This window comes from Lathamus discolor, chromosome 9 (assembly GCF_037157495.1).
Source record: "Lathamus discolor isolate bLatDis1 chromosome 9, bLatDis1.hap1, whole genome shotgun sequence".
NCBI classification, from domain to species: Eukaryota; Metazoa; Chordata; class Aves; order Psittaciformes; family Psittacidae; genus Lathamus; species Lathamus discolor.
This window is the reverse complement of record NC_088892.1, coordinates 2,927,253-3,068,775: the sequence shown is the minus strand read 5'-3', so window position 1 is coordinate 3,068,775 and position 141,523 is coordinate 2,927,253. Positions and strand designations below refer to the sequence as shown.

Below are 141,523 nucleotides of genomic sequence, written 5' to 3'. Positions count from 1 at the left end.
AGGAAGTTGGCTGCTTAATTGAATTTTCATATTAAATTCTTCTACCTATTCCAACCTGGAGCCGATGCAGGCTCCTTCCCTCTCAGTGGTGGGCTCCTGGAGGTACCAGAACACAATGAGCACAGCCTGCACCAGCATTTGCAGGTGTTCCCCTTCCCAGTCCATTTTTTCTGGCACAAGAGGCTTTGTCCATTCGACCCTCTCTCTATGGAGAGTTCCTCTATTACAAGCAGGAACTAGACTGCCATTAAATGGTGTGACCATTTTAGTTTCCACACACTTGGTGCCAAACGTCACTGACCCTCAGAGGGATGTTTTCCTCTTTTTTTATCCTCTGTCCCACTATTTCTCCATCCTCACTGTGAATCACATCATGATTGAAATAAAAATCTGCCCTTAAACTAGGATTGATGCCCCCAGAGCTAACCAGAAATACAGGACACTAAACTTTATATTTGCAATGTTCAGTTTAAAGATCAATCCTCCAGCTTCTCACCAGAAGTATCTGACAAGGGCACTAGTGATTCGTTAAGAGACTGCTGGAAGAAGGACCACGATGGTGGTGGTGGCATTTGAATGCCGGGGTTCAAACAAGCTTAAGGTTTATTTTCAACCTGTTGCCATTTACAGCTGAGACGTCTGAGTATACTGCTAAATATTCATGGTCTTAGTAGCCATGTCAATCATTAGAGTTCACCTAGAGGATGAATATATTTCCACGTTATGCCCTGCAAGCTGTGAAGGGGAACAGAATACTTCTATTCCACTAATTAGAAGGCAAGCTAATGCCTAATTCTTTTAAATAGAACACAGAGTAACCTTAGAAGTACTACTCACTCTTTGTGAGCAAGAACCACTGGTGCATTTAATTCAAGAACGAGGCAGAAAATTAAGATAGTTCGTTAGATAACTGACCTGTAAAGACAGGTTCAGGAAAGACAGTGGACTATGGAGCGCTCCTAGAAATACGATAATGGTAAAAACTAAAACCTGATTCCTTTCCAGTCTTCAGGAGGGACTTGTTTATTCACCTTAATGTGACAGGTCCGAGCTCAGAAGGAAACAAAAATTTCCAGAATAGCCCAAAGTTTCGCAGTCTGTTGCAACTGTTTATTAACTGAACTTCATGGTAAATACATCATGGAAGTTTGGGGTGATCCAGGAGCTCCTTGTAATTCTGAATTCTGCCTTGTTTGATATGTATCACCAGTATAAGAACAAAATGAGTAGCAGAAGGAAAAGTAAGCTGCAAAAGGTTTAGGCCATTGATTAAATGATCACTTAATTCCTGTTGGAAATTACCTGAGACAAGATGTGGCAGCAAGCAAACATTATCGCTGTCTCAAAGGAACAAAATCTTGCTCTAAAACTTGCCCACCATTATTTTTATTATGCACCAGAAACTGTCTCCTAACAGCTCCCAGTGTCTGGGTACCTTGGAATCACACTGATTACAGTACTCAAGCTGGATACAAGGGTGGATTTGAAATAGCAATGACTTCTGCAGACCTGGGTGAGGAATATGCTGCAGTTCTGGTAGAAAGGCATGAAACTGTCAAAAATGATGGTTTGAAAATTTCTGTTGCTTCTTTCAGCTACAAACACCAATGGAACATCCTTGCAGAGGGGCAGGAGACCACAAAGGTTCAACAACTGCCAGTAACACAGTATGTCTTATGTATGTACATATACCATGAAAGCATATGCGTGTGATAGACAGATGACACTTGGATATATATATATATACATACGTAAGATTCTCTTTTATATGACTCTCAGAAAGAAAGCATATAAAGCTTTATGCTCTGAAGCAGCATTATTTGCAAGGCAATAAACAGAAATGCCATTCATGGGGACACACCATATAAGTGTCCCTTATAGTGTCTCATAAAACAATTGGTTTTGTCTCCAGCAGACAAATTAGATGGTCCAGCAATCTGAATTCATAAAGCAAGTCATCGGTTCTCATCTCCCAAGGAGATTTTTATGAGGCCTGTAATGGAAAAGACTTCAAGTGACAGACTATTGCATTGTAAAAGCAAATACATGGCTTCTGCAGGACCCTGGTGTTTTTCTGGGCAAGCTTATTACTACATTTTCCTTTCAGCTCTGTCAGGACAGCTGCTTTTCATTGACAGCTCATTGCAGAGGGCAGTGTCATATGATTTGGCATTGCTGAATGAGGCATTATTAGCCAGTGTGGGATCATGGCAGAATAAAACCTCATTACATGTGCACGTGCTCTAACTCAACCCTTATTTACTGGGACAAAGGAAAGAAATACTGGGGGGAGGATAGGACAAGACATGATTTTGCTTTGCTGTCTGGAGAGTCTTCCCATAACCCCCTAAGGGAGGATTTGCTTCAGTGAGCACACCAGGTACAACCACTTGCTGTCAGCTCACTTCTGTCCAGACCATTGCTACCTGCCCTCTGCAGCACAGTTTGGAGCATTGCCTGCACTGCAGCAGCATTCAATGATCTGCTTCTGCACCACTACCTTGTACCATCAGACAGTGACCCCAAATGGCTTTGGTCCTATTCCAACACAGACACTCGGAACGCAGCACTGACAGCAGTCTTGACAATGAGATCACCCTCAGCCTAACTGCTCAGCACAGAAAGCTCATTGGGATAAGCCGAGTGGTGCAGACATCATTGGAAAGGTATGTGTGCTGGAACAGCTTGGACATCAAGCTCATGAGAGCAATTTAGGATTATGTACCTGAATGTGGGTAGGGATTACTGCTGAGCACTGGTAGGACAAGGCAGATTTGTAAAAAGCCTTCAATCTTGAAACTGAGAGCTGGCTAAAGCATTGTGCTTGGTGTAATAAATCTGCTCTTACCCTGTCAGTGTTCCTCTTTGGACTTCATTCAGAGTCTGGGATATCAGAAGCATTTTTCTCCCTACTGCAGTGCAGGAGGTGATGGCTTGGGGAAAGCAGGCATGTTTGCTTCTTAGTCAGTGAGAGGGTAGAGCCATGTGCCCTGACTTGAGGGAGACAAGACTTCCTTTGCTGCCCATGGCAGAGGGTGTCTGCTCATTATCCTTCAAGTGTTAACTCTGGGTTTTCCTTTGCATCCAACCCTCTTGGGCAAGGTTCAGGCTTCTTCATCCCTCATCTTCCCTTATTCTGTGAGTGCTGAGTACCGAATGTCCCAGTGCAAGAGTATGGTCCCTGACACTGACCCACCTCCATCCCCACTTCCTAGGACGTGGTCTAGATTTAGCTGAGAATATTGCCATTTATTCCTTCTGCATGCTTTGGACAGCCCCTTGGTACTATTTTCCACTAACTGATGAAAATTGTATAGTTTCTCCTTCCTGAGCTAATTCTCTGACTCACTGTGTTTTGGTTTTCTTTCTGCTTGCTTTTTGTTAATCGAGTTGGTATTTTGTGGTTTTTCTTTGTTCATTATGTGATGGTGCTATATGGAGAGATTTGTCTCTGAAATCCAGGTATTCCCTGCACGGTGTTCTGTGTTACCGTCTTCATTAGCAGCTATGCTGAAGGCAGTTAGATGCATTTGGCATGAGCTAACCATAATAAATCTGGGTTGTTCATCATTCAGACATGTCTCTGCTGCATCTTTGCACACTGATTTGTGTGTGCTCAAATGATTTCTCTAGAGCAGGCTTCTGGTAACCCAATGTTTTAATAATCTACCTACTGCCTCCTGGGGCTTTTCCTGCCTGGGGCAGATACTGCCGAAGACAGCAGTGCTGCTGCTGCCAAAGGTGCAGGGTGACAGCTCAGTCCACAACATGTGAGCAGTATGAGGGTTCTTCAGGTGGCACAGGCTTCTCGGGGGACTCTTCCCTCATGCCCTGTTCCTATCCAGCCCTCCGGCCTCAGGGTTGCTGCACCATCAGGCTGCAGGGATCAGATAATGCTGTTTCTGCTGCCCTTGTGTCACTGCTGCCTCAGCCAGACAGATCTCTGCACAAACCCACAGCAGAACAGTAGTGTGGCCCTGCTGGGACTGGGGAGGAAAACCCCCAGCAGGAAGTGGTGGTCCTGTTTTTGGATGCTCTTCCTTGGTCTTGGACACTGGGCTGCCACCAAGCACCACTCAGGAAGCCATTCCCACAGGTGGGCAGTGTTTCTGAAAGCAAATTAATGAATGTTTAGGCATCTATTTACCCGCTGAGCTGGCTCAGACCATGACCTGTTTGAGCAAAAGCAGAATTTCTTAGATTCTCTTTTCTTAGATTCTTTTTTCAGGTAAGCCCCCTGACTGCTGCAGCAAGCCTTGTGCCTGCAGCTCAGCAGAGGTGTGATCTCATGCCCTGCAGTTACTATGCCTTGCCCAAATACACGACATAATGCAGTTTATCTTTCATTTATTATGTTGTGCCTCCTATTGTTTGCCTGAATGCTGCTGAGAGTTTGCTGCTGTGTTAATCAGGGCATCAAGTGATGCATCAGGTGATGCAACAGCCTCTCGGCAACAGACAAAGCATATGAGGTTTTGAATCTCCTTCAGGCATTGGTGATTACCAGTCTAGGTAGCTAAACCATTACAAAGATGAAATACAGTCAGCTCTTACATCACACCCATTTAGGGGAGAATAGTGAAGAGATGCTACAATTGACAGGTCCAAGGAGAACCAGCTAGGTTACTTTTCACAGCGAGAGATAGCTAACTACATGGATTAGCAGAAGATCAAGGGAGTATGAAAAGAGACCTACTTTGGAATGAGACACAGGCACACTGAGAACAATATGCTGGAAGCCCGTGCCCGTGCTGCTGCTTGGGTGTTGGGGCATGCACAGCTCCCTGAGCTGTTACAGAGAACTTTGGGGGGCAGAATGTGATTTTCATCTTCTGTTATTTCTTTGTGAAATGTTTTCTTTGTGGCCATTATTAAAAAGTGCCTGGAAAGTTTTGTTTGGTGCAATAAGATAGCAAATAAAGAACATGCTCATCCAGGATTAGATGTGAATGTTTTTGTTAAACTCTGCATGGTTTTGGGTGACACCAGTGGTGTTTTTCATGAGTATCTGAACAGCAAATCAGCCCACGAATCACAGCTAACCAAGCTCTGTGTCTGCCTTATTAACTGATGGATGCAGTTTTCACGGCTCATTTAGCACTACTGCTACAGCACTAGAGATGGGTACTCTTTACTTATTACTTGGTGTAAATCCTATTGCCTACTCAAAAGTGAGTTTGACCCTTGATTTCTGAAGGGGCCCTGTGAGAGCGTGTTGGGAATGTTCAATAGCCCAAATCAAGTCCTTAAGATCCAGTGCAAGCACCAGGTAGGGTCTGGTGCCACAGAGCTCCACCCTCCTGCCTCCAGACCAGGTCCTGGGTAACTCCGTGCTTTACTCAGCCATTACTGAACTCTCTTTTCTGCTGATTTTGCATCCTCTCCTGGACTATGATAGGGTGAGAGGCAGATTTTTCTGGTTATCCGTTTTAAAGCAGGATCTCCCAGGATTTTTTTCCTTCCTGTGCCCATACAGCATGGCACCTCCCAGGCTTTTCCTGGCCATCTCCTGGTTTGCCTTGAGGCTGCCATCACTCATGTTTCTTTCTCTTCTCAGAGGAAACTCTCCTGTTCCTGGGAGAAGCTGGTGCACATACCTTACAACAGCATCACATGTACATCCTTAGCTACTGTTAAAAGCTTGTGTTACATGAAACAAAGGATGAAAGGTGCTGGGGTTTGCAGTCTTTGGGGAAAAGTCTCTTAAACCTTTGAAGATACTTGTGTGGAAATGGGCTGCTACGCTTCTGCAGTGGAAAATGAAAGCTCCGTGCCGATACCCACTTTTCCACAGAGAATATGAACTGTTTAGAGACAATGGAATACGTGGTAGTTTGAAGGCCATTCACTGCAAGCTAATGAAGAGCCAACAACAGTAAAAAGGCAAATGACAGTTTCACTTAACAATTAAATGGGGTAATGCTCATTAATTAGAGATGCTTTTAACATTCTGAAAAACTCATAATGACATTTTTCAACTGAAAACAGACCCTGCTCTAAGCAGAGAGAGGGCAGCGCTTGCAGCCCGCAGCAGGCTGCTTTAAATTCCCATATTCACACACCTGTTGGTTTCCAAGTAAAATGTCTTAGGGATTGTGTATTCATCACTTGCTGCTGCTACTCATGATGCTCTGCTGTCTTCTCCTCATGCAGATGTAGCAATGCACACCCGAGGTGCAGGGACATGGCTGCGTGGGGTCAAGTGGCCTGGGAGTGAGGACCTCCCCTCCTTTCTCTCCTGTTCCTTCGCACTGTGCAAATCAGGAAAAAAAAAATAGCAGGAAAAAAATCAGTCTCTAGTTTTCTTTCTTTGGCTTGTCTTTTCCTTCCCTAGGAAGGTGGTGGTAGCATGTCCTCGCCTCCAGCATTCCCCCCACCTCCTCCTCAGGCAGAAGCTCAGTTCAGACTATCACTGAGGTAGACCAGGAGCATCCCTGACCCGGAGCAGCCATGATTGCCTTTGAACTACTGAAAACCATCACCTGGTTTCCACAAATACAAACTCCTTAGCTGCTCTACGTACAACATCCTTTCCAGACCTTTCACCACGTTTTTTGCCCTTATCTGAACACGCTCAAGGACCTTCACATCCTTCTTAAATTATAGGGCCCAGAATGTCACACAGTACTCAAGATGAGCCTGCACCAGTGCTGAATACTTTTTATCCAAAGCAGTTCGGTTATTTAGTTTGTTGGGTTTTTTTGCTACAAATACAGTGTTTCCCTATGAATATCAGGTCTGAGGACCAGCAAGTAACTGCCCTGGCTGGCCCATACCAGAGCCCCTCTGTCACCGCTGCAGCACTGAGTCTTGACTGATTACCCAGGAACTGTCGGGGCTCAAAACACATATAACTTTATCCCTGAAAGAGACATATAATAAAAGACAAGTAATAAATATTTTCCCATCTTTTGTCTCTTTTCCAAGTAAGAAAAATATCTTGCTCAAGCTCAACCAGGGAAGCTAAGAGGAGAAATCCGATCTTGGTGCAATTTTTAAGAGGAATGGTATGATGGAGAAAGGGGCATCTCTGGCCAGGCTGGGAGATCCTTCCATGCCCTGCTCCCCAGTGCCCAGCTCCACTCTGCTGGTGGAATCACGTGCAGTTCTGGTCTCTTTCTGCCTTTAATGTCTCTTTTCCCTGTCTTTTCCTTTTTTCCCTTCTCTCTGTCATGCACTAAATATTTCCTTTATTCGTATCCTTTTTTTTCCACCTGCCTCCCAAGCATAACTAAATTAAACTGTCTTTTCCCCAGGACTGTAAACAAAACCTTCCCTCTTAGGCAGTCAATTCCATTGTTTAAATGAAACTCTTTCACAGCAATTAGTAATTATGCAGAAAGATTTAAGTCTTCAGTTAGTGAATGCTACAGCCCTGATGAAATATTTTGTGGCTTTTGTTTAGCACTTTAGGTTTATTTTCTGAATAATTATCTTCGTAATTAACCCAAAAATAAATTCACAATGGGCTACACCCATCCCCCCAAGTGCCATCTGAGGCTGCTGACGTCCAGCATGCATTCTCACTCCCCTTGGCCAGGGATGCTAGCTCTGCAGCTCCAGAAGTGGCAGAGGGAGGGGTGGGACAAAGCCAGGGCAGAAGGAGCGAGGGGAGAAGGAACAGCACCTTCTGAAGGGGAAGGTGCTGTTGACGACCCTTTGCTCTGCTGAGAGGCTTTGGTATAATCCTCTAAAACTCCGTATGGATGGAGTCAGCCTGGATGTCCAAGTCCTTCTCCCCAGACAGGTCCATTTCTGTTGCTCTGCAAAGCCTTCATGGCGTGGCACCTGTGACAAGTGCTGAGATAGGCCAGTGACTTGGGGCAGCATGAGCAATGATGGAAACACAGGTCCCTCTCCCTCTGATAGTAATAAGATGGGAAACCCTGAAAACAAATGGGAATCTGTGGACCTCCATGTCTCCTGCTCCTTGGAACAGCTGCAGCTGTGGGCTTATAGAGAGGGTGCTTAAAAGGCTTTGCTACCACCGCACTGAGTGAAGGGGTTGCTACTGTGGTACATGTCAAAAGTCAGTAGTAAAACACCAGAGCAGCACCATCATTGCTGGAGGAGAAATGAGGAGGTCCCTTTGACACCCACAGAAGCAGATAACTCACCTCAGCCCTCCAGCTCACAGGCCTGTGCTGGCAGTCTGGATGTTTACAGTGGAGCAAATGGTTTGTGAGGCAGGTCCCTTCCGATACCTGGCCTGCTCCATCCACGCCTCATGGCAGGATGTGACCACGGGTGGCAGCGCATTGTCCTGAGCCTGAGGTACCTTCTGGCACATGCAGAGCAGGGACTTGAGCTCTGAGCGGAAGTTCTCATTCAGCCAACAGTAGATGAAAGGGTTGTAGCAGGTGCTGCTCATGGCGAACCAGTGCAGGGCAAAATAGAGGGAGTTCTTTGTCTTGATGCCTAGACTGGAGATGAGCACCACGTAGCAGTTGAGAGGAAACCAGCAGACAGCAAAGACCACCACCACCAGCATCAGCATCTTGATGCTCTTCTTCTTGTTCTTGCGGTGGGTGATGTACTGCTGTGTGGTGATGTCTCCAATGGCATTACGGAGCCACAGCTTCTTGGCCAGGTGTGTGTAGGTGACAGTGATGATGAGCAGAGGCAGGAGGTAAAGAAGGAGAAAGGTAGACAGGTCCAGATACTTCCAGACCAGCTCCGCAGGCTCAGGAAAATCAGGGAGGCACAAACTCCGGACAGTGGCTTCCCTTGAAAACAAATAAATACATATATAGCACATGGCCATTGCTGTGCAAATGGATACTGCCAATTTGGCAAAGCACAGTGAGGTTTCCACAGCACCCACATCACCACTTCAGATTTATAGTACAGACAGAGCAGGGGCAGATACTGCTCAGCTCAACAAAACCAAGCTCAGTCAAACCTCTGTTTCTCAGAAAGCATTCTCATGATGGTCTCAGTGTCTCACTGAGGGTAAGACTAGCTAAAGTATATTATCTCATGTTCCCTTAAACTAGACAAACTGGAGATTCCCCTTAGAAGCCACAGATCTTAATTGAATGAGGCACTCATGTGACATAGCAAATGTCGCCTCTGCTGGTCTTACAAAAGGGGTTACTGTGAAAGCGGCACTGACCCAGCTGCATCTGTCCCTTCCCTGTGTGCACAGGCACAGAGACACAGCAGTGCCCATCTTCTCCTCCCCCAAAACCCAGTGCAGGAGGAAAGAAGGCAGTAGGTGAGACTCACCAAACTCCTGCTTTTCTCCAGGCCCATGAGTGATTCCTACACACCTAGAATAAAGACACATTATTCCCAGCTTCCCCTGAATGAGCCTACCTGGAAATCCAGCCCAGGATGTGTCACTCCGCTTGCATTTTGGCTGCATGAACTGTGTCTGGACAAGCACAACTGAACTGTTCTTTTCGGGATGCAACAGTGTCACAGCGTGTGCTGGGATCACCACTGCAGCGCACTTGCGATAGCTCTGACTTGCCCTTGCCAGGCCGGGTGTGCAGTCACAAACCTTTCTGTGACCTGAGCAGGTAAAGGGACCCCTCAGCCAAAGCAGAAAATTGCTGCAGCAGCTGGGAAGTCAAAACCCTTATGGACAGAAGAGGAAGGGAAAGGGCTACTGGAGGCCAGGGGCTGTGTGAAAGCCCCACAGGCATGATGCCCCCTGCATGGGCAGCACTCCTTCCTTCCCATACTGACCATCCTCTTCCCATCAGCTTTTCAGGAGACCAGCTTTTAAAATCCAATTGCTACATCTTAAAATGGCTGTGATTACTAAAAAATTTGGTTGCTTAACTCAAGTTTAACTTAAGCCTGACAGTTTAACTTCTGATGGTTAACTAACGAAAGAACTGAGTTCAACTCTATGTGATAGCTCATTTTAACAGTGCTTCAGCAATCTGTCATGTCCAACCCAGCAGATCCAGGCTCTGTTCACACGTTCTGGCTGGCAGCAGATACTTGCTGACGCACCCCAGCACCATCTGAAGAGCACTGCCTCTCATATACAAACAGCAATAAAAAGCTCATGTGGGCAATCAAACTCTCTCCCTGCCATGCTGATGGAAGGGAAGTGGTTGTTCTGTAGGGGACCCTCTGCATCCCACAGATGTCTGGATGAAGCATTAGGAGAAAGGAGCACTTGCACATGTATTGCCAGCAGACGTTTTCTCCTTTTCACCCCCTCTTTTCTTCCTCTTGTTCCATTTTGTCCTTCACTCTTCAAGCCTTGTCCTCTGCTCCCTTGTATTCAGCACAGACTTTAACCCCCATCAAGCTGCATTTATTCATTGCAGTATTGATTAATATCTTTGATGTCCTGTTTTCAGCCTCTGGTGCTGGCTTTTGTGCCACGAATAGAAGCTTGCTTGAAAACGGACGGCTGCGAGCAGGCCCCATGTGCAGCTGACGGAGGGATGACGGAGGGTGCAGGAGCAGAGCTCAGCCAAGCGAGCACCCTGGAGACAAGCGGGGACCTGGCGCAGAAGGGAAGATCATCCTTTCTGAGCCACGCTCCTGACCTTTTCCTCCCCAGGATCCAGTTTCTCTGCTGGCCCAAGTGACCCAGCCCCTGCCTGTGGGCGGCTCTGCTTGCCAAAGGGGACCTGCCAGAGCAACAGGAGATCTGCCATGGGGAAGCAAGCATGGCACTCAAGGTGACACCACAGTGCAGGGCCAGACCTGTCATGGCCATGCTGAAGAGCAAAGCCATAGGGAAAGAGCAGAAGCAGTGGGGCCGAAGTGGGGCAGCCATCCCTCACCATATTCCCAGGAAATCAGCTGTCTGGGGAATGCCTTGAGCTCAACATGGTGTCTGGGCTGGAGGACAGCGGAGGACTAGCAAGGGTGATGCTTTGGTGCTTGCAGAGCTTAAAATCTCATTTCACCCTCCAAAGCAGGGGCGCAGAGCTGTGGGAACCAACCAGGATGCTGTGATTTGGTAAATTTTGACATGACCATGGAATTTGCTGCACTGCTGTGCACTGCACCAGTGAAGTGCTGGTGGAGCCCATGTTCTCCTGACCCTAGGACACCAACAGCTCCCTGGTGGGACTTCTCAGGAGACCCTGGCCCTGCAGTGAGCTATTACCAGCAATATCACAACCGGGATTTTCATTCAATGGAAAGCAGGGATAAGAATAGCATGTCCTGGAAGTCCTTATTATCACTGAGCTGCCTCAGGCCCATGTGTGGCTAAGTTTCCTCTGGCTGTGTTAAAGGATGAACAGAGGTGGGTGCCATGAAACAGATGGTGGTTGTTTATTCCTGAGCAGTTTGTTCAGTAATACCCTGAACACAGGGGTGAAGCACTTCAAGTACAGGAGTGACCCAACACTTCGTTTACAGTGTCTAAGCAGGTGAAGATATTTACGCCCCAGAGAGGTATTAATCACAAGCGCGAGTAAGGAAGGGCTGTGGAGCCCCAGACTGCACTCCCATCTTGTGTAACCTTTCATATACAAACAGCAATAAAAAGCAGTCAAACGCTCTCCCTGCCATGCTGATGGGAGAAAACTGGCTGTGCAGCAGGAAGAAAGATGTTTGTCATAGAATCACAGACTCATAGAATAGTTAGGGTTGGAAAGGACCTTAAGATCACAGAATCACAGAATCCCAAGGGTTGGAAGGGACCTAAAAAGATCATCTAGTCCAACCCCCCCACAAGAGCAGGGTAACCTACAGTACATCACACAGGAACTTGTCCAGGCGGGCCTTGAATATCTCCAGTGTAGGAGACTCCACAACCCCCCTGGGCAACCTGTTCCAGTGCTCTGTCACTCTTACAGTAAAGAAGTTCTTCCTGATGTTAACGTGGAACTTCCTATGCTCCAGTTTACACCCATTGCCCCTTGTCCTATCACTGGATATCACTGAAAAAAGCCTAGCTCCATCATCCTGACACCTACCCTTTACATATTTGTAAACATTGATGAGGTCACCCCTCAGTCTCCTCTTCTCCAAGCTAAAGAGACCCAGCTCCCTCAGCCTCTCCTCATAAGGGAGATGTTCCACTCCCTTAATCATCTTTGCGGCTCTGCGCTGGACTCCTTCAAGGAATTCCCTGGCCTTCTTGAACAGAGGGGCCCAGAACTGGATGCAATATTCCAGATGCGGCCTCACCAAGGCTGCGTAGAGGGGGAGGAGAACCTCTCTTGACCTACTAACCACTCCCTTTCTAATGCACCCTAAGATGCCATTTGCCTTCTTGGCCACAAGAGCACATTGCTGGCTCATGGTCATCCTCCTATCCACCAGGACCCCCAGGTCCCTTTCCCCTTCGCTACTTTCCAGCAGGTCAACCCCCAACCTGTACTGGTACATGGGGTTGTTCTTCCCCAGATGCAAGACTCTACACTTGCCCTTGTTAAATTTCATCAAGTTTCTCCCCGCCCAACTCTCCAGCCTGTCCAGGTCTCGCTGAATGGCAGCACAGTCCTCTGGTGTGTCAGCCACTCCTCCCAGTTTTGTGTCATCAGCGAACTTGCTGAGGGTGCACTCAGTTCCCTCATCCAGGTCATTGATGAACGATCATCTAGTTCCAAACCCCTGCCATGGGCAGGGACACCTCACACTAAACCATCTCACCCAAGACTCCATCCAACCCAGCCTAGAACACTGCCCGGGATGGAGCATTCACAGCTTCCCTGGGCAACCCATTACAGTGCCTCACCACCCTCACAGTAAAGAACTTCTTCCTTATATCCAATCTAAACTTCCCCTGTTTCAGTTTGAACCCATCAACCCTCATCCCATCACTACAGTCCCTGACGCAGAGTCCCTCCCCAGCATCCCTATAGGCCCCCTTCAGGTACTGGAAGGCTGCTATGAGGTCTCCACGCAGCCTTCTCTGCTCCAAGCTGAACAGCCCCAACTTCCTCAGCCTGTCTTCATATGGGAGGTGCTCCAGTCCCCTCATCATCCTCAGGGCCCTCCTCTGGACTTGTTCCAACAGTTCCATGTCCTTCTTACGTTGAGGACACCAGAACTGCACACAATGCTGCAGCTGGGGTCTCACGAGAGCAGAGGGGCAGGATCACCTCCTTCAACCTGCTGGTCATGATTCCTTCATACAGAAGCCCAATATTTACAACAATCTTTCTCCTGCTGCCTGTTACTATGCCCTTTCCTTGCTTCCTGGAACAGATCTCTCAGGTTGAAAATACTGTCCACTTAAGATCCCCTTGGCCTTGAGTCTGGCATTCCTACAAAATGTTGGCACTGGGAAGTGAGGTTTCATCCACACACAACTCCTGCTGATTCCACCATGTCCTTCCCCAAGCCTTGGAGCCCTTCCAGCCATGATCACCACTGAGAGCCACTGCTGCAAAGGGCAATCAGGCCTCTCCAGGCTCACCTGGAAGGGGAAACAGCTCACCTGTAGTTATACTGGAAAAGCTTTTGGTAGATAGCATGGGGTAGGGAGAAACAGGTTGCCATCATCCAGATAACACAGATGCTCAGCGCTCCCTTTGTTAGTGACATCCTTGGCTTCAGTGGGTTCAGGATTACCTGCAACAGAGACATCACCACAACTCCTATCACACAGGAATGCAGTGTCCCTTCACCAACACACACAGCAGAGGCATTTTTTGTTGTGATCTAATGCTGTTAAGAAAATGACAGCTGCAATTAGGGAAATGTTCTGCTTATTAGAGTGAGCTGGAAAAGGGGAAACACTGAACTTTTCACTCTGCTCGGAAGTGCTTTCTAAAAACTTTTCCCTGGTTTCGTTTTGTGAGGACCATTTTCCTCAAATTGTGGGTTACATTAGGCTGAGAAAAAAGAAGGTATCTACACAAGCCTTCCTGTTGGCCAGAGACTGGGTATGTTTGTTTATTCTATATGGATTACGTAAAGAAACCTCTCCTGTTTAGCTGAACCTAGGAAGCTGAATGCCTCCTACCCTCTTTTGAGGCATTAACTCACCTTTTATGAAATTTTCTTTGTTAAAAGAAAAGGTAAAGAGGTTATAAAATCTGAGAGCCTGGAAAATGTTGTTTGGCTGATTACATGAAAGCAGGGAGATTTCTAGAGCTAAGCCTGAATGCCTTCTCCTTCAGGTACTGGCAATGCAGGGAGTGTTTATCCCAGTGGGCAGCTAACATGGCCATGCTGCAGGCAGATGCTGGGCATGGTCTTCTTCCAGCTCTTAAGTCTCTCCCCAGGATTTCCAACAGAGATTTCCCACTCTGCCATTCCCATTTATACTGGTCCAGCATTAGTTCTGTAGTTGTACCACAGGGCTTTAGTCTCAGAATTTCTTTTTACTCTATCTCTCCTGCAACTTGATGATGCCCAATGGGAAACGAAAAGCAAAAGAACAAATGGGCAGCTAAACCAGAACATAACTCAGGATGCTACTGGTGTTCTATGGGTTTTGGGTGGTAAACTAAAAAGCTTGGAAAAGTTTCCTGTACAGCTAAAGGAACACTTTGCACTCAACATTGGCTTAGCTGTCTTTCAAGGCCTCCCATGTATAACACCACTTCCTGAACCAATTTGTGCTGCCATACTTGGGAGCTAGGTTGGGCTCGGCTCTTCTAGTTACATTAAAAAGGTGTCCTCACCCTTTTCCACTGAAAGCTGGGGAGTGTCTTGTGAAACATGCAATGCCATATTTTGTGTTTTCCCTCCTGCCCTGTACCTGGAGCCTACAGAAGTACACCAAGCCTTCCCACCCCTGATACATGAGGGGGATCTTTGAATTTAGCTCTAAAGCCTTCTCACTGCGTATGGGTTTAATCCCCAAGATTCAGTCACCTTGAACCCAGGGTTTAACTGAGGCTGCAGGGGCTTGGGAAGAGCCTTGCATTGGAACGTCGATCAGGTGGCGTTTTACCTGGTGCCTGTCCAGAGCGATGGCCGTCAGTGTCAGTGTGGAGACGTGCAGGGAGCAGTACTGCACAAAGCGGCTGATGTGGCACATGGCCTTACCAAAGACCCACGTGCTGTTCACAAACCGAACCTGGGGGTGGGAAAGAAGAGGTCATCAGCCAGATGTTCTGAAAACAAACCCATGGGGAAACCCACATGGCAGGGCAGCTCCACCTGAAACGCAAAGAAAGGTCTGCTATGCTGGATATTGAAACATTTACATAAGAGTTCTAAAGGTTAAACAAGTGGTGCTGCTGCAGCCCTCCTGGCCTATTCAGATAAACATCATTTGTGAACAGCAGTAACAACTTTTTAATTATACTAACAATTATATTCAGAAAAAGTGAACATAGATCCCTCCTTTCTGGTCTGCAGAGCTTTCACTGAAGACTTAACCCAACTGGCAGTTCTGAAAAGCTCGACTACTTTCTTCCAATGCCCTGAGTATGAGTGTCATTCAAGTTGTTTAAGTGCGACCCTCCAGTGCTCTCTTGTAAATACATTACATGTTCATCCAGACTCTTATTCTGCTTTCCCCAAGAATTTCTTGTGGTTTGGTGGTATACCTGGAGAGACTTTAGGGTCTTCTAGGAGATACAGAGTCTAAGAGAGCAAACGGAGCCCCCAGAGAGCTGAACAGTGTTTTACTTGCCTGGCAGAGTTGTCTATTAGACTTGGTTGTATTGGGTTCACACCTCAGTCCTAGAAGAGCATGCACAGAGAGGGTGTGACCACCAGGCAGTGCTCTCAGGAGAGAATCGTCTCCTGACCGAGGGGACAGCACAGGGAACGCTTACCAGGGTAAAAGGCATGTTGAGTAGCGTGATCATAATGTCAGACACTGCCAGGTTGACAATGAAAAGGCTGGTAGCTGACTGCATCCTCTTGTTCTTCAGCACCACATGGCACACCAGCGTGTTCCCAAAGAGAGACATGATGATAATGACTGAGTATGCCACAATAAGGAGAGCTTTCACTGTCGTCGGTTTCTGGGATTCCAGCTCGTATTTAGCCAGCTCAGCGAATTTCTCCCACTCAACAATACGGCTGTCTGTCCAGTTGAAGATGGTCCTGTTGGTTGCTTGGTAGATTGACATGAGGTTGGCCAAGGAAGTATAGTGCTCAAACTCCTCAAGAAACCCCCTCATATGTGACTTGTACAACTGAAGCAGCAAGCGAGGCATGGTGGGTTAACCTGAGCCTTCACTAAGCTCGAGGGCACCAGGATCACAGCTCCAGATGACATAGCAAATGTTCCATTACCTGGGACTTCTTGGTTCTCTAGGAGGCTGGTGAAGATGAAAAGCTGGAGGGAACTTCCACAGTGTGATGGGCTCCCACCATGCAGAGGCAGCACTGGAGAGCAGTTCCAACTGCACGTTGGAAAGGGGCTGGTTTGAGACCACACGCTTTCAACCCCTTTGTGTATCCGGAAGAACAATAGCTTCACAGGCAGGCTGGAAAGAAGAACTAGTCATTACATGCAGCACCTGTAGGCAAACCTCAGGCAGGGTCTGCAGTTGTTTTAATCCCATGTCAGCTTTCTCTTCTTTGCTCTCACCTGAGTCTATTTTTCCTCCAAATTCCACAGAAGGCTGCGCTGTTGGTGCTTTCATCCTCTACTTCAAAACAGCCAGTTCTTTTCTGTTGGAATGTACAGGTGGAGCCATTTGGGGATCATTTTCAAGAGCAGAGATAGCTTTTGTCTGCATCTAACACCAGCAATTATCCTAAAGCCATTCAGAACCTGGAAATCACATCAGAAGTTGAGTTCAGTCTATCTCGCATTTTCTCCCCCAAACAGCAATGTAATTCTGCATTCAGTGTTTCTGTTTCAGCGAGGAAATGGTCTTTCCTGCAAAGGCAAGAGTTAGCAGTAGAGGCAGGGAACTCACAGAGTCATCACACCATACACAAACAAACCAACACACAGTGCCAGAGACACAAGAACAATTCCCTAGAAACAAACCCTCTGCTTCCTCACCTTTACTGATATCCATCAGATATTTCTGGTGATTTTAGATTTTGTTGATCTATTGATGTTAGGTGGAACCTATTAACTATGCACACTGGTATTTATAAATACGCTCTACCTATAACTATATATATATATATACACAAGTATATGGGAGGAGAAAGTCATTTAGAAGCTGTCAGGCTCTCCAGGAGGGCAGTTGGTTTTTGTTTGGTACATGCCATTCCCATCAAGCCCCATGGTCACAAATCAATGGACCTCACACAGTGCAAGGCATTAGTAAGCAGAGCTTTCAGAGCCCTAAAAGGCTCCCTGATACTTCCTGCAGGGTGGACTGGCTGGCTGCCCAGGATAGTCAACCCAATACATGGCCTGAAACAGACACCCAGCATCCCCAAACCAGCACACCGCTCAGCCACACAGGTGGCCTCAGCTGCAGGCACCACTAGAGTCAGAGATCAACTGCTTTCTGGGGGAAACAAGGTACAGTGAACTGATGGTGTTTATACCCATGCATTCCACAATACAGTCCGCTTTAGCTTGTCTGATTACTCTGCAGAACATGGGGAATAACAAAAGACCTACGAGAGGATGCCTCCCACAAGCAAATGGATGTTAAGGCAGCTTGCTGGGGTGGAAGGAGATTACAGCTGTTTTCTGGCCAAATCTGTGAGAGAAAAAAGCCTGGGTAGGACAGAGAGAGTGACAAATGCTCACGGGTTCTGCTGGAGCAAAGCAGCTGTAGTGCCACAGGTAACTTATCTCCTTGTTGGTATCTCAGTGCTGATGGCATTGGGAGCATCAGGACCAGCCCTAGGCCAGGTCCCACTCTGACTTTCACATGATGTGAACTTGGGGATCTGCCATGAAACTGGGAGCAGAGCCGAAACCAGTGAGAGGGATTGTTCACCTCATGTGGAAAAGATGGTTGGAACACAGGACTCATTGCAGCACAACATCTCTGAGAACATTGTGAGCTTGGCACGAGTCAGAAAGGACTTAGTGCTTCCACAGGTAATGAGAGAATCCAGAACTACATCCCTCTGGGCTTCTGGGGCAGGACAGCAGACGGGACTCTCTACTCCAGTGAGAGCCTTGAAGTTTATCCCACACCTAGGTAAGCCATGCAGGACTCTGCACCTCTTTATTATCCACTGTAGTAAATACTGAGGATGCCATCCTCTATGGTGAATGTCAGCTTTCAGCGGGCAAAGAGAGGGACCTAAGAGCAATGCAGCACATGTGTAACAAAAACAAATCACATTTTAGTCAGCTCCAGCTGAACCAGTTTCATCTCTGTGTAAACACAGCTGAGATATTCACACTACACTGAAAAGCAATCCTCTCAGTCCAGAGGACTGTCCTGTTTCCCTGAAGAATGGTGTGGCTAAACGCAGGTGATCCTGAGCAGCTGGAATACCACGGTGTTATGCAACAGGAGAGTCTACCTTTCAGTTTTTAGAACTTGATAGAATCCAAAGGGCAGAGAGGAAGAGCCTGCCTGAGTGCAACCTCCCTAGCTCTCCAGCTCCTGGGTCAGAAAGCCTGGGCGAGTGCTCCCAGCTGCTGCAGCAAGGATTTCTTCCCGATGCAGAGCCGAGAAGAACCAGAACCTTCACTTCTAACGAATTTAAAGGCATCTTTCCAGCAGGGATCTGCTGGACCCGTGTTGTATGCTGGACAGAAACCGGCGCTTCACCGGCTGAGCCGGGTTAATCTCCCCGTGTTACACCCGTTGCAAGCACAAGTCACGCGCAGTGACAACGACCTTCCCTCCTCTCCCCACCTCCCCTTCACTTACCGCTCCACCGGGACCGGCACCAGGACCGGGACCGGGACCGCTCGCTCAGCGCCGCACGTGCAGCCGCGCGGGACGCAGCCGCCAATCCGGGGGCGCGGCGGGGCTCGGGGGCGTGGCCACCCCTCCATTCATAAAACAGCCCGGGGCGGTGTCCTACCGCCCCCCTCCGCTCCCCAAAGTCATTCACCGGCGTGAGGACGAGGTCCCGGGGTCGCTGCCCGTTCTGCCAGAGCTAATCCCCAGCGCAGCTGGTGTGGTCCGGCAGCACCGTGCCGCTGTGCCGGCAGCGCGGACTTGGAAAGCCTGAGGGGAAGCTCAGGGAGACCTTGGTGTTGAGTTCTCATTACCATTGAATCACCATCAAAATCCACATGCAGCATCAGTCTTCTCAAACTTCACTCGCATCAGCAACAGCACCCAACCAAGGTAACATCATCACAACATCCAGCCAAAGGGGACACGTTGCACATATCCATCCCTTCACCGACAAGGAATGAAACAATGGGCAGAGCTGTGATGGCTGCAGCCACACCGTAACTGCTGCAGAGCGGAGCCCACCATCACACTGCAGGGCTGTGGATGCAAACCAGCCTGGGTGGGCTCTGAGCATGGTCCCCTAGATGCCTGCTCTGGTAACAGGGCACCTGTGTGTGGCAATGTAACTGGAATTAATGGGGAAAAGAAACAAAAAGCTTTCCAAGCCTGAATTTTAGAACTGGTGGATTTTCAGCACTGACAGACTGTTCTTAGAGAAGTGTTTTCTCACATCTGGATTCCTCTTGACAGATGTTGACACATAAATTAAAAAAAAAAAAAAAAGGAAAAAGTCAGTTTAGGTTTCAGGCAAAGATTTTAGACAATATTTTTAAGCTATCATTGTTCTCATTCTGCATGCTGTGTGTGTTACACCTGATTTAAAAAACAAGTAAGAGGGCTTTGTGTTCTGCCCACAGTGGCCTCTGTGATCTCCTGATCCTGCCTGTGGCTCCTTTTCCACTGCCCATGTCTTGCTGGCACCACTGCGGCTGTGTCACGCAGAGCTGAAGGCCGGCTGCCCACAAGGGGAATGCATGGAGCGACATGGGACATAGAGAATATGCCTCCTGCTAGACCCAGGGTTTTGTTTGTGGGTTAAAAGGTCACACATTGACATGCGGAGCCAATCACTCAAAATTGTCCTCAGTCTGAGGTTTTAGCAGTCCAAGTCCAACAGGCAGCTGCTGGTAGTCCTGTTAGTTACAATGACAATGTCACTTTTGTTTTCCAAATTACCTAATTATTGCTAATTCCAGTTAATAATGCACTCAGAATTGTTATACGCAAGCTTCCTAACATCTGTCCTGTTCTCTGGCATTAAGTTCACCTTTTCTGCATGCTATTAGAGAGAGCAGTTGGAGTCTCCAGTTCTCCGGGAAGATGGGCTCATCTGCAGTAGCTGTTACTACCAAATTAAAAAGCAATAATCCAGAAGCATCCCCAAGCTCAGTTTCCTGATCCTGGGAGGTTAAAGTGGTGCTGGGAAGAGTTAACTCAGCATGAGCCCTATGCCAGAGCTGCTGGTGGCCGTGGAGCCACACATGGGGCTGTAGCAATTGGTCCTTGTGCTCCTGGATGCTCACTGAGTTGTGCTGGGATCACTCATCCTGGGTCTGGCATGCACCCTGATCTCCAGAGGTTAGACCTCTGTCAAGGAAAGTGATGACAATTGAATTTCAGGGTCTTTTTCAGTTTGGGTATCTTTGCTGTGAAGCAGACTGAGCATCACAGCTTGCACCACAACAGCCAGAGGCCTTTTGAAAAACCAGTGATGATCTTCATAGTAAACAGGAGAAAAAGAGAGCCAAAATAGAGATGGGAAGGAAAGATACGCACATTAGATGTGTGCGTTTCCAGGAAACCAGTTCTTTGCCCAGATTTTTGTGTTTATTGCTTCCCAGGGTCTCAAAGCTACTCCAGGTCAAGGATGTGGCATAACTCCAGTTGTTTTCAGCAGAAGCAGAATGAAGTCTTGTATTTACTATATGGAGTTTCTTGCCTCAGGGATGTAGAAAGAACATGCTGTACATCTATTACCATTACAACAAGGTGATCTGGTAGGCTTCTGCTTATTTTTTCCACTGAAGTTATTCTCATCACACCTCTGAGATTCCTGTGCACCTGAAGAATCATTTGTTATCCTCTCATATATTTCTATCCTGGCACATATTATTACTGGCTTTATAACGGCAAGGATGTCCAAAGAAGCAAGCTATGAGTTTAGGCTAATCAAATTTGCAGCCAAATCCTACGTATGTTATCTTTCTCCAGGTGCAAATTATCTGATTGCTGATATATGCTAGAATCACTTGAAACACTCTAGCACTCACTGCTTGAAGAATTAAGACTTGATTCATTACAATTCATTGTTGCATCTAGTCTTCCTCTGTACAACAATAATCCTCATTAACCCTCCTGAATGGGGACAGAGACTTTTCCCTTTGCAGTTGGTCCTGCTATTCCCCATATATGCCTTACCACTTGCTTGGTTTACAGATTGAAGGTAGGTGAGAAGCTGATGCCTGTACTCGTCCTGGTCTTTCATCTTGCCCTGTTCCTGCCTCAATGCTTGGTGACAGGGGAAGAGAAAGGGACTAACCAGGAACCACCTCCTGTCTTACAGATGCTCAAAGGAGCCAGTTCTTTGCTTTCCATGTCATTAGACAAGTGTCTGATTGACACTTGTCTGGTTTTTTACTTCTCAGAAAATGTTTTAGGAGCAGCAATGGTTGTGTTGTGGAATAAAATTGCTTAGAGTTTTCTGCCTGTTTTTCTTGGACAAAACTCAAGTTACCTGCCTGTCTCTGGGGAGTCTTTGCAGACTGGAGATATTAAAGACATTCAGTATCTATCTTTCTTTCTTCTGTCTTACTTTCAAATGTCAGAAGGTCTTTTGTTTCCTGCAGGGCTGGATGCCCTCTAGACAGATGAATTAATAATACCACAGATACACAGGTACCAGAGGCATTGTAACAGATGAGCTGTAAGAACTCCTTCTTTTGCTCTCAGATATTGGTATCTATTGTCACAATCAGAATTTAAGGCATAAAAGATATAGCTGAATCCTTTTTTTATTACTAAGCCTTATACCCGCATGTGTTGTTTAACGTGCAGTCAGGCAATGTGTAGGTCACTTGCCTTTTCTCCCTCCTGAGACACATGTTTAAAAAGCCAGCTCACGTTTACTGAAGGTAGAGGCAGCAGAGCCAGGGGTTGAATCAGTAACTTCTGAACTGCAGGGCACAGTCTTCTGCATCAGACTGCTTCCCTTCATGTTAGTGTTTCGCCTGAGCTTGGCTTACTACTTGTGGACTATAAGGCCCCCCCAGCTGGAGCAGGCTCATGAAGGCTGTGTACACCAGGGGCAAACATGCCAGATGCCTAAACAACTGGCACTTCATATTTAAAACTGAAGCTACATCCAAATCTTACATTCCTCTGCTATCCAAAGTCAAATTAAAATTCAGGTGGCAGGAAATGGGAAGCACAAACTAATCTCTGTGTAATATGCAGGCACTATTTCCCCAGGGTCAGAGTAGGAGCTAGCATTAGCTGCACGTGTAAATGGGCACAGGGCTTTCAAACACATAATTTCAGATTAGACTCTGCCATTATCATATATTCTAAATAGCACTTAAATTCATCACAAGTAAGTGGGTGGAGGGGTTGGTTTTGCAAAATGGGCTTCAATAGGAAAAATAAGCGCAATAATGCAATAGCAACTGCATTTGATTTTCTGTGGACAGTTACAATTTAGATTTTATTTTCCAAAATACAAATGGCAAGTACGTAATAGCTACTAATAATGGAACTTCAGAGTGGCTGGAAAAGAAAAGCTTTAAAACTAATTTGATAGTCCTTGAATTTTCAGCTGAAGGGCTTGGGCAACAGAACAAAGAAAACTAATACGATGTTGTAAATCTGCCTTCTACTTGAACTGATGGGTATTGTTTAGTGACTCCATTGGGGTCTGGAGCTTCAGCCTTGATTTTTTATTTTACTTTTTTTCTTTTTTCTTTTTTTTTTTTTCCTGCTTGAAGCCACACAGAATGCCACTGACAGCACGTTCAGTTCCTGCCTGACAGCTGGCCACACGATTTCCACTGTGATATGAAAACCCAGCAGGTGACAGTGCCACCAGCCCATTCCTAAAATGCCTGGCTCAGTGCTTGGGTCAGCAATCTTCTGTCCTTCAGATCAGAACAGCCCATATATGTGGAAAGACCAACATCTTTTGAAGAACGCATCTCCCTTTGCTGTGGCTTTCTTGGCTCCAGAAGCCCCCAAGACTCTAACACCCCTTAGGGTACGTTTTCTTCTTAGGAGGTTCTGCTTTAATTCTACTTCACTCTGTGAAAGAGTAGAGGACAGAAAAACAAACCAACCAAACAAACAAACATGTTTTCCTCAGCAGAAGACGCATTGCTAATAAAAGTGACTTGACAATGAGTAGAAAGGGTAAGTAATTTTTGTGTGTGATGTACATATGACTTACTATGCACATGTATTCCTTCATCTCTGACTGTGGCTTACACATAGGTGCACCAGCCAGGACCTATTGCTTTTAGCCTGCCTGTGAAGATACAGAAGCAGTCAACAGGGACACTCCCAAGTTCAGGTGATATCATGCAAAAACTACATTTAAAACCATGCTTCAGAGTTCACAAAGAGCCTTTGACGAAAAGTTCAGAACTCTGTCATGGTCTCAGAAATAAGCCTGTCTACAAATGCATTGCTGATTTGAGGCCAGAGGGCTGAAACTCTGCAGGCAAGACTTTGCCACAGAAACTGTCTATTTTGAACCATTCTAATGGTGCCTGAGACTGGGAGGCAAGGGAGCCAGCAGGCACAGCAGGGACTGCTCATTTGCACCTCACCTGTCATGAGCTAAGGAGGCAAAGCCTGAGATTTGGATGCTTTTGACAAGGTGAGGAAAGATCAGGTAGCACCTTAGCATTTTCCTGGTTTTTGAATAATGGCATCTTTTAATGGCTCATTGTGTCTGTTTCTGTTAAAGGCCTGATTAATTTAAAGGCATCATAAGTTTGCTGGGATGACTCACATACCAAAGGAAGGGAGGAATTAAGGAAGATGAGACTCAAACAGTAGCAATAAAGTATGTATTTACTTCAAAACTCTGTCCTTTCATGCAGCTCTGACCAAAGGAGGAGAAGACAGGGGGCAAAAGCCTTTTCAATGCTGAGATTCAGTGGATCACAAGAGGGGTTTGAGCAGTGCATCGTTCTGTATTTGCAAACAGTGGCAGCAGAAGCAAAAACAACCAGGAAAGGAGAAACGGAGGAGGCTGTGTGTTTGCAGTAACTCACTCTGAAGCTTTTTGTTTTCAGTCAAAACAGGTGATAGAATGGTAAAAATGAAATCTGAAGAGCATACACCAACTGGCACTTCCCCAGGAGGTCTAAAGATCTCAAATACAAAACTACTGACTATCATGCTTTTTAAAACCTGCCTCGCCACAAGGGAAAACAGCAAATGTGGCATCGTTTCTTAGAGAGCCTCCAGAGGGAATCGTGGTTATTTCACATCCAAGTTCCTTTCCAAGCAGCCTGAAAAACAGGATTAACACACCCATGGGGGAATGTGACTGACTGGAGGAGAAGTCCAGACACCTTCATTTTACAGAAAAATCTCTTTGGTTGAAGGAGGCAACACGGCTGAGGACGACCACGACGTACAGCCAGTTCGGGTTCCCAGGTAGATTTCAGCTGGGTTTCCCCACAAAGGCTCTTGAAGAAGCTGAGCTGCTGCAAGACATGGCACAGGGCAGCCCAAGCAGCCCCAGGAATGGACGATCGACTGTCCCAGGGTGGTATCAGTCCACCTGCACAGGACACACGGACAACCACGGCAGGGCTGTGGGCTCAGAGAAGTTCTTCAGGGGAAGTGCTGCAGCAACCCAGGAATGATCTAACTGATCTGAAATGAACATTTGTCCATGTTGTGCAAAGCCACAGGTTTCTGAGCAGTGCTGGGACTTTCCTGCAGGGCTGGCCCTCAGGTACTGGAAAAATACCGCAGTGCAGACACGTAGTTACGCAGCACCTGCACCTCTACACTTCTGAAGCAAATAAACAGTTAAGGGTCCTGAGTGTCTTATCAAAATGCAGCACTTGAGAAAATCGGAGCCTTGAAATCTCAGGTGTAAAGAGCTAAATAAGGACACTGAGCAGTGATCTCTGGATGTGGGATCAGGCAGTGGAGTTCCAGAGCTGCTTGGAGACTCCAATTTCCATAACAACTGTGGTCAAAGTGGTAATTTTCCATTTCTTTCCTTACTGGTACAGGATCCTAAACAATCCAGGCCAGAAATAAACACAAACCACCCACCTGGCGTATGGCTGTGTAACACAGCGAGCCAGCATCCCCCATGAAGGCTCCTCCTAGCTTCAGTTATCAGGCAAAGCATACTAAATGCGCAAGCCTTGGCTGATTTACCTGCAACGTTTCGTACAACTTACTCAAATGGAAACAGTCACACAGTGTGAAGTTAAAGCCCATCAATGTATATTTCGCTGCTGGGTAAAGCTGGGGTGGATTTTTTCTTCTTCACTGTATCGGTACGCTGTTTTCTGTGCAGAACAAAAGCAGGCAGAACCCTTCAGGTCGTGGGATTTCTGTAAGGGCTGGTTCCCCTCTCTGGCCAAGGTGAATATTGAAAATTTGCCACTGGGTTCAAATGAAGCTTCAGAATTGTTTCTCCAGGTTTCCCTTGGATTTCGGGGAGCTTTGTTCAGCTCTTCGGTACCTGTCAGCACAGATGAGATGTCAGCTCTCTGAAGCTGAGGTGCCTCTGGTGCAAGGGGAAGCTTCAGGAATGCTGATTTCCTGCTCCCGTTCAAATTTCTCACTCTAGAGACTGACTAAATCAGTTCTGTGGGATTCCTCCCTTTCCAGATGTGAAAGCAAAAAGACCCTTTCTTGCTTTTTTGTGTGCAAGAGAATGCAGCACTAACTGTCCTATGGGTCTGCTGTTATTCTCAGAAACCGCCTGGGATAGAGGTGAAAGGAGCAGGGTTTGGGTAGAGGATGCTTATAGGGAAGCACTTGCTCCTTTCCTGATGCCACCACACTGCACCAGCACCTCCTGAACCCTGAAATGTCTGATGTGAGGCTGCAGAGCATTTGGCATCAGGGATCCATCCCCACATTGCAGGGTCTCCTGGTGAGAAAAAATACAGATACTAAGTGAAATGCTGCTGCTGCAGGCTTTTCCCAGGAGGAAATGTGAAGTAGGATTTCAAAGCCTTTGGTCAGCTTAATGCCATCCTCCTTGGTGCCGAGGCCAGCACTGGGACCTATGCCCAAATTGCGTGTTCACTAGCCGCCCTGGCAACTCACTGCTTAATTACACTTGGTGACGGATTAATTCATACCTTTGCGACTTACACGGTCTGGAACTTGGGTCCTAACTATTCTTCCTCCTTTTTTCTTCCTGTCCTGGCCAGTACCTCAGTCAGGAAACTTCAAATGGAAAAAGTCCCTTCTGCTTCTCTCTCCCTAGACTGAGGCACTTACTGACGAGTGGCCGTGGGGATCAGGTGGATGTACCTTTCAAATGCCTTTTTCTTTTTTTAATTTTTTTTTTTTTGTGGCTATAGAGTGCCTGGGATTTAAATGCACATTGATGGTTTGTGTTCTGTTTCACTGATTAACTTGGCAAGCACAGAAGGCAAACCTTTCCCAGAGGCAAATGAATAGTTGCAGAGGAAGAATACCATGAATCTCCCTTTGTTAGCTTAAGAATATGAACACTTAAAACTGAAGAGACAGGCATTTCCTTTTTGTATAGAAGATTTATTGCCAAGTGCTTGGCCTAGGGAGCAATTTTTCTCCTTCTGTTCAGTTCATTTGAGCTAATCAATAGGGAATAATCTAAGTGGGGGAAAAAAAAGAGTGTAGGTCAGTGACCCCGGTCACTGCTGTGGTTTGCTGAGAGGGAGGGATGGGTGGCTTAGATCAGCCTAAACTGATCTGTGGACCTGAACCCTAAAATCCTTTTGTCATGAAAACTCATCTGTTGTCAACATTGGAGACCTCATACAAGAGCAGAGAGACACCACAGGGCTGATGCTGTCTGCCTATTTTTGCAGTCTAAACCCTCCCATTCTAATTCAGGAAAAAATATTTGTTTACCTCAAAAGAGAAAAAGGTATAGAAATTGCTGTTACAGAAATGTGAACAAACAGGCCAATGTTCTGCTTTGCTTGCAGTTCACCTGATAATAAATTAACAGCTTTCCCATGTGGGAGAAGCTCATTGTCAGGGAAGATTTGCTAAAGCTAGGGCTAGTGTTTGGGGCAGCTGTGTCTCCCTGTCTCCTAATCATGCCAGTGTTTTCTGCTCCAGTCAATCAGGACTGCCATAAAGTGATGGAAGCAACTTACAAAGCCATCTGAGTATCTTCATTGCCTCAGCGAGGAGGTTGAAGACCTTAAGCTGTGAGATTCTTCTGCCAGGCTGCTCAGCAAGCAATTTTCTGCTCTCAGTATACAATTGGGATCACACATACTGCCAACGCGTTTGAAAGGAAGATTTGAAAAAGAAAATCTGTGTATGCATGGGGAAATAGGAACAACAAAATAATTGCATCCTTTAACTCAAACACTGTCACAGATCTTCTGGTGCCTCCTGATCCACAGAACCAACTGTGTCCCAGGAGTTGCTGTTCACCAGGAACTGGGCCAGCAGGCCTCTGCAGCAAAGCAGGAAAGTACCACAGTCCCGGAGCACAGCATCCTGCCTGTGCTCAGAACTAATTCAGGCTCACCTGCAGCTGCAGGAAGGTGCCTTCCTAGAACACTTGCCAAGGCTACAAAGCCAAAACCACATCAATTGGTACAAGCAGAGTGAGAATATCTTGTGCAACATGAATTCTTGCTGCGTATGTTTCCGTTTCATGACAGTCTTAATTTACACAGTCCACTAGCATTTCCCCATAAGGCCTTCCATTTCTTCACCACAACAACTGGATAATGTTTATTTAATGGGCATTTTAATACACAGTTGCTTTCTGGAGATGAGGTGGCAGGGCATGGCTGAGTCTTTCTTCTGAGTGACATTCAAGTTTCTCACATAGCCATTTTTAATCCAAAAGTATCTGGTTTTCCAACAACAGCTTTGAATCAGTCTGTAGCTTGCACTGCTGGATGCCATCCTGAAGATGCTGGGGTGGTCTGGAGATAAACAGTAGGTATTCAGAACTTCAAATCTAGGTTAAAGAATGAGTTTTAGCCGTGTCAGCTCATGCCTCCTTTCTAGAAGTCAATGCATTATAATGAAAAGCTGTTCAGTGTAACAGCATTTCAAAGAACTTAAAAATCATTCTAAGAAAATGTCAGCCTCAGGCTTGCCAAGTGTCACCAGTCCCCCATATGGGGCCCAGGCCAGGGCTGAGCTGGCTCAGCTCCCTGCACCCTGTCCTGGGCTGCCAGAGCTGCTCACAATCATCAACTGAGCTCAGGGTGTGGGAACAGAGGAGAAATGCTGCAGGCTTTTGTATTCTCCTTCAGAAATATGTCTGTCTTATAAAATCTGCTTCCTCTACTAAATCATGTACATTATACCAGAAGAATATTATGTTGGCTTTGATGCTCTTATCTGCATTTGTTCACTTGTTTCAAATGCTTTGAAATACACGAGATCTCCTTCTACAGGCTGCATCAAAACTCTCCCTTTTCTACAGTGGAATTAAACCCAACCTGAACTCTCTGGCAAGTATCAAACATAAAAGGGAACTAGAAGACAGGGGACAGCTCTTCATAGGCTGTGAAAGTGCTTTTGGAGTTGCTGCAAGTGAAGCCTTCCTGGATGCTTAGGCAGCTTATCAATGGGGTAGAACATCCCCAGATATCCCAAGGATTTGTCTAAGATATTGGAAAAACACCATCCCAGTTCACGTACTCTTCCACCTTGGGCTGTATAGAAGGGCTGACCATTTCTTCCCAAAACCAGGAAAGACAAAAACAAGTTTTCTTGAAGAGCTTTTAAAACCATATGAGAAGTTTTCGAGGATGACCAAACAGGCACCAATAACAACACTGACCGCCTGAACAGATGGGATGCAGGATGAGAGGAGGAACCCCCACTGGCAATGGGGCGTGCTGCTCCTCTGGTCCTTTCCACCAAGCTCAGCCTCATTTGCTTTGTGCCCTTTAACATAACCAAGTCCTTATGTTTTATTTTTCTGTATCTGAGCACATGCTTTGCTTTTAGTGCACTCTTAGCATTAAAAGCTGCATGGTGATGACCACGTCCTCAAAAATCAAGAGTGAGAGTCACTGTGAATGAACTAATCTTTGTATTAATCAAAACACATCTTGAGATTGCAGTGCATTTAGGATTTCCATTAAACAGGATATTTTCTAAGAATGTGTCTTTTAGGGCTGTACTCAGCAGATTGTAACAAATTGTTAAATTTGTACCTCTATTTGTAGGCTATTTACTACCAAAACGAGATCACCACAGAAACAAGAAAAGAAATACCAACATACAACTATAATGAATTTATTTTTTTGAACATAGACCAACATCTTTAATGCTGGATTATTTAATTAGACAGCAGATGTCTTTCATTTTGTTCTTTTGGTGATGCCTAAATAATTTCTCTCCCTTCCCATAGTTCTCTGCTGCCCTGACCTGTGTTATCTCCCACCATCTGACCAAGCCACATTGTTCTGCTTTGTCCTCTGCTCCTGATGCAGGAGAAAACACGAAATGTATCATCTAAGAAGTGCATCACTGGCGCTGCTGGCCACACAACAGCCCAGAGAAAAAATAACGAGTACAGACAAGGGGAAAAAATATACTTTGGAGCTGTTAAGTGGAGAAGCAGTTTATAGTCTACTTAACTCTCAGAGAAAGTAAAATTGCTTGCTCTGTTTAGAGAATCTTTTGTCCTTTTCTCAGTAATTGAGCAGACTTATTTGAGTGATAGCTGTTGAAAGATTGGTGGAGGCTCTGGACAAAAACAGGAGGTTGCAGAGCCATGGATCTTCCTTCCCACCACGTGGAGTCAGGGGTAATGCAGGAGGGAAGGAACAAGTTTTAATCAGTTCTGAAATGACACTTTCAAGCATCACAAAATAGCATCTTTCTGGGCATGGCAGATCATTTATTGGGATAGTGAGTGAGGCTGGCAGAGGCAGATTCAGCTGCCACTGAATTCTCACAGTACTACAGCTGTGCTCAGAGAAGTGAGAGATGCAAAACAGCCTTACCAACAACAGAGAAGTATTAAGGAAAGATTCACAGGAGGGAGAAAACACTTGATGGAAAAGCAGACAAGAATAGGCAATTATACTTCTGTGGGTTGCAAGTAAGGCTATTAGTTGTGAAGTGAATCCTGAACTATTGAAACTCTTAAGTGCTTCACACAGCCTCAGCCCTTCATAAACCCCCAGTGCTTGGGGACTGGAAAATCTGCTCTGAACCATGATTCCCTGAGGGATCTGCCTCTTTTGCCTGCAGGTGCAGCATGCAGGGGCAGAAATTTCTCTTACAGGAAAGGTATATTAAATACCCAACAGCTCATGCACAAACCCTGCCTTACCCGACCAGAGAGGACCAGGGGATTTGCTTCCCTTCAGATATCCTTTTGCAGTGATGTAAATTAGATGAAGATTAATCTCTTGACTCTGCACTATATTGTGCAGCATAAACCTACTTACAGATTTTAAGATTGTGAAGGAATTACCAGACACCCAGAAAATGCTGAATAATCTGTACCTATTCTCATTCTTCACACCCCTCTGGCAAAATGTCATGCCGGGTCCTGCTAGTACGGTGCTAAAAAAGTACTTGTTTCCTTGTGAATCAGAACAACCAGTATCTTTTTCTTGTTTTACCTTGCTGAGTAATTCATTGTTAGGAGGGAGACAATTGTGCCCATGATGCCATGAAACATCCACAGTCAAACACCCACAGGCCCAAAAGAAGGTGACTCTGGATTTGGGAACCAAATATTGAGTCAAATTTCGAATTATTCTTTCCATGTACCAGCTTTCGATTAGACCCTGCAGGCTCTGCTGGGTGCAGCACCATGCAGGCATCACCACCCACCTTAGGGGGAACAAAGCACAGAGGAGCATTCAGATGCCACTGTGACATTTTCTCACAGGCTGCCATTCCATACATTCCCATTCTTGGAACGGAGCCTCCTTGGTGTTGCTGTTACAAAGCAGAGTTAATTTATTGCAGAGAGACCATGGCTGCTCTGCATGTTTAGAAAGCTGAGTTGCTGTGGAGACATAAAGAGCAGGATGTGACATGACAGCTCCTCTGCCCATGACCTTAAAAAAAGACTTATTTTCATTAACAGAGAATGAATGCTGGCAAATGTTCCTTTCCTGCTGGCAGCCACCTGTGCAGACATCGCATGCACAGTCCAGGCAGCTTTCTGCCCAGCTCCCCAGAAGCAGGAAAATGTGATGGACAAACCTATGCGGGATTCACAGCTTTGGGTCCTGAGTACAAGGCACGAAATCTCTCCCCTTTGTGAGCCAACACTGCCAGGAGGCTGGCAAAGCCACCATGGGCAGGGAGCCCCCAAGGGAGGCATCTTTTCCACAGGGACTGGCTGCCCACACTGGGTGCTCTCCCACACCTCCCAGCAAGGACAGCTTCAGCAGCTTCCCAAGAAGCCTTTGGAGACAAGGATCCCACAGATCTCTCCTCAGGGCAAAAGTGTTTTTTTTCCTCTCTGCCACTGCAGAGGACCTCACAGCAGCTGGATGAGGGAGGCTGTATGAGCATTACATTTGTAGCGGGAGCGAAAGTGAGTGTTTTCCTCTAACACAGGGAGAAGGTCAGCAGCTCAAGTGTTTGACAAGCTCACCCTGGGGCACAGAAGCAGCTTGGCATTTAAAACCCACACCACAGAGCCTTTCCCCCTGTGCCTCTGTCACTGCAGAGACAGCTTTTGGGTTCTGTAGCAAGGCTCACAACACACGCTTTTTCTTCGAAAGTGTCTCTTGCAGTCATACTGTTTCACAAAGAATTGTAGATTTCACAAGAAGAGAGTTTAGGAGCCCTCTTTCCTGAGCAAACATGACTTGATACAAGCTTAAAAAGCTTTAAAATGCTAATCAAGAGGAAGCTGGAATTTATTTCTTTTTCTAATAACATTAATCAGGTGATTCAGGTTCTTTAAAAGGAGCTGATGAGGATTACTCCCATGCAGAACAGTGATGCTCAGCAGTGTGGGCTGATCTTTCCTTTGAGAAAACTACAGGAGACAGACCCCTCTGAATCCCCACATGCCTTTCAGATGCCAGTGTCCCTCTGGGACATTCCCAGTTTCCTCCTGCCTCTATTAAATGCAGCTGTGCTGAGCTGCCCTGGTACTCTCACCTGGTCACTGGGACCCCATCTACATGAGCTCAGGTTGCCTGCAGTGCTTATCTGAAAGGTCAGGAGCCGACTCATGGCTAGTATGGTGATATTTTTGGCTCATTTTTAATCATTTTCTCCTGTATGTCTCATGAGCTGCCTGCCAGAACATCTTGTCCTCCAAATTATGGTGAAAACAGGTTATTAGTAATAGACTAATTAGGAACTCCTTCAGGCTTATTGATGAACACGTAATCTAGCCATCAGTATGAATTCATCTTCCTCACTCCACTGGTTGTATGGGGAGAAATGCTGGACCAGGCTTTGCATGTTAGGTGGGGAAAGCAGGAGAGATCACTCATCTGCTGGTATATCTTTAAATCCTGATGTTTAATGTTAACTTCCCAATGTAAAAAGGAGGACAAAAAAACATCACTGGGATCCTTGCTGTTAACTTTTGGTCTCCTTTCAATTTCCAGAACTAACACGTTTCTCTACTTGCAGAAAAACCCCTCATGGGTTTCACTGCATCAGCCAAAGGCATTCCAGTCCACATCTCACAAATTTGACTTTAATTTATATTCCTCAGTCTAGACCCATCACGCCCAACTATTTCATTCCTGAGATCCCAGCAATTTTAAAACCGTACCTCCTCTGCAGCAATTTTATTTCACATTAATATCGTGTCTTCTGTGTCTTAAGTTATTTGGCAAATATTAATTCATACCCAGCCCTTTAATGAAGCAGAGAAATTGCTATCATTAACCTCATTTTATGGAGAGGAGAGAGGGGAGGAATTAAGTGATTTGCTGAGAGCAAAGAGAGAGAATCAGCATTAACACAGGAGTAAGACTTCAGAGGTCCTGTGTCTGAATCATCCCTCTCTTCCTCAGCCCAAGTGCCAGGCATCATTTTTAGGCAGCGAGCAGAGACATACATCACACTTCACTCGCATTTTCTCTTCTGATTCCTTCCACACTACCTTTTTTATAAACGCCAGAGTTGCCCAGGCACTAGAACAATGAAAACCTGCCTGCCTTCCTCTTCTATCCAGCAGACTGGCAGCAACATGACCTCAAAGCCTCTGCAGTCTTTAGCCTGAAGACAACACCATGCCCCTTTGCAGTGAGAAATGAGCTCTGTCCACTTCCCAGGGCCAGCCACTGGTCTTTGCAGTGGGCTGGGGCAGGAGCAGCAGCCCAGGCTCTGCTGTGTCTGTGGAAGCACATGAGTGCAAACCCTGCACATCACACCGAGGTGAAATGATAATGTCACTCGCTGACACAGCCACAGCTCTGACACATGGAGGCAGTGCCTCCGGATCCCCAGAGGGTAGAGCCTTCTTGGCAGCATTTATTTCTTCCAAGAGACATGTCTGACATGCAGGACCAGTTGGCTGACTCCCAGCTGCCGCAGGGTTGAGCCACAGCAAATGTTAATACTGACAATACTTGACACCTGAACAAAACACGTCCTCCTCAGCAATCATTGAGCATCCTTTTTTAAGAGCTACATGTACTGGAGACTCATCTCTTAGAAGCCTGGATTGCCAAAAACTACATCTCAGCTTGGGGAGGTGTCAGGAGAGACATTTTTGAAGTTCTGGGCAAGCTCAGTTAGTGAAGTGCAATCACTCTGAGAAACTATTTGTACAGAAGATTTTGTTGTGCGTGGACAGGATGCTCAACTCCTCAGATACAGTCAAAAGACAAAGCAGAGCATGTGCAGCAGATTAGGGGACACTTCCCTGTTACTAATGCCTCAGATATTTATTGAGACTTGAGAGGGAAAAATAACGTGACCACACAGTTAATTAGATGTTTGTGTTTCTTTCATGATATTTTGAGGGGGATTTACACTTCTCTAGTGCATTTTTCCTGCTCTTGGGGTGTGTGTTTAGCTTTCCAAGAAATCTGTGCATTGAAAGATTTTATTTTTTTTATATTGTATGACTATTTATTGTATGACTATTTATATTGTATGATTTTTTTTATATTATATTGACTGAGGTATGACTTTACCACCAAAAAATCCATCCACCATAAAAGTCACACTAATTGATTGACTGGCTGCTGAAGGCTGAACACAATTAATGAGACCTCTTCAATATTTAGGACTCATGCATGACTAGGGCAAGAGGAAGTATTTAAGTCATTAAATACTTTTTCCACATAAACAGGAGAAAGTTAGAAAAGTATTAATAGCAGAACTGGTTGCAGATTGAATGCTGGCTACATGGCAGAGTTCAGAGTTCCATGTTACCAACCGCAGATGCTTATCACTGCTAAACGTGACAGATCTTCCTGGATAAGTGCCCAGCCACCAAACTGGGACAACCAGAAAACAGGCCCTGGAGCTGGGTTTAGAAAAGCAAGCAAGTTTAGGAACAAGTTTTTAATCCTTTCCAAAGTCCCAGATGTGTGATACCATGCACATACCTGTGCAAGATCATGTATTTGTTACTGCTCCCCATGTCCTTTGGGGAGGAAGGGTGATGCACTGCTTCCAGTGGGGATGCTCAAGTTCTCTGTTAGATTGCAGAGTAACTATTTCTATTTTAGATGTATCATTTCCACATAGATATGAAGTAGAACAGCTTTCCAGAGGAAGGCCTGTGTTTCAAACACAGTCTTTCCATGTGAATGTCTGCTGGAGGCAAGAGCATTCTCCAAGGATGAGACATACAGTGGCCAAAGCTTCTTCTGGCTCAAGAGAGGATTTTTCCTCACCAACAAGGGCAGCTTCAAGTGATTTTACTGCAGTTTTAGGACTGTATCTGGCATGTCCTGTGAGAGTCTGCCTGACCAAGCCCCTCAGAAGACACTGGTGGGCAAAATCTCTTTTCTGTGTCCTATCCAAATTATCAGCTTCCTAAGCATACTTCCCCTTTCCAAAGCACGTGGCTTTTACAGGAAGATAAAGGAAACAAGGGGTATTAGAAGCAACCAGAGAGGCACCTTTGAGGGTAGAGATTTGAGGTTGCTCCTGCAATATTCCCTTACGATGAATGGTGGCATGTGTGTAAGTGTGTCAGCCAGTTATGCTCCCAGCCCTTTAAATTCTAATCTGAAATGTAATGCTTCAGGAGTATGATGCTTTAAACAATTCTAATCAGGTCTGGTAGCAACTCCGTCATAAACTAGCAATCAACAAGCTCCTCCCTTTGACTAATGTTATTTTAAAGTCTCATTTATTAGCTCTAAGCACACTGCCCATCAATCACCGCAAAGGAACGTTGCACCCTCCTCCCCCGGTGGCTTTATTCCTGGAATAACTAGTTCAGCTCACCGGAGAAGAAAGAGAGGGAGACAGAAAAGGTGTGGTCCCACCAGACACATGGGGAAGGAGGTGCCATTAGGGGAAGTGATCGGAAGGATGGGAAGAAGCACACAAGTGTGAAGCAAGACTTCCAGACTGAAACAGATTGGAAAACAGCAAAACCTATGCCTGTCTTCACAGTTTTGCCTGGCTTGGGCAAAAAACTGGGAAAGGTCCTGTGCCAAGCTGCGAGCCTGGTTCAGAGCCTGGGTAGGGTAAGCCCTGGCTGCCTCATCTGATAGCACCTTACCAATTGCCACACACCCACTAAGCTGTCGTGAGCTATGCTTATTTCCATTGACCGTTGCTGTCTCACCACCTTTAACTCCTCCACTTAAGTGAGCTCACACTCACCAGTTTGACCATGAGTCTGTAGCTCTACTGCTCTCCACAAGCTGTGATTTACTCACTAGGAATATCAGTTAAACACATCGTGACAGCAGATGAAGCTGCAGAAGAACAAGTTCCTGGCACACAGTTTGGATTTCATTCCTCAGTTTCTAGGAACAGAGGTTCTGTGATTAAAGTAAACTTAGCAATACCAGTGAAGAGCCTCTGGGTATGACAAAGCAGAAAACAGTCCCAGAAGTACCAGCTCAGTGAATATTTATTCTAACTCGCAAGGCATCGTGGAAGGGTGGTAACTGCAACAAATGCCAAGATGTGATACAATCTCTTCAGATCTCAGATGACATTTATTTGTGGTCTAATTTTACTAGTTTCAAGGGCAAAGAAGAGAGAACCACACTGCCTGACACCATGTAGCCAAAGACTGATGCTGCTGCTTACTTTATTCAGAGCACCAGGAGGTATTCAGCCCTGGTTTAAAAGAGCTCATGAAATGATGGGGCTTGCCTGCTCTGGCAGATGTTTGGCCTTTTCAAGAACAACACTGCCCGGACTCTCTGCTCCTGTTATGATACAGCAGCAGAGGAACAATGACGGCTTATATTTTAACTTTTATTTCTTTTTAAAAAATCCAAACAAACATTTCTCACACAGGGAACAAAAATAGAGTTTTCTGTATTTTAAATACTGGATTTTAAAGTCTCTGGCAGTGCATGGTGAAACATAATAACCCTGGTAGAAGAACAAGCAGGAGGATGACAGCATCCACATCAGTGCGGGGCAAGAGATCAGGACAAGTTCTTTCTGCCACCTGAGATATAGCAAAGCTGTTGGCTGCCCCCAAGGTCATGATTACATTCTGTCATCCCCAGACCCTCCCAGAGCCCCCAGCATATGTACCCCAGGGTAAAGCTCTAAGTTTATTTGGCTGTACAATGCAGATGACAGCACCCCTGTAGGCACGCTGGTTTGAGGACTCAAGTGTGCCATGCCTGTGAAGAGGCCAACACAAACATGATGGGCTTTACAGGGACACAGGTATCTCCTGCTTAACAGAACCGGAGTGGAAAGGCCAAATTGACACCCGGGGAGTCTGTCTATTCAGGCAGACACAAAAGCATCAAGTCGTTTAATAGACAGATATTTGTTATGATATGAAAGAATAAGATGATTTTGTTCATCTAAAAATCTCAGACCACAAAAGAATTGAACCATCATTTACACACACCCCCTCCTAATTACCAGGGACATAAGAATATCATGACAGTTTCCTAGACTGAAAATATCACAAACTGCACATTGCTAGGTACCTTGCTTGAAAGGTACTCCTGCTGGAAAGCTCAGTCAGATTGAGCAAATAAAGGCAAAACTATTTAATCAGAATGGTGACTGAGTTCACGGTCAGGATCCAAAACTCAAAGGCCAAAATACAGACTGAAAAACAATCTTCCAGGAGAGAACCGACACTCTGGAGCAAGATTTGAGGGTCTTTTTCCATTCAAAAGAGGAACCACAACTAAATCAATATTATGTCAACTTCCAGCCGTAACAGCCAGCCCCAGGGTGGAGGCCAGCTCCTAGCAGACAGAGCAAGAAACCAAAGCACACCTCCAATGCCAAGAAGAAGCCCCTGGGAACACATCTGAAACCTGTTCTTAGAGATATGAGGAAAGGCAAACAGTCCTTGAACTTCTGTTAGCCAATTCTACCTGGACCTACACTTCACAGTGCTTGGCTTTCTCTAAATCAAGGATATTTCTCAAAAATACATGTTGGTACATGTCATAACAAGAAAACATGGCAGAATCTGGCTTAACATCTTAATCTCTACTCCCCTAAATTTCATAAGGCAAGTTTACCATTATTTGTCCTGCAGGGCAGGAGATCAACTCAGGAAATAAAGAAAGAGGCATGATAAAAAAATCCCAAACCCAAAAATAAGCCATTTTGTGGCCACAAGCTCACCCTTCTCCAGGAGACAGATGTGATAATCTAACCATCTGCTGGGAATAGCAAGAGAAGAGTAGGATGCTGAAGAACCAGAGCCAAAAGAGCTCCTAGAAAAAAAAAAAGAGCAGGCTCCTAGAAATAATCTCTGGGTGATAAGGCGATGAGCTGCAGCTTGCTCAGGGGACATACACAGCTGACACCTGAAGGAGATTACCACTGTCACACTTGGCAGGGTCATTGATTTCAACAAAGTTGGATTCCTTTTCTCATGTCATTCAACAGAATCCACAGTCAGCTGTGACACCCCCATCAGTGGCCAGCATTTTGTAACCTGAATGCATTCTTATAATTAGGGGAAAAAAAAAAAGAAAAGAAAAACAATCCTGATTTTTTTAAAGCTATGAGCCCTATTTAGCCATCTAATTCGTTGCTATCTGCCCTGACAGTGATGATAGCGTGCTTTCCCCAGGCTAGATGTATGGTTAAGCCTGCTAAACCGCAGGAAGGGTTTCTGTATGTTTAGGCAACACGCAGGGCACTCTCATAAGCATCATCTAAGACAGGACAAAAATCTTTGGGGGTGACTACTTTAACTCTGGAGTGCATTAGAGAGAGGACAAGAGGAACAATGATGGTAGTTGGGCAGAGTTGTTCCCTCCTATAAAGCCCTGGCTTTAGCCTCTGAGCCATGAAGCATCTCTCCAAACGCAATGAGCACAGCCTGGGTAAGTGATTGTGAATAATTGTGTTCAGCTGATATTTTCCTGGATTTATCAACTTTTAACTTCTGATGACCTTCCTGAGTAAGTACAACACTGTATTGTATTATTCTTGAAAGCAGGAGTTGGCAATGTGTGATAAAACAGCTGTCAGGAGTATCACTCCAGCTCGGGATGACATCAGATTCAAAGCATCTTTAATAATGCTTCTCACTGTTACTTCTATCTAAAATAAAAAAAAAAAATAGAAGAAAGGAAGAAATATGTAATGGGAATTGTGGTGGTTTGCTTTTACAACACACTTTAGTTGAAAGCTTTGGGGCTTTTCATTCTAAATGACATGACAAAACCTTTTTCCCACTTGCGCTCTTGTAACAAGAAGGAAGCAGTCCCCCAAAAGATTAACAGAAAAACTTGATCCCACATCGAGAAACTCAAAAAGTACCCTGGAGGCATATAAAATAGGGTAATATGATGCAGGTAATAATATGGCCAATATTATGGATATTCATACACGGGTATTAAGTACATACTTGCTGGCAGGTTGTCCCCGGTGGGTCTCAGTTTTGGGCAGCCCAGGGGCAGAGGTGATGTGGCCTGTGGATGGTGGGTGCAGCAGCAGCCCACAGAATGCTGGCTGGACACGGGGAGCCTGGTCCCATCACCCCAACCTGCTGCACAGCATCAAGTGCATCACTAGAAAACCTTCCTGTGACCCATGTTTAGCAGTGGCACAACAGGCTACAGCAAAGGCTATATTGATTCAGATACACAGCCAAGGAAATGTTTTGTTCAATTCCTGAAAGCTGTAGAAACAGGTAATGATTTATAGTAATCTATTTATGGTCTGATTCTGCCACCTCTCTGCACACACTGGGCCATGCCTTTTTGCCACACAGGGCTTTTGTATTCAGGCACTAACTCTCCAGGAGTGAGCAGCTGACCCTGACCCTTGTTGCTAAACACAGCAGGAGCTGTGTAGAGGTAGAAAAAAAGAGGAGAAATTACAAGTAATAGCAATATTCATCACTTAAAATTCACAGAACTTTGCGAATATGAAGTAATTACCCACAATACTGAAGGTGAGTAGGTGTTAGTGAAGTGTGGGTTTGAGCTACCCTACTCATTCAGAAAAGCTCTACCAAGACATTAATTTTAGAAAGGTGACTGAATATTATGTCTTCAGCTTTCAGATGCTAAAGCAGTGATGAGAAAACGAGATTTGGATTGATGTGACAAGGGAAAATAGCAACATGGGGAAGTGAGTAAAGTTTTAGAGTGGGAGCCAGCACTGCTTCCCTTACAGGGCAATATGGAGTTGAGGCATGGGCAGAGCCTAGCCCACTCCCGGCCTGTTTCCCTCTCCCTACTGTGACCTGGGCAGAGACTTACAGCAGATTTTGCCTTCATCTCTTTCCTCTATCCTGTGCTCATGCTTTCTTCCAAGATACATGTGAGTAAGCAGCAGGCTGGTTGTGCCCAGGCAGCAGTCCTGCAGCAAGGCTGGTGATAGGCAGAGCAGCCCTGGCTCTCCAAGCAGCTGCGATGACCAGTCCCTGCTGGAGGAGGCTTTCAGAAGGCACATGGCTGTGGATGGTGACAGCTTTGCCAACCCTTGGAGGGAGAGGAGGTGACCTGGGAGTCCTTCACTGCCTGTTAGCACCAGCCAGCTCTAGCCCAGAGGGGACAGACATGCACACCATGCTCCTGACTGGCTGTAGCAAGGGAGAGAGCCAGGGTGTGACAGTCAGCTCACTGTCACAGGTCCCACAGACCTCAGCATGGTCTGATCCCCTCAGGAGCATCATCAGCTACTGCTCGAATTAGAGATGTCAAACGGCAGCAGTCAACCTTGGCCCTGTTTAATTTTCCTCCATCACTGACAGAAGCTGCATTTCTGGTGTCTTCCCTCTGCAAAGCACTGTGAAAATAAGCACCAACATCATCATTCCATACAGTGGCAAGCCTGCAGCAGAGGCACTTATGGCCTCTGCAAGGACAGGGAGGCAGGCAGTAAGTACAGGGAGCTGGCATGGCCCAGGCATAGAAGCATAGGGAAGAAAGTGTTTTCCCAGGAGATGGTGTGGTGAGCTGCAGGCTGGCAGAAGATTGCTCGGGTACAGCCCAGTACCTGCCACGACACAACAGGCAGAAAGGATCCGTGACGCCTTTTATTTCTGTTACATCTCTTTTGGAGTTATTACTCTGTTAAAAAGCACCTTGGTCTGGGGGTGGGTTTTTTTTTTCAAACAGAGCTTTGCCCAGGGCTGTGCAGGGCCCTGATGCCGGTTTTGAGGTGCTCCCTTGCAGCATCTCAAAGCTCCGGAGGATTCAGGGCCTTGACAAGGTTTTCTCCAGCTGCAAGATTGGGTGGCTGCACTAGTTGCACCTCACTGCTCACCCTGGGATGGAAGTTTTCCAGCTTTGGGAAGAGCAATTTCAGCCTAGACATGTGAGGCGTTTGTCAGCTGATGGAAACAAATGTTGCATACATTCCTCTTTCCATTTTAAAATAACATAATTTTAAAATAATCCTGTGATTTTGAGACTAATGAGACTAATGTAGAGGACTCAGGAAAAGAGTGAAGGAAAACCAGGATGCCAACTCATGAGAAGAAATGGAGAAAAAAGATGGCACATTGTTCAAAACATCCTCTGGAGTGGTGATGAAACTCTGGAAGATGTTACTTACATGTTAATAACAGGGAAAAATATTTGTGGGATTTATCTGTTTTAACTTCCCCAGGGCAAGTGTCTTCCAATTGTGGGCTTTTGTGTATATTTAGGTTCAATGTAATTACTAACAAACCATAAGCTGTAAAGGAGAAACATTATGTCGGAGGAGGAAAACTGATACCACCACCATTTGCTTCAGCTTCACTGGGAGTCTGCTACCTACCTTGTCTTTTTTGGGACAGTCCAAAGTTTTAAGTGCGGTGTATCAGCGGTATATGGCTACTGTCTGTGCTGACTGACCATTTCAATTTAGCCATCAAGACCTATTCATAGTAGTTTGAATAACAAAAAAGTTATTGGAGAGGACCCTGCAATGTCCTGAGGCTCAGCAAAAATGTGATGGTGGCACTCAGTGGAGTTTACTCTCAGATTCCTTATTCTTTAGCAGAGTGCCTTTTTATCCCAGTGTTTGTAGTGAGTCACACTGCCTCTGCCCACAGGTTCCTTGTAAAAAGCAGCATAATAATAAGGAACTCTTTTGCTAACTTAGTATTCAGCACAGGTCCAGGAAGTTAAAGTTTTCTATTGACTGTTTTCTACGGTTGTGAGTACAAATCTGTGCCAATGTGCCCTCAGCTGGGCTGGCTGGTGAAGATCTGCCCATGAGGTGTTCTGAACATCACTGCCCTGCTTCCTTCGTCCATCTGTGCTCTTCTGGGAACTTGGGACTTGGTGTTATTACCCAGAAGGGATGCATTAGAAACTCAAGGTCAGGCTAAAACCTTATCTTACTTATTTTATTGTGTTATTTTAACTTAGATACAGAACTTCTCAGATGTTTATTGTGTCTGAGGCCAGGAGATCTCTGCCTCGATGGCAGGCAAAGCTCCAGAACTACAGCACTGGCATCAGCAGTGCATGATTATTTTTTCTTCTGGTGTCCCAAACATAAGAAGGACATGGAGCTGCTGGAACAAGTCCAGAGGAGGCCACGAGGATGATCAGGGGCTGGAGCACCTCCCATATGAAGACAGGCTGAGGAAGTTGGGGCTGTTCAGCCTGGAGAAGAGAAGCTGCGTGGAGAACTCAGAGCAGCTTCCAGTGTTTAAAGGGGGCTACAGGGATGCTGGAGACTCTTCATCAGGGAATGCAGCAACAGGACAAGGGGCAAGGGGTTCAAAGAGAGATTATGTTAGATATAAGGAAGAAATTCTTCCCAGTGTGGTGAGGCACTGGCACAGGCTGCCCAAGGAAGTTTTGGATGCTCCAACCCTGGAAGCGGTCAAGGACAGGCTGGAGAGGGCCTTGAGCAACCTGGTATAGTGAGAAATGTCCCTGCCCATGGCAGGGGGGTTGGAGCTGGATGTGCTGAAGGTCCTTTCCAACCCGAACTATTCTATGATTCCATGACTTAAACTGAGGTACATCCCTGGGAAAGGGTGGGTTATCAGGACCCGGCTTTCCTGGGTTTGCAGGTGAACCTCCGGAGACACGAGCGCACACACGCGGGTAATCTCTTATCGATTACCTCATCTTGTATCGCAGATGACCAGAGCTCTTCGAATTGATGCCCAAGCTCGTGCTGTATTTCTCAAGTCTCGAGTTAACGTTTTCGTATGATTTTGCAGATTCTCTGAGAGCTCGTCCTGCTGGAACACTACAGAAACCCCGCAGTTTGGTGAGCTTCGGGGAGAAACCGCGCGTCTCACACCCTCCGCCTCCTCCCCACGGCCGCAGCGGCTCAGGAACCGGCCCAGGGCGGGCGGAGCGCCGCGTCTCCAGCGCACGTCGGGACGCAGCGCCCCCTGGCGCCCCGTCGGGGCGTACGGCTGCGGCGGAGCGGCTGGGCAAGGTGGGTGCGCTGCGGGACCGGGCGTCCCTCTAAAACACACTGCCTGCCCGTGAAGGTGTCTCGGTGCCCGCCGGCACCCCAGTGACTTCCCTCCACCCTAAACCCAAACAGCTGCACTCAGCTGAAAAGGTAAAAAGACGCTCAAACATTCGTCTGAAGCAGGGACAATGGACGCAGAGGAAAGCAGTGTCCCAACAGTCTACAAGAAAACTTCATTACTGTCATCCTTCAGTAGAACCGCTCCAGAAAACGTTCTGGGAACATTCTGAAACTCATTGTCCCATGTAATGATGCTGGCTGCTGTGCCCTCAGTGGCTCTGATGCAGCAGCACTCATTAACTATTTGTATTTCAGCTCTGGGTTTCATGGTAGCTCCTCCGTAGATTAGATCTGCTGTATTTTCATGCTTATTTAACACAAAGCTTCCTTTGGGAAACAAGCACTAAGTGAGCTTTGAGCCAACAAGGCAAAGCCCACGGAAGTGGCCCCAGACTCCAGCAGGTCGGTTGTGATGTTGGAATTAGCAGGGACTGGGATGCTCGGGTCTTCTCACTTGAAAAACTGGTTCCATACCTCACTGAAATAGGCTTGAATAAAGCAGAGCAAACCACAGGAGGAATGAACCACTCTGATTTAGCAAATGAACAGAAGTGGGATAGCAGAAGCAATGAAGTGTAATTGTGGAATATAATAATTGAGTCATGTTGGTAATCTTAATCCTATAACGAATTGCAAGATGTCAGGGCCTCAGAGTGACACATTCCAGCTGAAAAACCAGCTCCAGTCTTCCAGACCTTTGGATTTACAGTGGATGACAGACAAGACACAACATATCACGTGTTGTGTGCTACCCCCAGGCCCACAGACGTCCCTCAGCCCAGTCTTCCCTGGGCTCCAACAGGTCCCTCAATGCTGTACCCCCACCACTGGTACTCTCACATCAATCCCTGTGTTGGCACAGCCAGGAGCAGCACCTTGCCAGTGAGCAGCCTTCAGAAATGTAAGTGCACAGCAGGACAGCTGTACACATGGTTTCTATGAGGGGAATGTCAATACAGATCCCATTTACTGTTGTTCACTTCTGATCAGGAGAATTAAAAATGAAAATTAATTAGGGGCAGTTTAAGGGTTGGTGCTAATGCCACAGATAAGGATTTTCCACTTGCTGAAGCTGAAAATTTCTCCTAGGAAAAAAAGTATAATGACTTCTCATTCTCCTGTGTAAAATATGGGGTCCACTCTTCCTCACCTTACCAGACATCCATCTCTGTGCAAACAATAGCATCATGGAGCTAATGCCTTTCTTGGAAAGACAATCATCAACAAGAAGCAATTCTTGAATTCAAGTCAGTGATCAAAGCTTCAAAAAAATGGACAAAGTCCACAGTAGAAGTAAAATCTCTATTAGTTTTACCAGCTTAATAATTACACAATTAGCTAATAATTACTGCACCAGCAAGCTTATCACCTGCACAATGAGCACTGGATTATTCAATAATAGCAATATATTAAACTGAGTCTAAATTCAGGTTACCATCCAGACACATTTATATGAATGTGTGCGGGAGGTAGAGAGCCATAGAAGTGAATCTTCAGATTTCTTCTTATCACAATTATAGACAAAATGAGGAGGCATATAGGAAATGGCTCTTCAGGGATGACAATAAAAATATGCTTTTGGTATAGTTGTTATCAGTTCCTTTCAAACAAACATGACTTCATTGAGCAGTTTCAAAGAAGTGTGGCAGAGATGTGGCAATCCCAGTGGTGCACCTTTCCTACTCTGCTTGGTAGCAGGTAAGGGAGAAAGTGGAGTCCCCTGAAGGGGAAGGGGCCCCAGGAGATGACCGAGCATCCCAGCAGGAGCGCCTGGGAGAAATGCACAAAAAATCATCTGTGTTCCACTCATGGAAGTGTTTATTGAAGAATAAGAATTAAATTCAAGTTAGTGTCCATGTTCCTGTCTGGACTGAAGCATCCAGGAGAAGTGCTGCTGAGACCAACAATTTAACTGCATGGAACAACAACAAAATCCGTGGGAATGAAATGGCATTTGTAGTCGGCACACATCCACAGCTGACTCCTCATCTGCATGATCATAGCTCTGCTTTTACAAAGGGCTTTTCATGCTGAAAGATGTCAAAACACATGCAAATGTAAGTTTTGGTCATGGCTTTGAGACTGTCAGGAGCAGCAGTCTATGCTTCCTTGTTAATAGTCTTGTGAGAAGGAGTATCTCCCTTCCAGAAGTTTAAAGCTGTAGAATCATAGAAACAACCAGGTTGGAAAAGACCTTTAAGATCACCAAGTCCACCACTAAACCATGTCACTAGGGGCCTTATGTACACACTTTTTAAATACTTCCAGGGACAGTGATTCCACCATTTCCCTTGGGAAGCCTGTTCCAATACCTGATCATCCTTTTGGTGAAGAAATTGTCCCTAATATCCAGTCTAAACCTTTTCCCGGCATTTCCTCTTGTCCTATCACTTGTTACTTGGGAAAAGGGACCAACCACCTCCTTTCCCCATCCTCCTTTCAGATAGTTGCAGAAAGCAATAAAGTCCCCCCCCCTTGCCTTCTCTTCTCCAGACTAAAAGTTACACAAAACCCATAGGAGAAAGAGGGCCCTTAAACAGATATTTTATTTGGCTGTTATCAGCCCTCAAAGAACATTGGTGAATCAAATCTTGTTGTATTACAACCATATGGAAATTTTAACAGAGCTATATTGAAGCAAGAGCACCCAGATGAAGGTTGTATATAATGGTGGCAGTCTGCCAGCCTTTTACAAAATGTGAGCTTTCACAACCACCTCAGGGAAATAATATTCTTTGAAGGCAGATCAACATTGCCAGGCTGCGGATTCTTACAGAAGAAAGTGCTGCTTCTGTAAGGAGTAGCAGAGGATGTACAGTTACAAAACGAACGTCAGTTTTCCGCCTGGGAAAGGTAGAGGGCTATAAACATTATTCACCTTGAAGAAATTACAAAGAAACACAAAGAAGGAATTGATAGTGTTTCTATACACATCAACAGTTGTCTAGTTTAAATCAATGTTCATCAGTTGGTGTGTGTTCCCCTTATTTGTTTAGTCTATGAAAGATTTGTGTGCTGTTAGAGAATTCCCTTTATTTTGCTGACTGTTCCAATTAAAAACTCACTCAACTCCCCTCATCCTGGAGCTCACGTGTGGGCAGTCCCTCCCTGGAGATTTTTGAAGACCTGACTGGACAAGGTCCTGAACAATCCAGTCGAACGCTGAAGCTAGCTTGGTTTGGGCAGAAGGCTGGACTCGATGATCTCCAGCAGTCCTTTCCAACTAATTCTTTCCTGTGTCTCTGCAATTATAACACAATGCTGCCTGGCCAGCAGATGAAGGCTTTAGTTTTCTGCCACAAATGGCTGAACACTAGATATATCTGTCTTTGCAGAGTTCCTCTGGGAGGATACTCTTGCCTTCTGGCAGGCACTGCCTCTTTTACAATGGCAGTTCTCAACCCAGGCATGCCTGAAAGGGGGGGAGATGGACTGCAGAGCATGACTCTGGGCTGCGCTACTTCGCTGGCACACACACAGCAGGGACTTCAACTCAGATCTGAAGTTCTCATTCAACCAACAGTAAATGAAGGGGTTGTAGCAGGTGCTGCTCATGGCAAACCAGTGAAAAGCGAAGTACAGAGCATTGCTACTGTGGATGGCCCTACAGGAGATCAACACCACATAGCAATTCAGGGGGAACCAGCACACTGCAAACACAACCACCACCACCATCAGCATCTTCAGTGTCATCTTCTTTTTCCTTTGATGGGCATAGTATTGCTCCATAGTGAGATCCCCAATGGCGTTTCTCAGCCAGAGCTTCTTGGCCACCATGGTATATGTGATGGAGATGACAAGCAAGGGCAGGACATACAAGAGCACAAAAGTAGTCAAATCCAAATACTTCCAGAAAAGATCAGCAGGAGGAGGGAAGCTGGGAAGGCAGACCATTCGTACTGTTCTGTTTCTGATGATCAAAGAAAGAAAGAACTGTCAGTTCCACTACCAGCTGCACACAACTCCCAGAGGACAAACGTCTCAGATGTTCTTACAAGTTTTCAGTAAAGGTACAGCAGTCATTCAGTAACAAGGTGCTACTTTCAGTGAAAAAAATTGCTTTAAGTTTGACCTTCTGCCCCAGTGAAGATATTTTTAACACATCCTCAAGAAAATAAAAAAATAATCCATATTGACATCTGTGCCCTGTAATGACAAAGAGCACCTCTCTTCTGAAGCTCTGAGGTGACAACAAATTAACCTGAATGCAATTTCATTGATTTGCACTGTCCTTCTGTGAGAAACACACCACCCGGTGAAACAGAAGGGAGACTTCTCTGTGTCACCGTGCTTTCTTCTTTAATAATAGAGGTACAGCTGTCCCTTAGAATCTGTGGAGCTTTGATTAAGCTGCTTGTGTCATATTAAAAAAAGCACCATGTAAATGTCTTACCCAATATAAAATCTTGTCAAAGTCTGATAAATGGCATGAGGCAGTGAGAAGCAGCTGGCCATAACCCAGATGATAATGATGCAAATTCCTCCTTTCACCATGGACATGCGTGGCTTCAGAGGGTGCATAATAACCTGCAGAGAGTTTATACATGAGGATTTATAGTGTCTTCAATTGATAAAAACAAGCAGCAAGCTCTAGAAGAAAAAGAATGCATCTTTGCTTTGTTCATATCCAGGAGCTAGAATTTCTTGCTGATCACTAAGAAGCGAACAGCCTGTGTGCTTTCTAGGACAACACAAAATGCTCATCATGGACCTGAAGTGTGGCACAAGTTGAAAGCCAAGAGGCTGCTCTGATTTGTACTCCAGGGAATGCAGAAAGTCTCCTAATTAGGAGACAAGGTCTCCAGTACAGATGGCAACCATGGGGCTTGCAGCATTTGCATTTGGTGGACACACAGGACAGAGTGACAAGATACTGGAGAACCAAGGTCGAATGTGATCCTTGACCAGCATAGGACTGACAACCTTGAAGGCTGGTCCCTTTTACATTCACAGCTTACTCTGTGCAGTACTGGCTACAGCATGGTGTACTCTACGCATGTTTGCTGCTAAGGAGGGCTACTTTATCTGACAACATCTGGGTCACTTTTTGAGCATCATGATACAGTTTGAAGTACTGCAGCAGCTCTACATCCCTCCAGTGTTAAAAATCATTTTACAGACATCAAAGAGTACAACATCTGGAAAATGTAAGGGTTTGTGCAAGTGTTAAGTGCTACTGCTGGACCCGAGTCCTGAGCAGAGAAACACTCTGTCACCCATCAGCTTGACTTCAGAGATCATCACGGTTAGATGTCTGTTGAGCTACATGCACTATGGATGATTAGATTAGGCAAAGAAACAATAATTAAAAATAGACCTTTCGTGTCATCCAAATGATCTCTTAGCTGAGGAATTCTTTGGTATTTGGCATGTCTTTTCTAGTCCCATTATAAGAATCTATTTCACCAAGCTTCTACAGCTCTCCCGGAGCACCTGTCTGCTCTGGTACCTCTCAGGACTAGCGCTGATTTCTCTTTGCTCAGTGACATATCCTTACTTCTGTTTTTATCTCCTTGGGCCACACTAGCTAATTCAAGTTCTGAGCAATCTACTCCACTGAATTTAAAGGTAGGTATTGTGTTTGCCCTTAAACAAACGCTTCTTGATACCTAGCCATGCCTTGCAATGAACCCAGAATCTACTGATTAAAATGAATCATTATCAAAACACTTTGCTTTCAAGAGCTACAATACTGCACAAAGGAAGGGCAGACTACCAGACTTTTTCAGTAAAAAAGACAGAAGTGGATGATCGACACTCTGTCAGTCACTGTAATTTTCAGACACCAGATGGAGCCCATCCCAGACAATCAGAGTGGAATTTGTTATCATTTTGAACTTCATCTAGCCATGTTATTTCCCAGGTGAAGCTGCTTTTCAACAACAAACATTTTAGTGACTCCACCACCACACTCGCTGGCTGACAGCGTGCCTTGCAGGATCTGCTCTCTCAGCGCACAGCATTGACCAGCTTAAACAAACATGACAAACTGCTCTACTTCAAGGCAACCCTTTGGTTTATGCTGTAATCTGTGAGGTTTTCCTTGTTGGTATGTGCCGAAAAGTAACAGGGCAGGGCGAAGAGAAGAATTTTTCACCTCAAACTGAATATGCTTCCAGTCTTAGGTATCCCAAACTAGTGAGGCAAGCCTAAGAACCGTGAGATTCCTCATAAACTCATGCTGAGATTCTGCCTTGGCTTGCTGGTGCTCGAACTTCAGTATATATTCCTGCTGTGCCTTCAGGACTGAACTTGGCAGAGTGGCTAAGCTGGGCAGGGACCCCTGGAGATCACCTAGTCCAATGCCCTGTGAACTGCAGGTTCAGCTAGAGCAGGCTGTCCAGGGCTCACAGGTTTTGAGTATCTCCAAGGACAGAGAGTCCACAACTTCTCTGGACAGCCTGTTCCAGTGTCTGGTCATCCTCACTGTAAAACAAGCATGAGTTTTTTGTCTACCACCATGAAAAGCAGAGTTCTCCCCTACATTCCTTGATTCCCGAGATAAACCAGGTTTCCAGGTACTTGGATTTCAAGGAGGGGTAAACTATTTAGCGCCTTATTTTCTAGCAAACTTAGGGATCATGTGTATCACATACCTGATGCCGATCCAGAGCGATGGCTGCAAGGGTCAGCACAGAGACATGAACAGAGCAGTACTGAACAAACCGGCTTACATGACACATCAGCTTTCCAAAAACCCAGGTACTGCTCACAAACCGCACCTGAAGAACAGAAAAAATTGGATCAGAAAATGTGCATTATCTGAAGAGCACCAAATAGGCTTCCCAGGAGTACTGTAAGGAACAAATGCTTTCATAGTTTCCTTATGCTTTGCAGATGCATTAGTTTTTCTGGGAAAACAGTAACTATGCAAGATGCTTTGAAACAGAGGTGAGATTTGTCACAAAAGAATCTGCTTGAGTAGTGCTCTCTGTATGTGTGTTTGCATGTGCATGGGTAAATGTAACATTGTCCGTCTGGAAAATCCCAGAATGGTTTGTGTTGGAAGGGACCTTAAACATCATCCAGTTCCAACCCCTGCCCACAGGCAGGGACACCTTCCACTAGAGCAGCTTGCTTCAAGCCCTGTCCAACCTGGCCTTGAACACTGGAGGGATAGGGCAGCCACAGCTTCTCTGGGCAACCTGTGCTAGAGTCTCTTCCCTTGCAGGGAAGAATTTCTTCTTAATATCTAGTATAAATTTATCTCAACTCCTTGATGTGGCTCCACAGGGAGGAGCAGTAGCTTGCTTTCTTAAAAATAGTTACACATTTGAATTTGTGGGTGCTGAAAGTTGTATGGGTTCAAACCTTAGAGAAATTCATGAAAGAAAAAAACCACTGAGGGTACTGAAATAGCGAGGTACCACCTCCGAGCGAGAGAATGCCTGTCTGTGGAGCATCCCTGCCTGCCTGCCCCATGTCCATACACTTCCTGGAGCCTGTAGCTACCAGCCACGCTCAGAAACAGGGCATGGAGCTGGGTGTCAGGATCTTGCTTGCGATGTCTAAGCCCAGCTCTCCTCTAAGCACATTTTGTGAGATGCATCAACAGCAATTTCAGAGGTGTCAATTAAGTTACACAGACAGATGAAAATTTTCTCCTCCAGTTGAAAAAGCAACTCGCACATCACAGGCTGGGCTGCCCTCATTGATCTGACTGCTGCAGGTACAGGAGCCATCTCCACCCAGGCATGAAATCCAGCCACTCTTGGGAGGGGAGTGGGGCAATGAGCCTGCAGTGGCAAGGGCAGTGTGGCATTTCCTACGAGTTCCCAGAGGGTGCTACTTACTGTGGATTTTCTGCAGGAGACGTTATTCCAAATAACAGTTGTTCTCTCACCCCCTTATTATTCCTGACAATGTTTATTCCAAATTAATGTAACTCATTCTGGAAGGAAATGAAGCCACTTTGAAATAAAGCACATTTACTACAAAACATTTGTCCACACAGAAATTTAGTCAAGTAGCTAGTCTGCTTTCAATTAATCCAATTAATTTCCCTATAGAGACAACTCCAGTAGTAATGACTCTGTCACTGAACGTGTGGCAGAATGCTGTTTCTTTGAAGTTAATGTAAAGCTCCTTCCCAAGAGATTACAGTTATTTAATTACTTGTGCCTAATGCGTGACTATCATGCAAACACACGAGAGGGCACTACATTCCCCTGAATAGATTATGGGATGCAAATCCTGCCAGAGCAAGGAGGAAAAACCCCATCAAAGAAACAGGATCAATTTAAGAACAGGTGAATACAAACTGGCAATTCAGGAGCTGCTTTGGGAAGGCAGAACTCTGTGGGCACAGCTTTGTGCAAGGACTGAAGCAGGAGTACACGAGACACTTTTGAATCAGAGGGTTGTGTCAAATTCAGCTATACACAGAGTCCTACTTACTCATTGTTTATAGCTTGTGACAGTGAGGCAAGTAATGAATCCATTTAACTCTTCCCACCTCATTATTTTAATAGTTTTTTATGTCTTATATTACTTAGTAACTGAAATAAGAAAAGGACAATCAGCTGCAAAAAGCAGTTTGTAGTGCCCCAGTGAGAGGCATGTCAAGCTGACACAGTTCAGCACAGACGTAGCAGTTTCCCCTACAATCATCTTTACAAAGACTGACCTCTCCTGAATCATTCCCATAGGAAATTGGAAGTTAGTTGGACTTCCTAGTGTCAAAATTCTCCCTGCTACCTTCCCCATTAAAAGACAAATAGCACTTTGACATCTGTGCCTTGGCACTGTCCTAGGAAGAGGGAGGAGAGCTGAAGAGAAATGACATGAGGAGGGGGCACAAGTGTCCCAGCTCTGCTCACTGAGCTCTGCCTGCTGCAAGGGGTGGTGGGGAGCAGGGGACACGACAGCAGCTTGTGCAAAAGGAAAAAGGGAGGGGGACAAAAAAGAAACTCTGCCTATTAGCCTGTTCCTGGCCCATTCAATATACGTGCACACAGCTGACAGGCACACACAGACACCACCAAAGCGGAGACAAGCCAAATGCTCACCAGTGTGAAGGGGGTGTTCAGAATGGTGATCATCACGTCGGCAACAGCCAGGTTGACGATGAAGAGGCTGGTGGCTGAGTGCATCCTTTTGTTCTTGATCACCACGTGGCACACCAGGATGTTGCCAAAGAGTGAGATGCAGATGATCACAGAGTAAGCTAGAATCAGCAGTGCCTTCACAGTCCGGCTCTGGGACTCACCCTCGTATCGGGTCCCTCTGCCAAAGTCCCCTAAGTCCTCCAGGTCCAAGTCACTGTGGAAGAAAGATTTGTTAGGAAAGCCATACAGTGCAGAGAAGAAGTTGGTTGTGTTGTGATTCTCTGCTCTCCAGAAGGGCTTGGAGATATACTGCAGTGGGAACCACGTGTGCCTGCCCATGGCTTGGGAAGCAAAGCTCCAGTACTGCCTGTGTCCCTGGGCAGGCTGCTTGTTCCTCCTGCCTTTCTTACTGGCAGCTCAGGTGCTAAAGTCAGTGATTGCAGGAGGGCACACACCCCCTTGCATTTTAAAAATCTGCCCTGTGGTAGCAAACTACACAGAAGAGTGGATAAATGGGTCCTTGTTCCTATGCTGACTGCATGTGAGCTTTGTTTAAGGAACTCTCCAGCTGCTGTCGTTTTTCAGTCCCATATGTCCTCTGTACAGAAGCTGACTCAGATGCTGAAATATCAGAGATTCCCAACACTTTCTTTTCTGCACCCAGGAAGAAATCCTAGTTAATATTTCCCTTCTGGACACTGTTCTGCTTCTGTCCCACAACAACTTCTTGGAAATCCACTTGATTTGCTTTCCACATAGTCCTTCATCCGTCAGGTATTTTTAGAGCTTGTCAGAATCAGAAAAGCAAGGGCTGCTTTTCTCTTTTCTTTCCATCCTCAAAGTGTCTCTGAGCTATACACACTGAAGCAGCTTTGCTGAGAGACTGAGTGGTCCCTGCTTTCCCTGTGATATATACCGCCTGCCAGATGACACACCGTGTAGGAAATAGCCAATGGCGTATTTCTTCCTCGTTTATCCTGAGGTGTATCACAAACACACACATAGACGATGGGAGAGACTGACATGTGCAGATGTAGCAGAGCAGCAAAATAGAGAGAATGAGGATGTGTCCTTGTCTTCCTCATCTCTTCTCTCCTCCTCCTCCTTTCTGTGTACCCAGCACAACAGCGACATGGGGTGAAGCATCTTTACTAATTTGCAGCATCTTTCTTTCTCTCTGTTGCAGAGTAAGCGGAGGGCATCTGAGTATTTCTCCCGGCTTTGTGCCTGACACTGTCCCCTTCTTGCTCTCCTGTGTCATGGAGGACAGTGTAAAAAAGCAAAATGAAACATGAAAATGAGAACAGAATTTTCAGGGTGCTGCTGTGTGTCTGGAGAGTCCCTGTGCACTGAGCCAGGACAGCAGGGAAAGCCACGGCAAAGAGCAGCAATCTGGATGCAAATCCCTTGTCTTCTCCTTCCCTTCCTTTGCAGTCATTTACAGAGCAGGCTCCAAGCTCAGAAATGCAGATGTGAAGAGCTTTCTGTGCTGTCTTCCTGCAATGGGCCCCCGTGCTCACAGTGAGGGGCATCTGGCAGCACCAGGCACTGAGCAGGCAGAGGGGCTGAGCAGGGAACAGGCAGGTTTGCGTACAGGATTGGAGACAAATGTCAACTTCTTCTCAGTTTTGACAGACTTGGTATCCCAGCATTTGTATGGCAACACAGAATGTCTTTTGCCATAAGTGTTTTGTACCAGACTTTCTTAGCATCCCCAGACCCCTCTTTTCTCCCAGCCCACAGATGTCCCATACCTGCACCCTGCTCAGGGGCTGAGCCAGTCACGAACTGGCTAGTGGGCCATTTCATCCTCTTCTTCATAGTTTCTACTGTATAAGGACACTAATCACCTCAGTCAGGATTTTATTTGGAAGACATCACAGCCATAGAGGTGGAGGGCTGTGGCACACAGAAGGTCAGAAGCAGGACTCCTTGCTACCAAAGGAGAAATGGTTGCACGTCTTCCAGAGACACAGGCTCGCAGAAATTGCTGCTGATGGCTTGGTTGGTGAATGCCACCATGTGTATGTACGTGTATCTGTATACACGCACGTGCCCTATGTAACACACATGGCATCGCTGCAGCCCCAGAGCAGTGAGGAGCCTGCACTGAGCAGCCCCAGGGTGGGTAAGCACCCATCAGCATCTCTGCACAGAGGCTATGGGAACATGCAGGGCTTCATCCTTTGGCTCCTACACTAGATGTGCTTATTCGCCAGAGTTCCCATTCATTTCTTTGTTGTGCATTCGAAGGACGACCTGGCAGAGCAGCATTTAGGTGGATAAACCTGAGTGGTGCAAAATGCCCCTCTTGCCAAAGGCACACTATTCTATACTACAGCATTCTTTGCAAAACCGATCTAATTTGTCAAAGGTTCAAACACTTAAGCAGTCACATGCTGCTTTGCTGCAGTTATTAGCAACTTATGAACATTCTGAGCTGCTTCTAACAGACAGAAGTGTTCTTCATGTATTATAACTTAACATTTGTGCTGGCTCCTCTAAGTCAAACAGAGAAAGCACAGGAGAAATGCACCTTTTCAAGCACATCAATTTGAATTGTGCAGAGTGAACCTTTGCTCCTGTAGAAGACCTTGTGTTTTCTCACTTTGACACTACTTGGGTCCTAAATTTTTTTTTTTTTAATTTTTCATTTTCATGAGATGATTTAGTGTTTCAAGTTTTGACACTTTTTGTGTCAAAAAGAAATGTCAGATTGCTGAAATCTGGATTGAGATGAATGTAGACTAATTGTTGATGACAGCCAAAGAAACCAGATAAAAATCAAGACCTTTGTTTGGTCAGTAGTCTAGTAAATCTAAATACCAAAGAATGAAAGCACTTACTTTAGAAAAATCACATACATTTCACTGAAGTTTGACAGGTACGATAAGAAGTTCTATTTCTCAGTTAAAATTTCCCAGCACTGTCATTAGATGCTAGTCACAAAACACGTGTTGTCAACATACGTAATCTGACTCAGTTCCTGTTCCTGACTTTGTAAATCTACCTGGGATTATGACGTGCATTTTTAAACACAAACTCCCTCCTCACCTGTGCAGCTAACTGTTAGGAGAGTAGCTGGTTCTGGATCCGAAATTCCTAAGCTCTTAGGGATTTCATTCCACCTGGGAACATTAAAACCAGATTAAAACCAGATTGGAAGCAGCATGATCTTTTGGACAAAAGCACAGACTGCATTGCCTGTGCTCAGGGAGGCCAAGTCGGTTGTTAGGCATGAACCTCTGCACTTCGTGGATTCATAGTATCTTCCCGGTACTTGCCTGCAGGCACTTTTTCCTGTCTGGCAAAGATAAATCAGATAATTCATCATATAATTCCATTATAGAGTCTGTAAAAGTGTCAAGGGTCAAGGCTGCTCGCTCTTACACCTTAATATAAACTAATTTTAAAGAAAAGGCTTGTAAAGACATGATTCATCTTCATTACTGGACAGAACGATAAGCCAAATCATAACAGTAATGGAGTCTTTCTCCCCAGGCTGTGTTACCGCAGTCTAAGCAGGAATACATATTAAAATGCTTGTCCCTGTCTGCTCCCATGAAGATGCAAAGAAAATGCTTTCATTACTGGAGTTCTGAACTTGCAAAGCCAAATGAAATTGTCCTTACAGGTCCCTGCAGGTTATTATATTTCATATTTATGAGGTATGTAAAGACCTCATAAGAGGGCATAAGAGAAATACTGAGAATACAAGGCCATTACATTAAACATTTTCCTAATGTGGAAGTTCCCATCGTGCTCTAAGGGTGCAATTTTCAGCTTTTTTGTCGGTGTCTCTGTCTGTCCTTCCCTGAGCTCCATTGCTGGTGCCAAGCATGGGCTTCCTAGGGCAAAGTTCTGCTTCAGAAACAGTATTGCTCTGAAGCTGCTCCTACTTTTGAGCCATTTCTGCTTCAGAACACGTGAAGGAGATGCACAGAGCAGCCTGCAGGGAAACCGGCTGTGCCTCCAAGAGCATCCCCTGTCTTTCCAGGCTGAGGTCTGCATGGGACTGCACCACAGGCAGGAGGGAGGACACAAGTTACAGAAAAACCTAAACCAAGGTCTTCTGGCGCAATAAAGATATTTCTGGCTTGAAAAGAAAAGGTCTCTCTCATTCAGAGTTGAAAGCAGCTGGAGCCGACAGGAAGTTTCAGTGCTTGAGCCTTATTCAGAGGAAGAAAATTCAACAGCTAAAATTCCCAAGTCTACATGAGGCAGAATTCATTCAATGTGCTTGTAGTATCAGGCAGCTTTTTGAAAGAGTCCTGTTCTCTAGAGAAGCTAAGAGTTCACACTTTTCTGTTTTAAATACAGGTTTGATAAATAACAGAAACAATAAGAGCTATATAGCAACCCCTGGGCTTTTTCACTGAAAAGGTGTGTTATACGCAAGAATTTGGACACTTCTTGAATACCATAATCTGGGATATTTAAATTTTTTTATATTTGCTTTAATGCACTGAGGACTCTGCATTCATCTTCATTTATAGTGACTAGCACCGCTTTTGTGACTTAGAAAATGTGAGATTAACAGGCACAGAAATCTTGCAAGGCATTTTGTGGCCTTAATAAGACATAATAAATAAACCATGTTTAGCCATCATGGAGTGAATACACCAGCAATGAATTAAATAAAGCAGCTCTGTAATTCTGACAGAAGCTAATTCAAAATAACAAATGTATTTAACTTAGGGGCTGTTCGCTGTGCAGAACAGCTTAATGTCATTGCAATAAGCCTTCAGTAGACTGCATCTGAAGAGAGGGACAGGTGAGTGAGCTTTGGCACTTCCAGACGTGCCAAGCAGTGGCATCCTGCTGCAGTGCCCAGTGCGAGGAGGTCAGTGGCCACTGGGAACCAGCACTGTGCCAGCAATATGCCTCCTCACATGCACTCACCCAGGCCAGCTCCGTCATTGCTGCAACTGCAGCCACTGGTGGAAGCAACACTCCAGACTATATTTACTGTCAAAGGCATTCAGAGCCCTTTTGCACCATGAGGGTGCTCTGGGGCTCAAGGACACCAAGTGCTTTGGGGAATGCTCCTCCATGCAGGTACAACAAAGTTTGGCTTTTTGAGATGAAAAAACCTGCTCAGCCCACAGCACTTGGCAACATGTGTTTTATCTGAGTATTTCTTCACCCCCACTAACACTATTCACCATAAGCTGTCTCTTGCATTCCCCTCTCAATATGTGAAAGCTGCTGCAGACAGAATCCAGCTTTTACAAAATGCTTTAATTTACCAAGTGCAGGCTTTTAGGCAAAAGCATAAAATTTGCCACTCTGAAGTAATAATAGCTGCTAACATTTAAATTAGAAGCATTCCCTGACGAGTAATGCCTTCTGTATCTGCTTGACAGCAATAAAAGTGATGGGCATGTTTGGTGCAGATAAGCCTTATTTAGGGAGTACTACACTGCAGTTTGATCTTTGCATTGTGAACACTTGAATGATCTAATGCAAGCCAAAAATGGGAGCCCATTCTGCTAAGTTCAGCACCTGTATCTCTTGTCAAAGTGATTCGATTCAGACCTAGGCAGGATCCTTGCAGCTGTGACCTGCAAATGATCACGCATCCTACCTGACATCTGCCTATCTGTCTCGGCACCCAAATAATGTCATGTTTTATGATGTGGACTCTGACCTAAAGCTCTTCAATCATTTAGCATCAGCCAAGGGAGCTGCTGGCAATGCCTCTGTCTCTCAAGACTGGCATTCTGGAGCCACATTCTCTCCAGGCAGAGGAAGGCTGCTCCAGAGAAGGGCAGCATAATAAGCAATGTCAGAATATCTGGTGGAGAGGTACTCTTGAGAAGCAAAAAGGTACTAACCACAGAAGAGAACAGAGAGCCCTGAGCTTCAGGGCTGCGGTTGCCTGTGGTAACATACCATTGCCTACTGCCAGTGTTACCTCCAGCACTGTCAAGAACCTGCTAAGAGTGAAATAACTGTCACAGCATGAACGACTTTGTTCTCCAATCCCAGCAATCTCTAGTAAAGAATAGTGGCTTTTGGTAGGCAACAGCTTACAACATTTCTTCTTTGTTGCCCATTCTTTCAGCCCCCACTCTGAGTGAAAATTTTGGTTTAGTCATTGTTTCTACTAATACTTCCTTAAATATGCTGAAGTAAATGGCTACAGTTCTGTCCTCCCACCTCTCCTTCCGCACTGAGTGCTCAGGTTCACTCTGCTGCCTTCAGTGTGATGCAGGCATGACAAGAAGCTCATATGCCAGGACAGTCCATTGGCATTGACCTATGACTCAGTTTGGATGTCTGCAAACTCCAGGTAAACTATTCAAGACAGTTGATCCATTTGGGCCTCCACTTCAGAGGAAGCCAGTAGGAGGTAAAGCCTTCTATCTCTCCCAGTAACCTGCTTTTCCTATGAACAGGAGAAGCCAAATCCTAGCTCAGCGTGTCAACACACAAACTCCTTTAGTGAAATTCTCAAGCCCATTTACTCCCGCTGTGATACCCAACAGACCACTTAGGAAAAAGACCCTCCAATATGGGGACTTGCTGCAGAACACCCTTACACAACGGCTCTGCCGTTGGTGCACAACACCAAGCCACTGCAGATCTGCTGCAAAACTCCTTCCCTGCTAATAGGACTGATGAGAGACAGATGAATTTCTTTGCATTGCCTTTAAATGCTGGTGAAATTGCCTGTTCCTTCTATTGCTAGGGCTGTCAATGGTTTTAGATGGGGAAGAATCCACGAGTATTAAAAGAACACATTATATTGAACAAGCTGCGAAGGAAAGGCAAACCTATTCCAGCCAATTATCTTGAATTGAAACAGGATTCTGCTTCTGTGAACAACTAGCCAAGTGCATCTGGGCATTATGTCCTCACTTGCACCCAGTAGAACATGCTCAAGCTGAGCCCCCCATAAATGGTGAAGTGCTCCTTTTGCAGTGTCGTGGTTTAAGCCCAGCCAGTAACTCAGAACCACACTGCTGCTGGCTCAATCCCCTCTTCCCTTTCCTTCTTACACTCCTGGAGGGATGGGGAGGAGAACTGAAAGAATGTAACTCCCACAGGTTGAGATAAGAGATAAGAGATAAGAGCAGTCCAGCAACTAAGGTACTAACAAACCCACTACTGCTACCACTAATAATAATAATAAGGATAAGGGAAATAACAAGGGAAGAAAATGCAATCGCTCACCACCCGCTGACCGATACCCAGCCCAGCCCAAGCAGTGGCCTGGCTCTTCCAGGTAACTGCCCCCAATTTATATAGTGGGCATGACGTGCTGTGGTATGGAATACCTCTTTGGTTAGTTTGGGTCAGGTGTCCTGTCTCTGCTTCCTCTCCTCCCTGGCAGAGCATGAGGCTCAGAAAGTCCTTGGTCAGAGTAAACATTACTGAGCAACAACTAAAAACATCGGTGTTCCCAGGCTGAAAGTCAAAAATACAGCACTGCACCAGCTACTAAGAAAGAGAAAAATGACAGCTACTGCTGAACCCAGGACACATAGTCATTTGCATCTACTCTCCAACCAGGTCTTGCCTCCACCTTACTGAGAATTATGAATCATAAAGCTCTGAATTATAGTAAATCTCCCAATTGTGGCCAGGGGCCAACTTCAGCCTACTGATCCAGCATGACACTTGGGTAGATCTTTTTCCCCTTGGTCTGTGCAGAGCCATGATGCCAGCTCTGCTGGGACTCAGATGATGCCCACACAGGGCTTTTGCTCAGCATTGCTCAGGGAGGTTGTGAGTGCTCCATCCCTGGCGGTGTTCAAGGCCAGGTTGGATGAAGCCTTGGGTGGGATGGTTTAGTGTGAGGTGTCCCTGCCATGGCAGGGGGGTTGGAACTGGATGATCTTGAGGTCCTTTCCAACCCTAACTATTCTATGATTCTATGATTCACTGCTGCAGCACCTGCAGCCCCTGGCTGGAGCAGGCTTCAAGGCAAGGTTCCTGCAACCATGTATCATACCTTACTTCTGTGGAAAAGTGCATCAGTACAAAGAGAGAAATGATTCATGTGATATGAAGATGCTCAGCTGAAAAGGGAGCGGGTGGAGCACAGTCAATTCAGTCTTGCCAAAGTAAATGCACTAATTACTTTCAGATCCTCCTTGAAGCGCTGTGCTTTCTTTTCATTGGCATGGGTTGCCCTGAGGTAAACAAACACTGCAGAGTTTTAAAGTTGAGTTGTTGGATTGCTTTTTTTTCCACAGAGAAAAAAATATTCCACCTTGTGGGCAAAAGTATGGAAGAAAGGTGCTGTGCACAGACCTTCTATCTGCAAAGGTACTTAATTAAATCCCCCTGAAATTGCATTTGAGCTTTTATTCTCACAGCCTTACTGAGAGGCGGCGAGATACAATTCCTATTTCGCAGACAGAGGAAAGGAACAGATGATCAGAGAACCTGTATGGGATTACCCAGAGTACTAATGATTGAGTTAGGAGCTGAAAATGAGTCCTTTGAACATGTTGGACCAGCCTGACATACTGAAGACTAATATAAAAGCAACATGTAAAGATATCCACACTGATCTGGTATGTGGTGAGGAACTACATGACCCTGTGATTCAAATGCTTTATTGTCACAGACCAGTCTTTGCAAATGTAATCAAAAGGAGACACATGCAGCACCCTGTATGCTTATTCTGAAACACCTAAAATACCCAGTTCTGTGGCCTAGAACCAGTACAAATCTGTGTAACATTTTGGGCAAAGAGACATTTGAGTATGTTTGCTACCTTCTTTTTGCAACGGCAATTTAATTCAGCACAACCCTTTGCAATTTAAGGGGAGTATGACCCATAGCCTCTCTGCAAGGATCCCCTGTGGGCCACTGGAGCTGGACCGCAGCCACTCTCCATCCTCAGAGGGGCTGAGCCCATCGGCCACCATTCATCCTGGTTGCTTGCAGCATTCCTCATTTCAGCAGGACTATTCATGAAAGCAAAAGTCTCTCTACTGATTTTTTCCTCAGATGACTTCATGTTTGTTCATACCAGCTTACATACTCCAGAGTCTTTGGAGAAGATTGGTATAAGTTATTGAATTTTATTGCCCAAAAACCACTTTTTTGTTAGATATTCAGCACCATTTCCAAACGAGAACTTGGCCCCAAGAGATCATCTTTTGCCCCTTTCCTAGACAGCAGTCTTAATTAGATGTGTGTCCCGTGCCTGGAGGGGGAGAACTTCCAAATCAAAAGTGGGAGGGAGCTCTAGCCAATCATCTTTATAAAGCTTAGTACAAATGTACTTGACAGGTTTTCCATGACTTCTGTAATGTATCTGCAATTATTTCTAATTCAGTGTGCCAGACATGAATCAGGGATCAGCTATAGTACATACAGGTCATCCACAGTGTAATGCTCAAGTAGATCATCAGCACATAATTCTAAGTAGTGAGGAAGGACAAATTATATTCTGAAATTTCATGTTATTTCCCATTTCCTGTGACTATCAACCGGCTGTAGAGTAAAATCAAGGGAAAGTAACTAAGGGACACAGTATCAGATCATGACATGAAACCAGACATACGCTAATCTGGAAGATTTGCTCTTGATGAGAAAGATTTGATTGATAGAGCAGAGACAAGACGTACAGAAGTGGCAATCATGCAGCAGCTGCTGATCATAGTCCATTGGGAAGTGGACAGAAGCACTGCAAGGTTCAGGTAATGTTATGGTTTTGCCCCTTTGCAGAGGATTTAATACCAGGAGAAAAAGCCGAACAGCCTGTCCTGGAGCCAAGTCCCATCAGCAGCAGTAGGCAACATGCTGTGGAAGCGTCTGTCATGCCTTTGTTTCCTTAGTTTGAAGGAAACTCCTCTGGGAAGATGGGAAGATGCACTAGCCTAAAAAGACTGCTCTGAAGTTTCTGAAAAACAACCCCCTAAAAACCCTAGTGTGATTTTATTAACAACTACAAATGATCAAATGGTGACCGAGAGCCCTGTTCCTTTAATAAGTAATGCAGAAGGTAAGGTATTATTTGAAGGGAAAAGTGAGATAAGAAGCCTTGAAATGCTTCTGAAGACTCCCTGAAGAGAGGGATGACACAAGCCCTGAAACACACAGTTGCAAAACGCATCTGTACACAACAGCTTTCTTTTTCAGAGAGTGACCTGTTCTGCAGGTTGTATTTATATTCTGAAAAACATGTTCTTTCACTGAAAATTAGACAAAGCCAGGGCATGAATATAATCAATTCCAATCTGAAATTTTAGCTATGGACAATAAATTTCATCCCATTCAATTGAAAGATAAAAGAATAATAATAAATCTTGGTTTCCTTAAGAAGCAAGTATTTCTCTACAAAACCAAAATGCTCAACTTCAATCACTCAGGCCAGAAAACAGTTAATGAGTTTGGCTGCTACCAACTTGTGAGGGTCTTTCTACAGAGCTGGAGGAAGCAAATTACTTCGGAAGACACAGCCCTGTGCAGGGAGCACATCTTTCAGGAAGGAAAAAAGCAGTAGAATAACAATGAGAGGCAGAAAACAGCCTCATCTAAGGCTTGTGCAAGCCAGTTTTGGAAGAAGCTCACCCTGAGATGGGATTCCTTAGCTGGGTCTGACCAGCGCTCATCTGCTCTGCAGCAGCTTTTCACACCTCTTGTAGCCCAGGCTGGGATTCTTTTGTCCTTACAGTATTCACAGTCCCTTTCAATGGCTCTTATCTATTCTGGAATGGTTTGGGTTCTATACTTTGTTTGGGTTTGGTTGGGTTTTGTGAGTTTCTTTTATCTTACAGTTGTTTGGTTGCTTTTCATTTCTTGAAATATCAAAGTGTTTCAGGGCTGGTTTTGAAACCCCAGTGATTATTCTAGCTTAGATTAGATTGCATCCATATTACAAAACTAAAAAATAAATCTTTCATTCAGTCCCTTCTGTCTTTTCAACCACACTTCATTTAACTCTGCTCCAAGATTAGCAGAATTTGCCAATATTTTATTTTCTCTCTTGAACAATATTGCTACATCCCAGCTGCACTTACTATAATTCCTGGTTTTCAAGAAAAAAACTACAAAATTAAACTTCCTTCAAATGCAAAATGATGTGCTCATATCCCTGAACCCTCACATCTCTTTTCAAAATCAAAAATTCGGGGATAGACACCACACACTCCAGAAGACAGAACTCACCTCTTCTGCAAACTGAGGAATTGGATCTCATACAGAAATGAGGCTCCATCAACAGGAAAAGCCCTTTCCTAAGGAATGTCTTTAACTCCCCCTGCTTCAAATAGCTCATCAGCAAGCTGCTCACTTCAGTCCAAAAACTGAGCAACAAAAAAAGGGTCCGCTAGCTGAAGGAAAATATTGCCAGCATGTCCCTGTAAACACCACACACCTACAGCAGGGAGCTGAAGGACAATGAGATGTAGCTCCAAACTCAGCTCTTGATGGGGGCAGGTGATTTTAAGAGGTTGTTGACGATCTCCCAGCTAAAGTTTACCACCTGCCACCCTGTGCCTAAGCACCTTGTTATGGAGATGCAAACCAGTTTCAGGAATCACAGTAAGTCCCAGGGCTTTGCTTCCATACCTGATAAAAAGTTTATGGTTTAACAACCCATTTGTCATGCTGATCCATTTCAGAGCATACCTCAACCACAGATGCATCAGCCACACAAAAGATGTTATAATGGTACAAGAATGAGCTGAAACCCCCCCAAATTGCTTTGTTATGTAAAATTACACAGCTGCTACCTACTGTCTGTAACACCCTAACTTTCCCATCTTTGCCTTTGGGAGCTTGCTGCCTCTTTTTCCTCATTCTGGGGAGAAAGCCAGATGGGTTGCATTAGCAGTTAGCTCAGAAAAACAGAGTTAGGAAAACCTAAAATGCATTTTCTTGGTTTGGCTCTCAGTAATGTCACAGAAAGTGTGTTCAGAGCAGCTCTGCCTGGGAGTGAGAGTAGAGAGGAGGTTGTTTCTCATGTGTCCTAGGGGATGGGAACTAACAGCCCTTCACCACGTTTACTTACAGCATTGGGCTTATCTCACACCTCCCACCCTGACCCATGTGGGCTTCCCTGAGATGCATAGCAAAGCACAGGTGGCAGCAAGCATTTGTGTTAGGGGGCTCTGTATGAAACATGGATTTGAAAGGAAACTGGTGAAAAAAGGAGTGTGGGTCCAGGAAAAGATCATAGAATGGTTTGTTTTGGAAGGGACCTTCATCCACTTCAAACCCCCCTTCCACCAGACCATGTTGCTCCAAGCCTTGTCCAGCCTGACCAGTTTCCAGCGATGGGGTGTCTGCAGCACCTCTGAGCAATGTGTGCCAGTGTTTCACCACCGTCACTGTAAAAAAACCCAAACATTTCTTCCTAGTCTAGTCTAAATCTACCCTCTTTCAGCGTAAAAGCATCAGCCCTTGTCCTATTGCAACAGGCCCTGCTAAAATGTTTGTCCCCATCTTTCTTATAATCCCTCTTTAGGCACTGGAAGCTGCTCTAAGGTCTCCCTGGATCCTCTTCTTCTCCAGGCTGAACAAGCCCAGTTCTCTCAGTCTGTCTCCGTAAGAGAGGTGTCCCAGCTCTTGGAACACCTTCATGGTTTCCTTGCTAAAAACATCCACCCTATTTTCAAAGTACCACCAGTAATTTGCTGTGGTGACTCAGTGCAAGCATGATTAGAGGGCGAAGAAAAGGAGTGTTTATAAAAATTACTGCACAAAAGTATTTTCAAGAGAAGAATGTGAGCATCCAGGCCTGATGTGGCCCTCTCTTGTTCTGCTTCCACATTTCACCTTATAGCCACGTTTTTTAATTCCAAGTAACTTGTATTTTAAAGTTTTTGTCAAACTGTAAATTACTAATGACGAGCAGAATAGAAATCCAGTTTTGTTTTTCTCCCAGCACACCACTATTTAAGAAGGGTTACTTGGAAGTGAGTGAAAGAATAATAGGTAAGGCTCAGTTTCTATCTATGTCTCTGCAATGTGATCTACAAGAGTAAGAGCAAAAGAAAAAATATTGAAAAAGAATATATCAAAGAGGTTCTCTTGCACTTCATCCAGTTAAAGGAAGTAAGAGAAGCACATTTCCCTGTTGTGTTCCTTTGAATGAAAAGGAACACAGCTCAGCAAGACCTATTAGCAAGCTCTGAACTCCTCTCTGTCCTGGAAGTAACTAGTGTAACAATAAAGTCAAAAATGTTCTGAAAGACAGAAAAAGACATTCATTTTCTTTTAAAAGGCTATTTTAAAAGACTAAGGACTGAGTCACCAAAAAAGGAGTCCATTGGTGCAGGGACGCGCATGTTAGGGAAAGAAAGAAGTGACTGAGTCAAACCATCCTAAAGGCTCAGCTTTACAATGCAGTCTGACAAGACCTTGTATGCCTCCAGAAAGCGTTTTTTTAAGACAGTATCATTCATTTCTTTAAAACTGGTGAATTTCAAACAGGTCTGATGCCACTGGGGCTGCAGTTAGCATCATAGCTAATTTCCTACAAAGATGATAATTGCATCTAGGTATTTATAAGGCTCTCGGCTTGGAAGAAATGTTTGAAAGGAGATAACTGTGGAAGAGAAAGTTTGAGATTGTATGACCTCTTCCTTACATTCGGGAACTGAGAAGAAATACAAAAATCTTTGGGTGAGTTCCTATGTAGGAAAAGCTTCCAACACAGACCACAACTTCCTATATTTTTTCTTTTCTGCTGCTGGTTATTTAAAATTAAGGAACTTCTCCTTATGTTAGACAGACTCAGGCATTAAACAAATGCTCTCTTTGAGGGTTTATATTTCTGTTGTTCATCAATAGATCATACAGCAATTACAGCTGTCCTGAAAGCAGGCTGAGGAAGTTGGGGCTGTTCAGCCTGGAGAAGAGAAGGCTGCGTGGGGACCTCATAGCAGCCTTCCAGTACCTGAAGGGGGCCTATAGGGATGCTGGAGAGGGACTCTTCGTCAGGGACTGTAGTGACAGGACAAGGGGTAATGGGTTAAAACTTAAACAGGGGAAGTTTAGATTGGATATAAGGAGGAAATTCTTTCCTGTTAGGGTGGTGAGACACTGGAATGGGTTGCCCAGGGAGGTTGTGAGTGCTCCATCCCTGGCGGTGTTCAAGGCCAGGTTGGATGAAGCCTTGTGTGGGATGGTTTAGTGTGAGGTGTCCCTGCCCATGGCAGGGGGGTTGGAACTGGATGATCTTGAGGTCCTTTCCAACCCTAACTATTCTATGATTCTAGGATTCTATGAATGATTTGGGACAGTCAGAAAATCCAAGTTAGAAACGTTTCCTCTCATTCACTTTTTAGCTATTTGGTTTGAGGCAAGTCTGTGGTGGCTTTGGAGTCAGTACATGAGGGGAATAAGGGAGGAACTTTCCATTTAAGCTCTCAGGCTCCAGGTCTCTTCAAGCTCACGGAAGAGAGAAGAATTTGCTTTCAAACAAACAGGAACCATGTGATTTTATTCTGAAAGAGCTCTCCTGCAGCCTGGGCACTTGAAAAACTGCTTGCTATCAAGTAAAGCTCCTTTTATATAATTGCCAGTTAATTATTCATCTCCACAGAATAAGCACCTGGGACTCCTTTTCATATCTTAGACCAAGAGCAGCTGGGACTATACAGACGATTGCCTAAGTGGCAATCCTAGCAATGAAAAGGGGTTTTGAAAAACACATGCTCTGCCCTCAGCCTTGGAGCTACTTATCTGCCTGGCTGCGGATCTGCCTCACCAGGCACAGTCAGGATACTACTGCGGAGTTGAGCATTTGGGCTGTCAGGGTATGTGACTTCAGTGCTCTGCTGCTCTGGTACCAAGGTGGTGGTGACAGGGAGCAGAAGGAAGGTGATTTGTGTGCTTGCTGTTTTCTATTTCTTTCCTTTAGCTCAAAGGAGTTGAAAATGGTTTTGGAAGCACAAGTCTAGTCTGAATGATATCCCAGCAGCTCAAAAGATGCTGACCAAAGACTAAGCCAAAATATAGAGAAATGTACCTAATTTCACAAGAGTAGCCTAGAGGTGAAATCCATTATTCCTATGTTTAGTCTAATTCCAATCCTTTTGAAATTAATAGCATTCTTATTGTCTGTGTTTTCCTAAAATTTCCCAGAATTTAGCCACATGAAAGACCAAAAAATAATGTTTGGGAACAGGATGTCTTGTTTTGTATGCTCAAAAAACCAGCACCTCTAATGCTGGCCAAAAAAGGCTTTATGTGGCTGGTCACCAGGGTGTTTCTGATTTGCACATAAATCTTACTTCCAGAAAGTGTTATAAATTTTTAATTACAGACAATCTGAAGCAAAGTAGCCCTGGACTACATCCAAACTTCTCCCCAGCTGGGCAAAGGGCTCTGTGCCTGGCAGTTTTTTAAACCCCTTCAGCCAACTTAACAGGATAACTCTCGAACAACCTTGACACTCTTGAGCAGAAGTAGCTATTAGTGCGAAGTTATTAATATCAGCAACAGCACCTTAAGTTGCTGAACCTCAGATGCTAGTACAGAATGTCTCCATGATTAAATAATGGCTCTTTCTGAGTCATATTGGAACATTTGCTATGAGTCAACCTGAAGAAAAACAACAACCCCTGCAAACAAAGGATGCCTTTATATGCTGTGATCCATGGCTGTGCCTTGATATGTGTTGGGCAGTACACTTCTGGAGCAAATGCTGAGCAGCTAGAGTTGCTGGAAGGTGAAGCAGCAATCATCATAAAGAGCTGGCCATATTATCCCTATGTGTGTGAAGCAAGAATCAAAGTACCTCTGCATAAGCATCTGATTTAGGATTTGTATTTGGTTTAGTGCCTTCTTATTAGAGAAAAAGGAGACCAAGTGAAGACAAAACCAGCCCAGAATTTCTAGCCTCCATCTCGGTCAATCTCTTACTAATTAGCATCTCAGACAATAATGGGTTTTTTCCTCCATTTTTTATGCAGCCAACTTCTCAGAGCTGAAACACAGGGTTTGGAAAGTCTCTTGATGCCTGTGATAATACTTCGACAGCAATGAAAGACATAACTTGGACCCTTAGTGACGAGTATCAGCATAAACCAAGATGTTCTGATGGCAGACTGGAAAAGGTCTGGGCAGGGGTCACCCAGGACTGGAACCATAGTGCCAGGATGAGGTGATCTGTCATGCTTCCAGACCAGCAGGTCTTGACTCAGGGTGCAGATGGTCAGGACTAAGGAGCCTCTAAGAGCTTTTGTGGATGATGGTGTGCCAAACAGTAGTGGCTCCTCCTGGTCAGGGTAGGCTCTGCCTGGCAGAGTGATGGCATGGACCAGTCAGCTACTTCAGATGCCTTAGGATGAAGCGTTTAGGTGTTTGCTTGTGTTTATTAACATTCGTGTGTCTAGTTTGGGGGCTTACCTCTTGTATTACTACTTGAATGAAACACTTCACTGACTGCTGCTCAATTCCATGTTCTTGGTACCTTACTGAAGTGTTTTGATCCCAACTCTGTTTAAACCCCGTGGACTTAGCAGCTTTTCCCTGCGACACTCAGGACAAAAGTATAACTGACTCAGTTGCGTAGAACAGTTTTCAAGCGCTCTGCTGAGTATCACGTCAGGGTACCGTACAGAGGGCGTGGATGTAGAGATTGGCAACAAATCCCTCCAGCACATTTGTTCAAACCCTTGCAATGCAGAATGGCCGCTGGTCTCTCTCCCATAGGCTTATTTCTTGAGTGGTCTGTCCGGGGGCCTGGCCTCCCCTGGGACCTGCACTGCAGGTAGCCCCTCAGACCTACATCAGAGCTTGTCATGCAGAACTATATTCTACAGCCCCATCACAGAATGCCATCCAATTGATCAGAAAGGATTTCCCATCAGTGAAGCCCTTCTGCAGCAGGGTCTGAGCTGTGGGACACCGTCAGGAGCTGAAAGGTGTCAGGGAAGCTGAGAGGGAGCTGGGCTGCTTGCTCCAGGCCCAGGCTGGGCAGGGGCCTCAAGCGTCCCTCATAGCGCATACGGAAAAGGAGGAGGACGGTAATCCAGGGAGCTGCGAGCTGGTAACAAAAAAGCAAAAACAAAAAAAAAAAAAAAAAAAAGGAGGAAGAGGTGACTGTGCTGCTGTAATCAGCAGCGGTGCAGGCTCACCTTGAGTACTGGGTGCAGTTCTAGGCCCCGCCATTTAAGAACATGAAGGTCCTTGAATGCGTCCAGAGGAGGGCAACAAAGCTGGTGACAGGGCTGGAAGGCATGGATGGCAGCTTCCTGTGAGGAGCTGCTGAGGACACTGGGTCTGTCTAGTGCAGAGAAAAGGAGGCTGAGGGGTGACCTTCTTGCTCTCGACAGCTCTTCCGAGGGAGAGGAAATGGAGAGGGAGGTGCTGACCTCTTCTCCCTGGGATCCATTTGATAGGATGTGTGGGAATAGTTCAGAGCCGCGCCCGGGGACATTGAGAAGCATTTCTTTGCCTAGAGGGTGGCCAAAAGCTGCAACAGGCTTCCCAGAGAGATGATCAAGGCCCTGTGCCCATCAGTGTTTCAGAGGCATTTGGACAACACCCTTAATAGCGTGCTTTAACTTTTGGCCAGCCCCAAAGTGGTCGAGCAGTTTGGACTTGATGATCATTGGGATGACTTTCCCTCAGTGTTATTTGGAGGGTTAGTAATGACTTCAATCATTCTGCTATCAAGCTGAACATCTGGGGTGAACTGCAATCTGCTGTTCCTTTTCGGCTGTTTGAGTAATGGATGATGTTTATTTGCTTATGAAACACAACCTGCATTAAAAGAAAACTCTCAGCCTAGAAAGTCAGGGTTTGTATTTAACCTTGCTCAGAGAATGATGCTTGTGCTCTGAAGTTATCAGCCTGGTGGGCTTTTCCAAGACATTGGTCACAAAGCACAGAACTCATCACTTGGGGCTGCAGCTGTAAGCACTGAGCATGCCTAGCGAATAGCACCAGACACTTGTGGAGAAGACAGGGCTGATGCCAACCTGTGGGGATACAGACAGCCTTGGCAGGAGCGGGGCTGAGTCCAGCTCGCAGGGGAGCTGCTCCATCACGAAGCTCCATCATAGGGCTGTAGCTTCAGCCAAGACCTCAGCCCTGTCCCTGTTACCCCAGTGCCAGCCCAGCCCCAGCCCCAGTACTCAGAACAGAGCTGCTACTTCCAGCACTGGCCAGGGATCATTGGGGGCCCACATCTGTGTTGGCAACACGAGTGGAGGGAATACCACAGAAATGAAATGCTGACGTGGACATTGTCAGTTCTCCTGTTTTTTAAAGCATGAAATGACAAACACTTCATTGTAAGCAACAAATTAATACTATCCGGGTTTATCTGGCATGGGCACCTTCCCTTTCTACACCTGCCTTCCTGCAGCTGAGCTACATTCTCATCAACACGACTGTGCCTGGTAATACACACTTGCCAGCAAATATCTTACACTTGCCTGTATGAGATGTCTTATCTCTGCCTGCCTTGCTTTTTATTTAAATATTGTAGAAGATACACAATATATGTAGGAAGGAGATAAAGCAGGAGCTTGTCAGACTGTGGCGTATATCGTAAGGTTTACACTTCACCTAAGCAATGGGTTTGCTTCTCAATTGATCTTTGTCAAGATACAGTCACCCATCATGACATGGGAATCAGTGCTTCAGTTTCACACAGTGCAGCAACAAATGCAAGTCCGGAAGTTCAGCAATCTCCCTTATCTGTACTCTGACATGGCTACCTGGAGCAAGGAATAAGGGATAAAATAGTTTTTCTAGAGCATGTTCTTCAATGTTTTAGTTACTACAATGCTAAATTTTATTCTGTTTCTTGACAACTAGAAACAAAACATATGTTTGTAAACTGATGGAGTGTTTTGACTAGCTGAAAAACTCTGTAAGTTCTTCTCTCTTAAAATGTGATCTTCCTTAAATAGCATCAATCTACTACTCTTAATAACTGTTAAGGACTCAGTTGCCACCCCCCCCCCCCCCCGCACTAGACCTAGAAGAATCCACAGGGGCAGGTCAAATACCAAGCTATGATAGTATGTGAGGAATCTGTCTTTCCCAAGCCATTCACTGGTGTCTCATCACTTTGGAGGAATTTTTACTTCATATTTTGAAGGAGAATCTTTGGCTTTCTCCACACATGGCTTTTTAGCTGCCACAGCCAACTGACTCTTGCTGTAATATACAAGGGCATGCTAGTGAGGAGCTTACTCAGCAGTAATGAAACAAATTATTTCTGTGTCTTCATAGTGTTTTAGCATCAAACCGCCAAATGCAACAGTAGATGACCTACTGAAAATAATCTTTTTTATCACAAGGCAAACAGGAATCTCCCAGAAGTCCAGCTGAGCTCCATCACTCATGGGATTGTGCCTTGTGGTAGGGAGTTTGTTGTGCTGGGCAGCCCAGTACAATGAACCCAGTTAACATTTGTTGCCTTTCCATTCCACAGGGTGAACTTTATTTTTCATTACCTTAAGACAAAGCATACAGGAATCCTCTGACTCTTCTCTACTCAGGTTAGTAATCTATGTACCTTTAGCCTACAGAGAGCCAGGCTTGCAGTCTAAGGATAGACCCCAGAAAGGTGCAGAACATAGGCAAACCCTCAGGTGGGGCTCATCAGACTTTAAAATTCTCATTTCCACCTCTCCTGAACTGTTCACCCAGCTGTATATCAAAGCACAACCTTCTGAGTGAGCTTTCAATCATCATTTTGCGTAGAGCATTCAGGTCCATCACCAGTTTCATAGGAGGTGCATTCGTGCTGGTTTGTGTAAGTAAAACGTGTTCAGGTAGGCTTTAGCCTTAGGGCGGTTTTTCTGTAAGGAACAGAAAAATCCAGCTCCATGGTTACCTTGTTGGTAGCAAGTATTCTGTACACTTACAGTCTTACCATTAAGCAGCACGAGCTCTCAGCCGCTGCCGGACCCTGAAATCTGTGTAGCGCTCGCTAGAACGTGTGCTCTGCAATCACAGCACACCTGGAAATGGCATGGGCTGAGCAGGGAGGAGAGACCCTCAGAAACAATTGCTTTTTGAACTTTTTAAAGACTTCCTAACAGCAAAGATAGCTCATAGCTTGTTGCACAGCTCTGAGCAAAAGGAATTATTTTTGATGTGCTCATTTGCAGTCACCCATGGGCTGAAATTGCTGAGAACAAGCTGCAGGTTTTCAGATTTCTCTGAACATTTATAAATGACACTAGTTTCTATATGAGGTGAAAGTAATCTAAAAGCAACTGCTAGAATAAATAGGTATGGCTTACAGGTGAGCCAATGAACTCTCGCTATGTTTGCAAAGCCATCAGGAACATGTGAGGAAAATGCCCAATTATCCACATTATACTGTGGGACAGAGATAAAAAAATGTGCGAGTGAACGAACCTGGGGCTTCATAAATCCAATCTACATTTCAAACTTTCAATTTAAGTGACACCTATATAAGGTCTGAGAGCTTAGCTATCAAAAGGCAACAAATTGTCTCCTTTTCAGACACAGGGGAGAATCACTATCAGCAATTGCTTCAGAGCTATTAGAGGAGTTAGTCCTGTAAGCAGAAAGTGGTTCTTTTTTACAGAATTCACTTGATCCCTCAAGAGCTGGCAGATATTCATGGCATAAGCTACCAACCCTGGTTTCACTGAACATGTGCTTTAATAATTTACCGGACACCACAAGAGCACACATGCGTGCCCCATTCCACCAAAATCATATCTGCTTGGCTGAGTCCCAACTCTCTCAATTATATGAAGATGGCCAGTTATGAAGAGACACCTAATGCACAATTAAGATGAGTCTCATTTCCCCCCAATGAACAATATACACTTCCCAAGCATTTACAGGATCCAGATGTTGCATTGTTATGGCACACGCTTTTAAAACAAATATGCTATTTTTCTAAGATTCACAATTTAGAGAGAAGACTCAATAAAGCTTGACATTATAAAAGACTCAAAGAACCAGTTCAACAGGGGGGTGTAGAGCATCAGGAGACCCTGAGAGAGATAGTCAGTGAGACAGATCCTGGTAGGTATATATAGGGAAGAAACCCATAAAGCAGCCACTGTTATGAAGCACTACTGAGGCAGTGAGGTTATAGAGAATCAGTTAAAGCAGTAGAAGGCAGCCTAAACCAAAAGGATTAATAGGAAAGACATAATGGACCATGCCTGTGTAACTAAAGAGCTGACAGAGACCCCCAATCAACTGAAGCGGTTGTATGGCTACACAGGTATTTGATGGATACTGAATTATTGTTTGCAAGACTGATTGAAAATAGGCAAAATCTGAGGTGTCTGATTTTTATCTGTGCAAATTAAAATGAGAAAAATTGTAAATCTTGGTTCCCTTTCACCTATTAAAAATCCACAAATTATTTCTATCAGCAATGCTGCTGTTCCCCTGGGTAAGAATGGAATTGCTGAGTGTAACACAGTGTGAAATGCCACCACCACCTATTTTTATTTAAATTATTAGAAAATAAAGCTAGCAGCAATTTATTCCTGAAGCTTTGTACAAGCACTCAAGATGCCCACTGCTTCTTTATAGCCCCTCAGTTTATAGCACATAGGCATTAACCACCATTTTAACTAAACTTTTGCATTACTGTGGCTGAACCACAATGCCTCCACTCCTGTTGTGAGCTTTGTAACTAGTCTTGAGGCTTTTAATACGATTGAACACAATGACTTCCCTTGACAGTGATTTATCTGAGCTTCTCAAAGAGGTAAAAAGATATGCCCTCATCTCACATCCTGTACCACCACTGACAGTGATTGGGTGCTATGATGGATGATCAGCCTTTTGGGAATTTGCTGGCTAGTGAAACACTGTAATCAGTTTTATCAAACTTTTATACATCTTCGCCCAAGGGAAATCACAGAACTCAGCCATGACACCAGCAGCAGATTTCCCAGAAGGTTCCTTACAAAGCAACAGTAAAATTTCGTATTTACTACATCTGCAATTTGCAGTTTCACAGTGAATCCTCCAGCCTGCAGATCCCACCCATTCTAGGAAGAGAACAGCACCCAGGAGGAAGTCACTTCCAAGTTATGCATTTGAATATTAAGAAAGGCATGAAAGTCATGACTACAATACCCAGAGGTGGTTCATCACACACTGGGCTTCTCAGGCTGGCAATTAGCAATGCCAAGGGATCCTGGTTCATTCTTACAGCCTAATTCACAAAATGTCTCCAAACTGAGGACTTCTAAAGGCTGCAGAGAGAAAACAGAGCCACGAGCCGTTCTGATACGGGACTTGCAGCCAAATCTTCAGAGTGTGGATGGGCAGCGAGGCAGTGGAAGGAGCAGGAACTTATGAGGAAAGGGTAGCCACTGTGCTCCGGATGAGCTTTGCTTCAACATGGTTTTTGGCACTTTCCAGAAGGCTTCCTTGGGGTTGTGCCAATAGCTGCAAACAGCACAAAGCCAAGTTGGTGTAGGCTCTAGTCCTAGCCTAACCAGCTTTGACCTTAAGCAAGTCAGGCATTTGTTCCTTAAGTAATTTTCAGGTATGAAGAGAGACAACTGTGTTTCTCCTGCCTTACGGTTTATTTAGATAGCTAATACTTTTAATAATAGATATACTTACTTTCCAAGTTTCAGAGGACAGGAAAGATTACATAAAGCTCCTGAAATGTAAGAAGAATAAGGGGGAAGAATTTGTGTCAAGACTTTATTAATATCTTTTTTAATAGTTTCAGTCATATCTTGTAAAATCAAATGAAACATTCCAGTAGCATCAAAACATCTTTGTAAACCAAAAGGATAATTTCCATTTTCCATTGTGAACACTTTTTTTAAGAGAAATCATAGTTTTGACATAAAGCTCCTCTGGGTTTTTAGAAATCAGAGCTGGAATGCCTGCTTCAGTTCTGTTGAAGAAACTCCCGTCAGTCAGGAAATGTGTGCTGGGTTTGTTTTTTTTTCTTTTTTTTTTTTTTTTTTTGGTGAAACAAAAGATTACAGCTTAAAAGCATGACATGCCTTTAGAAATGGAACAAGGTCTCAGCTGCTTAGCATTACACAGAGTTGCATGTGTAAGCGCATAGCAAGACCTCTGTGCAGGACGGGAGATTTGCCACAGAGCTGGCAAAGGATGACAAGGACCCTCCTGTGTCCTCTATAACTGTTTTACAAGATGTTGGGCCCGTGCAAAACCATGCATGCGTCCATAAGCATCTGTATGCACATTTATAGGCCTGATGTTGAACACGTAGACCAAAGTGCAGATTAAATAATAGCACTCTCCCCAAGAAGAATTTCTTTTGCACTGAAAAAAGGAAGCAGAAAGGAAGCTTTCTAGGGTCACATGCCACTTGTAGCTTACTGAATTGTATACTTACAAAGTATTGATGAAAGAAGGGTTTTTTTCAGCTCAATACACCACTAATGAGCTCACCTGGATAAGCTGAAACACTACAGTGCTTTCCATTAAATGCAATCCAGCTAACAATCCACCTGTTTTAAATCCACACTGCTGCTATAGTTTGAGGGCTTTTTGGATGTTTAACAAATTGAGAGTCTGTAAATTGGACTAAGCACAATCCTTCATACTGCCTTGTTCAAAGGTTAGGTTTTGAAAAGCCCGCCGGAATCTAAATGTAAATCACTCAGCCCACTCCCTCCATCTCTGGTGATAGCCAAGACCTGAAAAATTACTAGTAAACACCAAACCTGGAGAGATTGAAGCTACAAGTGGGTGCTCACACCAGTGGAGTCTGCTGCAGGTTATGTTTGGCTTAGGTACTTGCACTGACAAGTGGAGAAGGAACCTCCCTCCTGCACCACAGCCAATGTGCTTTTCGACAGGGCCTTCTACAACAGGAGCCCATGGGCAGCAGGAATGGACCATGCTCTCTTGGCATCCAAGCTTTTTCTGCCTGTTTGTTTCTCACATAGCAAATCAGCCTGCCTGAAAGCAGATGGCTGTTCTTTACTTATTTCTACAGCGAAAGCTTTCATTTGAAGAAAGTAACCCCTAAATATGAAAAATAGAATATTATTAGTAGGAAGGTCTTACAGGCAGAGTTTTTTGTAAGCTCCTTACAGTGACAGATTCAAAACCGCACACTCCATCAACATCCTCTGTACACAAAGATATGATGTAATTTCTTTGTTCTTATTGGTGACAAAGAGAACTTTTCTCTCCTGCACCCATCAAACACACTGCCAGCAACAGCAGCACTTTTGCCTGTACCTTCTCCCAGTAGACTGAGTTACTCTCTTACTCTTCCTCTGGGGCTCACTGGGAGTAGGTACGTGGTTTCTCTCCCATCCTTCCTGTGGTTTGAGAAACCTGTCCCGGGACCATGAAAGGATATGGTTTTAAAGAACACCTCCTGAGTAATAGATTTACTTTCCCCGAAATAGGAGCAAATTAACAAACAAACTGATTTCCAAGGCAGGCTGTCTTTGAATTTGAACACCACAAATGCTAATTCCCAGTAATAGCTGTTTCATCAATCACATGCCCAGTCCTGCTGTTCTCACATCACCAGAACAGTCTGTGACTAAATTAACCAATTCTTTGAGGCTAATGCTTTGGCAAATCTGGTACCTTGTGTATGCACATTGTCTCATTCTTGTTTCATACAGGACTCAGTTGGAGGCCAGCTTTTACTTCTACTCAGATCCATCCTTCAGTTGTGATTTTGCAGATCACCCTGTTTTGGCAGCCACTGTGCTTGAATTCCTTTCCCCAGGCAGCACATAGCTCCAGACTTAACAATCACTCCTATAATTTGCTGTGCCAACAGAATTATAAGCACTGTAAACAGTCCACATAGCAATTATATATTACAAAACAAGCTGCATATTAAGCCTCACATTTGATTCAGAATCAAAGACGACATTACATCTGAAAGAAAAGACATTCAAATTCTTTCACTGACAATTACCAGTGTTAGTCTTCATGGTGTGCTTCATGTTAATTTGACATTTGACATTTAACTTTTGTGTTTAGAGAAAAAAAATAAAGGCAGCATTTTATCCTTCCATGTGCACATTCAAAAGGCAGCCTGCTTTTAACCGGCACCTCTCTCACATCCATAGTATGAGACTATAAAGGACTGTCAGCTGAACATTGGCCTGGCACTGACATGGAGTACGGACACGATTGTCTGCCTGCTAGAGTAATGTAGTGGTGATTATGCCCATCACTGAGCAAGATGACAGCACTAATAAAGGGATTTTCATCTCAAACGGCCAGCTGCTGCCATGCTAATAAGTAATACAGCTTTGCAGTCACCTAGACAGCCTGGAAGAGTGTGGGTAACCTGAAAGATGTGAGTGACCATCTAGGCAAACTTCTGAAAAGTTTATCACATCTAACCAGGGCTTAGGAAGGGAAATATTAGAACTGCAGACAAAAAGCACTAGTTAAAGTGAATACAATAGGAAAAACTAGCTGCTTCATACATTTGTCCCATACAAAACCCGAGATACCAGCTCTTCCATGAAGATAAACTTGTTCTGGACTCATAGCGGCAGTGCGTATTGAAGTGCAGTGTGGTTTTTGTGGAATGTTTTTATTTAGGTTGCCTACAGCAAGTTATCTAAGAGTATGTATACATGTGTTTGTCCTTCTGTTCTTTTGAGCTGAACCATGCTAATGATTACATGAGCACTTCTCATCCTTTTCAATGTGTATTGTTGCAAAACCACCGATCTTGAACCACTACAGAACAGCCTTTTACCTTAGTTTATTTTGCACTCACATGATCTACTGCCTCAGCTCAGCGTGGGAGCTCTTGCCATCCCAGTGTTTCCCTGTGCAGCAGCAGTGTCAAGACCCTGATCCTGCCCCCCATGCTGTCTTCTTAAGACGGTAAGTCCTTGGTAGCCATACATGCATTGGAGATAAGCACAAACAAGACACTGTAGGATGCTCAGACAGAAGGCTTGCTGCCTTCATTTTTTCATGGTCTCCAGCTCAGAGTCACCAGGCCCATGAAACATCTTTCTTCCACCTCCTCCTCTCCCCACCAGCTGGGAGAAACAACTTCTGACTAGCAGCAGTTGTGAAACTGCCAATAAACTGTTGTCAGTTTGTTGCAACAGAAAGTTTTAGCAAAATCATCTGTTTTGTGCAAAGCTTTCCTCAGAGTTTTCTCAGCCTGGGGTGGAATCGCATAGAGGACAAAGTCCTCTCCTACAACAGCCACTCACTGAGGCCTCCTTAGGGTGTGTGCTCAAGAGCATCAGTTAGTACTGCTGGAGAAAAGACCTCCACCACTGATACTCCACTTGGCCCAAAAGAAAACCACTACACTGGAGGACCTTTGGCAGCCTGCTGTGCAAATTCAGACATACAACCCAGTCCCTGCTCTGCCCTGCTTCAGAGCCAGAGCTAAAACCCAAGCCTGCTATCATCCAGCTTAGTGCCCTGGCTACTGGCTGAAGAACTGGAGGGTGACTTCCTCTCTCTTTCCACTTTCTCGAAGAAAGTAAATACATTTACAGTAACTCTGTCTCAGTTTAGGCCGAGAACATTTTTTGGGGAAATTAAGAACCAAGCAGGAAGCTTACCTTTAATGACATATCTTCTAAAATTCACTGAGGACTGGTGGGCTTGTAAACCTCTGGTTTGAAACTGCCTCTGAATAAGGGTTCACAATCAGCAAAGAGTACTGAGGTTCAGAGCATTCAAAAGTTCCCCAGCTCCTAACCAGGCTTAATGAAGTGTAATGAAAGAAAATTAATGAGATTTGTCCCCATTGTGAAAGGAAAGAGCAGCTGGAAATACATAGGGACCCGATATGAATTGAGCATGATTAAGATGTTGTAACTATTGTTCTGATTAAAATGGTGCTGTTATACCTAAATAACCTACAGCAGTCCCTTGTCATTACCACCATTTAGCTGGCTCTGCTTTAATCGCCCCTGAAAGCCACCCAGAAAGGATTTCTTTTACACCCTTTCCAGTTTAAAAGTAGGGACAGAAATATGTAATCACTAACCTGCATCCATTTAGATAATGGGGATTCAGTGGGTGAGCCAGGAAGATAGATATTTTATATGGAACTGCTTGGTACTTGACATGCAGGGTGATGCAACTGATATACATGGGCATGGCTGCCACTGGACTATGGCTACCACAGCCTGTGGGGTGGGCTACAGAGCTCTGGGGTTAGTCACAGGCTACACCACTGACTCCTACAGCTTGGTCCTGACACCAACTCAAAGGGGAACCTAGGACCAGAGGGGTGGCACTGTGTCCCCATCCCTTCCTGGCTCCAAGCTGAGTCCCCCAGCATCCAGCTTCTCTCCCCTGGGGACTCTCATTAACCAAAGAGAGTGCAGTAGACAGCAATCCTCTAATTCTGTAATTCTTCTCTATGAAGATTTATTTACCAGGACAGTCCTCTCCACGCATGATTTTGTGCTATCTAAAAGGCAAGGGTCCCATTAGTACAACACCTTATTGTGGCAAACATCCCCTTATCTAAGGCCATGCTACCTCACAATCCACAGACTGCAGCTTATTTGCTCCATGCTGCTAAATTCCATCAGCACTTCAGCTTTCTCCATATTTACTGTTGCCACATTTGCCTGAACAAACCTATCATTGCACCACAGTGGGAGAAGCACTCCCTGACTTCTTCTGTGCCAAGTATAAGCTCCAGCTCACACAGGACTGAGTCTTTGGCTTGGCTCACAGCAGGAACACAGCATTGACTCAATTCTGGAGATATCATCACCAAAATCATTTGAAAGAGAGCAAACCACATCACAGAACACCACACTATCCCTGACTGTTGCACAAGAAGCTGCACCAGTGCACAGACTGACAGAACTGCAGTGCAGGGAAGTCACCAGGATGCTCTGCAGTACTTGGGAAAGCTGCATCTCCCAGGACAAAACACAGGATGTCCAGTATCAAAGCACATTGCCTGGGGTGCTGAGAGCAGAAGAATGTGTCATAGTAAAGCTACTGTAATATCCTTATGGACTTTTCTGACACTGTGAAATATACTGTCCTAAATTTGTATCTGTCCAATTATTCAAAACACAGCAATCCAAATCTAAATTAACACTTTTTTCTTCTGTATTAATTTATTAACAAAAAAAAAAATCACCTTCCTCCTTCAGATTAATTACTTCAAAGGCTCACATTTTCTCAGGAGACAATTCCCAACTGAGCTCTGGCAACAGAGCGAGACTGGAATCTGGCCTAAGCTAGTCTGTTGAGAAAGACCAAAGTGAGTTGCTCTGGAGAGAACAGAATAGTTGACTGTCTCCTCTCTTTCTTGAGGAAAAGCAGTATTTTAGATTTTACTCTTGTTACTTGTCTTCTGTCAGTTCAAAGGGTCCCCATATCTCTCCTGGATGGACTTTTTCTTTACAGTGCTGAGGAGAATACATGAAGAGGTCAGGGCTTCAGCTTTCCTTCCTCAGCTTCTAGAAGAACAGTGTACAATCAAAATGATGACCTAAAAAATCTTCGCTGTGTACAACAGTCCAGCCTCTGCTCCAAGCAGAGAGCCCAAAGTTTATATGGCTGTTACAGCCCTGAATTCTTTTTAGACATGAGCTTGAATCCATCATCCAGGATGGACCTCCGATTGCGTCTTAACTTCTTTTGTCTCTCCAGATAGATGACCACTCCAAGGAGAAGGCAGACAAGCAGGAAAAGCACCATTCCTACTATGGCTAGAGTGATGACTGTGGCCTCTATCTGCCCTTGAGCCAACTTAGATCCAAAAAGCATTATCTTCTGGGACTCATCCTTATCCTCAAGTGGCAGCTCTGAGTGATAGACAAAAAGATAGTTCCAATGAGAGCTCAGAAAACCACCACTGAAAGGTTCCAAGAAATACAGAAAAGGAGTAAAAGACCCAGTGCAATGAAAGCAAGTCAAAGGAGACCTGATCACCATTCATCTAACAGACCCTCATCCCTAAGGTCACATAAATTTGAGAACAAAGGGTTCTTTCCCTAATCCACTACATCCCAGGACCTCACTGTCTCTCAGAGCTGTTCAAGCCAATCAGCTAACTATTGCTCTCCCACTCACAAGAGAAATGACCCAGGTTGTGTGGGGAGTCAGTGGCTGGGTTAAGAACAGAAGAATGGAGAAGAGAACATTTGTCCAGAGCAGAGCTGCTCCAAGTTCCCCACCCTGCTCCAAGCTTCCCATGCACATGGCTGTTGTCCTAATCACCATTATTCTGAGTGCATGTGTTCAGTCATTTCAGTGGTGAGCCACTTGAGATCCTGAGCTCTCTTATGCTTCCACATAGAGGCAGCAGCCACTTTTTTGAGAAAAGTGGTTATTTGCAGAGGCAACAACTGGTGATCAAGCATTTTCACCTCATGAGTATACACAGGCTGGTGCTTGAGCATGGTGTAAAAAATTATTCATATTGTCACTACTGCTCTGACGTTTCCTACTTTTTACACCCATTGAGTTGTGGAGAAAGATCTAAAATCAGGGAAATAAGTAACCACCATAAACTATTCAGACTTTTACCCCCAGAAAACTTTAAAGGGACCTTGTCTATTACTCTTCCCTGGTGCTGCTCAACCAAATGTCTTTGCGCATCTGCTCTTTAAAATACCTGAAAGAGCCAGGGCATGTGCTTAGGCTCTTTTGTTGGGGGAAGAACAGACCAGGAAGCAGATGTGCTTGTTTGCATGCTGACTCAGTCCCTTGAGCTAGTGATGATCAATGTGATAATTCTCTAAACCAGTCACTGACAGCCCAAAAAGGGAGGACAACTAATCTAAGGTGTCCCTCGGGGTGTGATGGAAAGGGATAAGAAAAATCACTTCCTTTGCAACATCCTCCTCCAAAGTCCTTTGAATCTCTGCCAGTTTCTAAGCCTACACTCTGCTTTGAAGATGAATCAATATACAGCAAGTACAACAGGATGTGAAGCCACTAAACTTTTTCATCCAACATGGTCAAAAAAGCCTAACAAGTACAACATCCTTATTTATTATCATCAGAGCACAGACATTTGGAAAACAGATAAACTAACCTGGAACCTTCCCTCTTATCCACCAGTAGCCCAACCTCAGACTAAAATGCTGGCAAGTCTCAGAGAAGAGGCTATAAGTGATGTTTGTGCTCCTCCCTTCTTTTTGCACAGATCTAAATCTCTGTACTGATTAGAGATGTCCCTTTCTCTTCCACTTCACACACACAGAGTATTCAGCAGTGCAACATACACCATACCTGCACTGTAGTTTACAGCTTCAAGCTCTGGCTCTGAAAGGAAACAAAAGAGGGTAAAAAAGTGTTGGGCTGAACAGGTAGAGGGTCATGAACATGGCATACTTGGCAAGGATCAGGTCCACAAGCACCATGATTTTCCAGAGCTTGCAGGTTTTGTTGTTTTGGGGGTTTCGGGGTTGGTTTTCTGGTTGGGTTTGGTTTGGAGTTTTTTTTGTTTAGTTTTTTTTTTTTTTTAATCAATGTTTCCCTTCTTCACATCACACCAGGAGTGTTTTTGTATTACCTGCTCCAAAAGCAGACCCATTCCCACCACACAACCCTTTACAGCCTTTGAGAGAAAGTTTCTTGTTTTCAGCTGAGCTAGAGTTAACTTTATTCCTAGTAGCTGGTGCAATGCTGTGTTTTGGCTGATAACACACCAATGTTTTACACTGTTGCTCAGTAGCACTTAACCCTGATCATGGACTTTTCAGTCTCATGCTCTGCCAGTGAGATGGGGTCCAAGAAGCCGGGAGGGGCAAGAGACAGGACCCCTGACCCAAACTAGCCAAAGGGGTATTCAGTACCACAGCACATCATGCCCAGAATATCAGCTGGGGGGAGTTACTTGGAAAGGACCTATTGCAGCTGAGGTCAGGCTGGATATTGGTCAACAACTGTATTGTGCATCATTTGCATTTATTTGTTGGTTTTTTTCCCCCCATACCCTTTTAGTTTTTATTATCTCCCCCTGCTATTTCCTTTATTCTAAGTATTACATATACTCGGAGTATTGCCCACAATTCTGGTGTCCTCAACATAAAAAGTACACGAACTGTTGGAACAAGTCCAGAGAAGGGCCCTGAGGATGATCAGGGGACGGGAGCACCTCCTGTATGAAGACAGGCTGAGAAAGTTGGGGCTGTTCAGCCTGGAGAAGAGAAGGCTGCGTGGAGACCTCAGAGCAGCCTTCCAGTATCTGAAAGACACCTATAAGGATGCTGGGGAGGGACTCTTCATTAGGGACTGTAGTGATAAGACAAGGGGTAACAGGTTAAAACTTAAACAGGGGAGGGCAAACCACAAGTAGCTGCATGGTTCTGAGCTATCAGCTAGGCTTAAACCACAACAGAAAAGCACAAAGTCTCTGAGCACTTGATGGACTAGCAGGGTTGCTCACTCACCCCCAGCAGGAACGGGGAGGGAATTTGAAGGGCAAAAGCAAGGGGGGGAAAGAAAGGAAAAAAAACTAAAACACCCCCAACTTGTGGGTTGCCTCTTGCCCACCCTACCTTTGGAGTAAAAAACATGAGAAGACCTTGACCACTGGTGTGTGTAAGCACAGTTCAGCAATAGCAAAGCCATGGGTGTGTTACCAGCTCTGTTTTGGTAACAAATCTAAAACACAGCACCATCTGGGCTGCTATGAAGAAAATTAACTGTCACAGCCAAACCCAGTACAGAGCTACTCACCTTTAGGCACCTCCCAGTGTTTCCTGGTGAAATGAAAAGCATTAGGATGTGCATTTAGATTACAGGTAATATTCTCAGTAAGAGCAATTACTGGCTGATAGCTGAACATTGCTTCTCAGACACAAGCTAACATAAAGCTTGTAAGAATAATGTAAGCATTGTAAACCCCAGAAACTCATTTGCTGTTAATTCCAGCTGCAGGTATTACCATATTCAAAAGGAACATCTGAAATTGCTAGTACTTAAGTAATTACCTGTTCAATTAACTGGCTGGTTATGGCATGTAAAAGAATTGTAAGTGTGATACAAACAGAATTTAACAGCAGGAGTAGAAAGTGCTGTTAGATGTTTTACAATAACAAGGGTAGCTCTCTACCTGATCTAGGCAAGACAGTGAAGAGTATCTCCATCCCAGCATGAATGTGATCAGACACATGACAGTGGAGCAGCCACGTCCCAGGGTTCCCAACTAACATCTCCACCATTTCAAAGGTTCCAGGAAACAGATCTACAACATCTGCTCTGTAGCTTTTGCCATTCTGTCAAAGGGAAGGGAGGCTGTTAGTGTGCAGTGCCCTGTGCTTCTTTTACAGAAAGAAAATTCTATTTGTGTTGCTGGAGAGCACTTCAGTGCTACTACAGCTTTTAAAAGCTCAGAAAAAGATTTCAAAGATTAACTCCTGGCTGTAGCTGGGAAAGCAAACAACCTAAAGGTTAGACATATCAGCACAATACAAAGGCTCAGCAAGTCAGATTTGGATGTGTAAAATCACATCCCTTTCCTAGATGGGTGAAGTTTCTGCAAGGTCATGCAAGTTCTAGTCCATAGTCACACACAGGTGACTATACCAATGGTCAGTTTCTGCTTTATCATGAGGGGATATTCTTACCTTGTATATGAAGGTCTCGGCATGAAAATGGACTGTGTGGACATCAATCTCCTGACCCATTCCCAGCAAGTACCAGTTCACCCACTCACCCTGAAACATGGTCAGCCCAGGCAAGTTTGCGTAGAGCCTCCCATTGATTGCTGTGCAAAAAACAACAGAGAAACAGTAGAAAAGGCTGTTATTGAAATGGTAGCAATGTTGAACCATTTCAGAGGAAGAACATGCACTGGAAGCTAGATGCTACAAAGCTCATACAGCAACCAGCACATCAATAGTGCCTTCCATATGACAATCCCCCCAGAAGTTTGGCAGCTCAGCTCAAATCTCAAAAACTACCTCTGCTGAAAACTGCAGAGGTGGTTACTTCTAAAAGTCAAAACGCAAAAATTGACTTTTTAGCCCAATGATCAGGAAATATGTATATATCTATATACACATAAATCTCTGAACAACTTACTTGAACAATGAAAATGGGTAAATCCTGCCAAAAGGCAACCCTGTCATTCTGTGTCTCATGCTGGCTGCACACGTTACATGCTGATCACTTGTAAAATCACTACATGGCAGGACTTTGTATCAGAATTAGCACAGCCAGAAGGAATACTGCTTTGACTGTAAATGCAGGAGAGGGACTGAAACTGTGAGCTGAATGCAATGTCAACTTTCATGCACAGATGACAGAGGGAATAAGACTTGGACACAATCCAAGGGCAGGAATACCCATGTTTTACACCCAGATCTGCCACTGTCACTTTGTATAGATCAAAAAAAGCATCAAACTTCAGTGTGTTGGTTTTGCTAGCCATAATATTGGTTTAACAATAACAACTTCATGGACGTGTTTATTTAGAGATTTTTTATATCAGCCAGTCATAATGACAGTACACATAAGGAGATAAGAATAGCAAAGAATTATTAACTGCCAGGAAGCTTGTTTTGCTGAGAATACTTTACAGATAGAATACAGAGAGAAGCTAACATAAATATGTCAACATAGAAAAAGGTGTTCATCCTACTATGGTAGAAATATAGTTTTCCATTTTTGGGTAATCACCTAAAACAACGGAGTCGTGTATTGCAGCCACATAGGTTGGTCAATCTGAAATCTAATATACTCTAATGGCCCTGAGACAAACCAAATTAAATTAGTCTGACAAGTTAATTTCAAATTTGATTTTATTTCCTATCCCAAGTTAGACACACCAGATATTAACCTCTCTGGCTCATATCTTGCTACTCCTTTTGACAGGGACAGCCATAATAGACAGCCTTCATTGTAGATCAAATCTTTGTGCTGTGTATGTGCTGCAATATTGAGAACATACAGCTTAATTCTGTGCAATGCAAAATCATGAGGGCATTCACTAGGAGTCAAGCTCTTGGGTTTTGGGTGGCCGACCACTTAGAGGTCACAGAATCAACCTGAACTTTCTGTAGATAGTAATGGGTGTTCAATGGGTGTCTACCAGGCATTACCATGCATTTTGTTGCTTTCCACAAATTTGTCATCCAGCAGGTTGATCTCCTTGTGATTTCCCTTACTGTAATGTTCCACATTCTCCTCCAAGTACCAGGACTGATTTTCATCAAAAACCAGGAACAGTAGAGCAAACTCCCTCTTTACATCCTTCCTGATCCCATCAGATCGCAGTGCCCCTCTCCGGCAGATCTTCAGGGGTCCAATCAGACCACTGTACATATCCTAATCACAGTGAAGGAGAAAAAAAGAAACTCATACAACTCTGAGGCAAAGATCTTCTCACCTTCTCTCTTATACACACTTTTCTTTGACTTTCAGCAACAGTATTTTCTGTTCCCTGTACCACTGCACTGAAAACAAACAGTGCTACTGTGTAAGTACTCACATTAGAACATCAGCTACCACAGCACAAAACCAGAGACTAAACATGTTCTTTTAAATGCGAATCCAAAAGTCAAATAAGAATGGTAACAAAATATTCTGACTGCAAAAACTGCAACTTGAGATAAAGGGGCAGTAAATCTCTGGGTTGAATGTTACGGCTTATTCACAGATCCTCCCTGTGAAATCAGTGCTATAATTGATCCTAGCAATGCTCAAATCTTCCTGCTTTATCCATGGGGCCTAATTTTGGAGAATTTCTGCGTTTACAGGCTAGCACTTTGGCTCTCAAATAAAAGCCATGACTGACTGGAAGATGCTCTCATATCCTACAAATCACTGAAGGAAGGTTACTGTCAAGGAGACAATGGACTTGTTTCGTGAAGGTTTTCTCTCCCAGGAGAATGCTGGAGATGTCACAAGGTTGTTGTTCTACCTCTTGGCTGGGCCAATCTCTAAATTATATCCATCTCCCATTGTGTAATACTAGAAAGGGTGAAAAACATGTCTAGTTGGGCCTTTCTGGTTCTACTGTCTACTTTACCTTTACTGGGTCCACCACGGAATAGTAGATCCAAGGAACACAAGCTGAGTCACTTGGCCCCGGACCAGATCTCTCAGGAACTTCCCATCGGTATGTAACAATGTCACCTGAGTGAGAGAAGAACCATTAACACCAGTGATACACTCACTCACCAGTTTGCTGAGCGTCATGCAGAACACCACAGAAAAAGTGCAATTTCAATTCTGATTTTGTTGGACACAATCTTTCTTCCCTAAAATACTGTGAAGCAGGATAGCAGTTCTGCTCTCACAAGCAATGCAGAGGGGCCACAGGATGAACACACTATCTGGTATCAGCACAGCTCTATTTTATCTGCCAGTTTTGAGGATGGAGCTGATCGAAGAAATTACATTTCTCTTCAGTACAGATTGAGCTTGAGATGACTTTTCATCTCTGAAGTATATTTATAATGCTCAAATTAATTTTTAAGATTACTATTTTGCATATTAACAATATGTTTCAGAAAGACAAGGCCTCACTGAAAATTTTTTTATTGCTTAGACACTCTGCACAAGTTGAAGGAGACAAAAATCTACACAAATTGGCATCTGGACTATGAAAAAAATCGGTGATTTCACTCGGCATCCTGACAAGCAATTTTGCATTTTGCCTATTTCATATTACTGTGCACATCACAAAGTATAGGTCCCAAAGAAGGGCAAGCTTCCCTCATCACGGGCAGTTAGCCCAGAGCTACCAAGGACTGAGCTATGAATTGTCATCACCCTTCTTCCTAGAGACACTCCACACAGTGTGGGGGGTAAGGCTGCACACAGAAAGGTTTGTGCTACAAACATCCTAGGTATCAGAGCAGAATATGAACTCCCAGGGCTGCTATTTCCACGCAGATGGTATCACTAAATCTAGATGAACTTGAAAGACCACTTACTGTTCAGTTCCAGTTCTCTACCATAAGAGAACAAGTACATCTAAGCCTGCCTAAGGAAACCAGCCTAGCCATAGGCTAAATTAGCTTTGTTAAACCATACAGGAATATGACTAGAGACCAGTGACTTACCAGGGTTTGCTACTTGTGGCTGTCCCATCTCTCTTTCCAGAACCCCATGTGCATGAATGGAGTAGGGTCGTGTGGCATTGTTCTTAAACACGATGTTGAGAATATCTCCCACTTCTGCCCACAGAAAAGGACCTTGAGATAGGAAGAGTGTACTCTTGAGACTAGCAAAAACTGTCAACATATCTCTTGAGAATATTCCCATATCTCAAGATGTATAATTTATTTATTTGTTAATATATTTATGACATTCCCCTCCCTCTTCTCTACCTCCCAAAAACAGAATTGGAAGTTGGTCTCAATTCAAGTCTTAAAAAAAAAAAACAGACTGAGTTTCACAATGAGGGAAGTGAAGGCTGTTAGGCATTTTAACTGTGCCCAGTACAACTAAGACTTGATTTCTGAATACTGCTATGCTAAATTTCACACCGTGATCATCCCTTGCTGCTGATTTAAAAAAATATGGCAGTATTCAATTTGGCCTGACAGGGGTCACAAATCAGAACTGCAACCTATTTTGAATGGTATGCACTGCCTTAGCCTTGCTGCTCTAGCACCACTCAGTCCTAAGTTCATAACACATTGCTGTGATTCCATGGACTAATCAGTCATTGCAATGTACTCCTCCACTTCTCAATGTCTGTCTGCTTTGGCCCCAGAAACATTTCTCTCACAGCAACAGATTTTCACCTACACCTCTCAGGGTGCTCTCTAGAAATCAGCAGTTGTTTCTGTCCTACAGTCAGAAATGCAGGTGTGAAGAATGCTTTGCCCAAGCCATGAAAAAGTTGGCAGACGCATGCATGAGAATCCATGGTTTCCTACAAGCTGTTTTCAGGACCTTCTTTACTGCTATCTCCAAAGCTATTAGATATGGATAGGAGACAGTCTGAATTCCTCCTCATTTAGCAGATGCCTAAATAAATAGGAGGCCTTCAGATTATAGTCTTTAGGCACTGAAACTCTGGAGTCCAAGTCCCACCACTGTGTGAGCAGAAAATATACCCTCTACACATACCCTTACCTAGTATTCCCAGGTGCTCATCACCATTTATCCTGGCCTTGGGGGTCTGGAAAGTCCCATCGGTGTACTCCCTGTAAACTGCCTTCTTGTACTTGGAGCCAAGTAGTCCATTCTCGTTGCTCAAAAATACATCGGCATAGCTGAGAAATGCAGAGTGAGTGCTGAGATAACCCAAAAGCTCAGGGGCAATCAACAGCTACCTTGTGGCATTAGGTTCACTAGTGAATGGGTTTCCTGAGACCTGCTTTGGCTGCAAAGATGGGCACAGAGGCTGCAGCTCCAATCAGCAGCACCACCAACAGTGCCATATGCACCAGGTCACAGAATGGCCAAGATACCTAGCAAGCTTCACCACAGTCTACTAGGAATATACCGAGAAACTTTGCCAAAGGGTTTCCCAGAAGACAGGCTTTACCTCTCTGCAGAATGGTTGTGCCGCTCCCTCTCCCAGCTCCGGTCAGGCGCATAGTCCCACACCACCTCCTCTGCCATGATGTAATAAATCCGCACACCCCTGTACTGACGGGCAGGAGCAGGATCAACTTTTCCACACTTGGAAACGGAGTAGCGTTCCCTCATTCCAGCCTGGTAGTGATTGCTCGTCTGGCAGTAGATCTCAAAGATCCCTGAGGGAGGCAGCATGAACACAGATATCAGCTACTTTCAAAGATTCCAGGAAACAGCTGCTTCCCATGCAGAGCCTGTGACATGGTTGACATTGGTATGTGTTGTGCGTATGGGTGTTTGTTTAGGGAGTTCGGTTGCCACAGGCTGAGATTAAAAGGGGTTGTTAGAGAAACCAAGTAGGAATGGCACAACAAAGTCCTACACAAAAAAAAAAAAAAAAATCTCAGAAGGGTTTCTTACACAATAAGCAGCTTACTGGAAGGGAGGAAATCAGCAGAGTAATATAACCATGCTACCACAGCTGAGATGCTGTTGAAGTAAAAGATCTAGCCTGCAAATGCCAAAGGGGAGGAGACAACTGGCAGCTGAGGCCATTGCACTGCATAAGCAAGACAGTATTGTGTGCCTTCCCTGCAAACTGGGAGGACAGGGGTAGGTCAAACATGAGCCTCCACAAGCCATGGAGAGGGGAGTTAAGTTCTGGCACTGTCTACTCCTTTACTGTGAAAGACATGCATACATATTTCTCTGGGTCACAGGCAGCAACACCCATCAGGGCTGTTACTGCAAATATTAAACAGGAAGAGGCAGCCTAGAGAATCAGTGTGGGACAAGATCCTGTATCTCCTGTGCTTCTCCAGAATCAGATGCAAATGCAGGAGCTGAGGCCTCATAAATGGGACCAAACAGGATCTAAAGCACAGCTCACTCTGTAAGAGTTTATGCTGTGCTGAAGAATCAGCCACAGGAACAAATACCACAACAGGAGACTTTGCCTTCTGCTAAGTTAGATGTGCAGGCACTTACCATTGTTATCAGGTTGCATGAAAGCAGTAGCAAATGTGTGGGGGAACAGACTGGTTGAATCTCTACGCATCCCATTCATCTGTAGAGTGTTTCCCTGAAACACAGCTCCATGTACATCTGCTTCACTGCCCAAACCCAGAAGGTGCCAGGTCACATTGTCTCCTTCACACACATTCAGCCCAGGCAAGTTACCAAACATAATTCCATTGATGGCTGCAAAGGAGAATGCAATTCATTCTCTGCAGGTAAGAGATTCATTTTGTGCACATGCTTTGACACAGCAGGCCTGGCAGCTGAAGTGTAGCTTTCTTGTAATTCACCCTGAACACACTTCAAGACAGCTGAGCTTCTTGTCCCATGTCCCACCTGCTGCCTCCAGCCTCACCTGATTTCAGGCCAATACAACACAGCCATTCCAGCTCCCCAGCTCAGTCTTTAGGTGAGCACCACCCCATGTTTTGCAGGTTCAATCCTGCTGCACACAGAACAGCATCAGGCCATACCATGCATCCTGTTTGACTCCTTGAAGTCATCATCCTCTTGCACCGAAGCCTCTTCCATCCTTAAATAGTACTTTATGTTTGCATTTAAATACCAGCTGAGGTTCTCGTCAAACACACTGAAGAGAAGGTAAAACTCTTTGTCGATCCCTTTCTATAATTACAATAATGGCTGTTAATTTTTAAAACTCACCAACTAACTGTCTTTACAGTTAAGGATGTTTTTGCCTGGCTACCATGTTCCCCACTGAGGGCCAGGGCTGTCCCTTTACTCATGTTGAATGTCCCTCTTTTGTTTCACGAGAGGCACCACTTGTGGTTTTCCCATGATATTTCACACAAGTGACTGGAATCAATCTAAGGATACCAAATCACTGCCTCCTTTCCCCATCCCTATGTTTAAGGGTGGGTTTCACCATCTCTCCAGATCAGACCTGGGAATCAAGAGCCCAGCCCATGAGGCAGGTGGATGACTACATTCCATGCCTCCTTTATCTTACCACAGGCCTGGACTGAGGATTTTTTTTATTACCCTAATCCCCTGAAAATGTTCAATCTCCTAAGAAAAGAACTGTAAAGTATGATGCATTCCCCCACTAAAAGAATACCCCTAGTGTTGTCTAGATTGTCTCTTTGATATCTGCTGCCTCAGCTGTACCCAGGAAGACACTCTGCAGAGAAGGCTGAGCAATTCTGAGTCTGCAGCACACAGGTGCACGAGAAGTGGCCATGCACCTTTCCCAATTAAGCATTCATTAAAGGATTGACTAAGATCATGGAATTTCTGCTCCAGTTGATTTTTCCCCATCCTACCTTTACAAAAAGGTCTGTTTTCAACACCTGCAAATCTTTTATCTTTATAACAGCTCCTTCACATAGTGGGATGTACATATTCATGATCCTCTGCTCAGAAGAGTCACATTTTCACCCTGTGCCACATGTTGATCTCTTCTGCATTCCCAATTTAGCCACATCATGCCACCACTAACAGTCAGCTCCTCCAGGGAGGCTCTTGTGGAAGCTCTTTTCAGACTTCAGACTTAGCAGCCACTCCCTGATCTACACCACAAGGCAAGCAGGATGGCAGTTTTCCTGCTGCCTGCTGTTTTTCACAATAAGGCTCTACTAATCTGTCTTGCACTTCCCAGGATATTAATTTATTGCCTTCCCTACGTTTACTGACATGAGCAGACTACCCAAGTAAAATTCCAAGAGGAAGTTCTGGTCACCCTCCAGATTTCACCTCTCCATTAAAAGCATAAAGACTAACGTAATTTCCACATGCTTTTTTTTTTTTTGTAGTCAACTCTACTTGAAAATGAACTGATCTTGCAGAAGAAATGAAGCTTACCCAAACCTCAAAGCATTATATCACTCAAGCAAAAAACCTGAAAGTCTTTTTAACGTTTTTGAGACTGCAACGATTATTCCACATGCCTCTGAAAGCAGTCTGCTATGCAAGTCTCAGGACAAAAGTTAGCTACAAAGTCACATCCAATGTACAGTTCAGCCAAGTTCATCTGTGAGTTTTTAAGCAGAGCCCAGAAACCATTTCCAGGGCAACCCTGGGGAACCTGGAACACTAGACTTTCCCATGTGAAAATGTCTGGGGCATTGGAATGCACCAGCATTCCTATGTTAACCTGACTTGTTGCTTCGATCTTACTCTGCTGGATTCATGCTAATATACATCTGTTCTCATTGTGTTCCCTGATGTTTGGCTGTTGCTTCCTGTCTCTACAGGAAAGCAAAGAACCTGGTAAGAGCACAGCATGAAAACCCCTTTTACCTGTTTGTTGTTCTCATCCAAAGTGCCTGGCTTGCAGATAATCAGAGGCCCTACTAAGCCTGAACTGGGGTCTTTGATGGGATTCACAGCTGAGCTGTACATCCAGGTCAGGCATGGAGGGTCACTGGCCATGGGCCCAACATGCTTTGGCACAGTCCAGCGGTACGTAAAGTTGTGCAGTGGTGCAACAGAAACCCCATTCTCAAACAGACCTTTAAAACAGAGATTGGCATGGTTATTCCCAAAGTCCCTCTACAAGCTTAGTTCCATCTTCTCACCAGCTACATTCAAACTGGGTTTTACTTCGTTCCTGTCACTTAAATACCCAGCATCTCTAAAGCATGGCATGGGTGTAGTTAAGGCACAGAGGGATCTGCTCTCAGTACCATGTAAACTTCCCACTGCACCATGGCAGAGGTGGGCATGCAAGGGGAAATAAAGAAGCAGATCCAGCTGCATCTGGGGAGTTAAATATTGGAACCATGTGGTTCTCTAAGCTGGGGGGCACTGGGCACACTACTCTGCTCAAAGGGTCTCAAACAGCTAGAGATGACCTGAGCTTTGGTTTATAGCTTTCTTCTCAGAAAAAAGAATCTCTGGAAGCATACTCCCTCTGGCACCCTTCCTGGGCACCAGTTCAGTGGAAAGACTCCTTCAGCAAGGCTTCAGGCAGGCTCAGAGGACCAAGGTGGCTTGCACCTAATTCCTGACCACATCCAGTCCTTCACAGCTGCAGAAACTCTTCAGCCCAGAGGAGGTATGGGATGTGCAGCCCCACCACCAGCATTAACATTGAATTACTCAAGAAAAAAAGAACCACAAACCATCATGGTACCGCATCCCTTCCCATGCCTTCCCATAGGACACTCCGTGAGGCTGGATGCTGAATGGCCAGGAGGCTTTGTTAACAAATGTCACCAGGATGGTGTCTCCAACTTCAGCTTTGATCACTGGACCTACGCAAATTGTAGAGAGCATGTGAGCAACAGAGCAACAGCAAACCAAAGCAGTCAGGACCACTTTTCACCCAGGCTGAGTGAGCAGAGGATGCAGAAGAGGCAGGCACTCCACATGTTGGCACTGCCTGAGGCCCTTCAGCCCTGACAGCAGGAACAGGGACTGACAAGAGCTGTTTTAAAGCACTTTGGGTCTGCAGGAGAACTCAGAGAGGCTTCAGGCATTCATAGAATAAGTAACAAAATGGCAAGATGTGCCAAAACACCCTCAGGAAAGGCCCATGTCTCTCACTCACCTACAAAAGGCTTACCCAGCCTTCTAAGACATGTGCCCTGGGCAGGCAGGTAAAGAGGGGTGTGAAATTCTCTAATGCCACCCCCTGCCTGTGAGCCACTACTCCTGCCAGCTAGAAAAGAACTGTGTGTCTTTAATACAACAATCTTATCCTTCAACCCTTACTACTAACCTCTGAATACTGCCCCAATAGAAAAGTGATTCTGTCTATTTTACCATTTCGCATCCTCTGCCTGTCCCACTCACTCTTAGGTGTAACTGCTGTAAAACACCTCCCCTGTGCCTCTCACTGCACCATGAAATGAGAGAGCAGCTACAGCCAACTGGTACCCCTGATATCAGCATCAAACTCACTGACAATGAAAGCAGATTTGTGTTGCTGGATGATTCCTACCAAGTATCCCAAGGTGTTTCTCTTCTTCCGATTGCTGCTTTTCCTCACGAAAGCTCTCATCAGTATATTCCACATACTTTGCTTTCCAGTAGACTCCTCCAATTCTGTAAGGGCCACGCCTGAAAAACTGCTCAGCAGGGCTAATTGAAAAAAGAAAACGTCGGGCAATTTCTATGAATCAGTCCTGTTCTCCTGCTCCCTCTTCCCCACACTCCTCTGGCAGTGTCAGCAGCATCTCCAAATCAAGAAGCTTTTCAGACAAGCTTTTCAGACATCACCACTTTGGAACAAGCACAGCTTTTCTGTGAAGCTTTTTAATCCTACAGACTCATCTACCTACATGTTCAAGGAACACCTCTGGCCTACAGCCCTCTCCCAGCTGAAACAGCTGGGTTCAATGGCACAGATCTGAACAGCATCTCAACACAAGATGAGCGAGACAGGGCAGTGAACAAAACTTCAGTGCAGAAAACTGAAAGGCTATAAATGACAAATCCTCCATCATCGCCCTCTCCAAACACAGACATAACATGCCTTGCAGGAGACTCAGCTTAGTTGCAAGGCCAGCTCACAGGTATAAGGAGCTTTTCCTTCTAAGTTCTGCAAAAGAGTTGTTATTTGGCTTTTGGTAAACCATCACTCCGCATTTATACTTCTCCACCTAAAAGAGGTATATCCTCTTCAACAGTGTCCTAAGGAAGAGAGGGGGAGGAATGTCTTTGTTTCAGTTAGCCAAAGTCTGAATGGGAAATCACTCACTAACTGCTATCACAACCATGTGACATGTGGGACGGAAGGATGTTGGAGAGGTCACTTCATTTGATTTCCCAGAAACTGCTTGCTGCAGAAAGGGTACAGTGAAGCGTATCTGCAGGCTAGCTCTGCCACCCTGTGTCTGCTGCAAGATGTGCTTTCTTAGTAGTTCAGCACACTTCTTGAAATCACCCGAAGTGCCTAGTACTGTTCTCAGTACAGTCTAGCTACAGCAGCCTTCATTTCCAGATGGGGTGATCTGCCTTCCCAGGAATTCCACATGAATTGCAGATATGTATTTTGGTAAGAAGGAAATTCCACATTTTCCTTAGCAGCCTCCCCATCACAGACCAGATACCCCCAAACATTGCCCCAGCCCATTAGCCTCTTGCTTACCTGCCTTCCTCACTCAGCCGTTTCCCACTGCTTTGGTCGAGTCCTGAAGGTCCATAGTCCCACTGCACCTCCTTTGCAGCTATGTAGTATTTCCGAACTTTCCCCTCCAGGTTGGATGCTGGAGATTGCCGAGAACAGGGCCGGACTTCATAGAGTGCTCCCATCCCAGCTGTTCAAGACATGGTGGAGGAGGACATACATGCTTTACCCCTCTCAACCAGTTTGACCAGCAATGAACAATCCCACCTTCCTACTATGAACTGGCCATTTTCCTTTATTGTCCCAGAAGGTGATTAGATGGTTCTCAAGGCAAGGAATTTGTGTTAGTGAGCAGAACTTCTTAATTGCATTCTATGGAAGTACAGGCAAAGAGCAAATAGAGCCTTCTGCTGTCCTCAGGTACCATGGTGTACCATGCAAGTGCCTCTCACAGGGACTACAGATTGAGGCACTGCTTCATCTTCACTTTCTGCTGTACCAAGTATTGTCTTCACCACTGATCAGCATAGAACACCATACAGTGGTATAAGCCATGCCCAGGAAGTCTGGCCCACACTTCAATAACCAGATCACCCCAATTTATACTAGACAAGGAATCACCCAATTCATCTAGGGATGTTTTCAGTGGGGATGCTGCCCAAGGCACTGCCCCCCCTACCACACTGTGCATCACAGGGCTACACCGGGAGAAAAAACAGAGGCTGCAGAGCACAGGACATATTACAACCTCTGCCTTACCTTCTATGTGATCATTGACCTGACAGCTCAGTAGCCATCTCCCAGGGTTACGGGGGATCATGTCTGCTGTAACAAAAGTGGCTGGGAAGAGGCTGGCCACATCTGTCCTATGGCCTCGAATATTGAGCATTTCTCCATGGAAGTAGGCTGTATGAACATCGATTTCATTGCCCATCCCAAAGAGATGCCATGAAACATAATCTCCAGCACACATCGCCAGCTCAGGCAGGTTTCCAAACACGTAACCATTAATAGCTGCAAAACCAAGCAAGCAAAAATCAGATCAGAAAAGGGTCCTTCAGAGCTTCTGCCAGCAAATCACAGTACAGAAGTGTTTGCAGGATGGACATAACAAGAACTCAACCCCCCCTTCTTGTTCTGGAGAGCACAGCCCCACAACTCATTCATAAAGTTAAGTGTATTCAAAAACCTCCAAATTACTAACAAAGGCTCCCTCATGCCAAAGATTAAAGGAAAATAACATTTTTTCTGGAACTGGAGTATCCCTGTGACATCATTCACTTAGCACAATATCTAAGAGCTTGTTGTCTCCCTTATCCCTGGCATACAACAGCCAAAAGTGCATTTCAAGATATCAGAGCACCAACACCCCTGGAGCATCTGGGCAGAGTCTGTGGCTTCATGAAGGTGACACTGACCATGCATTTTGTTGCTTTCTTGAAATTCCTCATCATCTTTGTCTACCGAGGCTGGATCTGTGCAGAACAGTGCTATGTTTTCATCCAGATACCAGCTTAGGTTCTCATCCACCACATTGAACATCAGAAAGAAATCAATGTCCACATCCTGACGTCTTTGAGAACTGCCAGTCAGCATTCCTAGAGTGAAAGAAAGGATGTATGAATATTCTTCCATGCAAGAAAAGCAGTCATCAGCACATAGATTAAAACATCAGTAGAAGAGTAACTCTTATCACACAAATTAGATGTTTTCCCCAGCATCCTAGCACAGCTCATAGCAGAGTTCCAGCAAACTCACTCTTATCTAGTATATCCCTGTTACTACACTTATCACTCACAAGCACCTTTGCCACTACATGACTGAACCACACCACCTTCACCTTTCCTGCTGAAATCAAACAGTCCCCAGTTTTTAACACTTAAACTAGGTCATGGACAGAATCCCTGCTTTTAATATGGATTCAAACAGCTCTCAGATAAAGAGGCCTACAAATTCACCTGCACAGCCACTAAGGGAGCAAGACCACATAATGACTAGAACATCAGAACACAGGCTCTGTCTTCTCCACTCATACTGCATTTTCCTCTGAAGCTGCAGCTGCCCACCAAAATATCTTCTCATTCCACTCTTGTTCAAATCACAACAAAAATCCTGTAAAGGTATAGAATGAAGCTGCAACCCTCAGCTGCTTTCTCTTGGAGTTTTCACCTTTTTTGCATGTAAGTAATGGCCCAATTAATCCAGATGCAATGTCCTTTGGTGCATCAATATGAGAGTGGTAGATCCATGTCAAGCAGTTTGGGTCATCAACAGTTGGGCTGTGATCTTCAGGAACAGTCCAAGTATAGGTGTAATTCCCTCCTGGGAAAACAGCATCATCCTTCTTCTGATCCTGGGGGGACATATCAGGATACAGGGATCCTAGAACAATTGAGCAACCACAACATCCATTCAAGAAGAGCAGAGGTGCCCACACACAGAATCATAGAATAGTTAGGGTTGGAAAGGACCTTAAGATTATCTAGTTTCAACCCCCCTGCTGAGCTGCTCTCATTCAGAGTTGCACAGAGATACCTGGGTAGCAGATTTCAAAGTGACACCATACCAAGGCTGAAACAGTATTTAATCATGATTCCCTAAGACAGAGACAAGAGCCACTGTAAGGTAACTTTTCCAGCAAATATGACAGCACAGTCAGAAAGATGATTCCCATTTCATCTCTTGCTACTTTGCCTTCAACCCTGCAACATGCCCCAGTCAACCTCTCTACAATTTTTAGGGTTGCTTCAAATAGCTGTTCTTTAGACTCACACTTCACCATTGTTGTGAGCCACCTGCAGCTCATACTCATGATTCTTATACTACAGCACTTCAAATAATGAATACAGGTCTTTTCCTTCTTCACCACTCTCCCACTAGCAAGTTTAGCAAGTTCTAAAAACAAAGAAAGCCACACTGTGTATTGTAATGCCCAGGTCAGTAAATTACTCCTAGACACATGAACCTGCTAACCCAACATCCGGTAACCTCACTAAACTATTGCTTTTCTGCAACATAGCTTTGGGCTAACCAACTCTGTGGCTTTACAGACATCTTTCCACAATGCACACTCCTAAGCTCCCAGTGAGAAAAATCTGCCTCCCTTATGGCAGTGCCCCATTTACCTTCAGAGTCCTTTTCATAGAAAACTCCGTGAGGATGGATTGTATATGGTCGACTAGCAAAATTTCTTAGGTGTACTTTGATAGTATCCCCCACTTCTGCTCGGATGATGGGCCCAAGGAACCCCAGCCAGTCAGGTTTAGGAATCTCAGTGGTATATGTGGAGTCTGTGTGCTGCTTATAGACAGATTTCTTGTACGTGCTTCCCACCCTGTCTTTTCCAGGCTGGAGGAATTTTGAGGCCTTGCTGTTGAATTCAGAAAAGGGAAAGGCACCATGAGTCATGCATTATATAAAACAGCTGGTTGATAACACAGTGGAGTGACAATGACACACAGCCTTCCCAGATAAGCCTGAAAGCTTGGTATTACAGAGGACTGCCTGCACTTTCATAGTATTTCCAACAAAATCACTTGAGGGTGGGGGAGATCTCCTGAGTTCTCTGCCCAAAATGCAGTCTAAAAGATGATTTTCTACTTAACAGATTCCAAATTATTTATTTTAGCAGACAGAACGGCAGACAAGTCAGGCAGGTACGTACCCAACATGTAAGCAGCTTCCCGACTTAAAACCTCATAGAGGTACTAAAGTTCAACTCATGAGTACATTTGCACTTTATGGCTAATTCTTCGTAGATAAGAGATGAATCACGGTCCAGGCATTAGTGGGAGAGCTAAATGAGAGCCAAGGTTACTCCCATCATTTCCCATGCACTATCAATCACCCTGCCGTAATGTAAGTAGCCCTGAAATACAGGCAAACTAATGTTTATCTCTCAAAGATGAATAGTTGAGACTAAAACATCAAGCATTGACTTTGTCACTGAAAATTGTGAAGGGCTCGGCTCTAGTTGTACAAGCTACAACTCATCCCTTTGTAGTCATACCTGCAGCCACTACTAGCAGAGTTTACAATAATTCATACTTCGTTTTAGAGTCCATTTCTTCCCAAGAAAATAAAACAACTTTTCAAGCATTCACATTAATATCATTCATATCAATATCACTTTCTTGTTTTCTACAATCATTGTATAAATAAGTCCCATTAGCTAATTGTTTGCAGTGACAGAACAGTTTTTAAATTGCCAAGTTTAATGTCCTTGAATTTCATTCTCCTCTCTTAATGTACTATGAAAGAAGGCAAACAAAGCCCACTACATTCATTAGCACTGCAGGAGTCAGTGATAACATCTTTATTAATTGTGAATTAACCCTGCGAACTATTTAAGTCCATTCAGTGTCTCCAGAAAGACTTTTCCACACTAAACTAACAGACCTTGACATTTTTCTGTGAACTCCTCCCATTCCTGCTGCGCTGTTTATGAAAGATAAGTATAAACTTCAGTGTTATTTATTATGGGAGGTGGTGGTAAATGACAGAGCAGGTCAAGAAATACAGGTTATTCACCACAGAAAATGGGATGGAGGGAAGCACAAATGCCTTTAAAAAGATGTGGAAAGCTATGCAAAAAAAAAAAAAAAACAAAAAACAAAGAAACAAAGAAAAACATTTAATGTTTTGAAAACAGAAACTAAAGCCTGTTTCTGTAGTGACTCAAAGTAATTATTGCAGTTTCCAGATTTACTTCCACAAAAAAAACTAAAGCATTTTTCAAACAACCTCTAAAATTACATGCAGGAAGGTCCATTAAGTCTAATGCTTGAAATTCCATCCAAACCAAAGCAAACCATTTCTGTGAAATCATTTACATGAAGGCAAAAAGTCACCATGCCTCAGGATATAAAAGCTAATCACCAGCTGGAATTAAGAAAAATGAAACCCCAGGGCAGAGTACTGCACAATGGGTTCTATCATAAGAGTGATTGTACTCCCTGCTGGTGTACAGGCAGTGGATGTTTCATCAAACTGATCATTCATTTTCCCCACTAATACAGTTTCTATGCTCCTATGTGTCCCAACACTATGATAAAATAAGTTAACCATTAAGCTCATAAAGATCGACATCAGATAGTTTTTTTGCTTGCTTAGATGCCTCAGAATACTTCCCTGAAATTACTCACAAAATTACTATTTCAAGTCAGTACCAGACTAAATTCTTATAGAAGCAAACATACGGGTTATGTGTGATGCTTTGGTTAGCAAGTACATTCTTCCCTGTTGGAGCGTAGTTCCAGTCCACCTCATGGATCCCGAAGTAATAGACTCTGGTGACACCTCCAGCAAACACAGGTGACAGCATGTGGATGCAAAGCAGCAACAACCAAAACAATCCCATCATAGCCTGAAATGAAGGTGCTTTTAGAGGTTACACCTATTTGGGAGAAAAGAAAAACAAAGGTAGTGGAATATGATGACATGGTTTGAAGGTACCAAACACTTTGCAAGGGGATGAAAAAGTCCGGCAGAAATCCTGGATCGTTATTCAAGGTGGATTGAGAGTATGCCATGCTGATCAGTCCCCAGTACGAAACATTACTTCTCATAACAGATTAACCTTTGTCTGTAGTTTGCTTTCAAATGCTTTGTTCCATAGTGTTAACAGAATACTAATTCAGTAGGCATTCACACAGCAGGAGATAAGGTGAACAGATTCACAGCTAGAGCTGTGTTAGTATCTGTAAATGCCACACACTGTGTAACTGTCATCTTCGGGCAGCACTGTCCTGAGCAGAAAGTGCCACACACACTGGAATTTCAAGTGACTGTTTTTCCACTGCCTCTGATGCCCCAAATCATCTTACAGGACAACATACAAAAGGAAATAATCCTGAACAAGTACCTTTGTATTTTAAACTGCTGCCAATATCTATTCCACTAACCCACTTGAGAACATGCAAGTTAGTCAATATGAAGTAATTTTAAATTGTAACTTCTTTAAAGACTGCTCTTAAAGAGTGATTCTCTGTAATCCAGGGAGTGCATCCTCACACTGGGCTGCCCAAGGCTCTTTGCTTAGTCTAGTTCCATTAAATATTTTCTCCATTAAAGTAAGGGCCTTACTCATAAAACTTCTAGTTAACACCAACCTTGGTGTGAATAAGCACCAGGAATACTCTGAAGAGAGATCCAGGGCAAGTTGCAGAAACTATCTGAAATAGTCAAAATACATTTCTGTGAATGTAAGAGTAAAAAACTACATCTATGAAGGAGAAGCTGATGCAACATGGAGCAGCAGAATTACATCAAAAGATAAGAAAATAGCTTAGGGTTAAGATGGATGACAAACTAAACCCACAAGAAATCTCATCCAGGCATATAATTAACAAAGCTGGATGTAACCGATAATGAAACTGCCATCTAAAACAGACATCCAGCTCTTGAGACACAACAGCACCTTGGAAAACATTCAGCAGAGAGAAGCAGAAAGCAAAAGAATTGGAAAAATGTGACCTTGCAAGAAAGCTTAAAGGAATCAGTTTTCCTTAATTTCAAGAAGAGGGGGATGGGGACATAACACCATAACAAACAGATTTTTTTCTGAAGAGTTTATCAATATTTATTCTCCCCCATCTTTGGCAATAGCAACATAAAAATATGAGGTTTATTTGCAGCAAAGCTAGATATTCGGTAAACTTTCAGCTAGCATGACATCACACTAGAACAGCTTTCCCAGAGGAGCTGTGAAATTTCTTCCCACATCCAACACACAATACACAGGATTCAACCCCAGTACATGACAAAGGAGTAGATACCTTCCAAACCTTTATTTCAGAGCTCTAAGCATGCTGTAATACCCCCAGAAACTAATGACAATTGAGTAAAAATTATTCCAAACAGTTATTAAATTGATAAATTGAAAGAAAGCAACTCTCAGTTTGGAAAAAGAAACCTCCCTTCCCAGAAGGGGGCTGTAGGGATCTCTAAATCCAAGATGGTTTTAATCCATACTTCTGCCCCTGCAGTTCCACCAGCAAGCCCTTCAGGTCCTGGTCACACACCTGAAGGAACTCAGACATAGAACAGCTCTTTCCCCACAGCCCAAGCAGAGCAGGGAATGATGGCACTAACCTCACCAATCTCTGTCCCTGCTGCTTGTGCTCCAGAAACCGTTCCTGCCCATGGGGAGGTGAGGTACCTGCACTGACCTACTCACTGCACCAGTAAAGAGGTTTCAAAGCAAGGCATTCAGAAAGTTTCACCCATGCTGTCTTACCATACTAGCAAAGGGCAGTGGTGACAGCAACAAGGAAAGACAGAGCTGGCAGCACCAGCCTGAAGCCTCTCACCCTGTCAGCACACACCCTGCTGGGAAGGGCCAGGGGATGACTCTGACGAAGAAGTAGCCTTCTTGTCACCCAAGGCCAAAGTACACAGGAGCAGTTTTCCAGAGAAAGCATACCCAATGCATGGGGTGGCTATCCTCAAGGGAGCCGCTGAGCCCGGGGAGTCAGCATAGGCTAATCTTTATGTCCTCTTATATTAGTGATATCTGCAAGCAACATCAAATCCTAGGAAAGGGCAAAGCTGAGATTGTAAGCCAAGTGTAAACAGCAACTCTTACAGCTGGTTGCAAAAGCTGCCTGCTGAGACAAATCCCCCTGTATCAGCCCAGTTTCCTACATGTCGGAGTCCCTATTACAACATCAAAACCGCACGCAGCAGCATCAGGATACATAACAGAAAACATACTTGACCAGAAGTCACAGGAATCTAAATAACTTGTGAATGTGCTCTGGCACTGGAAAAAGTGACGGATGAGGTCTCTGAGGCAGCTTCATCGAGGCTTTACAAGTAGTCTGTGTGGACCCCAGGCTTTCTGTTTGATCAGGACACTGCACGTGTACCTCTGGGGTAATTTTAGGAAACAGCAAAGCAGCATCACTGAATCTTCACTCAGTGAAGGTTCGGCAGGCTACAGTGATTCTGTTCTCACACTCTCTCTACAGTAACTAATCATCATTTAGTCACTCTACTAGTACAAGATAAAGGAAACCAACAATTTTTTTTTTTTAAAGAAAAACCAAACCCCCTTAGTTTTTCTTTGAAACATATGCCTTAAGGATAAAGGAAAAGCCCAAACCCAACTTTATATCACATTCATCCCTGAACCTTTATACGTCACAACAGAACGCTGACTCCCAGGACTTCCCCTCGCCAATTCTCCAACAGCACAGAAATGACAAATTAACAGAAAATTAGAGTTCAGTTTACGCAGTAGCCAACCAACTTCCACTGACCACGGCAGAGAGCCTGACCGCTAGCTTCCTCCCCGACACGAGAGAAGGCGCGAAGTCTCTTACGTGCTGCGCGGGCGGACGCGGGACCTGCTGGCGGCTACAGCCGGAGGCAGCGCCGGCGGCGGGACCTCGCGGAGTGAGGTTGCACCGGCTCCAGCGCGTACAAAGTCCGCACCGACAGCAGGCGCTGCCTCGCCTCCGCCTGCGCCCCGCCCGTCCCGGGCCACCCCGCTACGCACCTGCGGGCTGCGCCCCTGTCGCACCTGCAGCGGGCCCCACCGGCGCACACGGCGTCCGGACTGCAGCGTCCCACCGGGCCTCCGCCCCACCACAGCGCGCCCCTGCCCGTCCCGCCCAGCACCGGTGTCCCGCTCTGCCCCGACCGCGCTGGGGGGCTCAGCCGCCCGGTGCGCCGAGCCCCGGGAGCGCGGGGGCTCGAGGCCGGGCGGCTGCACGTACCTGCCCGGCGGGACAGGCCAGGCCGCGGCCGGGACGCGGCCCCCCCAGCGAGCCCTCCCCAGGGACGCCGCGGGCGAGGCAGGGCCCTTTAAAGGAGCCCGCGGAGTCACGTGGCCGTACCGCGCTCCCCCTGGAGCACAACAAGAGTCACGCTCCCAGGCGCCGGGCGGTGCTGGGGGAGGGGGCGGGGCTTCAAAGAGGTCACCAATGAACGAGCTCCTCGGGCCGCGGGCGACGCCCCTCGTGGCGTCACGGCCGCCGTTGGCCGCTCCGCCCTCCGCCGGCCCGTTGCACGAGTGCGCGGCCCGGCCTGAGGATGCGGGAGGGGTTGGCGCTGCCCGGCGGCCCCGGCGCTGCCCCGGGGCCCGGCTTCGCGCCGGTGCCCGGTTTCCTGGCCAAGCTCTGGGCGCTGGTAGAGGACCCGCAAAGCGACGACGTCATCGGTTGGAGCAGGGTGAGAGCGGCCCGCGGGGCCCTGGCCCGGCCGGGCGCCGCCACCGCCCTCCGCGGGGCGCAGAGGAGAGGGGAGCGGACGGGCTGGGGCGGCACAAAGCGGGTGGCGGGCCAGGGCCAGGACCGGGGAGGCTGCTGGGTGTCCGGATCTGTTGGGGTGGAAGTGCTGGGGCGGCACGGCGGGGCTCTGCGGGCGGGGCGGGGGCCGCTCCGCCGCGGGGAGTGGGTCCGGCCAGGAGGCGGGGCCGGGAGGGGCATGAGCGGTGGCTGGGGACGGCACCAGGCCTCCGGGAAGCTGGCGGGTCGGGAGGCCTTCGGCCGGCCCCGGGGGGCAGCGGGGCGTGACGGCGTGGGCTGGCGCTTCAGCGGTGGGGGGAGGCCCGTTGTGGCGGGCGGAACCGGCGGGTGCGGAGGTTGCGGGGCCGGACGCAACCCCGCGGCGGGGGCCGGGCTCTGCCTGTGCAGACGCCACGGAGGGAGCGGGTCCCGGTGCCAGCATCCCAAGTGGCCCGGCGCAGAGCGGTGAGGTTCCGTGGAAAACGCGCTTTGAGAAGTAATTAACTTGTAATTTTCCCGTCCTGCCGTAGGAAGGTTGGGCCGCCTTGGCCTGAGCGCCTTTGGGCGCTGTACGGCTGAGATCTGGCACGGGCATGGCGTTATTTCTGTCTCCTGTCACTTTTACATCCCTTAGCATTTCTCCACTTGTTTTTCCCCAGAGGTTCAGCCATTACAAAGGCAAAGAAGAAAATAATAATTTTTTGCTTTTTTTGTGACTAACGTGAAACTGCCACAAAAGACCTGCCGGGTTTCAGGAAGTTTGAGAATAGGCTAAATCCGAAGCTGCTTTTGTCGTAGTTACACTTCCTCACCGCTGGGCTGTGTGGTCTGAACTTTCTGTAGCTCAGCAACGCTCCGTGGTTATTTCGAGTGGTGACATAGGCCTTACAATGGAAGAATCTTGTCAGGGTCTGGGCAAACTGGCCGAGGAGATAAAAGCCCTCTAGTGGCATGACTTTCATTGTGCTGGAGCAATGGTTATGTTTCCTGCGGGCAAAGAGAGTGACAGATACACGGGGGTTTCAGAAGAATTTTTCTATGGTCTAAGACAAAACTTCAACGGCTTTGAAACTTCAGGTTTTTAAAAATGTCCCATTCAGTAGAAATATTCCGTGTAACTGTCTTTTTGCATCCAAACTTTTTAGTACAGTCCCAAGTACTAGGAAGTGTTTACACAAACTGTTTTGCCCTGCCCTGCCATCGCTGTTGATTTATGGTCTTGACACCTTAGAAAAATTGTGCCTGTTCTCTGTTACTTCTGCTTATTTCCTAGAATGGTGAGAATTTCTGCATTCTGGATGAGCAGAGGTTTGCCAAGGAGCTACTCCCCAAGTACTTCAAACACAACAATATCTCCAGCTTTATACGACAACTTAACATGTGTAAGCATCAGCAGTTCTTATGTTTCCTTTCTGCTAAGTTCATTGCTATGTGGTATTGATTTGAAATTCTTTAATCAAAACAACTGACTTGGCAGGTCCCTGAAAGCCTGAATTCTGGTTTTAAGTTTGCTTTGCAAAAGAAAAGAACAGTAGAACCTGGCTTAGTTTTTGCTTTCTGTGTTTTGAGCAGTGACTGTAAAAAATACTGTTTAACATGGTGGTACCTAAAGCTTGGATAGAGTTTTCTGGGCTCCAGTGGTAGTGTTAATGGTACCTAGAGGAAGAGCAACCATATCTACACCCATGTATCTAGTATATAAAAAAAAATTAATTGCCTAGATCATGCTGTTGCCTGCATTGCTGTGTTGAAACAATATTAGTGACGCTGATGGATCAAGCTGGACTGAGTTTCTCATTATGTTTTCTGTGCTCTACGTCTGAGCATCATGTAGCATCCCATTACACGTGTACAACTTGTACAGGCAAAGAGCTGGAGGGAAGAGGTGATTCAAAGGTGCAGTACAATGTACAGGGCTGCCACACAGCAGATACAATTGTTTTGCAGCAAATAGCTTATGGGCTGAGTGAAAGTACAAACTGCATGGAAGATGGCCATCTTGCTTAGATATTTCATGTGGAGTAAAGGGCAGGAACTCTCTGTCCTTGCCCAGTAGGTTTGCATGGTCTCTCTAACTGATGCCTGTGTAGATTTTGGCTGACGTGAGAAAGCTTACCTTTAGCCTCTTGACACAAGGTGGATGTTGCTGTTTGTGTTAAGTCATCATCATTTAGGTTTCACATGATAATGCAAACAGGCAGTTGTCAGTTGCCTTGCATCAAGGGCAAATGCTAAAATGAAAATATTCCTGTGAATACTTACAATGTGATGGCAGCCTCCTTTTCCTGCTGGACCTATTCTAGCTTCAAGTAAAGTTTTCTTATGGTAGTGCTGTTGGGGCACAGTGAAACAGAGGTACAGTGAAACAGGAATACATTAACTATGTTAAAATCTTGAATGAGAAGAGATAGAAATTGGTCTGTCAACTGTATTTTGTGTCTACCCTGTGGTACTTGAAGCAGGGTTGCAGTGATGGCAATATAGCTGACAATGTCTTATTTCATGCAGGCAGTCTGGTATAGAGAAAGTACTCTGTGTGCATGTGTTGCATAGGCTGAGAACTGATTTTTCCTCCTTTATTCTGTAGACCCTGGTGGTACATGACAGCATTTGTTTTGATTTGTAGTTGTTTGGGATTATAGTCATGAAAAGGAAAGTGCACTGTTCCACTGCTCCCACTGGGGCAAGATTTTATTCAAGATGTCCTTATAACTCTGATTTGTAACTCACTTCTGTGGTGACTTGGACATCCCTGTCTTGCTGCAGAAACTAGCTAGTCTCTGCCTTGCATGCTCTTTGTATGACCTGTGAGGTCATTTGATGGTATTGTGGACATGTTCTCTAGCTGTGAAGGCTGGAGCAGTCAAATCACTGAGCACCGAAGAAAAGCTATTTTGGCTGGTTTCCATAGTTTCTGCTCCCACTGACTGTAGTGCTTCAGGTGTTTCAGTAGCCTTGGGGTTTTTTTTAGCTGTATGCTATTACAGTCAGCTTTGCACTGAAAGAAATTACTTTGATATGTATCCACAGATGGTTTCAGGAAGGTGATTGCCCTGGAGAATGGTATGATTACAGCAGAGAAAAGCTCAGTCATTGAGTTCCAGCACCCTTTCTTCAAGCAAGGGAAGGCACATTTACTGGAAAACATCAAGCGCAAGGTACAATCTAAGCATGTATTTACTTCACTTTGCTATGAAAAGTAGCTGTTAAAGAGCATGTCGGGGGGCTTCAAATACTTCACAGCCAACAAATCCCGTGGGAACCAAGGCTGTGCATCATGATGCAAGACTTTGCAACTCCATCCTGAATGCCAGGCTTGGCTTGGCCTCCTTATCCCAGCATTTAGACAAAACACACCCCACTGTTTGGCAGTGCCCTGGAGTAGTGCCACATCTTCATAGCTGTCATGCTAGAACCCCTTTTTCACAGAGAATTCATATACCCACTTACAGCTTAGCATGGTCTTCAATTCTGCCATCATAGAGCTGGAAAGAGTCACAAAGTGAAAGAAGCAAAAGAAAATACAACCCTGTCTGGGGCTTCTTATTGAAAATTAGCAAGGGCATCAGTATTCAATTCATTTGGGTGACTTTGCATAAATTGCATTATTTCTCCAAAACTATGTTGCCACTAGGCTACACCTTTATTAGTACTTTCCAGTTTTATCTTGTACATTCAGGCCTTGTCTGACCTGTTCCAGCACAGATATTTATCCTCTGTTGGTACTTTAGAGCGCGTAATATCCTCCCTGCCAGAGAAAGATAGTATCATGATACATCACATTGACACTTGAACTGCAGAATCTTTTCTTTAGAATGTTGTAATATGGTAGCTACATTGCCCAAGTTAATAAAAGCAGAGGATAGGCTTGAGAGTCACAATTGTGTTTTGATTGATTCTCCACTGTGCTGTCTCTGCTCAGAATCACAGTGGATTAAATATAGTTGTACAGTTGCTTCTCTGACTCAGGCCTATGCTTTCCCCAGATGCTGTAATCGCTAACTTGTCTTGGCTTGCACACGTCTCTTGCTGGTATGTTGGGGCTGTCAGCTGATGATGTTCTGTATGGCACCATGTATCCTAGGTGTGTTGCACTGGGTGGAGTATTCTAGATGGAAAGACAAAAGCTCTAGTTAGTGCCAAGGACATTCATATGAAACTACTGAATAGGTTGATGAAACATTCTTCATTGAACAGGAAATGTTAGTGATTTTTTGCAAAACATCCATTAATTTTCCTGTTCTTTTACTGTCTGGAATGGAGCCCTATTTCAGTACTTGCTGTACACTGGACTTAAAGCTTCTAACAGGAGTGCAGGTTTGAATGCAGGACTTCCTTTACTTACTCCCTTTTACTGTCAGTTCTGCTGAAATGCTTCAGTCTTGACACCCTTATATCTAGGTCAGGACCCTGAAGAGAAAAATTTCTTACACTTGGGCAGAATGTTTTAGTTTGGCTGTTTTATGGGGGCAGGCTGACTGCTTTTGAAAATTTCTACCTGTCTCCATCTTTTAGGTGTGTTCCCCATGGAGAGGTGGTATGCTGAAGAGAAATCAGCCATGAATTTCATTGGGGATACAGCTCAATGTACCTTAGTATAACGTATTACCCACAAGAATAGTGAAGCATCTAAAAAGGTAGATGGAGAGGACTGTCAGGCCACCCAGTCCATCCTTTGTTACAAGGATTATGTTAAGAATGTAGTTGGCTATTTCTGTGGAGTAATAACTGCATAGCAATTATATTCTGTTTCATCATGAAGTAATGGGATATTTTATAACACTGTAGATCCATTTCTGACTATCCCATTCTCCCCTGGAAAAAAAGGGGTCTGGGAGCCAACCTGCATGTAAGATACCTAGCATTTCAGCAGGCCAGTTGCAGATGCTTTCACACATGTGTCCCCCTCTTGGAATTCAGTAGAATAGTAAGAAATATCATAGTGTGTTGTAGGCAAGAAGGGACATCTGGTGGTTATCTGGTGCAACTCCCATTTGGTTCAGTTACAGTCAGCATTTAGCTAAATGATTTTTAAAATGCCCCAAAACCCGGACATGTCATTCAGATGTGCGATGCACCAGACGCGTCTTTTTCAAAATCCTGAATTGTGTGTTAGCCATCAGTGCCACCGCCACAGAGAGAGCTGCTGAAAGAACTGGAAAAGTTAGAGTATGGAAGTGTGGGGAGAAGAAAGTGAGCTTTTTGCTTTCTGATGGCTTTTCTGCCATTGTTTAAAGAGGTGGCATTCACGAATTCTGCTGTGGGCAGACGAGCAGAATCAGACTTTCTCGAGACAAGTCTCTAAAATTTTGGAATGTCATGGGCAGAGAGGTAGTAGAGCAAACACCAGTGGGAATCTGCAATTCAGATAGTATGGGATGAATTTTCAAATTGAGTAAGATGTGTCTATTTAGACACCTTTCCCTCCTACCAGGAACCTAATTGAAATGTGTTACTGCTGTGCTGGCATATTTACCTGCACCTAAAAGGAATATGATTGTCTTGTTCTTACTCCACTATGAATTATGTTTTGTTTATCTGGGGTCTTACTCTTTGACACTAGAGGGCAATCTGTCATCAGACCCGTCAGAGCAAACACCCTAGGGAAGGCTCTTTTCAGTCAGTGTTAGGTTTTTATCATGAATGACAATGGTGAGCCCTCTGTCTACACGTACAGAGTGCTAATCTCATGTTTTCATTGACAACTTTTTTTTTTGCATACAGTGTAGACTGTCCTAACAGCTGTCACCTATAGTAATTGTGGTTTGTGATGCGTAAGAATTGTTACGTAATCTTTTAATGGGGTTTACAGACTAACTACACTGTTCCTGTAGAAGAGAGCATGCAAAGCACTATTTGTAGTAAAACTTGTAACCTGGTCCTGTTTTAGGTATCTGCAGTAAGAACTGAGGATCTCAAGGTCTGTGCAGAGGACTTGCACAAAGTGCTAGCTGAAGTCCAAGAAATGAGAGAGCAGCAGAACAACATGGATGTCAGACTGGCTAACATGAAGAGGTAGACTCGTCTGTTTCAGAGGCACTTATGTGTTGAGTGTTGCTTAGGTCTAATGGAACTTGACTCGAAATATGGGGTTCATTTGAACTGGAAATGGGTGAAGCTGTATTTTTTTCTAAGAATCCCCATTCCATCCCACACAACGTTCTGTACCTTGTTTCATTTTATAATTCAGTTGCAGACCAGAGATGAAGACTGGGAATTTTTTGACTGTTTTGAGATTTCATTTTGGTTGCCAGCACCTGTAGTAGTTTTCTAGGACAATCAAAGTACTTCCTTTTTAAAACAAAAAAACCCAGGATTAAATGAGGTGAGGGAGAATTAGCCTTTGGTTTTATTTCTAACTGGAAGTGGGCTTTGCATGTCCTCATCAGATTCTCTTTGTATAGGCACCAGTAATTCATTCAGGTCATTGGAATGCACGCAGGTGTCAACTAAAGTTCAGGAGATACCTTCACTTCACTCCCTCTATTCCTTGAAACCAACCAAACAAACAAACAAAACCCATCAAAGGCTAACTTTGAAGCTGTTCTCAGATGGTCTCTGTTACACTCAGCCTGTTTTCAAACACTGAGTTTTATTCTGAGGTTTTAAGGCTTTGAAGGAATACTGCAGATCAAGATTGTTGATGGAGCAGAAGAGATTAAGAATGTCCTTACTAGTGAGAGTTTGGTTCTGCCTGATGGAAAATTGAGCCAATTTAACACAGAGTTTGTACTAGTGGATTGGATTAACTGATTGTTAGTTATCCATGGAAGGAATGTTGCCATTGGTCCTGCAAGGTACTGTGAAAGTTTGAAAGGTGTAAAACTAGAGCATATAAAGTAAACTCTGTTCATCCTCTGTCTTCTGATTTATTCTGCATTGCAGAGAAAATAAGGCCCTGTGGAAAGAAGTGGCAGTTCTAAGGCAGAAGCACAGTCAACAACAGAAGCTGCTGTCTAAGGTACCATTGCAGCATCTTCAGTGCTACCATCCTTATTCCTGCCTCTGTGATACTTCATGGCATTCTTTGCTTATGTAGAATGACAAATGACACAGAGCTGAACAGGCTATATTAATACAGCATAAAGAAAATGTTCACAGTTCCTGAGTGTCCCAGAAGTAGCACAGCAAAGAACCGCAAGCAAAACATTAAGGAAAAGTTGTAGGAATAAGGATTTACTTGTGTTTGAAATCTCAGTGATTTTCATTTGGAGAGAAATCAGTAAATCAAGCTGACCTGGGGTAAGCTTGAGGTTGGAGGCAGCGCGTGGTAACAGGAATCTAAAACAAGAGATTGCAGGCGCATGGAATGGAGTCTGTGAAAGATCTTGGACCAAGACAAAATTAGCCCATTCAAGAAGTCAACTTGGATCCCAGAAAGTATAGGAGCTTCTGCACTGGAACATATTTTCTCTGTTTCATCCCTCAGCTCTTTCTGGTCTGGAATCCTCTAGTGATTTGTGATGTTATATTACGTTTAGAAAAAAAAAAAGCCAAAAACTGTCCAAGTGGGGTATTTTTTCAATGACATTTCAACTGTCATTTTGTTTTTTAAGACACAAACAGAAATGGGTTTGTAATTTACCTACTAATTTCAATCACATAACTACATAATTTTGTAGTAAAATCTGAATTATTAAGTTAACATTAGGATTGCTGTGCTGACTACTTGGTTTTTGTTTGTATGTTTTTCCTTTTTAGATTCTTCAATTTATACTAAGTTTGATGCGAGGAAATTATATTGTTGGGGTCAAAAGAAAAAGGTAATTACTGGATAGTTCAAAAATCAATTTCAAATATGAGTTATAGGGATAACTCAGCTTCTAGGAGCAAGATACTTAAAGTGTATGAAGAATATTTTTATCACTTGTATATTCAAACTTGCATAAAACATCAAATTAAGATTTCTACTTCTTTATCACTAAAAAAAATTGCTGGGAAGAGACTATGCATCTTGAATTCTGAAGGGCAGAGTTATGAAAAATAGTACTCTTTCAAAATGTAACAAAAAGTTTGTTTAGAGTGCAGTCTCTAGTGTCTGCAGTACACTTGGTGAAAAACATTTCTAAAGGCCAGTTATCTTAGAAGTGGAAAAATGATTGTTCTTACCATTACTGTATGTATTTGACATTGCTACAGCTTTTTCCTGTGGGACTGTATGCTAAAGCCATGTTTTGTCTCAGATCTCTAACAGATGCTGCAGGTGCTTCACCTTCCAAATACAGTCGTCAGTATGTTCGCATACCTGTTGAAAGTGGCCAAGCAGTAAGTTTTCCCAGGGAAAGAGTTGATGGGTTGGACAGGATGATATACAGTGGTCTCAAAGTCTTCCTTGTAACTCTTAATACCCTAGTCTTACAATCAGATGCACTCCATTTTGAAATGGGCAGCTTTAAAGCATTGCTATCATGGAGGTCAGTACCACTAGTAAAAGATGAACTCTGAGCAGGACAGAGAAGGTGCAAAAAAGAAAGAAAGAAAGAAAAAAAAGACCTTAAAGACCTTTTTGTTTACTCATTCTACTCATTCTGTTTGCTGTATCCTGCAGATGGCTTTTTCTGAACATAGTGCAGATGACGAGGATGGAAATGGTACAGGTCTCATCATTCGAGATATCACCGATACCGTGGAAAATGCCACCAGTGGTCTCCCTGCTGTGGCACACACAAGTGGCAGAGCCAGGTACGTTTAAAGGATGTGGGAGTATTTATGCCTAGGTTGTTACTAGGTAGTTATGTTTGTTAGTTATGTTTATATATCCATATGAATTCTGGGAAACAGCTGCTCTGTATTTTTACTCCATTTGTGCATGGCAGGCCTGTTGGTAAGCTGTCTTTTTTACAACGTGTAGCATTAGTCATGGTGAGCAAAGATTTTTAGGAGCTTATGTCTCTTCAGGAGTACCTGAAAGGCTGTCAAGCTGATTGCACTTGAAGTTTAATTTTCTGATGCTTTTCTATCTATTCAACAAATAAGCACATACTAACTTTTTGACTGAATAGGGACATGAATGCATATATTGATTATAAATAAACAATCCAAAATGTATCCAAGTTAGTAATAAACAAACCAAGATCCAGTTGATGATTTCTCCTGTGTGTTGTTTCTCTTTGGGTCATATTTTAGAGAGCCACAGGCCCCTGTGGATCCTGGCTTACCTATTTGTCAAGTATCACAGCCAAATGTGTTAAATTGTGCAGAATCTGTCCCACCAGTTCATATAAATGATGTCAACAAACTCGGTGAAGTAGGAAATGTTGCTGTGGAACTCCATACTGCACAACCTAATACTCCAGAAGACCCCGTGTCAGTGATTGACTCCATCTTGAATGAGAGTAACTCTGGAAACCAAAACGATCCTTTGCTGGACAGGTATTAACTTTTTTCTGGAAACTGTTATGCTGTTACCATCTTGTGTGAGCTTGTCAAAGTTCCAGGGAATGTGTTTAGCAGAACACTGTGATTTATGTCTTTAAATGTTGTTGAACTGTATTGTTTTCTCCTTTGTTGGTAGGTCTTTAAAAAGACAAGTGTTAGCATTGCACACTAAAAGCAGGGCAAATTCATCTGTCATGTCTCTGATAATGAGTATGCCTGACTTCTATATCAGCGTGTCACTGTGTACACAGCCAACAGTCACTATGATTAAAACCTTAGTAACATTCTGCATTAATTTCAGGTGTAAGTTTTGGTCCCAAGCTTGTACGCCAGTTATCATATAAATCCAAATTATGACCGACGCAATTTCATACGTAAGGGTCCTGAAGGTTCGATCCACCATGTTTTCTCTGGCTCTGGTGCTTTCCTTATTCTTGAATAATGTATCAAAGCAGGTTGTTCGTTTATCTTCACTGCTGTAAAGGTGGTCAATAATATCTGGTACAGTCCACTCCACTTCTCCTGTAGAGGATCTCCTGAAAAATTCTTAACATAAACCCAGTCTCCAGATCTGAAAGGGTGAATCGAATAATCCAGACCTCTTGCTCTTGTCCATAATATTCTCTTATTTATCTCTTCCGATTGTTTTCCCAGATTGATCAGAAACTGTCATAGATAGCCTTTTCCCACTTCCTGAAGACTTTTTCCTTTAAACTGGGACTGATATGGTCTTCCATATAAAATTTCAAATGGACTAACCTCTTCTTTCAACCGAGGTTTAGTTCGAATTCTTAGTAGAGCCAGTGGTAAAGCTTGGTACCAATGTAAGTTCGTTTCCTGACTTATTTTACTAATCTGTTGTTTGATCAGATGGTTCATCTTATCTACTTGCCCACTGTCCTGAGGCCAGTATGGAACACGTAGTTGCCAATCAATTTCTAATTTTTTTGCTAATTTCTTGTAACAATTTTGCACTAAAGTGCAAGCCTCAGTCAGAAGAAATTGCTGATGGTACTCCAAAACAAGGTATTATCTTGCTTCGTAATGTTTTAATTACTTGTCTTTCATTATTTATCTTACAAGGGAATGCTTCTGGCCAACCTGAAAAAGTATCCGTTAGCACCAACAAATATTGATAACCCCCTTTTCTCAGTAGTTCAGAAAAATCTCATTTGCCACTGCTGTCCCGGATAACTTCCTCTCCCAATTGTCCCAATTTGATTTCTATTTTCAGTTTTAGGATTATTCTTAAGACAGAGCTGACATTGTTTTGTCACTAATTGAACTATGGTGTATAGATTCCTTCCTACAATTTGTTTAAGTATTTATACAAAGAGTTGCTACCCCAGTGAGTTTTGTTATGTTCCTCCTGAACTAACTTCCAGAGTTGGTTATAGGGGATTACAGTTCGCCCATCAGGTATCTGAACCCAGCCCTCTCTCTTTGTTTTCCTGTCCTTTTAGATCTTCAGACAATTTTCTATCCTGTTTTGAATACCTAGGTTTAGATTTCTCAATTGTTAGTTTGCCGTCAGGAATTAAGGACATGATTTTAGATTGTTCAGCTGCTCATCTGGCTTCAAAATCAGCCAAATTATTTCCAATTTTGTGATCAGAGTCAACTTGTTGTTGCCCTCCACAATACATAGTAGCTACTTCTTCAGGTAGCTGAACAGCTTCCAGTAGCCGTAGAATTACTGTAGCATGTTTAGTCTGTTTCCCTTGTGTGTTCAAAAGTCCTCATTCTTTCCAGGTAGCACCATGTGCATGTACCACACAAAATGCATATTTCGAATCAGTCCAAATATTTATCCTTTTGTCTTTAGCCAATTCCAGGGCTCTCATTAATGCTATTATTTCTGCCTTCTGGGCAGAGGTGTTCCCAGGTAAAGGTTTAGCTTCTATTACCTTTGAAGTGGTGGTAATGGCATATCCTGCCTTTCGTTCACCATTTTTCATGAAGCTACTACCATCAGTAAACCAAGAATCAGCATCTTCCAGAGGTTTTTCTTTCAGGTCTGGTCGGCTCTAATATACAGTCTCTATAGTGACCAAGCAGTCGTGTGGTAGTGGTTCTGTCGATTCTTCCTGCAAAAAGGATGCAGAACACCATAACCATGGATCCAAAGTCTGCACCATCCAGTCGTTCCCAGGAATGTCTGGAGCTCGTTGACAGTCAACAGTCAAGTCTGACAAATGGCTTCTTTTCTAGCAGCTCCAAGTTCTCTCTCTCCTCCTGTTATTTCATATCCTAGGTAGAAAACTTGGGTTTGGATTAGTTGGGCCCTTTGTTTGGATACCCGATAACCATTCAGTCCCAGAAAATTTAATAATTCCACCACCCACTGGATACATTCTTCCTTTGTTTCAGTAGCAATTAAGAGGTCTAGTTCTCATGCTAACTGATTTCCAAAAATTGTTGGACTGGTTTTAGACCCCTGAGGTAATACTGTCCAACTTAATTGAGTTTTTCTTCCTGCGTCAGGATTTTCCCATTCAAAAGCAAATAATTTTGGCTTTCTTTGGCTAATGGTAAGCAAAAGAAACCATTCTTTAAATCCAGGATGGCAAACAATTTCTGATTTAATTTTAGTTTGGTCAATAAAGTATATGGATTAGCCACTACAGGGTGGATGTCCTCTACTATTTTATTTATTGCCCTTAAATCTTGAACTAGCCTATAGCTTTCCCCATCTGCTTTCTTTACTGGTAAAATGAGGGTGTTATATTCCGATTCACATTCCACTAATCATATTTGAAAAATTTACCAATTATTTCTTTAATTCCCCTTCTATCTTGTATCCTTAAAGGATGCTGTTTTATTCGAACTGGGCAGGCCCCCCTTTTTATTTCAATTTTAATAGGCAAAGCATTCTTCACCTTACCTGGAATTTCTTATGCCCAAACTCCTGGGTATACCTGATTGAGGATTTCTTCTACTTTGGGGGGATTGGACTTCCCAATTTCCTGTTGGATTAATGACACACTCAAAGCTTCACACACCAGCCCTCATATTGCCAATTACTGGCACTGCCAAGTGCTGCCGAACAGTGGATCAAGAGTAGTGATTTCAGGAGACCACCCTGTGCTGCTTTGTCTCTGAGAACTGGATATGGATTTGTGTTGGTGATAGTCTGATGTTTCACTTTCTTTTCCCCTCATTTTTGCAAAGGTTAATTTCCTTTGTGCATTGTCAGATCAGATTTGCTTCGGGATCAAAATCATGCAGGCTGTGGTTTCACATGCAGCAGCATGTTTAAGCAGTTCCCAGCTCTGCAGAGCCCCTAAGCTTTATCAGTGCTGTCATTTGTATGACTGCAGGGTGAGTTGGGTTAAGGAGCAAACATTAGTTCTTTCTCTTGACAGCTTTTCTGCTGTGGTTAACTTCAGGTAGGAAGTGCTGAGATGATGTGTCACAGCACTTGCTGTGACCTGAAGGCCTTCTAATGTCTCATCTCATTGGCACTGCAGCATGGGGTGATGCCTTGGAACTGTCTGCTGCTGGTAGTTGAGTGTTCCAGTGCAGGATGTAGCTTGCCTCACATCAAAGAGTTCAGTACAGATGCTGTGCGTGCAGCTCCCTTTCCACTTCGTTCAGTGTCCCTTGAATCATGCCCTGTCCATGGAAATGCATACAATTTGGCAACAATCTGATGTTTCAGTATAGGAAAACAGGTAGTGTTCCTTCAGATCCAGATTGTTTCCAGCTCTTTGTTATTATTTGTTGTCCACAGGTGAAAGCCATCAGACCTTATTTTAAACAGATGTTGGTCTACAGTCTGGGATCTAAGAACATTCAAAAGATATTAAAATGAAGGAGGAAGTAGGTATGGAAGGAGGAGTTGTCTTTTGGTATGGTAGCTGTTATGGTACTTGCAGTTCAGATAGTCTTCCCTGTACCTGTCCTTCAAAGAATTGAACCGTGAAAAGTGATAAAGGAATGTGGTTTCGTTAATTTGGCAATAAGCTATTCTGGAATGTGAGCAACCTGCATGTCGTGCACAGGAAGGTCCTAACAACTGTTTCTTAGAGCACTATATAATTTTGTCTTTTTAGAGAAGAAATTCAGGATTTCCTTAATTGCATCGACGCCAACCTTGAAGAGCTTCAAGCAATGTTATCTGGGAAGCAGTATAACTTTGGTTCTGAAACTTTCAGTGATGTGAGTGTCTTTGCACTTTTTATGATTTCTGAAAAATACTGATGAGTATGCATCATGACATTTTACTGGTTTATTCCATGTTGTAATGGGCAAGGGCGGGGGGGAATTCTGAAAAGCAAGTAGTTACGAATAGAATGCGGCATAGGCATTCTAGGAGTCTTTAACATGGTACAAGGTAACACTGAGAGCCTTTTTCAGTTCATACAGTTTATCTGTTACACAGAACTCAAGGAGGGGGGAAAATGGAAAAAATTGGACTAACTTCTCCTTCTCAAGCCTTCGCCACTTATCATCACATCCTGATTATGTGGTTATGCATTTATAATACAGAATGAAACTCAGCCATACACCTGGAATCACTGGGCAACATGGTGTCCTTCTCTTCTCCTGTGACCTCAGTTTACCACCACAGGGTAAAAGGATATTGCTGTTAGCCTGTGGGGGAGCTACCTTCCTTGTGCTTCAGCAGATAGTGTGCTCTTTATCCTGCTTTCCTTTCAGGACCTGTCTGAAGTTTGTTTTAAGGGCCTTATTATATGACATATGGTCTGGTTTTGGTTTGGTTTTTTTCAGACACTTAATCCTGAGCTGCCAGCCCTGGATATGAACTTGATGGAAACTTCTGCTGGTATGGAAAATGTAAGAGTAAGATTTGCTTCGATGATGGGGAGGGTTAAGATGATGTTGAGAGCTAAAATTTCACTGATGCAGTTTGAGGATAGGGACTGGATTAATAGCACGGCATGAAACTACGATTTTTATCTTGTCCTGCTGACTTAATGTTTTCAGTTACATATATTAATTCAGTTGGCATATATGAATTTAAGTGGGTTCTCAAGATAATTTCAAATGTTGTGTTCCTAGCTGCATTAATACAGTCAGTGGGCTGACTTAAACTGCCACTTTACTTTGAATAACCTGTTCTTTGCTTTCTGAATACACCTGGGAACATAAGGAAGAGGGAAACAAACTGGTGTGTGTTGAATTAGCTGCCTATATTGAGGAATTTTTTTATTCTTATCTATTACTTCTATACCTTCTGTTTAGAATCAGAAGGCTAGAAAATCATCTCTTTTTGATCAAAGTATATTGAGAGCAGTTTCTTGGCTTATTTTTCCTAGCCTCAGGGATTCCCATGGTGTCTTTTAGCCAAGTAATAACTAGATCTGGGGTTATAGTTCAGATGAGATTGTGTCTTCAGTCTGCCTGAAGGCTGAATGAAAAGTACTAAATGAAAAATATAATGCAATATACTGTATTTATTCTGATCATGGCTATATGAAATTTCCTCAGAGGACATACAAAAGTTCAATGTCAATTTACTTCTCTTGGTTCAGTTCCTAGAATTGACTCATATTAAAAAAGAACCCAAAACCCTTGCAAGTGTAATTTATTTTGTAGTCCTAAAATAATATTTAGTCTAATAATAATACTTAATCTTAGGACTTCCCAGTCATAAGAGTTTAGACTACAACTGAGGCAAAATGCAACTGTGTTCAAGCAGTGCTTGCAAGATTTAATTATATTGATGAAATCGTGTTTAGCAGTGCTACTTCATCAAGACAGACAATAATAAAGCTTCTGGTTTGGAAGTTAAAATAAATGCTTGCTAGTCAGAAACTTGTTTGGCTTTAGTAAGTTTGTCTGTATTTGTCCATGCCCTCTCCTGAGAGCTCCTGTTTGCTGGCCCTCACGTCAACAATGGGCTCATTGATCAAGTGTTCCAAATCTCTTCTCTCCTCCTTTCACCTTTAATTTTGTTAACCTGTCAGTGGGGACTTTGATTTTGGTTTTGTTATTTTTGTTGTTTTCAGTGTTCTTACTCTATCCATTTTGTTCAGATTGCAAACTTGGCAGAGAGCACTGAAGACCTGGGATCAAGTGAGACAGAAACAGCAGGAAGCAAAGGTGGGCAGGAAGGAACACTGAGAGCTGTGTCAGCTCCAAACTCTTCCAAAACTGTGTATTGAAATGAAATCTTTGTAGCGAGTATTGTCATTTATCTCCTTTTTGGTCTGGGCTTAAAATTTTTGTGAACACTAGGATGTTTCATTGATCTTGATGAAGCTGCACCTCAGTCTTAAGAGGCTCCATCCTGTGCCCTGTGTTGCTGTTTACCATTTCCTTATACATGACACAGCGCCACAAGGGAGAGTAGAACTGCGAACAGCCTTGTGAAAGTATCTCTTACATGGGCTACAGCCCCCACAAATGCACTAATTTTGCTACTTCGGTGCTGCCATTGCATGCCATACGCAGTAGGGGGCTTGGAGTTCACTTCCGATACTCAACAGCCACAGGAGCCTTAGCTCCACTCTTGCAGCTGTGGGTTTAGTCTATCAGACCTATGCTGTATGATCTTCTCTAGTGAACCAAATTTTGAATCAGCCTCTCCAATTTTCCTTGTCATTCCTTGCCACTTACATGACACAGGAGCCTGGAGTTTAAACTGTTTGTTTTCCCTCAGATATGCAGCTGATACAGTACAGGGCCAATCCTCTGCTTTCATTATTCGAAGAACTACCTTCAGGTGAAGCTGCAGGGAAGATAGAGGACCCGAAAGACCTTCTACTGCCTCCCCTGGAGGAGAAACCTGCTCTTCATCCTCCATCAGGTAGTGGAACTGTCTTGCCACTAGCAGCTGCAGCAAGCCAAGCTGAGCGTCTGGATGCTCTGGGAATGGGTGACCCACCTCTCCTCTCAGAAGATGGAAATGGAGAGTATAAACTGTTTCCACTCTTGCTCCTTAGTCCTGTTGCTAACTTCATAGAAGAGGCCTCTGAGATAGAAACTTCTTGAACTCACATCGCATCTGTAACTGGCTTAGCAATGAGAAATAGATAACAAAGTGGATCAGCAAAAAGTGTGACCTCTCTCCTCACCTGCTTCCTGGGTGTCATATTCTATATGGACAAATGAACGTTCTCTTCAAGTAAAGAGCACATAACTGAAAACAAGGTCAAAGCAAGAGCTGGTGGGAGTGAAGGCACTGGGGGGCGGGGGGTGTGGGAAGAAAAACCTCCTTATAAGCATACCACAACATATTCCATAACTTTTTATCCAATATCTCTATTGCAAGAGGAGATTTGTTTGTATCCTGTTTGTAAAATTTGGCTGGGTTTTTTTTCTTGGGGGGAGGGATATGTCTTGGTTGGTTTTATTAGCTGAGTAGTAATGTGTGTAATATTTTAAACATGGGTTTTACTCTTCCTGAGAGCCTGTTTTGGTAGGTGGCTTGTCTACTGTTTGGAATTAAGATTTATTTCTGTTTTTTTAATTTTGGTTTCAATTTGAGATTTCTTTTTTTTTTGATAGTTTATGGCTATAGTTGTTTGCATCTGCTTAGATCACTTCCGTACTCCTAGATTTGCTCCTAGGTACAGGGAACATTTTTCCTATGGAAAATTACATTTTAATGGTGGAATATTACTTTGTAACATGCTAACACATATCCATTGCCACGGATTGTAGGTGTTGCGGTAGGAAGTGCTCGCCACCCTGCATAACGCTGATTTCTCATGCACATTGCATGGCAGTTCTTGTAGGATAGCTTGCGCCTAGCTCACAGGTCATGTGTCCTCAGAAGTTTTGAGTAGAACTGTTTCACGATTCACGTCTAGTAAAGCCCAGCAGCTTCCCTTAAAAGGTGTGGGGGGGTAGTGGGGAATAAACAACAAGAAAAAGAGTCATGGGGTAACTTGCATTGACATAGGTCATTACATTAAGGTTTCTCTTCTGCTTGTGGTAACTGCTTGTTTACCTGACCCTACATGAGCACTGGACTTTTTTTGCTTGCGGAACCTTAAAGCTAAATTAACCAGCTGCATTTGAGTCCTTTGACAGCAAATTACAAAAAACTAGTGTCTGCTTAATCAAAAACATCTTGCCCCAAAATTCCTTTCTGTGCTGTGTTCCTAACTTCTTTGAGCAGCTGCAATGCAGACATCAGCCCCTGGTGTCAGTGAAGTAGCAAGTTCTTCACTGATACCAGGTTTGTAGCAGTCTACCACTAGCCCACACAAACCTGAAATTTGCTGTGGTGATACCAAACTGATGGGGCTAGAAGAGCCTGGTAAAAAACGTGTTGTATAATTTCATGTGATATTTCCTACCAGCACAATTACTTGGAATTTATTTCAGTTTTAGGAATGCAGGCTACCTACAGGCTTTGTTCTCTCCAAAGTTTCTGAACTTGTAAGTTTTGAGTTCTTTTATATTCAAGAACCCAAGGTAATTTCATATTCTGAAGCCTAGTAGATAATGCATGATATCTATGCTGGCCTTAATTGGATTTGTGCTTCATTGTCAAATGTTTTGGTGCAGAGGAGGATCTTGCTACTGAGTGTGTGTGTATGTGTAATGCTTTTACAGTGTTGTTTTATTCTCATGCTTCTGTAACTGTTCTTTACCTCATGCCCCCTCATGTTTGTATCTTTCAAATTGCCTGTTGTCAAGTTTGTCTTATTCTAGCCTTTTCCAGTCTTTCATTTGCTTACTTCTTGAGACAAAGGGCTGAATAGTCTCAAGTTTTCATGAGCTAAAGGGAGAGAGGAAATGGGTGAAATGCATTTCTGTCTTGGGTTCAGGTTTGGTTGTGTTGTTTTGGTGTTTTTATTTCTTCCCAAAGGTCTCAGTTCTGCCAAGAGTTGAAGCAGTAAAAAGCAGGCTTTTCTTCTGTGCTGTTCTGACAGCACTGTGCAGACAACCACATTCTTTGAGAGGCTGATCAATAACTCTGACTTCCTGAACAGTTTAGACTGAAGTGTAGTTCCTGTTATGGATTACTGTCATGTTCTTCCATCACAGAGTCCTCTGATCTCAGTGTATCTCACCATCAGATATTTGATCGGGTTGCATAATAGTTTTTTAATGCACTTTGTCTCTTAAGAAGTTAAGAAACCAAAGCTTAAGAAAACTGCAAATACAAACTTGTGCATCTGTGTCTGGTTTATGTACTGGTCTAGGAAAAGTGTTTGTTTATGCAAGTTTCCTAAAAAAAAAAAAAAAAATAAAAAAGTATAAATATGACAATGGAAAGGGGAAGGCTGAGTAGAAGGAAAAATCTACATCCTGAAATAATTAAATGCAAGAATTGCAAAACCATTACTGTGTTTCTTGTACATTTGTTTTGTTTGTTCCTCTGTGTGTGCTAATACTTCCCAAACAGGCTTACTGAGTTTTCTAGAAAGGAGAGTTCTAGTGCTCTCCAGAGTATCATATTAGGCTGGCTCAAAAGTAACTGACATGTTAAGCTTAGCCTGGCACCTGTTTGCAGAGGTGTCAGCCTGAGAAAAGAAGAAAGATAAGGTTTATTATTAATCCACATTCAACATACCATGGAATGAAAGCTTGTGGGAATGGGATTGACCACCAGTGACAGTGAAGGGCCAGGCTGGCTTTGGGCATTTTGGCATTGCCTACAAATGGTGGGAGCTGACTGGGAGCCAGCCTCCACATTATGCAGTGAGGGAACCTGACACAGATCTCATAGGTGGTGATGTGAAAGCTCAGTGGGAGTCTGTGCAAAAGTCCGGGAGGATGAAATGGCATTAAGTTGTAAGAGTCCAGAAAATTTTGGGATACTTGGTCCCTCTGTTACCTGCTTTATAAAAAAGATTAACAAAAGCTTTCAATTTGTTGTTATCTTTGTTCACAGAGCTGGAATATTTTCCTTGATAGGAGCACACAATACACGCCTCCCTCTCCACGCTTCCATTTCTCCATCTCCCTCTATCTTTTCTATAATAAAATTTAAATTTTTGCTTAAAGCAGTAGTTGGTGTGTTTAGGCATAGACACCATCATATCTTCCCTTAAAAGTGTTAGCACCTTAAAGATCATGTACTGTACAGGGTTAACTTAGATTCAGTATATTACAGCTGTTAAGGGTGGTTATCAGACATATCTGAGCATCTTCCAATACCTATGGCTTCTTCCTTTAAACATTACTTCTATTCTGATTTCTAGATTCATTCTATTACTTACACATTTGTTGAAAAAAAAAAAAAAAAAAAGAAAGATGCTATTACTGTAACCAACAGTTCTAATTCAGAGCCAAGGCTCTCTGTTTTTTTGCCATTAAGTTTCAACCGGGGGGGGTGTAACCTCACGCAGAGTGTGAGCGGTTGTCCAGGGTCCCTGTTACTTGGTGAAAACTTGGTGTCCCATGTTGCAGGATCCTAGTGTTAGCCTTGTACTTGCTGTTCCCGGCTGCCAGCACACCAGGGCTTGGCCCTTTCATCTGTTCTTCTTGTGGGTGTAGCCAGAGCAGCTCTTACTGTATCTCAGTCTTTAGCAACTCTCTGCCTGGTTAGAACTTCCCAGAACTCTTTGGAAAGCATGTCAGTAACAACCAAATACAATGTAAATTCTGCTGGGCTTTTTTTAGGACCCTTTCCTTTTCCTTTTGGAGACAGTATTTCAGCTGGGATGGGACACCCAGATTACTCTTTCCCAGTTTGCCAGTTCATGCTGTGGTTGCTCAGCCCAAGGGCTGCACAAACATCCTTCATAGTCAGACACCCACCCCATCCTTGCCTCGCTACCCTTTCCTGAAGAGCCATTTCTCTCTGGGGCTCTTCCAGGTACACCAGATGTCGTGCACCAGTGCAAGTGAGCTTAATGGACTCCAGTGAGAAGCCCTCAGCTCCATCAGGTATGGATTAAAACAACATTTACTGGAGATAACATGAGAAGGAAATAGGGAACAGCATAGGTGATCTTAGCACCAGGCAGACCTCAGGCACAGTGCCTTGTGCAGAGCCCATGCTGAGGTTAACTGGTACTGTGGGCTTTACAGTTTCTGTTCGATATTCCTAGAAGAACTCTATTAATCGTTTCCACTGCCAAGAAAAAGGATGCTTCAAGGAAAACATGCTGCCCCGCTTCAAGACAAGGGCACGGGCACAGCAGTGGCAGTATCACTGGGATATGGACAGACTCCCCTGTTACGAGGAGGTACCTAAGCCTGTCTGCATCCACAGTGGGTGGATGACAGAGGATCACCACTGCCTCTGTGCGCAACAGCATGCTGTTTGGGACTGCAACTTGATGTGTAACAACTTGGTGTTACCAGTGACCACAGTTGCTTCACTGTAATGCAAGTTTCCTTCCTCCCCTGGCGCCAACACACAGAGCTTCTGCTTCTACTTCTTTGTTTTAGTGCCCTGTGGCTGGGAAGGAAAGGTTGGTTTTCCTTGACTTCCATGTGCTGAGAATTTACGGAACGCACGCATGGCAAGCACAGCGTGAGAAAGTGAAAAGTGCCCCTCAGAGGCTCCTTTAATAATTATTATTTATATTGTCCCAGACTAGCACTCAGTACACAGACCATGCCAGCAAAGCCTTGCATTTATTATCTCATATTGCTGCGTGCTTGCTAACACAGCTTTCCAGAACATGAGTTCTGTCTCCCATGGACTGTACGATGCTGCCTCATCCAGTCCCTGCTCAAAATGTTTTTCTGTCTCCTAAAACAAGATTGCTGTTTTGAAAAGTAGTTATCTGTTATCCTAGTTTCCCAAAGCAGAAGCAAGAGATTACTGTGAAGGGTCATCTTAGTGTGCAGGTGTCTGTACTGGCATCATATAAAGGACAAGAGATCCCTCCTGCTACTGTCCCCCCCCCCCCCCCCCCCAGCCAAACAGGTAAATGTAAATAGAAATATATAAATAAATACATAAATATCTACACATCCTGATTTTGTCAGCAGTTTGAGTTTTAGCTTCCTGGTTTGTACGTACCCTGCTAGTGGTAGGTTCCCTTATGACTCAGTCTGAGTCAGTTGAGGCTTCTGCCCTCCTGTACAGCCAACCATGTGCCCCAGGAAGCAAGTTCATTAATTTGAACTTAACATATTATTTTCTCATCCTTTTATGAACCAAGAAGTATGTGAACACTGCGACCCATGCGAGCTTTTCCTGCTTCTCCACATCCCAGCGACTGCAGATTGGAGTTGCATCTCATGGAAGATTTCTGAGGAATTGTAATGGATGGGAACCTAGCTGAGAGTTGATACCCTCTCATGACTGAGAGACATAAGAATAGGGATTTTTGGTCGAAGTGTATTCAGTAGAGTATATATATTTATGTTCATCGTGACTGTCTGAAAGAGGCAGGGAAACAGTGGTGTGCAGCTGTTCTGTGACCTTTATATGTGGCTACACTGGAGTGTCTGGGCAATGCTCTCGGCATAGACAAAAGTGAAATCATTAGAAGGTGCATGGCCCCACGAGCCAACAATTAGAGAGCTGGCATAAAATCAGTTGGTTTTTAAAGGGTAGAAAAGCAGGAGCCTCTTGTGGCCAAATCCAAGGCCCCACCTGTGGGTGGACACACCGCACAGGAATTTTCCCCACTAGCTGGGACTCCTGGCACTGGCTGCAATGGGGCTTCCCAGCTTGGACTGTGGGTCTGGATGATGATTTGGTGGTATCTGGTGACGTATATCTTCTTAATGATTTGATGCGTTGCTAATTTTCCTCTGTACTTTGTATGTATAGATCTCTGATTTACTGCATTGGACTCATTTACTATATATATAAAGAGATATACCCCATTCATGTTAGTGTGCTTGTTTGCTTTAGTGTGCTTATTCACTTCAGTGTGCTTGTTTAACGAACAGTGCATATTATACTGCTAGTGTGTGGTCATTTTGTGGCGTACCCTGCCTGTCAACAGAACAGGAAGGAATACAGGGCGCAAGAGAGAAGTATGTGAAATCAGGTCCCCAGATCACTTGAATCTGTAGAACCTTTTTCTCTGCTTTATTAAGTAGCATATTTTCAGAAGCATTTAGACCTTAAGCTACTTAGATGTCTTTTAATTACATGTATAACTGCAAATATCGTAGATGGTAAGAAATTAATTAAACAGATGATCCTTTAGGCTGTGACTGATCAACAACCACAAGGATATAAAGATTTTTTAACCAAATAAAGGCATGAAAATTGTGTGTAGTAAAATCACCAGCTTCAGGGAAACAGAGATCAGAATGTTATAACCTGATAAGAACCAAATTAAAACTCATACCCATAACATTGTCATCATTAGATTAATGTTAATAACAAAGTAAAAAGAAAAATCACAATTCTATATGCATATATACTTTTAAGCACCCCATTTTTGCAGAATGAACTATCAATTACTCCAAGGTAAGAATATGTGTAAAAGCAAGCAACCACAATGAAAAGGAAGACCTTGAAAGAAAAGGAAGAATATATCAGAGTTTCCAGGACTGCATATACAAATCTCCTGATTTTAATGTTAAATTACATGACAACCTAATGAATCTGCCTACAAATAACAATGTAGGTGGAGCTGTCTTTACGCCATATATAGTTCACATGAAATACTTTTTCCCCACACCACCACTACTTCAGTATCAGGTATACAACACTTATTGCTCTGTTACCCTGTACTGTGCTGCCATGGGTGAAAACGTGGTCTCACTATCATTAGAGGAGGATTGTACTTCAGAACACGGTCTAGGATTTTGCTGACTGCATCTATGTGTTCTGGGTACTTGCATTTTGAGGACTGGGTGTTGAATTTTAATGTAACAATAGCAAAGTGCTTATATTGATTTAGCTGAATACAATGAAGCAGCAGATCTCTGTCATTAGAACGTAAGAGAAAATAAGAGCTGCAGAAGACAGCCTAATGCACATAAAATTTCTTGAAGATAGTGTTTCAGTGGAGAACAGGTACTTCTCATGTGCTCAATTGCTTAATGCAGATTAACTACAACTAATATTACTTTCAATTAATAATAACACATCTCATTGCAGTTAAGAAGACACTATTATATAGTCTCTAAGATTTTCTACTTTGGTAAGTTCCCTTTTTTTCCTGTCTAGGCATATAACTGTTTACCTGTTTCCAAAGTAGTCTACAGGGAAATGCAGGTGGCCCTAATGCAGGTTTTTAGTTGAATACAATTAATTAATTCAATCAAGCAAGTAAATTACTAAATAACTAAATAAATGGAATATTATGATACAGAATAGAATATTTCAGTTGGAAGGCACCTACAGCAATCATGTGTTTCATGCTGGTAATGTAAAGATTTAGGTTGTTTCATGAATTTTGATTTAAAGCACAGTGCTGACCTTAACAGAAAAGCTGGTAAGAAAATGAGTTGTAAGGACCTTGGCTGTTTAGCTCCTTAAGGGTGCTCTCGCATGTACTCGCATTGTTGGTAACATGCATGTTAGAGTTTATTATTTAGTAATCGATGCAAAGAGAAAAAGAGAAGGAACATGAAACTTTTTTAAAATGGAGCTAAAAAACAGAAGGAGAAGAAAGCATACTCAGCAGGAAATATGAAATAGGGTAGAAATAACTTCAGCTTTCCTCTTTCCACCCTCCCTTAGGACTTCTGCTCACACCTCTACGAGTCATCACTGAGATGCTTTTTTTTTTTTTTTTTTTTTTTTTTTTCTTCTATAAAAGAGGAAGGAAAAACCATCAACAGCTGTCCTGGGCTCTTTATGACAAAGTGAGGGAGGGCTCAAGTGTTCTTGATTTACCCTCTAGCTTAGAGAGAGTAGCTCTGCTTTACTTGAGAGGGAGAAACTGCAGCTCTGGGGGGGATGGAAATGCTGATGAGAGCAGCTGTGTTTTTGAGTTCTCTTCTTTTCTGCAATGGTGAGTCTATGGAAAGGTCTTCTGTTCAGGATGCTCCTTCCCTGGTACTGGTGTGCCTGTGTGTGCTTGTGCAGGGGTGGTTCTGTTTGGGGAATAGAAATATGGAAAAAAAGGCCAATATCTTTGTCTGCTGCTGGCTTGGTGTTCTCTTGTTTCAAATCCAGTGGTTGCAGGGCACAACAGTGCATAATGGCTTTGGAAATGCTGCCTATGTGTTTAGAGTACACAGGTCCCATATATGTTGTGATGGTTATTTCCCAGAACACAGTGAGCAGCCCAGCACAAAGAGTTTGGGTAGTGCGTGTTCCCAGGAGAGGGGAGGCTTGCAAACCAGGAGAAAAAGGTAAAGAAGTGTCTATGGAAACACAGGTTCAAACCCAAGAGTGACAAAAATGTACTGGAACAAAGGCAATGGGCCTCATAGGAAAATTTAACAAGTTTTAGTCTTCTTTGAGCCTTTTCTGAAGTTGCTTGAATTTGGCTTAGTCTGAAAAAGCAGAGTCTTTCAGGAGAATGAACGCACAGTGGAGGAGGGAAAGCCATCAAAGCTGTGGTTTGCTCTTAACGTGTGGTGCTTCCCAGGAAAGCCCCAAAGGTAATGTCAGGTGGTGGGTGCAGGCACCCACCACTCAGTGACCTTGAGCTGGGCAACTGCGGCTTGAGACAAGTGCCTTCCTTCAGGCCCAAGACTTCTGCTAATTCTGATCCTGTTCACTTGCCTCCAGGTGTTCACTTGCTTGCAGGTAAGCACCAGGCAGAGCATGAGAGACAAACTGCGTGCATGGCATGACTTCGTGCCCCCATCTGCCTTCCTCATGCCATGCTGCTTTTTGTTAGCCCATCATCTACACTGGTTGCCCATCCTTTTGATTTGGTGGGTTCCACTTGCTGATGCTCTCACCATTGCTTCATCACCCTGGGGCTGCTTTCATGTTGATTGCTTTTTTTTTCTTCAAACGTTTCTTCTCCGTTCTTCCTGCAGCTTTTCTGAACCTGACTGGCCACCCTGAGATTGAGGGTGTATGGAAGGATTCTACCACCTTGCCATGTGTCTATGTGCCTGTGAAGGACTTGGTACAGAAAATACTCAAGTGGATGGTGGTCCATGACCAGAGTTCTGTCACCATCTTTCGGAGGGATGACTCTGGAGACCATGTTCTCCTGTCTGACTACAGGGGCAGGGTCAGTGTCCTGAAGGACGCACCAGGGAATGTGTCTCTCCACATCCTGAACCTGGAGGTCTCTGACAAGGGAACCTACATTTGCCAGGTCACCTGGAGGGACAGCAGTGACAACCTGATTGTAAGAGAGATCACCACTGAACTGGAGATTGTTAAAGGTAAACCCTAGAAGGAAGCTGTGCAATAGTGGAAAGCTTGGCTCGGGAAGGCTGTTAGGAATTAGACCAGGTAGGCAGTGACCACCCACTTTGATGCAGGAGCATTTTGCTGAGCAGTGTTAGACTCTGGCAAGAAGCATCAAATAGGTCAGAGAGAGGAATTTTGCCCAAGATATGGCACCCTGCAGTTTGGAGGCTGGGGGAGGATTTGTGGCTTCTCGCTTACCAATTTGCCTCTGGCTCTACCTGTAACCAGGGGTGCAGTGCTTCCAAGGGATGTGCACCAAAGGGGAACTTTCTGGAATATTGCATTGCTTTTCTTTGACCAAACTCATGTGCCTGATCTCCCTTTGCCTGGGCAGTGATGATTTCTAGAGGAAGGGGGATGTCATCAACATCATTTGTGTAGGAGGTACAATGGGTGATATAGCTGGTACAGTCACAGCTAAGTCAAGCTTAACCTGTGCAGAGAGGTGACATGAAAGCAGTGCCCCTCTTCCTCCTGGGAAAGCACCCAAAGCCAGAGCAAGAACTGCCGTGGCAAGCGGGACCTTCCCCACCACAGCTAGGGCCGGCGTGACCTGGATCCCATCTGCTTTGTTTTCCAGTGGCAGCAACCAAGCCCATCATCACGGCCGGTGAACTGGGGCTGACAGTACCCGCAGGAGCCAGGACCAGCCTGACCTGTGTGGCCAGCGGGTCTCCCCCCATCAGCTACCGCTGGTTCAGGGGCACCCCGGGACAGAAAGCCCTGCTGCTGAGCAGGCAGGCTGAGCTGGTGTGGGACAGCCTGCAGCCCTCTGACACTGGGAAGTACTACTGTGAGGCGGAAAACAGGGCTGGAGCTGGGGCTGTGCAGCAGAGCGACACTGTTGAGCTCACAGTGACAGGTGAGTTCCCAGAGGCACAGCTGGATGGAAAGCATCTGTATTCCTTCCAGAATGGAACAACATTCCTACTTCCCTTCCCTGAAAAAGGAAAACATGAAAAGTGTTGGATTTCTGAGCTCTGAAGCACTTCGCATCATTGGCTCCAGCTTTCTATCCTTGTTTATTTTCTTTATTTGTTTTCCCCCCTCCTCTTCAGAGGAACTTCTCTTTTCTGATGCATGGAAGGTTGTGTCTCTGCCTAAGAGACTCTTTATGTGTCTTAGTGCATGTACGTAGTAGAAATATAATTCCCTTTTAGCCCTTTTTTTTTTAAGGGGCTTCTTTGCTTGCTTCCTGGTCTAGAATGAAAGCTGCTGAAGTGGGAAGCAGAGCTATTGTCTCTAGTGGCATATCCAAGTTATGCAAAAGCTGCTTCAGACCTCACTGGGAACAATCTACGTCACTAAGGGCAGCTGTTTTGAGAGAAGGCTTGTGACTTCCAGTTTGGTTTTGTGGGGTGTGGAAATTCAGACCTGGGCTACAGTAGGTCTGCTTCTGGAAACTTTATGTTTTGGGTTTATGTTTCATTTGAATTTATAGTACACCACCAGTTATACAACAGTGACCAGAAGCTAAGGGAAGATGCTGACAGTTGCTGACTGTTCTTGAAGTCAAAAAAGCAAATGAAGATGGTGATCAGGAGCATCTCAGTAATCTCTTGGACTCCACCACTAATACATGGGGTGGTGAGGCACTGCTAAAAGAAGTGGTGAATGTTCCATCCCTGGCCGTGTTCAAGGCCATGCTGGACAGAGCCTGGACAGAGTGATATGGTCTATTGTGAGGCCCCTCTGCCCATGGGGTGATCTTGAGGTCCTCTCCAAACCTAACTATTCTATGTATACCCAGTATGTGTGTGTATATATATATATATATATATATATATAGTCTGTGTATACATAGTATGTATAGTATACATAGTATCCATCCAGTGAGTATATGCAGTACTATACATACTCTCTCAATATTACAGTGTATGTATTGCACTCATTTCTAGAGTTTGCCTATTTTCACTGCCTTGTAAATGCAATTGAGATGTTCTCTTTTGATCTTGTAACTATAATTCCAGATCTTCTGGTGCTAAAATTAGGATTGGAAATGCACTGTGAGCTTTTCACTCCTGTTTGTTTTGCAGAACCTCCCGTGACAGTAGTGACTTCTGAGAATGGCGTGGGATATCCAGAAAAGAATTATACAACTCAGAGTAAGTGGAGAGCAAAACAAACCTCAGAATGAGATTAGGGACCCAAATAGTCCATACCTCAAGGCTCAAAATTAGTGTTCTGCTTTTTGGCTGCAAATTGTATTAACAGCTGTTCTCAAGGGACCTAGATGATTCATGGCTCATGATTAATGATTCACTCTTTTGAAGACTCTGGAATTTTTAAGGCAGGAAGGAAGCTTTTATAGTTGAAGCAGAGTTGTTGCTGTGCTCCCAAACAGTAGTTCATTTCAACATTTTCTTTGAGTGTCAAAACTGGAACATCAGAAAAGCCTCAGTGTGCAACTCAAGGGTATTTTTTATACGTCCTCAACTTTGCTGTGACATGGCAGGTTTAAACATGTTCAAACGCAACAGTATGCTGAATTGAAAAGCTGAGACCCTTTATTTTATGACATGTAGAGCAACTGTTCTGCCCAGCTCACAGTCTTGGTGAGCCTCTGCTGGTTATCTTTATGCTCACAGTCTCTGAGAGATGCATGCAAAACGAGTTCAACTGGCTCAGCCTCACCTATTCAGAGCCACAAGAGCAAGGTGCTGTCGGGATGCAGACAGCAAGGACAGGCATATGCATACAACCCCATGTGTTCATGACAGGGCTGGCTGCTGTTGGCCTTGGGAAAGTGGTCAGCATCATGTAACTGCTTCTGCTACCATGACCCGGGAGGGCTTCTCTGTTTGAAAGTCTTCTGCTGTATTGCTCTAGATGTCCAAAGGACTCACCTGTCCCTGTTCCTCGTCATTCTGATTGTGGTGGTGTGTGCTGCTGCGGTTTTGCTTGTCATCTTTCTTATCATTCGCATGAGGAAGCCTAAAGGTGGTGAGTAGAATGTTCTGTAAAACTTGACTGTATTGTGCATGCCCAGCTTAGTTTTACCTATAAATATCTTTTTGGGCTGGGACTGGTACTGTGCTCACCGCTTCCAGCAGCAGCTCTGGCATCTGCATCATACAGGCAGTCAATCAAATTATGCATGGATCAAAATAGGTGGTGGAAGCTCTAAAGAGATGAAGTCCTTTTTCCTCAGAGATAAGCAGTTGTTGCAGTTGAGGAAGGTGTGCCAGGCACCAGCTGGAGAAAAGCCGAGCAGGCAGTATCACCCTGGTGCTCCCACACCACTGGGTGCTGTGGGAAGGGCTGGCATGGTGATGAAGAAGCCTCTGCCGTACTCATCCCATGCTGGTTCCAAGAGGGGTCTCGGTCTCTACTCCCCTGGGCCATCCTGCGGTGCTCACCTTCTCTGCCACGCTGCCCTCTACTCTGCCTCGGTTACTTTGGGATGGTTCCTTCCCTCTAGTCCCCACAGACATCCCATGACTCTCAAACCAACCTGCTGGACTGAGTTTGTTGATCAGATCTTTTAAGGTATCTGGTAGCACGTTAATTTTGTCCTGCTACTTTAAAATACCTGTTTGCACCAGCTGCTGTTTAGTATTTCCCTTAGTACCCGGAGGCAAAGAGCTCATCATTAATTCTCCCTATTCAATAACAGTTACTTTCCTTTTTAGCCTTCAAATGCAGGATATATTTACTGAATAATTCTGTCTTTTTTGTGCTAATGCTAGAAAACTCCTGACCACTTGCTGAGAGTCCCCTTGCTCGCTGAAGCACTCAGCAGTGTACAGAGAACACACTGGAGTTTTGGTTTGGTTTTTTTTAATACTGATGGATAGTTTTCCCCTTATCTATTTGTGTCTTTAGTTGCCTTTCTACAACTCCATGCCACCAATTAATAATTATTATCAAATACTCTTTTTTTTTGCCTTTTTTAAGGAATCTTGAATAACCTCTTCCCAAACTGTTCTTTACTGAACAATTCTAATAGTGAAGTTGTGGGAACTGGGAACTTTCAGTTTCTAAACTTTAACCCTGGTTTCAGTTATTTTGACCCAGTTGTGCTACAGCTGGGATATGGGTTGTTTTCATTTTCTTGAACTGAATCCTGGGAACAGGAGCCATCTCCCACCTAGCACTATCTCTAAGGTTCTTATTTTTATTCTGTCTTCAGAGGTTGCTTTCTTGTGTCAAGAAAAGACAGTAGAATATATTTTTGAGAATAGAAATGTAAATTATTGACACACATTTCTGATTATTCTTTTCTAGCTCAGACCTATGAAGTAAAATTGTGAGTATAAATCTTTATCTGACATATTGGTGAGTCCTTGGGGACTGTATCGGGGCGGGGGGGAAGGTGCTACTTAGCTGTCAAGGTTAAAAGTCTCTTCAGCAGTACAGATTACAACATTCAAAGTTAGTCTGTAGTACACTGTACTGTACTGTGGATGATCTGTAGACTTTCCATGTCAACAAATAATGTCAAAAGAAAGATCTTCTCCTTTGCAATACTAGAATCATAAAAACTAGCAGAAGCTGTTTATTAACTCTTCAGCCCAATAAGGCCTGTGAAAGATCACAACCAAGGATAAATTCCCAGTGTTTTTTCAAATGCAAAGGACAGGAATGTTTCAGCATTCTGATCTATTCATAACCCATTGAAGCTATACTGAAAAGCCTAATAATCCAGTGAAAACACGCAAGGAGAACTACTTATCCAGACATAAATCGAATTGCTAATGATTAGAGTGCCATGGGAGAACATGCCAGCAGTATTTACCCAAGATTTTGTGCTTACCCAGCATTTTAAGTAACAGTTGAGCCCTGAGCAACAGAACAAATGGTGTGGTGGCATTTCTCCTCAGAGGATTTACCACCGTTTTAAAGATATTGGATATCATAAGCTACATGGTGGATATGGGCTACATTCAGTTCCTCAGCTACAATCTTGAGGGTTGGGAGATGCTTCAACTGCTCCGGTTGCAACTCTTCTTTCCTACTGTATTTTGATTTCAGCCATAACTCAAGGGCAGCAGCTGCTTCGAGGTGTGAAAGCGCAGGTTACTATGAGGAGCCCATCTCCACTGAAAACAAGTATGTGATGCAGCCCATGAAAGACAAAAGATCTGAAGAAATAAATATGAAAAAGAATGAATATGACTGTGTTGGAAACACCATGGAATCTGAATATGAAGTAGGGGACACTGCGTGAGAACCAACTTATTGCTACATGTAGCAGTCCTGAAGAGCGCTTTCATTCAGGCGAAATAAATCTTCCTATTCACCTTAACCCCTCTAAAAATAGGTTGGACAAGCAGTTTTTGCTCCTTCATGACTTGCGGAGCCTTAACAATCTCTTCAATGAACAATCTCTTCAATGCAAAGCTCTTTGAGAACTTCTGTTACAAACTGCTGTATAGATCTTCTGATTTTGCCATTTTTGGTTTCCTTCCACACCCTCTGTAGAAGAAAGCCCTTTAAAAGCCAGGGTATGCAGATCCCAGGCCAACAGCACTGTACTAAACTCAGTGCTTTGCAATACCAAGAGGATCTGCATTCACAGCCTTCATGTGGTAGGGGTAGAACCAGCAGCTAGAGGGGCTCAACATCCTCATCATCTTTGAGTAAGAAGTGCAGAATGAGGCTGGCCTGGGAACTGGCATTTCTCCTCCCACACACCTGAGTGTTGCATGGGTGGTAGAATGTCTTAAATGTGAGATAGCCCTTAAAGAAACACTGAAAGACAGATTAAGGACAGGATAAAACCAAGAACTCTACCACCCTAGGAGTACAAAAAGCACTGTTCTGTGCTCAATTCACCTTTCTGCATCATCTGCAGTAAGATGCAGGCACACTTTCTATAGTTTAGGTGCTGGACAGCTTGGGTGGCTCTGAAACTGCAAAAGGTACATTCTTCCTGAGTCCACTTTCTCTGTTCTCTTTTTTAATGCATGTGTAATATTTAAAAGGAAATAGATGCTTTTCCTAAGTTTGTGGGTAAGACTGTTTACACACTCCTAAAGTATTTTGATATGAATATTTTTGTGTGACCAGCTCATCTTTAAAATGCCAGCAAGCACTCCTCAAAAGATGCTCATGAAACACTTTCCTCCTGGCTTAGGAAGGAAAGTGCAAGTAGGGACCCGAAAAGCTTTGTTGTTCATAATTTCTACTATCCTAAGTAAATCTATAACATGCATACAGCAGATTTATGGGAGAACCTTTTTATAATAATTGGGCAATACCATGTCAGATTAAAAGCCATGCAGACAGGTGTAAAACAAAATGAGCAACCTGAGGGGCAAGGGGGATATTGGTGGTAATCCTGGATACAGGATTAGTGGGCCCCCAGATTTGCTGTTCACACTCGGGAAAGGTGTGAAATTCTCTGCAAGCATCAGCTCAAAATTCACCAGCAGCCCAAGAAAGTATTAGATGCTATTATGAAAAGCATTACAACACAATAGAAAACAGGATTGTGATAATGGACTCATGGCATGCTTTCACCTTATGCATGTGTGTAGGTGTCTCATCGTGAAAGGGTTTAACAGAGCTAGAAAAGTTAACAGAGCTGAGAAAGATAATTAAGGCTCACTAGTGGCATGAAAATACTTCTGTGCAAATGCATTATACTTTCTCAGCTTTTTGAACCAGAAGAAAAGAGAAGAATGAGGCAAAATGAGCAAAGCTTACTCATCATGACCACTGTGGAGAAGATGAATAGAGAGTATTTTTTTTATGGTTTCTCCAAAGATAAAAGGAAGGAAATTTCCTGTACCAGTTTTATTTCTCTCTAAGAATGTGCTTAAAAAAACAAGAGCTGGGAAACCCTGATTTCAAAATGGAGAGGGAACAAACAGCAACTTTTGTTACTGATGATGTCTTGGAAAAAAGTTGTCAAGATGTACATACAGCTTATTGTAGACACGGAGAAGCAAATGAAAACCATTAAACTTCAGGACTGTAAAGTTAGTAGATTTTGTTACACTTCTCTTTATTTTGGCAGGAAGTGTGAATGTGCATGAACGTCTGTGTGTGCCCAGGAGCATATTAGGTCCCTCTACTTGAAAGCAGAGGAATTACTGTGGAATCTGCTGGAGTCTGGGGTGTGTTTTGGATGTTGTGTTAGTTGATGTTTGCAGGCTGTAGTCGGGCACAGTGTAGGAAACAGATGGCGCAAGAGTCACTGCTGGTCCTATTTGTGGTTCAGAGCTGGTGAAATGAGATGTCTTGGATGTGAAAAAAGATGACTTCCATTATGAAGTGTGTAAAAAGCCAGTGAAGTCTGACAGTCTCTCTTTCTAAGGAGGAAGGTGAGCAGGGGAGGACAACTGTTGCAATAGTACTGCAAGGCACACAACTATCACTAAAAGAGTTTTCCAGAGAACAACAAATCATGACTGGATAGTGTGCTAATGTGGTGACAAAACAACAGTGTTGAAACGTCCTGGGAAACTAATGTTTTCTAATCTTCCAGTTCTAGATGAGGATGCAGTTCTTGAAGCCCTTCAGGAATGGTCTCATTCTTTAAAAAGGGGGGTTTAAAATGTGTGTATGTGCACGTGTTTGGTAGGGAGGGATTCGGGAGGGATTCGGAAGGGAATGTCTCTGTTCCTGGAAAGCAGCCCACCTGTCTAGAGCTCCATCTCTGAAACAAATGTACTGTAGGGGGAAAATGAGGCTTCAGCACTGTATGGAGCAACTGGGAAGCAGAAAAGAACCTGCTGCTGAAGTTTTATGGCAGCAATAAGCAGAGCTCTGAATTCAAGCAACAGGGTGAACATCTAAGCAGAGAGGTAGATGTGTCATGTGCTGCTTGAGGAATGAGAAGAGTTTGCTCTTTCTGTAAGTGCTGGGGTTGGGTACAGGCATCCAGACCAGTAGATTTGGCTTTTCAGGAGAGGGTGGCATTCTGTGTGAGCAAGGAATGGCAATGCAGCTGGTGTCATGAATTCTTCCTCTTCTTTTAGTCAGATCTGTGAGCTAGCCATGGCTGGACCAAATAAGAATGTCTCAAGACTTGCAGTAAAAACTGCCTTCTTTTTCTGAGTGCAGATGGCTCAGAAAGACCTTTCTTCTTCAGTTACTTAAATTTAAGTTGTTTGCTCAAAGCCTGGTACTGAACTTCACCCACTGGCAGGCTAAAACTTTCATTTCATCACCAGGAAACCTGTAGCAAATGTCTCTAGCCTCTGACGTACTTTGTAAAAACACAAGTGTAAGATGCAGGCTTTGCAGAGCTGGTCCCTAAGAGTAGTGTCTGCAGGCCCATCTGTGCTCATTTTTGGGGAAATGGGGACTTTACTGCTCCACCTCTAATTAGCCTCAGATGTAGCAGCAGAAATTGCAGAACAAAGAGTCATAATGGTCACTTTGCCCAAGTTGTGATGCTTGGAAGTGTGTCATGTCCAGTATTGTGAAAGGAAGGTGGGTCCTGCAGGGGGAGGGGCTAAAGGGAGAACGCAGCAGATTCAGTCAGAAGCAGGGATGTACTTTATTATAACAAACCAGGTAACTGACCGTAGTATCTGAGACATTAAAGACTTTTTCTTTACATGTTCATGAGGAGCCCCTCTGGTAAGAAAGAAATTGGCTGAGAGGAGAAAACTAGCAGCCACATCTCTGTACTAAGGAGAGAAAGATGTCATGTACATCATGTTTGAGGAACTACAGCTCTTCATGTTTGTTTTAGCTAAGTAGTTTTTTTTTTTTTTGTTGGGTTTTTTTTTTTGTTTTGTTTTGTTTTGTTTTTTAATCCTTCAGACTTCCCGCTTCAGGAAGCCTTGCGTGTCCAGTTCACAAACTAGTCATATCAGCAGTTTCAGCTTGGGTTTTCAGCTTGTTCCAGGGTGTGTTCCCCAACATTCAGCTTCTTTTAAAGACTTTTGTGTAGAAGTAGTTTGTTGGGACAAGCTTCTATCACCAGTCATGGCCAGGGTGCGTAAGAGATCAGTTTTATACCCTCTCTCTGAGAACAGACCTATTCACTCTGTCAGTGATATCACTTCAATTTTAACAAGTGCGGTTTTGTTCATTCACTTTTAGGCAGGACTTGAGCATAGCTAATGGCTTCTTGGTGGCAGATGTGGTACAGACAGTATGAACAGGTACCACTGGTAGCTTCAACAAAATAGCTGAGAAGAAAAGGCAGCAAAAATCAAGTTTTCACCATATCAGCAAGGACACGCCCTGCAAGAATGGGTTGTGCTGTTGCCTCCATTGTCTTCCTCAGCAGGATGACAACTGGTGGTAGCTCTTAGCCTGGAACAATGGATTTGTTTCACTAGGTCTTGCCACATGACATTCAGCTTTTTGCTCCAGGCTGTCCATACTTGCCAGAGGCAAGTTTTACAACAGCAATAAGAGAGCTCAGCTGAAATCACATGCAGCAAGCCATCCAAGTGTGCACACATCTCCACCCGAACACTGAAATGAGACCTGCACAGTTCTCATCAGTTTACTGACTCTGGGAAAATTAAGATAGCCTCCACTTTTCATTGCCCTGTGCAGAGAGGGAACAAGCCATCACTGACAAGTGGCAGCACTTCCAGAGAATGGTCTGAGCTCATCTGCAATGTAAACGCTTAAAGCAAACAGGTATCTGTCATGATGCGATGTAGCTGTGGCAAAACTGCAGCAATTACCTTTCCCTTCCAGCTCCAACCAAAAATGTCTCCTGTATTTTGGGTGCATCTGCCTCCTGCTCAAAGATAATACTCTTCTGGTACAGTTGTTAAAACTATATGTTAAGGCACATCTGTTGAATAAATGCCAAATATCTGCTTTAATGAATGATTAAAAGCCTATAACAGAATTCACTATGTCAGTCTACTTGCTTTTATACATGTTTCTTATCTTCTGTAATTCCTTCTCTTTTTGGCATTAATTATCAGACTCATATTAATCCTGTGCATAGCACCTATTGATAACTTTTGCATGTACCCTTAAAGGTACACCTACAGAGCATACCCAGAACGTCTCCTGGACTAAAGCTCCTCTGCCATTAGGCATGTTGCCCAAAGAAGCTGTGGCTGCTCCACCTCTGGAAGCATTCAAGCCCAGGCTGGATGGGGCTTTGAGCAAGCTGGTCTAGTGGAAGGTGTCTCTGCTTGTGGCACAGGGTTGGAACTAGAGAAGGTTTAAGGTTCTTTCCAACCCAAAACCATACCATGATTCTATGAAGAATAATAAAAAAGACTACTCATCAGAAAAATCAGGAGAATGGTTAGAGGAGTGGATGGGGACATGGGAATATGAAATGGAATTGTAAAGGTCCTTATAGTCTTTGTCTATTCTCTACCCTTCACCTAATCAGCAGTGAAATGGACTCGTGATACTTCAGAAAGAGGATCCTAGATGACAAAGGACAGAAGAAAGGGAAGTGTTCTTCACTTGCATTCTGTCCCAGGAGTGTGGGGTCTCTCACAAAGCACAAGGAAAGGCGGACAGACCTGTTGTTCTGGGAGAATGGGAGAACCTGTGCAAATAGTGGTGTTTGTGATGGCTTTCATCACCTGCAACGGTGAGTACATGCTTCAATGTGTAAGAACAAAAGTCAGAGCCCCAACAAGGTAGGGATCTGAATTACAGTTTCTTAATTTTTAAAAATTATCAGCTGTGGAAAGTCGTTGGTTTCTTGTATAAAAAACAGAGCCTGAGAATTCGCAAGAGTCTCCTTCAGCATCAGATACAACAAGGTGCTTTTAAGAGTAGACCAGTGGGGTGGTATTGGGCAAAAGTTCAGCTCCCATGCCCCAAAACAAGAACAAAACAGGATTGTTCAGGAGCCTTAGACAGGACCGGATTTGGTGCATGAGCTTCCAAAGCAGTCTTTTGAAAGCTGTAATGTGTATTCTCCTATAATTTAATAACGCATTACGATTGTTCTGCTAGCATGGTCCTGGGAAGAAGAGCTGTGGTTGTGACACTAGCTGTGGGCACACATGATTCCTCTCTGATAATCTCCTGATCTTCTGGCTCTTTAAGTGCATTAGACAAGGTGATACTGGAATCCTTGTTTTAATTCATATGCCCATGAGGCACGTATGGCACTGGCACCGGCAGAGGATGGTTTCAGGAAACAGGAGAAAGGTGCTTTAACAAGCTGTGCACAGAAGCACAGAATTGCTCCTGACCTTTAGAAAAACAGGTTGAAGTATGTTCCTTATTTTGTCACAAAAAAAAAGCTTAGCAGATTTCTGGGATCTGCCTCTCTAGTGACTTACTGTGAGCTAATGCATCTAAACATAACCAGCGCCTTTCTGGGGAGGAGGGGAGAGGGGGAGCAGGACAAGAGGGTACGGGTAGAGGTGAGCCAAGCCCAGCTAAATTCAGGTACTTTG

General features: G+C 44.3%; 6 protein-coding genes across 16 annotated transcripts in view; 3 read left to right on the top strand and 3 right to left on the bottom strand.

Annotated features, from left to right (window-relative positions):
• Nucleotides 1–5,919: 5,919 nt before the first annotated feature.
• On the bottom strand, nucleotides 5,920–18,694 carry LOC136019338 (G-protein coupled receptor 83-like). Of its 2 annotated transcripts, none has more exons than XM_065689451.1 (6): nucleotides 18,645–18,694; nucleotides 15,666–16,723; nucleotides 14,834–14,959; nucleotides 13,370–13,503; nucleotides 8,118–8,726; nucleotides 5,920–6,251 (listed from the first exon to the last, which is right to left on the bottom strand). In XM_065689451.1, the coding sequence occupies exons 2-5, from the start codon at nucleotides 16,050–16,052 to the stop codon at nucleotides 8,132–8,134; spliced, it is 1,242 nt and encodes a 413-aa protein (XP_065545523.1). In that variant the 5' UTR covers nucleotides 16,053–16,723; nucleotides 18,645–18,694; the 3' UTR covers nucleotides 5,920–6,251; nucleotides 8,118–8,131. The 2 variants fall into 2 exon arrangements, with proteins under 2 accessions (XP_065545523.1, XP_065545522.1); XM_065689450.1 differs by lacking the exon at nucleotides 18,645–18,694 and adding an exon at nucleotides 16,853–16,933.
• Nucleotides 18,695–44,785: 26,091 nt separating this feature from the next.
• Nucleotides 44,786–53,694, bottom strand: LOC136019495 (G-protein coupled receptor 83-like). Its single transcript, XM_065689776.1, has 4 exons — nucleotides 51,998–53,694; nucleotides 49,586–49,711; nucleotides 47,383–47,516; nucleotides 44,786–46,899 (listed from the first exon to the last, which is right to left on the bottom strand). The coding sequence occupies exons 1-4, from the start codon at nucleotides 52,373–52,375 to the stop codon at nucleotides 46,275–46,277; spliced, it is 1,263 nt and encodes a 420-aa protein (XP_065545848.1). The 5' UTR covers nucleotides 52,376–53,694; the 3' UTR covers nucleotides 44,786–46,274.
• Nucleotides 53,695–74,618: 20,924 nt separating this feature from the next.
• Nucleotides 74,619–104,273, bottom strand: HEPH (hephaestin). Of its 5 annotated transcripts, XM_065689772.1 has the most exons (22): nucleotides 104,162–104,271; nucleotides 101,552–101,614; nucleotides 100,640–100,836; nucleotides 98,567–98,811; nucleotides 97,611–97,823; nucleotides 96,860–97,039; nucleotides 96,201–96,455; nucleotides 95,463–95,631; nucleotides 94,314–94,453; nucleotides 93,493–93,624; nucleotides 92,669–92,880; nucleotides 90,883–91,033; nucleotides 90,380–90,592; nucleotides 89,361–89,571; nucleotides 88,946–89,085; nucleotides 87,925–88,056; nucleotides 86,886–86,992; nucleotides 85,957–86,182; nucleotides 84,481–84,620; nucleotides 83,967–84,129; nucleotides 82,139–82,171; nucleotides 74,619–80,706 (listed from the first exon to the last, which is right to left on the bottom strand). In XM_065689772.1, the coding sequence occupies exons 3-22, from the start codon at nucleotides 100,801–100,803 to the stop codon at nucleotides 80,462–80,464; spliced, it is 3,471 nt and encodes a 1,156-aa protein (XP_065545844.1). In that variant the 5' UTR covers nucleotides 100,804–100,836; nucleotides 101,552–101,614; nucleotides 104,162–104,271; the 3' UTR covers nucleotides 74,619–80,461. The 5 variants fall into 5 exon arrangements, with proteins under 5 accessions (XP_065545844.1, XP_065545842.1, XP_065545845.1 ...); XM_065689770.1 differs by lacking the exon at nucleotides 101,552–101,614; XM_065689773.1 differs by lacking the exons at nucleotides 101,552–101,614; nucleotides 104,162–104,271 and adding an exon at nucleotides 103,766–103,903.
• Nucleotides 104,274–104,415: 142 nt separating this feature from the next.
• On the top strand, nucleotides 104,416–123,313 carry LOC136019322 (heat shock factor protein 3-like). The gene is made up of 13 exons (XM_065689432.1): nucleotides 104,416–104,615; nucleotides 105,945–106,053; nucleotides 107,702–107,829; nucleotides 110,562–110,686; nucleotides 111,557–111,632; nucleotides 112,373–112,434; nucleotides 112,855–112,936; nucleotides 113,220–113,353; nucleotides 113,798–114,043; nucleotides 118,105–118,210; nucleotides 118,784–118,849; nucleotides 120,052–120,118; nucleotides 120,678–123,313. The coding sequence occupies exons 1-13, from the start codon at nucleotides 104,478–104,480 to the stop codon at nucleotides 121,007–121,009; spliced, it is 1,671 nt and encodes a 556-aa protein (XP_065545504.1). The 5' UTR covers nucleotides 104,416–104,477; the 3' UTR covers nucleotides 121,010–123,313.
• Nucleotides 123,314–128,673: 5,360 nt separating this feature from the next.
• LOC136019645 (V-set and immunoglobulin domain-containing protein 4-like) lies at nucleotides 128,674–137,153 on the top strand. Of its 3 annotated transcripts, XM_065690053.1 has the most exons (9): nucleotides 128,674–128,856; nucleotides 129,582–129,599; nucleotides 129,839–130,038; nucleotides 130,126–130,195; nucleotides 130,804–131,085; nucleotides 132,260–132,328; nucleotides 133,053–133,166; nucleotides 134,451–134,472; nucleotides 135,198–137,153. In XM_065690053.1, exons 1-9 carry the CDS (start codon nucleotides 128,802–128,804, stop codon nucleotides 135,391–135,393), a joined length of 1,026 nt encoding a protein of 341 aa, XP_065546125.1. In that variant the 5' UTR covers nucleotides 128,674–128,801; the 3' UTR covers nucleotides 135,394–137,153. The 3 variants fall into 3 exon arrangements, with proteins under 3 accessions (XP_065546125.1, XP_065546123.1, XP_065546124.1); XM_065690051.1 differs by having other exon boundaries at nucleotides 128,675–128,856; nucleotides 129,839–130,195; XM_065690052.1 differs by lacking the exon at nucleotides 129,582–129,599 and having other exon boundaries at nucleotides 128,676–128,856; nucleotides 129,839–130,195.
• A 3,369-nt stretch (nucleotides 137,154–140,522) lies between these two features.
• LOC136019644 (V-set and immunoglobulin domain-containing protein 4-like) overlaps nucleotides 140,523–141,523 on the top strand; it is a 6,828-nt gene continuing 5,827 nt past the window's right edge. For 2 of the 4 annotated variants that reach the window (XM_065690048.1, XM_065690049.1), the window contains exon 1: nucleotides 140,527–140,703. In XM_065690048.1, coding sequence (XP_065546120.1) covers nucleotides 140,538–140,703 — 166 coding nt within the window. In that variant the 5' untranslated portion in view covers nucleotides 140,527–140,537. Of the gene's footprint in view, nucleotides 140,704–141,523 lie in introns of all 4 variants that reach the window. The other 2 variants (XM_065690047.1, XM_065690050.1) reach the window with 2 other exon arrangements.

Excerpts from the sequence above, each read along its gene's own strand:
- LOC136019338 (XM_065689451.1), bottom strand. The coding sequence starts at position 16,052 with ATGCCTCGCTTGCTGCTTCAGTTGTACAAGTCACATATGAGGGGGTTT. Across the intron at positions 13,504-14,833 it reads TCGCTCTGGACAGGCACCAG|GTAATCCTGAACCCACTGAA; the intron begins GTAAAACGCCAC and ends TCTCTGTTGCAG. Across the intron at positions 8,727-13,369 it reads CTTTTCCAGTATAACTACAG|GGAAGCCACTGTCCGGAGTT; the intron begins GTGAGCTGTTTC and ends TTTGTTTTCAAG.
- LOC136019495 (XM_065689776.1), bottom strand. The coding sequence starts at position 52,375 with ATGGGCAGGCACACGTGGTTCCCACTGCAGTATATCTCCAAGCCCTTC. Across the intron at positions 49,712-51,997 it reads TGAACACCCCCTTCACACTG|GTGCGGTTTGTGAGCAGTAC; the intron begins GTGAGCATTTGG and ends TCTGTTCTTCAG. Across the intron at positions 46,900-47,382 it reads TTGACAAGATTTTATATTGG|AAACAGAACAGTACGAATGG; the intron begins GTAAGACATTTA and ends TTTGATCATCAG.
- HEPH (XM_065689772.1), bottom strand. The coding sequence starts at position 100,803 with ATGATGGGATTGTTTTGGTTGTTGCTGCTTTGCATCCACATGCTGTCA. Across the intron at positions 92,881-93,492 it reads AGGGATGCGGTACCATGATG|GTCTGTTTGAGAATGGGGTT; the intron begins GTTTGTGGTTCT and ends TCTGTTTTAAAG. Across the intron at positions 82,172-83,966 it reads CACTGTCTTGCCTAGATCAG|AGCCAGAGCTTGAAGCTGTA; the intron begins GTAGAGAGCTAC and ends GTTTCCTTTCAG.
- LOC136019322 (XM_065689432.1), top strand. The coding sequence starts at position 104,478 with ATGCGGGAGGGGTTGGCGCTGCCCGGCGGCCCCGGCGCTGCCCCGGGG. Across the intron at positions 118,211-118,783 it reads GTTCTGAAACTTTCAGTGAT|ACACTTAATCCTGAGCTGCC; the intron begins GTGAGTGTCTTT and ends GGTTTTTTTCAG. Across the intron at positions 118,850-120,051 it reads CTTCTGCTGGTATGGAAAAT|ATTGCAAACTTGGCAGAGAG; the intron begins GTAAGAGTAAGA and ends CATTTTGTTCAG.
- LOC136019645 (XM_065690051.1), top strand. The coding sequence starts at position 128,802 with ATGGAAATGCTGATGAGAGCAGCTGTGTTTTTGAGTTCTCTTCTTTTC. Across the intron at positions 131,086-132,259 it reads TGTTGAGCTCACAGTGACAG|AACCTCCCGTGACAGTAGTG; the intron begins GTGAGTTCCCAG and ends TTTGTTTTGCAG. Across the intron at positions 132,329-133,052 it reads AAAGAATTATACAACTCAGA|ATGTCCAAAGGACTCACCTG; the intron begins GTAAGTGGAGAG and ends GTATTGCTCTAG.